We start from the raw sequence: 144179 nt of genomic DNA, 5'->3' as shown, positions 1-144179 counted from the left end.
GAACAGTGGGCTGTGCAAATTAAAAATTTCGTACAGCCCACTGTTCCAAAGATCTGACAGACACCAGTGGGGGTAAATGCTCACTGTACCCCTTGTCACGTTCCACAAGGGGTCTAGTTTCCAAAATGGTATGCCATGTGTTTTTTTTTTGCTGTTCTGGCCCCATAGGGGCTTCCTAAATGCGACATGCCCCCCGAGTAAAATTTGCTCTCAAAAAGCCAAATATGACTCCTCTTCTGAGCATTGTAGTTCGCACGTAGTGCACTTCAGGTCAACTTATGGGGTAACTCCATACTCAGAAGAGAAGGGGTTTCAATTTTTTTTTCTGCTATTAACCCTGGCAAAAATTTGAAATTTGGGGGGAAACACACATTTTAGTGACATTTTTAAAACCCCTGTGGGGTATTAAGGCTCACTTTATTCCTTGTTACGTTCCTCAAGGGGTCTAGTTTCCAAAATGGTATGCCATGTGTTTTTTTTTTTGCTCTCCTGGCACCATAGGGGCTTCCTAAATGCGACATGCCCCTGAGCAAAATTTGCTCTCAAAAAGCCAAATATGACTCCTTCTCTTCTGAGCATTGTAGTTCGCCCGTAGTGCACTACAGGCCAACCTATGGGGTACCTTCATACTCAAAAGAGATGGGGTTACAAATTTTGGGGGGTATTTTCTGCTATTAACCCTTGCAAAAATGTGAAATTTGGGGGGAAACACACATTTTAGTGAAATTTTATTTTATTTTTTTTACTTATGCAAAAGTCGTGAAACACATGTGGGGTATTAAGGCTCACTTAATTCCTTGTTACGTTCCTCAAGGGGTCTTGTTTCCAAAATGGTATGCCATGTGTTTTTTTTTGCTGTTCTGGCACCATAGGGGCTTCCTAAATGCAACATGCCCCCCAAAAAGCATTTCAGAAAAACGTACTCTCCAAAATCCCCTTGTCGCTCCTTCGGTTCTGAGCCCTCTACTGCGCCCGCCGAACACTTTACATAGACATATGAGGTATCTGCTTACTCGAGAGAAATTGGGCTACAAATATAAGTATACATTTTCTCCTTTTACCCCACGTAAAAATCCAAAAATTGGGTCTACAAGAACATGCGAATGTAAAAAATGAAGATTGTGAATTTTCTCCTTCACTTTCCTGCTATTCCTGTGAAACACCTAAAGGGTTAAACGGCTGACCGAATATCATTTTGAATACTTTGGGGGGTGCAGTTTTTATAATGGGGTCATTTGTGGGGTATTTCTAATATGAAGACCCTTCAAATCCACTTCAAACCTGAACTGGTCCCTGAAAAATAGTGAGTTTGGAAATTTTGTGAAAAATTGGAAAATTGCTGCTGAACTTTGAAGCCCTCTGGTGTCTTCCAAAAGTAAAAACTTGTCAATTTTATGATGCAAACATAAAGTAGACATATTGTTTATGTGAAAAAAAAAATATTTTGAATATCCATTTTCCTTACAAGCAGAGAGCTTCAAAGTTAGAAAAATGCAAAATGTTCAAATTTTTCAAAAAATTTTGGGATTTTTCACCAAGAAAGGATGCAAGTTACAATTTTTTTTTTACTACTATGTTAAAGTAGAATATGTCACGAAAAAACTATCTCGGAATCAGAATGATAACTAAAAGCATTCCAGAGTTATTAATGTTTAAAGTGACAGTGGTCAGATGTTCAAAAAATGGCCGGGCCCTAAGGTGTAAAATGGCTGGGTCCTTAAGAGGTTAAAGGGGTATTCCAGTGAAAAAAAACTAAATTTTTTATATCAACTGGCTTTATAAAAGTTTTAAACAGATTTGTGAATTACTTCTATTAAAAAATCTTAATCCTTTCAATAATTATCAGCTGCTGAAGTTGAGTTGTTCTTTTCTGTCTGGCAATAGTGCTCTCTGCTGACATCTCTGCTTGTCTCGAGTACTGCACAGAGTAGAAGAGGTTTGCTATGGGGATTTGCTTCTACTCTGGACCCGAGACCGGTGTAATCAGAGAGCACTTAGACAGAAAAGAACAATTCAATTTCAGCAGCTCATATTTACTGAAAGGATTAAGATTTTTTAATAGAAGTAATTTACAAATCTGTTTAACTTTCTGGAGGCAGTTGATATATATAAAAAAAGTTTTTTCCTGGATAACCCGTTTAACCTGTTAAGGACCAAGGGTGTACAGGTACGCCTTTGCTCCCTGGTACTTAAGGACCAAGGGCGTACCTGTACGCCCGTGGGAATTTCGGTCCCCGCCGCACGCCGGGGTGGGGGGCCCAGGGGGGTCATTAGACCCCCCCATGTCGGCGATTTGCGGCTATTCCGGGTTATACGGGTCTATGGTGACCCGGAAAATAAGGGGGACCGCAGTTTTCCAAGACACCTACGATCCCCCTAAAGGGATAGGAGTGAGGTGGCAGAGGTGCCACCCCTCCTATCCCTGCTATTGGTCGTATACACGCGACGACCAATAGCAAATCGGGGGCGGGGGGGTTAACTTTCGGTTTACCCGTTCTGCCCACCCACAATAGGCAGGGCAGAATGGCAAAACTGAAGGGGACCGGCGACGAAGTCCACTTACCCTGCGGGCAAGGCTGCGGGCGACGATCGGTGTCGGAGATCGGTGGGCGGCGATGTCGTGCGGCTTGATCCTACGGAAGCCGGTGAGTTGCCTAGCAACATCTGGAGGGCTACAGTTTGAGACCACTATACAATGGTCTCAACTGTAGCCCTCCAGATGTTGCAAAATTACTGTTTGCTGTGTGGGCATGCTGTGATTTGCAGTTTTGCAACAGCTGGAGGGCTACAGTTTGGAGATCACTGTGCAGTGATCCAACTGTGGCCCTCTAGATCTTGCATAACTACAACTCCTAGCATGCCCAAACAGCAAACAGCTGTTTCGGCATGCTGGGAGTTGTAGTTGTGTACCTCCAGCTGTTGCATAACTACATCTCCCAGCATGCACTTCGGCGATCAGTTCATGCTGGGAGTTGTAGTTTTGCAACAGCTGGAGGCACACTGGTTGGAAAATACTGAGTTAGGTAACAGAACAGTAAGTTTCCTGCTTCACGTATGAGCTGCGGCAAATTTTTCGCCGCAGTGCAAACTCCTAGCAGTAAACTCACTGTAAACCACCGCCAGTGCGAATGTACATTAAAAACACTACACTAACACATAAAAAAGGGTAAAACACAACATATACACCCCCTTACACTGCTCCCCCCCCCCCATACAGCAGTGTTTCCAAAACGGAGCCTCCAGCTTTTGCAAAACAACAATTCCCAGCATTTCCGCCACTGACTATCCAGGCATGCTGGGAGTTTAGCAACAGCTGGAGGCACCCTGTTTGGGAATTGCACCCCTGTGCAATCCCAAATTTAGTCCTCAAATGCGCATGGTGCTCTCTCACTTCAGAGCCCTGTCGTATTTCAAGGAAACAGTTTTGGGCCACATATGGGGTATTTCCGTACTCGGGAGAAATTACACTACATATTTTGGGGGGCTTTTTCTCCTTTTACCCCTTATGAAAAGGTAAAGTTGGGGTCTACATCAGCCTGTTAGTATAAAAAAAAAATGTTTACACTAACATGCTGGTGTTGACCTTTACTTTTTATTTTTATTTCCTGAGTAAGGAAATACCCCATATGTGAACGTAAAATGCTCTGCGGGCGCACAACAAGGCTCAGGAGTGAGAGCACACTATGTACATTTGAGGCCTAAATTGGTGATTTGCACAGGGGTAGCTGATTTTACAGCGGTTCTGACATAAACGCGAAAAAATAAATACCCACCTGTGACCCCATTTTGGAAACTACACCCCTCATGGAACATAACAAGGTGTATAGTGAGCCTTAACACCCCACAGGTGTTTGACAAATTTTCATTAAAGTTGGATGGGAAAAAAAAAAAAAAAAAACAATTTCACTAAAATGCTGGTGATACCCAAATTTTTCATTTTCACAAGGGAACATAGGAAAAAAGCCCCACAAAATTTGTAGCCTGATTTCTTCTGAGTAAGAACATACCCCATATGTGGATGTACAGTGCTCTGCTGGCGCACTACAATGCTCAGAAGAGAAGGAGCGCCATTGGGATTTTGAAGAGAAAATTTGTCTGGAATTGAAGGCCCCGTGTGTTTACAAAGCCCCCATAGTGCCAGAACATTCGACCCCTCACACATGTGACCCCATTTTGGAAACTACACCCCTCACGTAATGTAATAAGGGGTACAGTGAGCATTTTATGCCCCACTGGTGTCTGACAGATTTTTGGAACAGTGGTCCGTGAAAATGAAAAATGTAATTTTTCATTTGCTCAGCCCACTGTTCCAAAGATCTGTCAAACGCCAGTGGGGTGTAAATACTCACTGCACCCCTGATTACATTCCGTGAGGGGTGTAGTTTCCAAAATGGGGTCACATGTGGGGGGAGGTCCACTGTTCTGGCACCACGGGGGGGGCTTTGTAAACGCACTTGGCCCCTGACTTCCATTCCAAACAAATTCCCTTTCCAGAAGCTCAATGGCGCTCCTCTTCTTCTAAGCATTGTAGTGCGCCAGCAGAGCACTTGACGTCCAAACATGGGGTATTTCCATACCCAGAAGAATTGGGGTTACAAATTTTGGGGGTCATTTTCTCTTATTACCCCTTTTAAAAATTTTAAATTTTGGGGAAAAACTGCATTTTAGTGAAAAAAAATTTTTTTCATACACATCCAACTTTAATGAAAAGTCATCAAACACCTGTGGGGTGTTAAGGCTCACTGTACCCCTTGTTACATGCCGTGAGGGGTGTAGTTTCCAAAATGGTATGCCATGTGGGGTTTTTTCTGCTGTTCTGGCACCATAGGGGCTTCCTAAATGTGACATGCCCCCCAAAAATCATTTCAGAAAAACACTCTCTAAAATCCCATTGTCGCTGCTTCCTTTCTGAGCCCTCTACTGCGCCCGCCGAACATTTGACATACACATATGAGGTATTTCCTTACTCGAGGGAAATTGGGTTACAAATTTTGAGAGGCTTTTTCTCCTTTTACCTCTTGTAAAGATTCAAAACTGGGTCTACAAGAACATGCAAGTGTAAAAAATGAAGATTTTGAATTTTCTCCTTCATTTTGCTGTTCTTCCTGTGAAACACCTAAAGGGTTAACACACTTACTGAATGTCATTTTGAACACTTTGAGGGGTGCAGTTTTTACAATGTGGTCATTTGTGGGGTATTTCTAATAGGAAGGCCCTTCAAATCCACTTCAAATCTGAACTGGTCCATGAAAAATTCAAATTTTGAAAATTTTGTGAAAAATTGGAAAATTGCTGCTGAACTTTGAAGCCCTTTGGTGTCTTCCAAAAGTAAAAACATGTCAACTTTATGATGTAATCATAAAGTAGACATATTGTATTTATGAATCAAAATATAATTCATTTGGAATGTCTATTTTCCTTACAAGCAGAGAGCTTCAAAGTTAGAAAAATGCAAAATTTTACATTTTTTCATCAAATTTTGGAATTTTTCACCAAAGAATGATGCAAGTATCGACAAAATTTAAAAGCATCCCAGAGTTATTAATGCTTAAAGTGAAAGTGCTCAGATGTGCAAAAAATGCTCTAGTCCTACAGTGAAAATTGGCCTGGTCCTTAACCCCTTAAGGACCTGGGGTTTTTCTGTTTTCGTTTTTTCCTCCTTATCTTTAAAAAAATCATAACTCTTTCAATTTTGCACCTAAAAATCCATATGATGGCTTATTTTTTGCGCCACCAATTCTACTTTGTAATGACGTCAGTCATTTTACCCAAACATCTACGGCGAAACGGAAAAAAAATCATTATGAGACAAAATTGAAAAAAAAACGCCATTTTGTAATTTTGGGGGCTTCCGTTTCTACACAGTAATTTTTTTGGCAAAAATGACACCTTATCTTTATTCTGTAGGTCCATACGATTAAAATGATACCCTACTTATATAGGTTTGATTTTGTCGTACTTCTGGAAAAAATCATAACTACAAGCATGAAAATGTATACGTTTAAAATTGTCATATTCCGACCCCTATAACTTTTTAAGTTTTCCGCGTATGGGGCGATATGGGGCTAATTTTTTGCACCGTGATCTGACGTTTTTAGCAGTACCATTTTTGCATTGATAGGACTTATTGATCACTTTTTATTCATTTTTTCATTCACTATTTTGGACTTTGGAATTTTTTTGCGCGTACGCCATTGACCGTGTGGTTTAATTAATGATATATTTTTATAATTCGGACATTTCCGCACACGACGATACCACATATGTTTATTTTTATTTACACTTTTTTTTTAATGGGAAAAGGGGGGTGATTCAAACTTTTATTAGGGGAGGTGTTAAATGATCTTTATTCACTTTTTTGTTTCTCACTTTTTTTTGCAATGTTATAGCTCCCATAGGGGGCTATAACACTGCACACACTGATCTTTTACATTGATCAGTGGTTTCTCATAAGAAACCACTGATCGATGATTCTGCCTTATTCTGCCATAAGAATGCAACCGCATAAATGTGGCACGCGCTCTATGCCGCAACTATGCAAATATATAGCACAGTCTGCAGCCTGTCCCAATTTATTGTGAAAACATTAATTTCGGCTGGGATTACCCTTGGCGTGTTTGACAGAAAAAAACACCATGCTGGCTGCGGGCACATATTATGTTGGAATCAATAGGGTAATATGAAATGCCAGACACTAATGGGGTTTTCTTCATCCTTTTATGGCCTTTTAAGGCTATCAAATCTGTGGGATGCCGAGAGCATGTTTTTGTTGTTGTTTTTTTTAATGAAGTTTTGGTGTTTTTCTTCCCAAAGTTTTTAATAGAAATCCTTGAGTCACATGATGAAAGAATCACATGACTCGTAATGAGAAAAGCCAGGGGGAAAATAATAATAATAATAATTATGTGTGGCGTTTTTCAAAGCCCACATTGCTTTATTTTTGGTGCCCCCCCTTTCGACAGCCGTCTGTCCAGCTGTTGCAAAGCTACAACTCCAAGCATGCCCAGGGCATGCTGGGAGTTGTAGATTTGCAACAGATGGAAAGCCACAAGGGATCAGTGGTGCAGTATGTCAATCTAGGACCATGGTGTCTGATCTTGAACTGGCAGCAGGAGCCACGATCACTTTAAATCAGTGGCTGCCGGGATGTTTGACGAGTGACATCCTTCGCTCCAGACCACAACGTCAGGGATGTCACTTGTCAGACGTCCCGGCAGCCAGCGCTGCTCATTGAGCCTGCCAGAGCCACACTGATCTGTGTTAGAAACCTATGGGCCCAGGCTGTTGGTGCCACCAAATTATATTACAAATGTCTGGTTAGGAGAAACAAGTGTCTGGTTAGGAGAAACAAGTATATTGCACCCACAGGGAGTAGCGCTATTTTAATAAAAAAAAAATGCCCAAAATCCCTTAGATAAGTCATACAGAATATATTAGAACGTTTTTTGATTTTCAGCCAATCAGAGAGCAGCACTACTGAAATAGAACTCTCAGGAGGTAAGAGTGTGTCACACATGTGATGTCATAGCCATTGTCCACCAGAGAGCAGCACTGAGCAGATATAACACTGCTCCTGCTCATTCTTCATCAGTGAGGGGCTGATGCTGGACACTGTAGGGACCGAGAATGCAAAGTCATATACACTACTGTGACTGGTAAGTATCACATTGTTGTGACCAAAAGGTCTTTAGTGCAGTTCAATGTGCTTTTCTATAATGAACATATAAATATTCTATCTTTTGTTTTCCTATCTTAGATGCACTATTTCCAGGATGTGGAGTAGCATTTCCGGACCTACAGCAAGACGTTGGATGAAGATGTAGATTTCCAGACCTATTCCAGAAGAATTTGGATGAAGGCACAGCCCCTCAAATCACGCACATACACAGACACATTGGCCCAAATTCTAGAGGTAACCTCCTTTAGTATGCCCAGAGGAAGGGCAATACAGTAGCCATGGATTCCCTACAGGTTTCCTCCCCTCTGGAGGTTTTTCCTGTCCTGAGTATTAGTTATTGTACGCTCTTTGTGAGTGATGGAGGTTACATAAAATCCCTACACAAACATTTTAATATATAATCAATAAAGTTCCCCTTTTTAAATCATTCTTTTATTTGTTTGACTCATTTATTTTATTTGTGTGTGAAAAATAGTGTTAAAAAAACCTCATGTCATCCACGTTTTGCTAAGTGTCCAAAGCTGCTCTCCTGCACGATCTGCATAATGCGGTGCGGACAGGGGCAACTGATACTGGGTGGTACAGTTGCCAAGGCAACCATAGGACACCCAGCAATTTCCATGCATGAGCCATTTACTGATGAACGGGACCCTAGTAGAGCGGAGAATGAAGGTGAGAGGACCTCCAGCCACCATTTTAATGATCACCAGATCGCCACAGGTGATTCCTTCCTTCAATATAATGCTCGCATTGCCATAATCTGCTTTGATCACGGCATCTGAGGGGTTAATGACAAACATTAGAGCGATCGTTGATGATTGCCACTACTGGCAGGTCCCTGGCTGCCAGGACCTGTCATACATGATGCAAGCACCGGTCCATTGTTCACATTATGTACAGGGTGTAAATATACATCCAATCGCATCAGGATGTACTTTTACAGGGTCCACCTACTCAATTTTGATTGTAAAGCTCGAATGGCCACACAGAAAATGTATGAGCGGATATTCTGAAGATAGAGGAGCGGTGTCAGAACATGCTGGCGCTAAGATTGCTCAGATATTCACTTTATCATAGACGGCAATGTATTTCTGAGCAGAATACACAGAAAGAACAGACATGTCTATTCTTTCTGCGGATGCCAGAATTTGAATTTCTGTGCCAGATATTTCCTGTGCGGAAATTCTGCTGTGTGCACAGTGCGCCAGAACCCCACTGAAATTAATGGGACTCTGATGCAGCGGAATTTCCGTACGGTGTAATCCTGTGCAATTCTGCATGGAAAACCTAACGTGTGAACATAGTCTAACAGTCATTATAAAAGGATGGGGCGGTGCAAATAAGGGTGAGACCAAAGGGCAGGGCAAAGGGGCGCCAAAATGAGGTTTTGCCTAGGGTGACAAAAATCCTTGCACCAGCCCTGGCGGCCATGGCCCGAGCTGCCAAACAGGCAGGGTCCCTGTGCCATCTCAATCCCCTGCATATGATTTTTATATCTTCTACCACTTCCTGTGATGTCACGCATACATCAAATAATTATGCAAATTAGCACAGCCAGTATTTTTTTTTTTTTTGCAAGAAAGGTGGCAACCCTAGCAGGCATCCCATTGCATTCTGTCAGTGACTGGCACCTTCTGTAGGACACAGGCAAACAAAGTGCCCGTTGCTTTCAATGGATATAACGGATGTCACAGAAAGAAGGCCAGGGCTTGAGTCCTGCAGGAACTCATAGGAAGAGCATCCCAGCACTTTTATCACAGCAGGAACGCCGTTCCCCTTAGCAGTCCACCTGCAGGACCAACCCTGTGCCCGGATCTTTTGGCTGCTGGACTGGACTGTGTCCGCTCTTCCTTGTCTTCCCCTGCACAGTTGGGTAGTACAGCCAGTGCACTGTGCAGGGGAAGAGGCCGCAGTTATATGGAGCAGTTTAGGAGGAAGATCACTCACCACCATTAGGCCCGTAGCTCCTGGAATGGCATCATGATAGGGATGGGGCCTATTTTGGGAAGGGGTGGGGCCTCCTGGGCTTCACTATTATATAGTATTACAGCGTACAGGAAGCAAGTGATAAGTGTGTTAGGGGGCAGTGATATTATTTACATGGGACTGTGTGTTAGAGAGGAGGTGGTGTTATTTACATGGGACTGTTTGTTAGAGAAAGAGGAGTAGTCAAATTTATATAAAACTGTATGTTGAAGAGAGGGAAGTGTTATTTACATGGGACTGCCTGTTGGAGAGAGAGGGGGTGGTGTTATTTACATGGGACTGTATGTTGGAGAGGGGAAAGTAGTGCAATTTACATAAGACTGTATGTTGAAGAGAAGGGGGTGGTGTTATTTACATGGAACTGTATGTAGGAAAGTGGAGTAGTGGTATTTACATGGGACTTTATAATGGAGGGGGTTGTGTTATTTACATAGGACTGTATGTAGGAGAGGGAAGTAGTGTTATTTACATGGGACTGTATGTAGGAGAGTGGAGTAATTTTATTTACATAGGAATGTGTTAGGTTTAAGGTAGGGAAGTGATATTTACATGGGACCGTATATAGAGGGGACTGTAGCTGGCTGGTCCCCCTATGCACTGCAGTCTGCTGTGGGCGCTATTTGAAGTATCATTACAATTATTGGTAGGGTGAGGGATGCAGGCCTTCAACGGGGTCTGCGGCTGATTTTCCGTAATGGAAATTCTGCTGCCAGAAATCTGCAATAGAGAGCCCGCCCCCATTCAATCTCGCAGCAGGACACACTTTGCTAACTCGCAATAAAATCCGCCCATGTGAACGAGCCCTTAGGGTCTGTAAACAAAAGCTGATTTCGCACAGATTTTGCTACTATTTCACAGCGGATTTTGCTACTATTGACTTCAATAGATCAGCAGAAAACCTGCAATAATATCAGATTTGCTAATTTTCTGCAGACCCATGGTAGCAAATAGACCCAGTCAATGGTAGCAAAATCCCCTGCAGATTTTCTACAGAAAATGTGCTGCCTGAAATATGCACAAAATCCCCTTGTGTGAATGGACCCTTAGGGGTCCCTATTTTTGCTGCAGATTTGCTGCAGCAGATTTTGCTGGTCATTGATTTCGATAGGTAGCAATATCTGCTACAGCAAACATGCACGTGTGAACTGACCCTTAGGGCTTGTTCACCCGAGCGGATTTGCTAGCAAACTTGCAGTGTGTTTCCCGCTACGAGTATGAATTAGGGCGGGCTGTCCACAGCAGACTTTTTGACAGCAGAATTTCTACTGAGGAAAATCCGCTGCAGACCCTATTGAAGTCAATTGGGTCTGTGCCATATTTCCTCCTGTGGAAATTCTGCTGCCAGCGCAGATAAAGCCTGGAAAATCAATTACCAGCCCTCCATCTGTGCCCACCTCAGTGGTGCTGGAGATATATATATATATATATATATATTCTGGGGGCGTGGCAGAGGGTGTGGTTAGGGGTAGGGGTGTGGCTGGAAATCTTGGGTGATTTCCCACCCTTTTTTTCCAGGACTTGGCCCCTGAAGAAAGCCATTCACTGCGCATCTTGTCATTAGCTCGGTCAGTCTGGTCACGGCCGGAGAGGTTGTTGTGCAAAAATGTGCTACTTCTGCAAAAGTTGCAAGTCATAAATCAGTGCCTAAACTGTGCACCTAGGAAACCACACCCAGTAAGTGCCCACTGCATTCACCAGCACAGAAAGCCATATATGCCAGCTGAAAGCCACCACATAAATGCAGTCACGCGCTGTACGCCACGACTCAAATATATAGCCCAGCCTGCAGCCTGTTCCAACCTATTGTGAAAACATTCATTTAGGAGGGGATTATACTTGACACGTTTGTCAAAAATAAACAATGCTCGCTGTGGGCACATATAAACCCCAGACACCAATGGTGTTTTCTTCATCCTTTTATGGGGTTATTAGGCTATCAAATTTGTGGGTGGCCGCGAGTATAGTTTTTTGTTTTTGTTTTTTTATGAAGTTTTGGCGTTTTTCTTCTAATTTTTCAATAGAAATCACATGATGAAAGAATCACATGACTTGTAACGAGAAAAGCTGGGGAAGGAAAAAAAACACCAAAGAAAAAAAAAAGGCATATTATAATAATAGTAATACATATTGGGGGAGATGTATGAAAACCTGTGAAGAGGAAAATTGACCAGTTGTCCATAGCAACCAATCAGATCGCTTCTTTCACTTTACAGAGTCCTTTTTAAAAATGAAAGAAACTGGGAGCGTGGCCCGGCTGCCGAAATGGATAGACGTGCGCTAGCTGAGCTCCGTCCTTAAGCCTGCATAAGTCTATATTCAGCATTCCCCGCCGGTTCATTCACCTGCCTGAGCCTGCGCTGCGCCACGACCCGCCCCTGGGCGTGGCTGCCAAGTAAATGTGTCGCAGCCAAAGGGGAACTTAGATTCACTGCAGTTGTTTGCCGGGGGACCAGAAGTCGGGGCAGAAGTCGATAGCGGTGATCGGGCCGAGATGACTGCTGTTATCTAACAGCAGGCATCCCGGCACATCGCCGATTCAGACGATCCAGACCAGGTCAATTCAGACCTGCGATCTGCGCGATTCCGGGTCATACGGGTCACTGGTGACCCGGTGACCCCGGAAAATAAGAGGGATCGGGGGTGTCCGAGACACCCTCAATCCCCCTGAAGGGATAGGAGTTTGGTGGCAGGGGTGCCACCCCTCCTATCCCTGCTATTGGTCGGCCGAGCGACCGACCAATAGCAGACCGGGGGAGGGGGGGTTAAAGTTCGGTTCCCCCACTTTGCCCACCTATCGGTGTCTGGGCAAAACGGGGGAACTGTCCAGGGACCGGCACCGAAGGTCCCTTACCTGGATCCCGGATCCCGGAGCGCTATCCTCCATGCGGGGATCCCACACGTGTGGCGGCGGCGGCAGCAATTCATCCGGGCCCTGCCACGTGAGTTGTTGCCTAGCAACATCCGGAGGGCCACAGTTTACAGTGGTCTCTAAACCGTGGCCCTCCAGATGTTGCAAAACTAAAACTCCCAGCATGCCAAGACAGCTGTTTGCTGTGTGGACATGCTGGGACTTGTAGTTTTGCAATATTTAGAGGGGTTCAGGTTGTAGATCACTATGCAGTGGTCTCAAACTGTAGCCCTCCAGATGTTGCAAAACTACAACTCTCAGCATGCCCAGACAGCAGTTTGCTGTCTGGGCATGCTGCGAGTTGTAGTTTTGCAACATCTGGAGGGCCACAGTTTAGAGACCACTGGACAGTGATGTACAACCTGAACCCCTCTAAATCTTGCAAAACTACAACTCCCAGCATTCAGGAACAGCATAAGGCTGTCTTGGCATGCTGGGAGTTGTACTTGCGTGCCTCCAGCCGTTGCATAACTACATGTCTCAGCATGCCCTTCCGCAATCAGTACATGCTGGGAGTTGTAGTTTTGCAACAGCTGGAGGCACACTGGTTGGAAAATACTGAGTTAGGTCATAGAACCTAACTCAAGGTTTTCCAACCAGTGTGCCTCCAGCTGTTGCAAAACTACAACTCCCAGCATGCATGGTCTGTCAGTGCATGCTGGGAGTTGTAGTTTTAACCCCCTTCCATGTTAATGTACAGGCTACATTCACACTGGCGGCAGATTACAGTGAGTTCCCCGCTCCAAGTTTGAGCTGCGGCAAATTTTCCGCCGCAGATCAAACTCCTAGCGGGAGACTTAGTGTAATCTGCCTTCAGTGTGAATGTAACCTAAAAACACAACACTACACTAACATAATATAAAGAGTAAAGCACTACATATACACACGTACACTCCCCCCCCCCCCTACCACCCCCCTTCCCCAATTAAAAAGAAAAGGTATTGTACGGCAGTGTTTCTAAGATGGAGCCTCCAGCTGTTGCAAAACAAAAACTCCCAGCATTTCTGGACAGCAATTGACTGTCCAAGCATGCTGGGAGTTTTACAACAGCTGGAGGCACCCTGTTTGGGAATCACTGGCATAGAATACCCCTATGTCCACCCCTATGCAAGTCCCTAATTCAGGCCTCAAATGCGCATGGCGCTCTCACTTTGGAGCCCTGTCGTATTTCAAGGCAACAGAATAGGGTCACATATGGGGTATCGCCGTACTCGGGAGAAATTGCCTAACAAATCTTGGTGGGCTTTTTCTCCATTTTACCCCTTATGAAAAGAAACAGTTGTGGTCTACACCAGCATGTTAGTGTAAAAAAAATAAACATTTTTACACTAACATGCTGGTGTTGCCCTATACTTTTCATTTTCACAAGAGGTAACAGGGAAAAATGCCCTCCAAAATTTGTAACGCAATTTGTGTAGTTCTCCCAGAAGGGAGAGTGCACCATGTACATTTGAGGTGATTTGCACAGGGGTGGCTGATTGTTACAGCGGTTCTGACAAACGCAAAAAAAAAAAACACATACCCACATGTGACCCCATTTTGGAAACTACACCCCTCACAGAATGTAATGAGGGGTACAGTGAGAATTTTTATCCCACAGGTGTCTGACGGATCTTTGGAACAGTGGTCCGTGAAAATGAAAAATTTTGCACAGCCCACTGTTCCAAAGATCTGTCAGACACCAGTAGGGGGTAAATGCTCACTGTACCCCTCATTACATTCTGTGAGGGGTCTAGTTTCCAAAATGGTATGCCATGTGGTTTTTTTTTTTGCTGTCCTGGCACCATAGGGGCTTCCTAAATGCGACATACCCCCCGAGCAAAATTTGCTCTCAAAAAGCCAAATATGACGCCTTCTCTTCTGAGCATTGTAGTTTGCCCGCAGTGCACTTCAGGTCCACTTATGGGGTACCTCCATACTCAGAAGAGATGGGGTTACAAATGTTGGGGGGTCTTTTCTGCTATTAACCCTTGCAAAAATGTGAAATTTGGGGGGAAACCCACATTTTTGTGAAAAAAAAATATATTTTTTTACATATGCAAAAGTCGTGAAACACCTGTGGGGTATTACGGCTCATTTTATCCCTTGTTACGTTCCTCAAGGGGTCTAGTTTCCAAAATGGTATGCCATGTGTTTTTTTTTTTGCTGTCCTGGCACCATAGGGGCTTCCTAAATGCAACATGCCCCCCCGAGCAAAATTTGCTCTCAAAAAGCCAAATATGACTCCTTCTCTTCTGAGCATTGTAGTTCGTCCGCAGTGCACTTCAGGTCAACTTATGGGGTACCTCCATACTCAGAAGAGATGGGGTTACTAATTCGGGGGGGTCTTTTCTGCTATTAACCCTTTAAAAAAATTGAAATTTGGGGGAAAACCAACATTTTAGTGAAACATTTTTTTTTTCTTTTTACATATGCAAAAGTCGTGAAACACATGTGGGGTATTAAGGCTCACTTTATTCCTTGTTATGTTCCTTAAGGGGTCTAGTTTCCAAAATGGTATGCCATGTGTTTTTTTTTTTTTTTGCTGTTCTGGCACCATAGGGGCTTCCTAAATGCGACATGCCCCCCAAAAACCATTTCAGAAAAACGTACTCTCCAAAATCCCCTTGTCGCTCCTTTGCTTCTGAGCCCTCTACTGCGCCCACCGAACACTTTACATAGTCATATGAGGTATGTGCTTACTCGAGAGAAATTGGGTTACACATACAAGTATACATTTTCTCCCCCTTGTAAAAATTCTAAAATTGGGTCTACAAGAACATGCAAGTGTAAAAAATGAAGATTTTGAATTTTCTCCTTTACATTCCTGCTTTTCCTGTAAAACACCTAAAGGGTTAAAACACTTACTGAATGTCATTTTGTATACTTTGGGGGTGCAGTTTTTATAATGGGGTCATTTATGGGGTATTTCTAATATGAAGACCTTCCAAATCCACTTCAAACCTGAACTGGTCCCTGAAAAATAGTGAGTTTGAAAATTTTGCAAAAAATTGGAAAATTGCTGCTGAACTTTGAAGTCCTCTGGTGTCCTCCAGAAGTAAAAACCCGTCAATTTTATGATGCAATCATAAAGTAGACATATTGTATTTGTGAATCCAAAAATGTTTTATTTGGAATATCCATTTTCCTTACAAGCAGAGAGCTTCTAAATTAGAAAATGCAAAATTTTGCACAGCCCACTGTTCCAAAGATCTGTCAGACACCAGTAGGGGGTAAATGCTCACTGTACCCCTCATTACATTCTGTGAGGGGTCTAGTTTCCAAAATGGTATGCCATGTGGTTTTTTTTTTTGCTGTCCTGGCACCATAGGGGCTTCCTAAATGCGACATGCCCCCCGAGCAAAATTTGCTCTCAAAAAGCCAAATATGACGCCTTCTCTTCTGAGCATTGTAGTTTGCCCGCAGTGCACTTCAGGTCCACTTATGGGGTACCTCCATACTCAGAAGAGATGGGGTTACAAATGTTGGGGGGTCTTTTCTGCTATTAACCCTTGCAAAAATGTGAAATTTGGGGGGAAACCCACATTTTTGTGAAAAAAATATATATTTTTTTACATATGCAAAAGTCGTGAAACACCTGTGGGGTATTACGGCTCATTTTATACCTTGTTACGTTCCTCAAGGGGTCTAGTTTCCAAAATGGTATGCCATGTGTTTTTTTTTTGCTGTCCTGGCACCATAGGGGCTTCCTAAATGCAACATGCCCCCCCGAGCAAAATTTGCTCTCAAAAAGCCAAATATGACTCCTTCTCTTCTGAGCATTGTAGTTCGTCCGCAGTGCACTTCAGGTCAACTTATGGGGTACCTCCATACTCAGAAGAGATGGGGTTACTAATTCGGGGGGGGGGGGGTCTTTTCTGCTATTAACCCTTTAAAAAAATTGAAATTTGGGGGAAAACCAACATTTTAGTGAAACATTTTTTTTTTTCTTTTTACATATGCAAAAGTCGTGAAACACATGTGGGGTATTAAGGCTCACTTTATTCCTTGTTATGTTCCTTAAGGGGTCTAGTTTCCAAAATGGTATGCCATGTGTTTTTTTTTTTTTTTGCTGTTCTGGCACCATAGGGGCTTCCTAAATGCGACATGCCCCCCAAAAACCATTTCAGAAAAACGTACTCTCCAAAATCCCCTTGTTGCTCCTTTGCTTCTGAGCCCTCTACTGCGCCCACCGAACACTTTACATAGTCATATGAGGTATGTGCTTACTCGAGAGAAATTGGGTTACACATACAAGTATACATTTTCTCCCCCTTGTAAAAATTCTAAAATTGGGTCTACAAGAACATGCGAGTGTAAAAAATGAAGATTTTGAATTTTCTCCTTTACATTCCTGCTTTTCCTGTAAAACACCTAAAGGGTTAAAACACTTACTGAATGTCATTTTGTATACTTTGGGGGTGCAGTTTTTATAATGGGGTCATTTATGGGGTATTTCTAATATGAAGACCTTCCAAATCCACTTCAAACCTGAACTGGTCCCTGAAAAATAGTGAGTTTGAAAATTTTGCAAAAAATTGGAAAATTGCTGCTGAACTTTGAAGTCCTCTGGTGTCCTCCAGAAGTAAAAACCCGTCAATTTTATGATGCAATCATAAAGTAGACATATTGTATTTGTGAATCCAAAAATGTTTTATTTGGAATATCCATTTTCCTTACAAGCAGAGAGCTTCTAAATTAGAAAATGCAAAATTTTTAATTTTTTCATCAAATTTGGGGATTTTTCACCAAGAAAGGATGCAAGTTACCACAAAAATTTACCACTATGTTAAAGTAGAATATGTCACGAAAAAACAGTCTCAGAATCAGAACGATAAGTAAAAGCATTCCAGAGTTATTAATGTTTAAAGTGACAGTGGTCAGATTTGCAAAAAAGGGCTTCGTCCTAGTGGTGAAAATGGGCTCAGTCCTTAAGGGGTTAAAGTTGTAACTCTTATTTTTCCATCCACATACCCACGTGATGGCTTATTTTTTGCGCGACCAATTGTACTTTGTAATTACATTACTCATTTTACCATAAAATGTATGGCGCAGCCCAAAAATTTTTATTTGTGTGGGAAAATTGAAAAGAAAACTGCAATTTTGCTAATTTTGGAGGGTTTAGTTTTAAGCTGTACACTTTATGTTAAAACCAACATGTTTTCTTTATTCTCTGGGTTAATACAAATAAAACGATACCCATGTTTTCTATTATTGTACTGCTATTAAAAAAAATAAAAAATAAACATTTTACAAAATAAGTGTTTCAAATTGCAATATTTTGACCACCTATAACTTTCTCAATTATGCATATACGGGGCTGTATGAGGGCTCTTATTTTGTGATGTGTTATTGGTATCACTTTTATATATATTTTTTACATTTACGCTGTACATCGTATGGGATCACTAACATATTTTGATAGTTCAGACCTTGGGAGAGTAGAGGAGGCAGGTGCCTTTCTATTATTGGATGATCATATCCCCATGGTAGTGCAGCGGGCGATCCAATCAGCCATTAGTAGCGCGGCATATGCTAGGATCAGTATTGATCACAACATTTGAGGGGTTAATGGTGGACATCAGAACCATTGCTGTGCATGAAGCGAGTGCAGCTCTTTTGCTAGCTTCAGGTATAGGATGTAAATAAATGTCCTGGTGCATTAAGTACCAGGACATACATAATGTCCTATGGGGGACATTTATCAATGGTGGTGTAAGGTAGTAGAGATTTTACCCCTTTTTGCTTGGCATATTTTTTACACGGTTTCTCAAAATTTACCAAAATGGTTAGAAACCAGTGAGCTGTAGAGCTAGGTTTAAGCTTTGTGCTCTGGCATCTGACACATTTGTACATGTCCTTTCAGTTGTAGGCTTGCACAAAAAAGAGTAGACACAAAAGTAGAAACAATTTGCCACACATGATAAATTCATGCCCACTGCATAAAGTGCTCCAAACAATACATAAGTTTGAAAAATGCTCTATCAAAAAGAATGCACAAATAAGCCGCAAAATTTTGCACCTAAAATAAAGAATAAAAAAGGTGTACTACCAATGATAAGTGTCCCCCTATGTCCTTAAAGAGAACCTGAAAGCTGTTCACCGACACTCAACCCATTATACTCTGTAATCATGCGGATAAAGAGCTTTAAAATGAAGGGTAACATTTTTACGTTAGGTCAGTGGCGTTGCTAGGGTTGGTGTCACCCGGTGCGGTAGAAAATGGTGTCACCTCATACCTACCTCCTCCCCCCAGTAAGTTTTTAGCCTGTTGTGACAGACACCACTGTTGTAGCGCATTGTGAGAAATTCCAGTATAATAATCAGATATACCAGTTGCCACAGAATGGGAAAGTGTTAAAGACGTTTCACCATTTAAATATACAGCTCCCAGAATTACTTAAAGGGGCACTCCACTGGAAAACATTTACTTTTATATCAACTGGTGCCAGAAAGATTTTTAAATTACTTCTATTTAAAATCTAAATATTTACAGTACGTATAAGCTGGTGTATGCTCCACAGGAAGTTGTGTAGTTCTTTCCAGTCTGACCACAGTGCTATTTGCTGACACCTCTGTCCATGTCAGGAACTGTCCAGAGCAGGATAGGTTTGCTATGGGGATTTGCTCCTACTATGGACAGTTCTTGACATGGACAGAGGTGTCAGCACAGAGCACTTCCTGTAGTTCAGAGCAGTTCAGTGTGCAGCTCATTCGGGTGTGTCTCTTTGTGTGTGCTCCAGAGACTTCCAGCAGACCAGAGCAGGTGTTTCATCAGCCTCCCCAGGAGTGTGGCAGCCTCCTCGGGAGAGCCTCCCTGCATGGCGTCCCTGGCCTCCACCTCCCGTTCTTCAAGGCTGGCGGGGGGTGGAGAGCAAACAGCAACAGCCATTCCGGCCGGGGGGAGAAGATCTGGCAGAGTCTGCAGCAATGCAGGCTCTGCACCCCCGGCAACGGTTGCCAGCCAGAGGACTAGTGAAAGAAAAGCAAGAAGGAGAAGTGTGGAGTTGTGGGCAGAGAGAGGGCCCAAGGAGTCCAGCGCCACCTACTGCTCCCGCATGGCCGCGCGGTTTGCTGAATATGATCGCTGTGGCAAGGAGCTGAAGTTGGCCAGACAAGATCTGCAAGGGGCTCAGAATCTGGTGAACACTGCGCCCAAAAAGAGCAGACCAGAGCTAAGAAGAAAGATCTCAGCACTGAAGGCTGAGATTGTGCAGCTGGAGGAGAGGAGAGCAGAGATCTTGGAGGGGAGCGGTCTCTTCAAGGAGAAGCTTCAGAACAACAACCGGTTTGCCGCCATGAAATCCCCAGGTAAGGTGGAGATGGATGATGGGGAGAGTAGTGGCGGTGAAGTAAGTGTGGATGGTGAAGGCATAAAGAAGAAGGAGGAGGAGAATGTGGGAGAAAGAGCACAAGTGGTGGAAATGGATGTCTTGCCTGTAGCTACTCCCTATAACACCCAGGACAGCTACATAGAGCCAGCCCAGGTGGCGCTTCCATTAAGTGAGAGCGAGGAGGATGAACTGGAGAGTGAGGCTGGGGGATTACTGAGGGCGATTGTTATGCAGGAGTCCCCAGCTCACCTCCAGAACTTTACCTTTGGAGATGACCAGTGCGATGATGTGGCAGTAAAGCGTAAGAAGCAGAAGACTCAGGAGACAGTAAAGTACATGTTTGTCCCTTTCCAGCAGTCAGGGCCAGCTGCAAAGCTGGTTCAGGCTGCTGGGCCCCCCAGACTGCCAGACTCCGTTTCTGTAGTGGAACGGAGCCAGCATGGGGGGTACAGCATGGCGTCAGAAAAGGCTGCGGACGCAATAGCTGTAAAGCACACCCATCCTGCCGGTAGGGAGGGGAAGGATGGGCTCATGGTGGGCAGCTCTGGCACTGCAGGGCCGCCCCAGGGTGGCGGGGGGCGTGTCCCAGTGCCAGAGGCGAGTTTTGCTGCTGTGTGCTCGGGGGGCGGTTCCCCGAGAACTGTGGGCATTACCGGCGCTTTGAGGGGCAGCCCCAGACTCAGGAGGTGTCATCGCATATGGAGGAGGAGTCATCAGTGTCGACCCCGGCAGCAGCAGCATCGACCCCAGCACAGAAAACCATAATAAGACCAGCAGTACTACAGGTCCCAGCCAGCCCAGAATCCATTAGGCAGGAAAAGAGTGGAGGATGTGAGAATGCTGAGTGTAGTAGAGCTGTGGATGTGAGGAGTGTAAGTGGAGTGAATGATGGTGGGAGTAGTAGTGGTAAGAATGGGAAGTCTGGTATGGATGGGAATAAAGATGGGAGTAGTGGTGTGAGTGGCTGTACTGATGGGTCTGGGTCTGGTCCGGCTGCCCCCCCGGTAGTGACTGCTCCTAGAAGTTATGCTAATGTCGCTGCCGGGGGTTCAGGGGGGTCCCCGTCTCCGGCCGGCTCTGGAGGCCACTTGCAACAGCGATTCCTGGAGGCTCTGCGTAGGGGCGACAGGTCGATCCAGGTAGAGGGGAGGGGTGAGGTCGACCTGTCTTTCTGGATAGAGAGGCACGGTTTGGGGGCTTTCCCGAGAGCGGAATGGGGAGGTGGTCTGGTCCCTCCCGACAACCGGGCAGGACAATAACCGTAGGAATGTGGTCCGTCTGATTTGGAGGGGCGAGGATGCGTGCCCGCCTCGCGCTAAAGTGGTTGAGCTCCTCCTCCAGATGGAATTCAGGGCATGTGACATCTTTGCCCTGATCCACCCCTACGGTTCGTCTGAGCTTGATGTCAGTTTCGTTCGGCCAGAGGGTCTCGAACTCTTCTGATCAAACTACGAAGTGGCAAAAAACGAGCCGGGCTGGCGGGAGTTCGCCGTAAAGGCGATTTCCCGTCAGAATGCTGTCAAGAAGGTGACCGTTTTGACCCGTAACGAGTCACTTTCTTGTTATGATATCATGACCTGGCTCGGACGGTATGGGGATGTGACGGACATGCCCAAGAAAAACTTGGATGAGCACGGGATCTGGTCCGGGGCCTGGACGTTTTCCGTCAAACTCAAGCGTTCAGGGAGTACGGTTGCCCACATTCCGTCAGCCGCCTGCCTTGGACGTGATAGGATCCAGGACTTCTACCAGGGGCAGCCTAAGGTCTGTCACAGGTGTGGCAGCCCCACCCACTTTAGCGCAGCCTGTACTGTGCAAGTCTGCGCTTTGTGTGGTGAGGTGGGTCATCTGGCCGCATCCTGTCGGCAGATCCGGTGCCACCTGTGTGGTGTCCTCGGACACCCTTTCAGCCGTTTTCCTAGCGCCTTCGCCCATGCAGCGGCCGCTCCAGCTGAGGAGAGCTGTGAAGTTGCCTCGGCTGGGGAGGGTACGGGCAGGGATGGGGGCGCAACAGGGCTAGTGAGGAGGAAAAAGGGCCCTGCCAAACTAAGGCAGGAGGAAAATCGTAGAAGGAGTAGGGAGCTGGAGAGTGCCCAGGTGGCGGGGGTAGCTTCAGTCCCTGCTCCTGAAGCTGGCCCTGTAACTGCTGAAGCCCTGGTGGAGAATGTGCTTGGATGAGGAGATCAGGAGACTTCACAGAGAGGAAAGCAATATGGCCAACCCTTCCGATTCCTCCCACTATGAAAGTGTGGATGAGGAGAGTGGGGTGAGGCCCAAAAAGAAAGAAAAGGGCAAAAGGAAAGGGAGAAAGAAGAGGTCAGAGCCCTCTGAAGCTCCTGGTACTACGGGCCAGGTCCAAAGCGGAAGCCTGGCTGCCCCCCCTCTGATTGACCTGTCAAACCGGTACCTCGTCCTCGATACCATCTCCTCCCCCTCCTTGGAGGGGGAAGGTGAGGGCGGGGTGCCTCGGGAGAAAGAGCCTATGGGGGGAACTGGGCCCTGTCCTGTCGAGGCACCTTCCTCAGAGGGCAGGGCTAGACCGGGGCCGGACGGACACGGGGACCTTATGGACCAATCGGAGTCTAAAAAAAGATGTAAGAGTGGTCCTGCCCTTTCGTCGTCTTCGGGGGATGAGGGGGCTAAAAAGAAGGGGAAAAAGAAATAAAGGGTGAGGCCATCTAATTCAATCACCCTGTATGGCGGCACTCACCCCATTGACGCTGGCATCTATTAATTGTGCCAGCATAAAGTCTGATACGGCTAGATTTGCAGCCTTTGATTTTCTCGGCCGTGTTGAAGCCGACATTTTGTATCTGCAGGAGACCAGGTTGTCAGATCTAGCCTCCCTGGTAAAAGCCAGGAGAGAGTGGAGGCGCGGCCCCTCCCACTGGTCTCTTGCGGCTGAGTCGTATAGTGGGGTGGCGGTCCTTTTTACCGCTCCTGTTGAATGCCGACGGGTTATTGAATTAGAAATGGGGAGGTGCCTGATCTTAGATGTCTTCATGAAGGGACAGGAGCTCCGACTCATTAACATCTACGCCCCGCAAACTAAGCGGGGCCGTAAAGATCTCTTTATGAGGATTAAGCCCTTTCTTTTTACGAGTCGGCAGGTGATCTTTGGAGGGGACTTCAATAATGTCACAAGGTCCCAAGATAGGAGAGGCTCCAATGGTCCGCTGACTTGCGATAGTGTGGCACTGATTAGCATAACTAGAGAAGCTCACCTAGAGGATGCCCACATCCGGAGCCCCTCGGGCCACGCGGGTTTCACCTATCATCAAGGTAGTCGCAGGTCTAGAATAGATAGGTTTTATTTGAAGGAGGAAGCCGTCTCTTTTGCAGTGTCCGTGGTTGAGGTGGAGTTCTCCGATCACTGTATGATTTTGTTTTCCCTGAATGTTTCAGAGACCCCCCGGATGGGAAAAGGTTATTGGAAGCTGAATTTGTCCCTCCTGGAGGAAGCGGAGGTAAGACAGTCCTTTGAGGATTTTCTTCAGAGTCAGGTACCTTTACTGGATCTTTGTAGTAATAAGCTGGAGTGGTGGGAGATATTCAAGAAGCGGGTTGCGGGGTTCTTCCGCCAGCTCTCGAGCCTCAGGTCCCTGAACAGGTATTGCTTGTATCAGGGTCTGAGGAGGAAACTCGAGCTTCTCGTCTCGACTGGAGGTAGCCGAGAGGATATCTCCAGAGTGAAATCCTTGCTGATGAGGTGTCAGTACGATAGGCACGCATCTTTGGTTTTTGAGAGGGATTTCGGGAAGTACCGCTCGCCCGACCCTTACAGAAACTGTAAGATGTCAGTGAGTAGTAAAGTCATTTCAGGACTGATTGATAGTACGGGATCTCTGAATCGGTCCAGATCAGGGATCTTGGAGGTCGTCAGATCCTTCTACTCGCACCTCTTGGGAAGGAAGGATCTAGATCGAGACAGGATGTCGGCTTTCCTGGCTGAAACCATTCCTGAGCCAGGGGTAGACCCCTCTCTTGTTGTTTTGGCAGAAGAAATCAGGGAAGAGGAAGTGAGACTGGCGATCGAGGGGCTTGCCCCTAAGAAGTCGCCAGGTCCGGATGGCTTAACATCCGAGTGGTACAGGACCTTTAAGGAGTCTTTAGCTCCCCTCTTGACTGAGGTATTCAATGAGTGTCTCTCCTCGGGCACTCTGCCGAAGTCAATGAGGAGGTCAGCCCTGATTCTTCTCTCAAAGGGTAAAGATCCCAGCCGAATTGAGAATTGGAGGCCCATAGCTCTTCTCAATACAGACAGGAAGCTTCTGGCCAAGATACTGTTTAATCGGCTGGTGAAGTTTGCACCCCGGCTCCTTTCGGGGACTCAGCACTGCTCTGTTCCAGGCCGAAGCACCTTAAGTGCTGTCCTTAGTGTCAGGGAGGCAGTGGAGCGGAGTAGTGTGGGTTTCTGGAAGGGGTACTTGCTGTCCCTGGATCAGGCCAAGGCGTTTGATCGGGTGAACCACGAGTACCTCTGGTCCGTCCTCCTGAGATATGGCTTACCGAGTACTTTTGTTAATTGGCTTAAGATCTGGTATGCAGGGGCAGAGAGTTTCCGCTGGTGAACGGTTGGTCTGGCCGCTCTTTTGAGGTGGGGTCCGGAGTCCGTCAGGGTTGTCCTTTGAGCCCGCTTTTATACGTGTTCGCAATCGATCCCTTCGTCCGGAGGGTAGATTGTGGGCCGTTGGCGGGAGTCGGGATGAGTCTGGCGGAGCTGGATGTCACCCAGAGAGTGGTGGCGTACGCTGACGATGTCACTATTTTCGTCTCCTCACAGGAGGAGGTTGATGTGGTGATTTCGGAGGTGGATTGCTACTCGGAGGCATCCGGGTCTAAGATCAACCGGATAAGTGTGAGATTCTCTGGCTGGGAGGGGGGGATCCCACGTTTGATCTCCCGGACACCCTTCCAGGGCCCCAAGAATCAGCAAAAGTCTTAGGCATCACATTCGGCCAGGATGATTATCCCACCAAAAACTGGGATGGTAAGCTCCAGGATGCCGCTCAGAAGGTGGACCAGTGGAAGGGTTGGTCTATGACCCTCAGGGAAAGGGTACACCTGATCAAATCGTACCTGCTCCCCTTGTTTATCTATCTGGGCAGCGTATGTATCTTGCCAGAGGCTTACTACACTAGGATCTACAGCCTGTTTTTCCAACTGTTATGGGGGAACAGGATGAACCTAGTCAGGAGGGAGGTTACGTACCACACTAGGAGACTAGGGGGTTTATCTATGGTAAACCCTGTGGTGTTCTTTACGAACACCTTCTTGAAAGCTAACATCGCAAACCTCTGGAAAGAGAGGGCTCCTCCGTGGGTACTCTCCTGCAGGGAATGGTTTCGGCCTTTCTTCCAGGAATGGGAGAGAGGAGGGCGAGTGAAGGACCTCCGCACGCCCCATGGATATCTTCCGGCTTATGCTACCCCGACTCTGAAGGCGATACGTCGGTGGGGTCTGGGAGTTTGGGAGATCAGGACCCAGTCAAGGCAGTTCCTTGACAAACGGGTTCTGTTGACCCATTTCCAGAAGCCTCTGGCGCTCAGGGACTGCCCAGGTCGGGATCTGAGGGTGGGGTTGTACCTTTTAAACATGAAAAGGATCCCCCAGAAGTTTTGGGACTTGGCCTGGCGCTGCTTTCAGGGGAAGCTATATGTAAGGGACAACCTGAAGTGCAGGAACTCTGATGACCGGGGATGTCCCCGAGAAGAGTGCGGGGACACGCTGGAAAGCATGGACCACTTCCTGCTTCATTGTCCCTTTAATATAGGGGTTTACAACAGGGTGGGCGCTTCCATCGGCTGGAGTCAACTTGCCGGCCTAACCTATCCGGAGTGGGCTTATGGGGCATTCAGGAACCTGGGTGGCCGAGATCGGGGCACTTTATTCTTAGTTAGTTTAGTGGTTAGGTACTACACGTGGAACGCACAGTGTTTAGTGTCGACCCAACAGAAAATCCTCTCCGAGGTGGAGGTCTGTAGGAACATCACCGGTGACCTCGGGAAGATCAGGTCTTTGGAGTATGGCAGTCTTGGTACCAGTAGGGCTTCTCTCCTGTGGAGAGGTTTTTCTTTTGATGTGCCCTAGGTACTAGACCTTTTTAGGTAGAGTACCTTTATTTTGGTTAGGGGCAGTGTTATAGGGATAGTGATAGGGTGAGAGCAGGGTCAGTTTTAATGAAGGGATAGAATTAGGGAAAATTGTAGGGGGGAGTTAGGGAAAGAGTTTAAAATTATTTTGATGTATCAAGTCTGCCATCCTTCTTCCTGGTGGTGGGCTAATGCATGCACACGCTAGCTTTTTGTTTTGTTTTAAGCTGATATGGTTTGAAGGGCTTACAGGCGACCAAACTTGGGCCTAAGGTAGCTTTGGTTTAGTGTGTATATGTTAGTGTGTATAAGTTTGTGTGTAAGTTGGTTGGGAGGAGTGCTAGGTGGGGAGGGTGTATTTGTGGGTGGTGGTGTTTGCTTTTCTTTTGGGGACCTGACATGGGTCAGTTAGGGACAGGACTTTGTGTACGAACGGTATGGACTCTGACCCATGTGCAGGAGGGGTGGTGTGGGAGAGGGTACAGTTTTAGTGTAGGGATTTTGGTAGGGTTTTCTATTGTTTTTGTAGGTTTTCTTTAGTGTATATATATTTATTTTTAGTTAAATACTATATTATTATGTTCATGTGATTTTGTATGTATATTGTTTATATATTGTTTTCATTTTGTTTCTATATTACAGCATTACAGTAGTCATGGCAGTCGGACCAGTTATTATGTTACGTGGTTTACTTGATTTTATCATGTTGTTACGTTGTTTATTTTATTAAAAATGTTTTTATTTTTTATTTTTTTTTTATTTATTTTTTTGTAGCCAGGTAGTGCTAAATTTTATGTTTATATTTTGCTAAGCCAAGTTGTGCTTTTGTATTTTTTTTTGTGTTTCCCGAATATGGATGGTTTTGAGTTGTAGCCAGGTAGTGCTAAATTTTATTTTCATATTTTGATAAGCCAAGCGCTATTTTTATGTTCATTTTTGGTATGCGTGTGAGTGTGGTTCGGTTAGGTGGGTTGGCATATTTTACGTTTTTGTAAAGCTGGGCTGGCCGGTTAGGCAGGGTTTTGTTTTTGTTCTTTGGTACCAGTGTATTTCTTATTTATGTTATAGCTGGTTAAGCTTGTTTTGTGTTTTTGTATAAGTTTTGTACTTTTATAATAAAAAAAGAGTGTCAGCACAGAGCACTGTGGTCAGACAGAAAAGAAATTAAAAAAGAAAATAACTTCCTGTGAATCGCTTATACAGCAGCTAATAAGTATAGTTCCCCCAGATTAGGTGCAATATAGTCCCCCACATTAGGCTTGCAGTATGTTCCCCCACATTACGTGCAATATAGTCCCCCACATTAGGCTGGCAGTATAGTTCCCCCACATTAGGTGCAATATAGTCCCCCACATTAGGCTTGCAGTATGTTCCCCCACATTAGGCTTGCAGTATGTCCCCCCACATTAGGTGCAATATAGTCCCCCACATTACGTTGGCAGTATGTTCCCCCACATTAGGTGCAATATAGTCCCCCACATTAGGCTGGCAGTATAGTTCCCCCACATTAGGTGCAATATAGTCCCCCACATTAGGCTTGCAGTATGTTCCCCCACATTACGTTGGCAGTATGTTCCCCCACATTAGGTGCAATATAGTCCCCCATATTAGGCTGGCAGTATAGTCCCCCACATTAGGTGCAATATAGTCCCCCACATTAGGCTGGCAGTATAGTTCCCCCACATTAGGTACAATATAGTCCCCCAAATTAGGCTTGCAGTATGTTCCCCCACATTAGGTGCAATATAGTCCCCCACATTAGGTGCAATATAGTCCCCCCACATTACGTTGGCAGTATGTTCCCCCACATTAGGTGCAATATAGTCCCCCACATTAGGCTGGCAGTATAGTCCCCCACATTAGGTGCAATATAGTCCCCCACATTAGGCTGGCAGTATAGTTCCCCACATTAGGTACAATATAGTCCCCCACATTAGGCTTGCAGTATGTTCCCCCACATTAGGTGCAATATAGTCCCCCACATTACGTTGGCAGTATGTTCCCCCACATTAGGTGCAATATAGTCCCCCACATTAGGCTGGCAGTATAGTTCCCCCACATTAGGTGCAATATAGTCCCCCACATTAGGCTTGCAGTATGTTCCCCCACATTAGGCTTGCAGTATGTCCCCCCACATTAGGTGCAATATAGTCCCCCACATTACGTTGGCAGTATGTTCCCCCACATTAGGTGCAATATAGTCCCCCACATTAGGCTGGCAGTATAGTTCCCCCACATTAGGTGCAATATAGTCCCCCACATTAGGCTTGCAGTATGTTCCCCCACATTACGTTGGCAGTATGTTCCCCCACATTAGGTGCAATATAGTCCCCCATATTAGGCTGGCAGTATAGTCCCCCACATTAGGTGCAATATAGTCCCCCACATTAGGCTGGCAGTATAGTTCCCCCACATTAGGTACAATATAGTCCCCCAAATTAGGCTTGCAGTATGTTCCCCCACATTCGGTGCAATATAGTCCCCCACATTAAGTGCAATATAGTCCCCCACATTACGTTGGCAGTATGTTCCCCCACAATAGGTGCAATATAGTCCCCCACATTAGGCTGGCAGTATAGTTCCCCCACATTAGGTGCAATATAGTCCCCCACATTAGGCTGGCAGTATAGTTCCCCCACATTAGGTGCAATATAGTCCCCCACATTAGGCTTGCAGTATGTTCCCTCACATTAGGTGCAATATAGTCCCCCACATTAGGTGCAATATAGTCCCCCACATTAGGCTGGCAGTATAGTTCCCCCACATTAGGCAATATAGTCCCCCACATTAGGCTGGCAGTATGTTCCCCCACATTAGGCTGGCAGTATAGTCCCCCAAATTACGTTGGCAGTATAGTTCCCCCACATTAGGTGCTGTATGTTCCCCCACATTAGGCTGGCAGTATAGTCCCCCAAATTACGTTGGCAGTATGTTCCCCCACAGGCATACAGCCTCCAGCCATAAAGTATGGCTGGAGGCTGTATGCCTGTGTACTGCCCCATTTCAGTGTTCCAACCACCGCTCCGGCCATAGCAGGACCGGAGGATCGGTGGTCAGAACACCGAAGGGACGCGCCGCTGGTAAACACTTACCTACTACCAGCGCGTGCGTCCTTGCTTCTTCTCTTCTGCTCCGCGCTCGGTTGCCATGGGCGCACGCATGGGACGTCAGTGACGTCGCTGCATGCGCCTGCTTCCGGCGGTCCCCGCATTTTTAAAGTAAACGCGGGCCGCAGGGACTTCAGAGGCATCCTTGTGTTCCGAAAGTATCTTTCGGAACACAGGGATGTCCTAAGGCAAAAACACACGGCGGGCCGTGTAAATGCGCTCCGCGGGCCACATGTGGCCCGCGGGCCGTAGTTTGATGACCCCTGCTCTATATGAAAACAATTATTATTATAAACCTGCCAGACACTGTATCTTCTAAATATAAAACTACTATACACTATACTCTCTGATTATAAACCTTCCATACGCACTGAATATAATACGACCACACACTGTACATTCTGAATATAATACCAACACATACTGTACACTCTGAATATAAATCTGCCACATACTGTACCCCTGAATATAATACCGCCACACACTGTACCCACTGAATATAATACTACCACCCACTGCGCCCTCTGAATATAATACTACCACACACTGTGCCCTCTGAACATAAATCTGCCACATACTGTACCCTCTGAATATAAATCTGCCACATACTGTACTCCTGAATATAATACCGCCACACACTGTACCCACTGAATATAATACTACCACATACTGTACCCTCTGAATATAATACTACCACCCACTGCGCCCTCTGAATATAATACTTAGAGATTAGTGAACTACAGTAAATTCAACTCGTCATGAACTTTTCGGCTCTGCAGCTGATGACTTTTCCTGCATAAATTAGTTCAGCTTTCAGGTGCTCCCGTGGGCTGGAAAAGGTGGATACAGCCCTAGGAGACTCTTTCCTAGGAATGTATCCACCTTTTCCAGCCCACTGGAGCACCTGAAGGCTGAACTAATTCACGCAGGATAAGTCATCTACTGCCGAGCCGAGAAGTTTGTGATGAATCGAATTTACTGTAAGTTCGCTCATCTCTAATAATACTACCACAAACTGCGCCCTCTGAATATACTACCACAAATTGCGCCCTCTGAATATAATACTACCACCCACTGCGCCCTCTGAATATAATACTACCACAAACTGCGCCCTCTGAATATAATACTACCACCCACTGCGCCCTCTGAATATAATACTACCACCCACTGCGCCCTCTGAATATAATACTACCACAAACTGCGCCCTCTGAATATAACGTTGCCATAGGGTGTGTTCACATGGGGGTATTTGTCAGCGGATCCAAAGCTGCGGATCCGCTGACAAAGGTCCCTAAAGTGCTGCTCTCTTTGTGCCTGCTAATAGCGGCAATCCGCCGCTACCAGCAGACACACTGTGATGTGCGAGTCGCAGTGTATCCGCACATCCCGGCCGCTCCCCCGGCTCCCTGAGCTACACAGAGAGCGGCCGCGATGTGTGTGAGTACACTGCAGGGTAACTCGCACATCGAAGTGTGTCTGCTGGTAGCGGCGGATTGCCGCTATTAGCAGGCACAAAGAGGGCAGCACTTTAGGGGCCTTTGTCAGCGGATGCGCAGCTGCGGATCCGCTGACAAATACCCCCGTGTGAACGCACCCATACAGTGCACCCTCTGAATATAATATCACAACCGCAGTAACACCCCTCAACATCCGTTAGCTGATGCTATTACCACAGGAGGGGGGTATTGGTGGTGGTGCTAGTGGATGATGGGGGTGCTACTACTGGGGGGGTGTTGCTGGAGGATGATGAGGGTGCTACTGCCCATCCCCCCTGGCAGTATCACCCCCATCATCCATTGGCAGGATCACTGCCATCATCCACCATCAGGATCTGCTGATGGAGGTGCTACTGCTGGGGGGGGGGGATGTTGCTGGTGGATAATGAGGGTGCTACTGCCAGGGGGGGAGCATTAGGTAGGCAGCAGTTCCCCCACATTAGGTAGGCAGCAGTTCCCCCACATTAGGTAGGTAGTAGTTTCCCCACATTAGGCAGCATAGATTCCCCACATTTGGTACCAGTTCCCCCACATTAGGTAGCACAGATTCCCCACATAAGGTAGCATAGACTCCCCACATAAGGTAGCATAGACTCCCCACATACGGTAGCATAGACTCCCCACATTTGGCAGCACAGATTCCCCACATTAGGTAGCATAGACTCCGCACATTTGGTAGTAGTTTCCCCACATTAGGCCGCAGGTGCCCTTGCAGGTTCCCCACAATGGGTCAAAGTCTCCCCACATTAGATCGCTGGTTCTACCAGTTCTGCCAGTTACAAGGTCCTTGCCATTCGGGGAGGATGAGCGCTCTTCTTAATCGATACACCTGGCTCTCAGGTCACGGAAGGGGGCAAAATATTTGGAGGCAGGGTGCTGGCTTGCTCTCCTGCCTCATAATGTGTGCTTGAGCGCAATGGCAAGGACCTTGTAACGGGTAGAACTATGAGAACACCTAACATAAAAATGCACCCTTACATTTAGTTACCCTTCATTTTCAAGCTCTTCACCCACACTATAACCCAGTATACCTGTCAGATTCTCTTTAAGGGGTTAATTCCCCAACATTTGTATTTAAACACACTTTGTATTAACACACTCTACTGTAGCATGCTCCCATATTTACTTTGTTAGCTCTGATATCTCAGCACTGGAGGGGTCAATTAACTAATTTGAGGTATGTGCAGATTCAGGGTCAAAAACCCTTTAAAGCCGACGTGGTTTACTTTATACTCTGACAACTGCTGCTGACAGGTCAGCTTTTAGAGGGCATGTCAAATACTTGGAGACTGAACTGTGCCAGTCCTTGGATATTTCTGATGAGCTTCAGCACCTATACTCACCAGGAGCAAAGAAAAAAGGCTGTTGTCCAGGCCACATCTACACCCCCAAATTGACTGCCATGTTGAGATACTTCTGATACAGGCCTTTGGGTTTTCTTATCAAAATTATTTTTAGTTAAAGGGTACCTGTCATCTGTACCAGGATACGTTGTTTCTTTGCAGCATAGAGCCCATTGATGTTATTACATTACATCATATATACCAGTGTTTACTGTACTCTTCCCTGTAGCATATCTTTGATACATGATGGTTTATATATTCTGTTTTTTTTTTTTTTCCTTCAACCAATAGGAGGGAGAGGGTCTGCACGGCTGAATTTATCATGCCGAGTGTGCTGACTTAGCTTGTTGAGCAGCTGGTCAGGTCACATTCGGCCACAAGGAACAATTTTCTTCACTACTATGTCTGCTCACAGTCCCTGCGGCTGTGTCCCCTGCTCTCCGCTCACATCCATGGGAACTGAGTGGACAGCTGGGCTGTGCGGATGGAGGCAAAAAAGGATGACAGGTGTCAGCCGCAGTATATTCCAGTTGAGAGTGGGGGGTGATGGGGTGAGAACAGTCAGCATGGCTGGGGCTATGCGAGTGAAGCAGCTGCGGTGACTGGGAGTGGTCAGCAGGGGTGACAGTGAGCCAGGCTTCTGGCTGTAAATACTGAGTCTGCCTAAACAGCTGAGCTGCAGCACATCCTCCCCCAAAATCAATAGCAGGGAGAGGGTCTGCGAGGCTAAGCCAATCACGCCGAGTGTGCTAACTTAACTTGTTGAGCAGCTGGTCAGGTCACAATTGGCCGCAAGAAACATTTTTCTTCACTACTACACCGTCACAGGAGTTCTTACTTTTTAATCTGTTGTGAATATCGGGCATACAGGTACGCCTTTGCCATGTGGGACTTAATGTAACAGGGCGTACCTGTATGCCCTAAAACGTTGAAGTGTACCTGTCATCAACAAAAAACTTTTTATATAATGTAGATAATATCATTATATGTATATTTGTAATATACATTGGTCAAAAAATATGTATAATTTTTGTCCCTGCAGCTATTGCCTGTGTGTCTCTATGAGTAGTCCAAAAACAGGAAGTGAGAGTGGACAAGCAGTGAAGCTCTATGACATGCTACGGGCTCACACATGAGGATGATTGACAGCTTGTCATGTCCTCACTTCCTGTATTTGGACTCCTCACAGGCAATAGCTGCAGGGACAGCACTTTTTCACCCATAAATATAATTTTTTTTTTAACCAATGTATATTCAAAATATACATATAATTGTATTATCTACGTTATATAAAAAGTTTTCGCTGACAACAGGTACATTTTAAGTGACATCAAAGCTGTGCTCGCTTCAGAGCAGTGAGTGTCGGCTTCTGTCAGCAGCCAGACACTCACTGCTAATGACAGGCAGGGGCGTGATCGTAGGGTTTCGATAAGCTAAGATGGAGGAGCAGGGTCCCCTTACCTGCCGTTGATTGCCAATTCACTGATGCAGCATGGCTTAGCTAGGCTGTATCAGGGGATCGCCGATCAATATTATACAGTGAATGCGATCTAATGATTGCATATAAAAGTCCTCTATGGGAAGTTAAAATATGTAAAATAAAAAAAAAAGTCTATAAAGTTTTATAAAACCCTCTCCCCAAATAAAAAATTAAATCCCCCTTATAAATTTTTCTTATATTTTTTTATTTTAGAAATAGATAACATATCTGGTATCTCTACATGTGTAATTGTCCAAACTATTAAAATATGTTTATGATCCCGCATGGTCAATGGCGTAAGTGTAAAAACACACTAAACAGCAAAAATGCAGATTTTTTTTGTCAAATCATATATTTATACATAAAAAAATGTAAAAATGTATTAAAAAGTCCTATCAAAACAATAATGATTTAAATTATGGATAAAAACTACAGCCCACAGTGCAAAAAATTAACTGTTGGGGGGGGGGGGGGGGTTCATGGGTAGATTGTGTGGTCTGCATGGCTGCTTGAGCAGATGAAGCTGCATAGTGCTCCTGCCATCCTGTAAGAGTAACCGTTCATAATCCCGCTCCTGCCTTTTTTGGGTGGGGATACCCTCCACTGCCTGACTACTAGCACCCCTCTGTTGTGGTCCTTGGTGGAAGCGTGGCATCTGGATGCAAGCTGTGGACCACGAGGAGCACAGGCCCTAAAGCCTCAGGCTTTCCTGAAGTCCCACTGCCCGGATTGCGGCCCCCTGCCCTGAAACGGAACGCAGCTCCTTACCTGCTACGTGAGTCTCCAGCTGGTGTGGTCTCCTCCGGTGTCCGGAGTTGAGTGTCGGGGTCCCGTCGCTGTGTCTGATGCTGCGCCTGTAGCCATCTTGTGCCGTCTCCTCCTGGGCTCCATCCTCTGCTCCAGCTGGTGTCGGGGGTGTCTGTCTGCCTGGTCACAGGGGTGGCTGGTCTTCCTGCGGCCTCCGGGGGATCGCCGGTGAGTGAAACATCTCCCTGCTTCGTGGACCTGAGACGGCAGTGCAGGTGGGAGTGTGCCGATAGCACAGGGATGTCCGCCATCTTGCTGGCTCTGGGCCGTCCAGGGGCTGCCTGCATACCATCTGGGGGAGCCTACTTATCCCAAGCCCTGGTGTGGGTGAAGAGGGGGGTCCTTCCTGCAGTACAGTTCTTGCATTGGTGGGTGCTGGTCTGCTGGACTTCTCTTAATCATCATACAGGTCTTCGGTCCCTACCTACTCTGCAGTGCCTCTGGATACCTGCTCGCACCCTTAACTGCCCTTCTCCCAGGTTGTCTACGATTGGGGGCTGCTGTACCCCCTGAGGTGCTTTTGATATTCTCTCTACCCCCCTCGCTTGCTGGACTGTGTTGGTGATACCCTGCTGCAGTGTACCTGCGTATATTCTGTGCTGCCTGTGCTCTCTCTAGCTGTGTGCAGTGTGATTATTCAATTACAGTATATGGCCTCTAATATGGGGAGAAAGAATAAGTATGGGGCTGGCTCCTCACAACAGGGGGCTGGAATGTCTCCTACTTTGAGGATTAAACTGGGGCTGCAACAAGAAATTGTGGCTAAATTGGAGCGATTCGCTTTAAGGCATCCATTCCCTGATGCCCCTGACCGCAGAGAAGCTCCTCTTCCAATGGCTGATATAGGGGCCCTGCTGGACCCTTTGGAGGACTATGGCGCCTTCCTGCAGGCCTCTGTGGCAGATTCTCAAGTCTCTTTGCCCTGTACTCAACCTGCGCTATCTGCTGTGGAGGCTACTGCTTTAGCTAGACCACCTGCTGAACCTGCATTAGCTTCTGTCTTTGCGGAAAAAAACAAAGATGTAACATGACACTCTCAACTGACTGCTCAAGTGGGGACTGTACAGTCTGACATCTCCCTAATGACCCGCCATGACCTGCAAAAAGTGACTGATTGCACCTCAGCTGCAGAGGGGAGGATTAGTGATGTAGAGGATGCGGTTGTCCCTTTGGTGCGGGACTCTAACAGACATGGTCAGGACATTGCCTTGCTTAAAGCTAAAGCGGATGACCTGGAAAATAGGCTATGCTGCAACAATCTCCCCCCCCCCCCCGTCTGTATAGTGGTGCTGTGGTGTACCGTGTTCTATCTATAATTTCTGGGTTTCCTGTGGTGCCTTTGCTTATCTGTGGCGATTTTAATCAGGTTCTAGATGCATCTGTAGACAGGTTTTGGGGACTCCAGGCCCCTCCCCCTCTAGGCCTACTGGGCTTGCTAAACTATTAGGAGAGGTTGATCTGGTAGATCTGTGGCGCCATCGCAATCCTACCACTAAGCAATACTCCTGTTATTCTGCCATGCACGGGACTCTCTCCAGGATTGATCTGGCTGTTGGGAACGTAGATATGGCTGGTTTGGTGAAGGAGATTGAATACTTGGCTAGGGGTCTTTCTGATCACTCCCCCATCCGTTTGAAGTTACAATTAGCCTGGGACGCTGGTGGGGAGCGCCTGCTGTAGAGGCTAAACCCGTATCTGGCTGCAACTGCTAACTACGGCAGAAATTGTATGCGTGGAACTCAGAGATTATATTGGGGGAGATTTATCAAAACTTCTGCAAAGGGAAATTTACCCAGAGCAACCAATCAGATTACTTCTTTCATTTTGCAGAGGCCTTGTTAAAAATGAAAGAAGCTACCGGATTGGTTGCTATGGGCAACCTTTCTTCTGGACAGGTTTTGATAAATCTCTCCCATTGATCTTAATGCTGGTTCGGCTTTGGTCTCCGTGGTTTGGGACTCCCTTACGGCTTTCCCCGTGGCCTGTTCATATGGGACATTAGTACACACAAATCTTTTACCAGGGAGAAGGGGGAACGTTTGTGGCAAGCAGTGGTTGGTGGTTAATTGTGCATATGTTTCGGCTCCTTCTCCTGTGGCTGAGGATGTCTGGTTGCAGGCTTAGGCTGCTTATACTGGGTACTTAGAGGATGCTGCAAAACATAAACACTTCTTTACCAAACAGATATTTTGAATGTTGTGAGGGCACGGGAAAACTGTTGGCCTCTATTGCCTGTGTTCAACAGGGGGTGACGTACATTGGCTGTCTGAGGGATTATCGGGGGGGGGGGGGGGGGAGGTCACTGAGGATGGTGATATCTTGCGTGTGATGTTAGATTTCTACGGTGACGCATACTCGTCCAAGACTACTTGTCCTGAGGTGGACTTAATGAGGGACATTTATCAATGTTTGCTTATGTATTCCTTTTTTTAGTAATTTTTTCCTTACTTTTTTTTTGCTTATGTGTGACGTATTTATCAACTGGTTTCAGCCTGTTGATAATTTTCGTTCACTTAAGCAATTTTTCCTTTTTTACTTTGGTAGTAGCTTTTTCTGCTCCATGTTTGAGCTGGAGTAAATTTAGTCAATTTTTAACGCTGTTGCGACTTTTTTTTGCGCAGTTGCGACTGTCGCAGTTAATAAATACCTGACTACCCGTAGTCCATTTTAAAATTATTACTACATAGTAAATTTTAGGAAAACTTGCTTTTCTCGCTTTCCAGTCAAAATGTTGCACGAAAAAGCGTGTAGTCGCAGTTGCGACAATTTTGCGACAATTATAGTAAAGAAAACCTGACTAAACCCGTTGATAAATGTCCATATATGTCTTTACCTTCTCTTTCTCCGGAACAGAGGGACGAGCTGGATTCGCCCATCTCTCTGGAGGGACTAGAGTTGGCCTTGAAGGATGCTGCTAATAAGAATTCTGCGGGCCCCAATGGTCTACCGAGCGAGGTATATAAAACAATTTCAGGGGGTTCTCTTGCCGCAGCGGGTAATTGAGTCAGTGGTATTGGAGGTCTCCTTGCCCAGCTCCATGAAGGAGGCTATTGTAGTACTTCTTCCAAAACCCGGCAAGGGCATTTTATCAAAAGCATTTGATAGCGTTGAGTGGAACTATTTTTGGAGGGTGATGGTCTCTATGGGTTTTGGTAGTAGATTTCTTACATATTTAAACTCCTATATCAGAATCCAGTTGCCTGCCTTCGTGTCCCCTGTTGCCTCTACTCTTCGCACTAGCTATTGAACCTTTGGCTTATCTTCTATCCTCTACAGATATGGTGGGGTTCCGATGTGGATCCATTGAGGAGAGTGGGTGGCGCTTTATGTGGATGACATGTTGCTGTTTTTGAGTGATACGGCCTGCTCCTTGGCTCCTATTATGTCCTTATAACTGCTTTTGGCTCTTTTTCTGGCCTGTTGATTAATTGGGACAAATCTGTGCTTATGCGCCTTGATCCGCTGCCTGACATCCCTCAGATAGTTGCAAGTGGTCACTAGCTTTAAATATTTAGGTATCTATATAACTCCCTCCCTTCATGATTTTATTCCTCGCAACCTGACCCCTCTCTTGGACAGGAGCTCCAAGAAGGTATCAGTCTGGTGTAAACTTCCGATATCTGTGGTTGGCCGGACTAACTTGGCTAAAATGGGACTGATGCCGCAATTACTATATATTTTGCAAAACTCTCCAGTGTGGATTGCAATAGCCCATTTTCAGAGAATTCAGTGTCTTTTTAGGCAATTGGTCTGGGGAGGTGGGTCATCTAGGATTTGACTAGAGACACTGCAAAGGGGGAAATCTTCGGGGGGCCTTGTCCTTCCGAATCCTTGGTCGTACTTTCTTGCCTCACAACTACATCAAATACGGGGTTAGGCGCATGCTAGCACGTTAGGCCCTACGGGTAGGTTGTTCATGGCTAAGCATGGGGGTCATGTGCAGCTGCACATACTGGATATTGGTGCCCTTATTAGACCTCCTGACTTCTCTCCTACTACCCAGCTCTTATGCAAGCTTTGGGGCCACACGCGTAAACTTTTAGGTATTACAGGTTGCATTAAATTCACACCCTTGTGGCATAACCAGGGCTTGCCTGATTTTTACGCTTTTGCGGATGCTGGTTTTTGGGAGAGGACTCTGTGATTTGGAGCAACTAGCTGTTCAGGGAGTGGTTAGGTCCTTTGGGGATTTACAGGATGACTCTGACTTGCCGCATTCTTCCTTTTATAGTAATTTACAGGTACGCCACGTATACGAGATAATGTAGGTCCCGTTCATTGGCTATTCACTCTGTGGTCCTGGATTCGGTGGTTATGAAAAGGGAGTCAGCTTGGATCATTTTGTGGCTGTATGGGGAATTGTTGAGTTTCCACCATGAGAAGTTCCCTTTGACTGTCTGCAATAAGTGGGATCTAGGTGACCTGACTGATGAGGAATGGTCTATGGTGTTAGCGCTTACCCCGTTTTTAGTGCTGTCAGAGTCTAATAGGCTGTCTCAGCTATTTTTTTTCTGCATAGGGTGTACAAAACTCCAGTGTTCTTACATAAGATTGGGGGTTAGGTCTGACTGCCTGTCCACAATGTGGTAGGTTGGAGGCTCATCTGGTGCATATTATGTTGGACTGTCCTCTTTTGACTGCTTACTGGAGTGATGTGTTACATCTTGAGGTTGGTTTATGGTGTGACGTCTCGGGTCCCTAAAGTGGGCCTGTTGGGGTCTCATAGGTTGTGTTCAGGAACCCTCTATGGTGGAGATACAGTAGGTATACCACGAGTACTGTATCAGGCTCAAAAACGGATTACGCAGTATTGAATTAGGCCTACCCCCCAGCGGTGGCTGATCTCATTGCCCGTGTTAAGTTTATAGTTAGGTTGGAGAAAGGGATTTACATTAAGCGTAACTTTGAACGTAAGTTTGAAGGTATATAAAGGTCCTTGGGTGCATAAGTTTGACATTCCTGTGGATGTGTCTTGGGCACTGGATGTTCCTTTTCATTATGGTCTGTATGTCAGTTGATATGTAATGTGTGGTGCCTCCGTCTGTGGGTCCTACTATTTCTTTGTAGCGGATGAGTCCCTGTAGTATGTTTGATTTGCTTGTGCATGTCCTTTTGTTTGGTGTGGCTTGTCAAAGGGGAAGTCTGGTTTAACACACTCAGTAAGTTCTATATGGATTGACGCAGTACCTGTTTTGCTACACTGTTTGCGGGATCTTAGTTTGTAGGGTTGAAACGAACTGTTTATGTGGGGGGGGGGGATGTTCTTGGATGTTTGTTTACAAAAAACTGTTTCTAAACTTCAATAAAAATTTCAAATTAAATTATTATTATTTTTTAATTAGCCCTCATACAGCCCCATATAAGGAGAGAAGAAGTTATAGGGGTCAGAATAGAAGAATTTTGAGTATAGGGATTTTGTTAAATAGAATTTGAATTTTTGTTAAAGTAGTACAAAAATAGAAAAACTATATCGTTTTAATCGCATTGACTTAAGAAAGAGAACATGTCATTTTAACCATAAAGTGCACAGTGTAAAAAACAACTCTCCCAAAAGTTGCATAATTGCAGTTTTCTTTTCAATTTTTTTGTTTCACTGTACATTTTATGGTAAAATAAAAAGGTGTCATTAAAGTACAACTAGTCACGCAAAAAACAAGCCCTCATATAAGTCTGTAGATAAAAAAAAAAAAAATGTTATGGCTCTTATACATCTTATCCCCTATCCAAAGGATAGGTGATAAGATGTATGATCGCAGGGGTCCTGCTGCTGGGGACCCCCACGATCTCTATGCAGCCCCCGGCATTCTTTGCAGGGCACTGCCTCCAAGATGGGGACAGAGATCGCGGGGGATAGGGGATAAAATGTATAAAGCCAAAATACCCCTTTAAAAAGTGAGTAGGAAAAAAATAAAATGAAAAATGGGCTGTGTCATTAAGGTGTGATACCTGTATATTATATATTAACCCCTTAACGACAAAGGACATATTTACGTCCTCCACCGGCTCCTGCGATATGCCGCGGGGTCACGCGGTGTCCTCACGTCATATCGGGTCGGTCCCGGCGGCTATCAACGGCCGGGACCCGCGGCTAATACAGGACATCACCGATCGCGTTGATGCCCTGTATTAACCCTTCAGACGCGGCGATCAAAGCTGAGCGCCGCGTCTGAAGTGAAAGTGAAAGTAACCCGGCTGCTCAGTCTGGCTCTTCGGGATGCCGCGATTTTACCGTGGCGGTCCCAAACAGCTTACAGGACACCGGGAAGGCCCTTACCTGCCTCCTCGGTGTCCGATCGACAAATGACTGCTCCGTGCCTGAGATCCAAGCAGGAGTAGTCAAGCGCCGATAACACTGATCACAGGCGTGTTAATACACGCCAGTGATCAGCATGAGAGATCAATGTGTGCAGTGTTATAGGTCCCTATGGGACCTATATCACTGCAAAAAAAAAGTGTTAATAAAGGTCATTTAACCCCTTCCCCAATAAAAGTTTGAATCACCCCCCTTTTCCAATAAAAATAAAACAGTGTAAATAAAAATAAACATATGTGGTATCGCCCCGTGCGTAAATGTCCGAACTATAAAAATATATCGTTAATTAAACCGCACGGTCAATGGCGTAGGTGCAAAAAAATTCCAAAGTCCACAAAGGCGTATTTTTGGTCACTTTTTATACCATTAAAAAATGAATAGATCAGATCAAAACAAAAATGGTACCGATAAAAACTTTAGATCACGGCGCAAAAAATGAGTCCTCATACTGCCCTGTACACGGAAAAATAAAAAAGTTATAGGGTCAGAAGATTACATTTTTAAACGTATAATTGTCCTGCATGTAGTTATGATTTTTTCCAGAAGTACAACAAAATCAAACCTATAGAAGTAGGGTATCATTTTAACCGTATGGACCTACAGAATAATGATAAGGTGTCATTTTTACCGAACTATGCACTGCGTAGAAACGGAAGCCCCCAAAATTTACAAAATGGATTTTTTTTTTTCAGTTTCTCCGTGAATTTTTGGGTAAAATGACCAATGTCACTGCAAAGTAGAATTGTTGACACAAAAAATAAGCCATAATATGGATTTTTAGGTGGAAAATTTAAAGGGTTATGATTAGGGATGCACCGATATATGTATCGGCCGAAAATAGCTATTTTGGGGAAATGCCAAAACAACAAAAAATTTGCCGATAATGACCCACCTCTCCTGTCCGCCCACAGCACAAGTAACAAACACTGTGAGTGCCAGAGGCGTAGCGTGGGGGGTGCAGGGTGGGGGGTGGCCGCACCGGGCGCAACATCTGGGGGGGCACGCTCTCCGGGATAGGAATACTTCTTTTTATGTGCCCGGGCCGGCTCCCGCAAAGGCTGTCCGGGCATGCTGGGAGTTGTAGTTTCACAACAGCTGGAGGCCCCCTGGTTTTTAGTATACAGTATTAGTTTTTATATGCTCTGGTCGGCCCCTGCCTGCAGCCACACACGGGAGCCAGCCCGGGCACATAAAAAGAAGTATTCCTATCCCGGACATTCCTGTGTCCCGAAAAATCTTTTCAGGACATAAGGATGTCCGCCGGTCACTCACCATTCCCCGGCCAGCGCGCGTCCTCCTTCGGTCCTTCGCTTCTCCGCCTCTATGGTTGTACGCACGGCACGGCATGGGACGTCCCGTGCGTACAACCATAGAGAGGCAGGAGGACCGCAGGATCATCGCAGGAGAACACGCGCTGGCCGGGGCCTGGTAAGTGACCGGCGGCACATCTTCTTCAGTGTTCCGGTCACTGCTCCTCCGGTCTCGGCCCCTACTGCTATGGTCCATAGGCCATAGCAGTAGATGTGACCCCGGGCCGGAGGAGCGGTGACCGGATCACTGTGGGGGCAGCAGTACAGACATACAGCCTCCAGCCATACACTGTATATGGCTGGAAGCTGTATGTCTGTGGGGTGGGGGGAAGCTGCCTACTATTGTGGGGGAACTGCTGACCTAATGTGGGGGGGAGCTGCCTACAAATGTGGGGGGAGCTGCCTAATATTGTTGGGGGGAGCTGCCTAATATTGTGGAGGAACTGCCTACTATTGTGGGGGAAATGCTGACCTAATGTGGGGGAGCTGCCTACTATTGTGGGGGAACTGCTACTATTGTGGGGGAGCTGCCTATTAATGTGGGGGAGCTGCCTACTACTGTGGGGTAGCTGCCGACTATTGTTGGGGAGCTGCCTATTATTGTGGGGGAGCTTCCTATTAATGTGGGGGAACTCCCGACCTAATGTGGGGGAACTGGCAATCTAATGTGGGGGAATCTAATCTAATGAGCAGAGCGCTGCATTTTACCAGAAGACGGGGAGAAGTCATTTTCGGTTTCGGTATTGGTTTCGGCCGGACATTTTTTTTAAATTTCGGTTTCGTTTCGGTTCTGAAATTTCCATTTCGGTGCACCTCTAGTTATGATTTTTAAAAGGTAAGGAGGAAAAAACGAAAGTGCAAAAACTGAAAAAACCCTGCGTCCTTAAGGGGTTAATATATTATATATATTATTATTTTTTTTTTTTTCCCAGCTGAAAATCAGATATGTTTTTTCCATTTCTGGTTATTTTATGAAAATGTGTGTGTAGACATAGGCCTAAGTAGTGTATATGAACTGTACACACATTAAATTTACATTTTTAAGAGGTATGATGCATATAACATTCTCCTTGTGTTACCACAAATGTAAGTTGAAAATTGAATTTTGATGCAAAACTGCATGAAGCTAACCTTTGTGGATAGTACTAAAAGGCATATTGGCAGGTGTACTTTCAGAAACTATATGAGTTTAGTATGATTTCACAATGTTTGCTTTATTTGTACAGGTCAAAAGTATGAAAATTTCCCTACATACCAGAGGAACAAAAGGTCCAAAACCTCCTCACAGCAAAAGGGATACTGTAAAAAAAATTGTACAAGTGAATAACTTGCACCGGGTTATAGTGCGGGTGAACATGAGACCGGTGCAGGGTTTCGGACAGATATACGTAGCTGCATTCCGGTGCCCAGTCCCTCTGAAGTTTGGCTTCTTCCAGCGCTAAATTGAGTGCTAGAGACGGCCCGCCGGTTGAATTTGAATATTCATGGAAGCTGGTCACGTGAGCGCTTACCGTCTGAGTGCTCACGTGACCTGGGCCCATGAATATTCAAATCCAGCCGGCGGGCCTGCCTCCAGCGGCAATTCAGCGCTGGAAGAAGCCGAACTTCAGAGGAACTGGGTGCAGAAATGCAGATAGGTGTATCGGGTTTAGTGTGGGCCAAACTTTGTAATATATTTTATTAGAGGAAAATATCTCATTCTCCACATGCTTAAACTACACATGTATGACAAATGCCTGGTGAAAGTGCCTTATATCTTGCTCTGCAGTAATATAAAAAAATAAAAATCAGTACGAACCCAAAATATGCATCAGATTTTCTCCATCTTTATTTTTTCCTATAAAAACTCTTGCAAGATTTCCAATATTAAAATAAAAATAATACAAGACCGAATTTTCTATGCATCATTAGCAATACAGTTTCCAACCACTGAGCTTGGTTTTAACCCCTTTTCTTTGCTTAATACATTAATAAATACTTTGTGGACAATAAAACAGTCTGATAACAGAGCCCAAAGTCTCACGTTAAATGTGTTCATAACTCGGTAACCATTAAAATGCAAGATTTGCTACAAAGTATCTCACGTGAGAGCGATGCCACCTTATGTCTAGCTAAAAACTGTAGAGAGATGTGGCCAGTCTGACATCAAAGTGGTTAAGACAAGGTTCTCCCATGAATGCTTTATCTCCCTTTCCCCTTATTATTTAATGGTATTTAATACCTTTAAGGCTAATGAAACCCCTTCCTAAAGATGAGATACATTTTATTCCATGCTGCCAATGACTAAATGAAATTCATTTATAATGAATAACAAATACTGATATGAAATGGAGGGAATCCAATACTGTGCGGAAGACCGAAACTCTAAACATCTGTTCTTACAAACACAATGGACATACAAAGAATGTAAATGTAGTACTATCCTCCCAGGGGAGACAATTCTAGAGCAATGGACAGAACAGGAACTCTTGTAGTGTTGCTTCTTTCAGAAAAAATTAAAAAAATGGAAGAGTAAAAGCTAGTACTACTCCAACATCATTATCAATGACACAAATGATTTGCAGAGGCAGATAATACGGTACAGAGTGACCAAAGATTGGATTTGACCACTTTAAACACATCAAATGCTAAGTTTGGTCCTAAAAGGGGCCGATGATAGTCTAGAATGAGTACCATATGGAAAAGGAGTGTAACAATCTCAAATATAACCCCCCCCCCAAAAAAAAAAAGAAGAAAAAAAAAAAGAAGGAAAAAACAAACAAAAAAAAAAAACAGTGTTTAGTACAGGTCAGGGTCATTCTATAGAACATAATTACTGTAAACCTCCAGTTATCATTGTGTTACAATTTTAAACTCAAGTAGGAAATGCAGGATGTCTGTCAACACAGTATACATTTATATTTGTGTCAACAATACTGTAAATTGTTAGGGTTTGATGTCCATGATGCCTCTGAAAACATTTCTAGATTGCACAAACATAAGAATGCTTATATTAAAGTGTAACATTCATAAAAAATAACTCTTTATATAATGTAGATAATACCATTATATGTATATTTGTAATATACATTGATTAAAAACATGTATATTTTTGGGTGAACAAAATGCTGTCCCTACAGCTACTGCCTGCGTCTCTATGAAAAGACCAAATACAGGAAGTGAGGGCGGGACAAGCAGGGCTCTGTACAGGCTCCTGGCCTTCCAATCATCCTGCTACTCCTCACAGACAATCGTTCTAGGGACAAAAATATCCACATTTTTGACCAATGTATATTACAAATATACATATAAATGGTATTATCTTCATTATAGAAAGTTTTTGTTTATGACAGGTACACTTTAAGGTTTTCTGCAGTCAGCAGTGTCCAATATAAATACTCACCTTCCTACCTGAGACACTTGTACCTGTACTTGACATAATTCACAAAACTTTTATTCTCTTACAAATCATTCTGATACCAGGATGTACTGATGTACATATTTGCAATTGGTAAGTTTCCCATTTCATGCTTTAAAAAGAAAAAAATTATAAAATTTAAGTGTCCCTGTAATAAAAAAAAAAAAAAAACACCAAAAACATTTGAGATGTCACACAGAAGTCAAAAGTTTTGACCAGTCAGGATCTCCGTGCTTCACTCCCTAGCTCGCATTTTATGTTTATGGGGCTGCCCAGTGAAGCATAACATAGATCCTGCAAGCCGGGAGTGTGAATCGCGTTACAGTGCCCTTCTCCCTGTTAATTCTAATGATTGTGGGGGTCTCAGTGCTGAGACACAAACTGATCAAAACTTTAAGATATCTCTGTGACATGTCAAAGGTTTTTGAAATGACGGACAATTCAAAAAGATAACACAAAGCAGGAAACGAGAAAAAAATTATCCTTGTTCCACCCTTAACCGTCAACATAAAAACAAAGTGTAATAGTCTGGCTCTCCAGGCCCTCTTATACATAAAATACATACATACATATATATAATATATATATATAATATACAGCTTACAGATTCAATGTTCCATAATGTTTCTGAAGCAGAGTGAAGCCAGTGCTCAGTCTTTCATCACACATCATAAATACAGTATTTTCTCTTCCATCATCTCCTTGAATATTATGGAATTAAACACAAAATGTTGATAAGAGAGAGAAAGAAATGGGGCTCCACCAGAGATTAGGCACATCATGGACTCTGAATCAATACTGCCACGCTGCCATTTTTGTTGTTTTTTTTTGCAGGAGCAAAATGTTTAGCACAAATGTTTTACACACTTAAAATACAGAAACAGAAGTTTGAAGGATACAGCTTTAAAGACTGTGAATACTCCTAGAAACAGAATATGTATGTATTGAAATATAAATAACTGTCTAAGCAGATGTCTGTGCTACTTTTGTGTTGTTTACAGCTGCACCATCCACCCTGTCATTTATATCTGTATTTTAAGAGAAATACACATCCTGCACACTCTTACATTCCAACAGAGGATAAAATACTGAATTCACTCAGATTATTAAAATGTGGAGCAATAAACTCCTTAAAAGGAACGACCTGGATTAAAAAATCCTATTTGCTAAGAGCAGCTGGTCAGTGCCAAAAGTGCCTTGCAGTGACCATAATAAAAGTCTAAGGAAGAAGGGTGCTGTTTAGAGATAACTTCTGCACGTTGTACTTCTCGCGCGCGCTCTTTCTCTCTCTCTCTCGTCAATGCTTTTCTTCACCAATTACTTGGGGTCATGTGGCTCCAGCTTCCAAATAACTCTGCAGTTTACGGACAGTTGTTTCATCCAGTGAGAAGAGGTCAAAGTCAAAAGTCGTGTTCGTGACATTGAAGTGTCCTGTCTCTTCTATGAGGTTGACAATCTTAGGAAGAGCATAGGAGAAAAAGAGAGACAAATTTTTTGAATAATAAAACACAAAAAAACAAAAACCAGATTGTATATATACAGGATCTCATAATTTTTGTAACTATTTTATTATATCTTTTTATATGACACTATGCTACTACGTGAAGTAGTGAAGGAACAGCCTGTATAACAGTGTTTTATGTTGTGTCCATCAAAATAACTTGGCAACAAAAGAGTACACCCTTAAGTAGAAATATCCAAATTGGGCACGAAGTGTCAATATTTTGTGTGCCCACCATAATTTTTCCAGCACTACCTTAACCCCTTGACAACAATGGACGTAAATATACGTCATGGTGATGTGGTACTTAACGCACCATGACGTACATTTACGTGCTGCCATAACCGCGAGCACCGGACCGATGCTCGTGTCATGCACGGCAGGTCTCGGCTTCCAGGGACCTGCCAGTAATGGCGGACATCCGTGATTGTGCGGATGTCCACCATTAACTTCTCCAATGCAGTCATCAATACAGATCACGGCATCTGCGGCAGTGCGGTACTTTGAATGGATAATTGGATCGACCACAGCGCTGCCACGGGGATCCGATCATCCAGCATGACAGCCGGAGGTCCCCTCACCAGTCTCCGGCTGTCTCCCATGGTCTTCTGCTCTGGTCTCCGATAATACTGATCAGTGCTATGTCCTATACATAGCACTGAATAATCAAAATATTGCTATAAATAGTCCCCTATGGGGACTATTAAAGTGTGTAAAAAAAAAAAAAAAAAAAAAAAAAAAAAAAGTACAAAAATGTGAAAATCCCCTCCCCCAATAAAAAAGTAAAACGTCAGTTTTTTCCCATTTTACCCCCCAAAAAGTGTAAAAAAAAATAATTAATACCCATATTGGGTATCACCGCATGCGTAAAAGTCTGAACTATTAAAATATATTGTTAATTATCCCGCCGGTGAACGGCGTAAACGTAAAAAAATAAAAAAGTCCAAAAGTGGTATTGATAAAAACTACAAATCATGGCGCAAAAAATAGCCCTCATACCGCCCTATATACGGAAAAATTTGAAAATTATAGGTTGTCAAAATAGGGCAATTTCAAACATACTAATTTTGTTAAAATGGTTTGAGATTTTTTTTAAGCGGTACAATTATAGAAAAGCATACATGAAACTCTTGCTTTTTGAGGACTACTCTGTTGAAGTGGTGAAACGTCGACGTGCCTTTAGCTCAGTTTGCACCTCCCTGTATCATGCCAATCACAAGTTCCAACTACAGTACACTGAAGGTTTATGAAGAGGATGGGACCATTTCTACGTACTCTACCCCGGCTGCAGCCGCTGCTGCCCTTGGACTCTATGGATCCCTCATCTCAACGTATACCACGTCACAGAGGCAACACGGCGGTGCGATCCCGCTCGCCACTACTGGACTGAAGTTCCCCAAACCGCACACAAGATCGCCAAGGGTCACCGCAAAGAGATCGCCGCAAGAGACAGCGTTCACCGAGGCGGAGGGACAGCCATGACTGGTCCCCTTCACCGGACTGATTCTCCCAGCTGCGACATTACGATCGTATCCTTTCTGTTTGTTTGTTCATATGTTTGATAACATGCTAATATCCTTACCTGTGGGGGTATTGCTCATATAGTCCATATCTCAGCAGTTGCAGTTATTGTCCAGTTTATCTTTCATTCTCTCTGAGCATTATAGGCACTTCCATCAGCCGGGGGAGGGCCTTAGCCTTGGGGAACCTTATATGTGCGAAAAAAGGGGGTCCCGTGCCCAAGTCTGGGGGGGGGGGGGGACTAGCCTCCTATTGCAACCAGAGGGGTTATTATTATGTTTTGATTGTTTTTGGTTTAATTCTCAATTACTTATAGCACTGTCTTTCCGTGCCCTCCAAGTCAGTATGTTAACTAGTGTGGGACAACGACACCATACCACCTCAGTCCAAGATGCTTCCCCTCCCACTCTCCATGCCTTACTCCACCTCACATGCAATTACCTACACACCTCACTCCAAATGTTAGACCACAATTTTATCCTGTTCTTCCCCAGTGCCCACATTTATTCTCACTCTCTCCGGCTCATTTCCCTGAACACATAAGTACATTATGATAACCGTAGTTACCTGGAATGTGAAGGGGCTTAAATCCCCTCACAAGCGTTGTATGGTCATACGACATCTCAAACACCTTAAACCTGATATTGCACTATTGCAGGAAACCCACTTGCCTCTGGGAGACTTTGCCTGCATGCAACAACAATGGGTGGGTCAAGTATACGGTTTGCCAGCTCTGGAGGGTAAGGCGGGGGTCCTTTCTCTTGTACATAAAGCTGTCCCTTATAATTTTCTCTTCCACATAGCGGATGATGAAGGGAGGGTCTCCCATCTAATTCTGGCTCACCAGGGGGAACACAATAGTATTCACAATGTCTACGCCCCTAATGATACTAATACTGCATGTTTCCGCTCCCTGTCACATTGTCTTCAGGGGGTGAGGGCACATCACATGGTTATGGGTGACGATCTCAATACGGTGCATGACACGTTAGTCGACAGAAAGAACGCCGCAAACTCAGTACCGGTAATCAGGTCACACGACAGGGTCCTCCCAGCCTTCCTGCAGGAGACAGAAATGCAGGATATCTGGCGCATGAGAAATCCGGATTCCTGCAACTTCACATATTACTCTAGTGTCCACCAGGCATGGTCACGTATAGATTATCTTCTCCTCAGCACGTCTCCAACACTTAGGGTGGCTAGAGTAGAAATCATGGATCTGATAATATCGGATCACGCCCCGGTTCTCCTCGAGCTCCAGCCCTCCTGTCCTAAAGGCACAGACTTTATTTGGAGTTTCCCTTCCTTCTTGGTTAAGGATGAGACATTTCTTGACCTACTACAGGCGTGGTGGCTGGAGTTCACCACAGACAATCACTCACATAGGACAGATCCACAGCTTTACTGGAATGCTGCAAAAGCAGTCATGCGCGGCAAGATTATGGCTCATGTAGCGTCCCTGAAACGTACAGCCCAGTCCAACTTTCAGCGCGCTAGCGCTGATTTACGTTCCACGTATGCCACTTATCGACAACCCCACGGAATCACATAGATTAGCTTGGTCAGCAGCGAGGGCCACTTTTGAGTTGTGGCTTGATAGTAGTGAACGTTTACACTGCTCGTATTTTGACACTGAACTATTCCGACATGGTAACAAAGCAGGAGGGCTATTGGCACGGTTGGCCAAGGGTCATTCACTGCCCCCTATGATCTCAGCACTTTGGGATGGCTCGGGAATGGTGCAAACGGATCCTCATCGCATTAATGGTATATTTGCTGGTTTTTATGAGACTTTGTATGCAAACCCCAACACGGACTCTTCAGCAGGCCTGGACTTTTTAGACCGCCTGTCCCTCCCGTCCCTTACTGATGCTCAGCGGTCTGAACTGAACGCTGATGTCACGGCAGGAGGAGGTTCGCTCAAAGATAAAAACTCTCCACAATGGTAAGGCTCCAGGTCCGGATGGGTATCCAGGAGAATTCTACAAGTCTCTGGAAGATCAAATAGTCCCATGTTTAACGGAGGTCTTTAATGGTTTTCTGCACACGGGTAGGCTCCCTGAAATGGCAAGTATGGCTTATATCAAAGTCTTACTGAAGCCGGGCAAGGACCCTTTGAGTCTGAGTTCCTATAGACCGATCTCGCTTATTGATCAAGATGTTAAAGTGCTCTCAAAAATTTTAGCAAACCCCCTAGCAAGATTTCTGCCGGGACTTGTGGGATCTCACCAGGTTGGGTTTGTCCGCCATCACTCAGCTACCTTTAATATCCGCAAGGTCCTTGCTGTACTTGACTCTGTGCAGCATCAACCCACGCCCATGACCCAACCGGCCCTTTTGTCACTGGATGCCGAAAAGGCTTTTGACAATGTTAATTGGGCGTAGCTTGACTCGGTGCTGGACAGATTTGGTGTCACAGGGGCGTTCCGGACATATTTATCGGGTATGTACTCTTCCCCTAGGGCCAGGATACACACACCGGGGATATGATCTTCTCCATTCACTCTTTTCAAGGGGACCAGACAAGGCTCAGGCTCAGCACATTTTACTCTCCTCAGCATATTGTGGGTTACCAGTGTGGTCGGAAACGGTCAAATTAGCAATGTTTGATGATGATGTGTTAATATTTCTCAGCAATCCCACGACGGCATTACCTACCCTATTTGAGGACTTGCATTCTTACGGGGCCTTCTCGGGTTATAAAATTAACATAGATAAAACCGAACTGTTGCCTATAGGTAGGTCCCCCCCGCGATGGCTTCCCGACATAGCTAACTTGGGTCTCAAGGTTGCGACCACAGCAATCACCTATCTAGGCATACAAATAGGCAAAACCTCGGACTCATTGTACCCTTTAAATTATCCCCCTTTATTCTCTAAAATCTGTACGGAGCTGAATAGATGGCATAATCTTCCCTTATCGTTCCTGGGTCGTTGTCACCTCTCTCCTCTCCAAACACATGCCCCTTACTAATCACCCGGAACTCCCTGGAGACATTGATTTTCCTAGACAATCTTTATGGCAGGACAGGGGTCTTCTTGTAGTGGGAGATCTCATGGATGTCTCCACTAGGAAATGGTCCTCTACCAGGGGGATCATGGATAGCTTTGACCTTCCCTTCTCACACGCAATGATGGTCAATCAGATTCTCTCCTTTTGCCACGGGAGATTGCGGGATCTTAGCAGGGAGGCCCCAACTCACACACTTGATGGTATTCTGGGCACGACACCTCGTAGGACATCCATCTCCGAACTGTATGGTGCATTGAGGGACTATTTCCTGAAAGTGGACCCGGACTCTCTTTTCGATGCATGGCGAACGTGCATACCAGACAAAAATATTTCACAATGCATCCTCCAGGGCTGGCTCACTGTACGGAATTGTATAATTAATGAACGCTGGCGTGAGACGTACTTTAAACTAGCACACAAGGCTCTATATGGATTCAATATCTTACCCACCCCATACTTCCCTGACAGAATCACGGCTTGCCCAAAGTACATCTAACATGTGGCATGGTGTCTGGACGTGCCCGATGACGAATACTTATTGGATCTCTGTACTTGAACATATACGGACACACTGGGATATAGTTGTTCCTTTGACACCTCAGGCTGTCCTATTCCACCAGCTGAGACCTCCTGAGGCGGAGCCGGGGGGCTCGGTCCCACCCAGGGTTCCGTTGATCATTCACATTGTTTTACATATAGCGCTTAGATGCCTGTTTCACTCCTGCATATCTCCTACACCCCCTGATATTTCCTTTCTGATCTCTCAGCTAAAACTCTATTGTGGGATAGACAGGCTAGACAGAACACCATAAGACTACAGACACTAAGAAATTCTTTGCTAAATGGAAATCTTTTATAGTCACACACTACTCTGAATCTGAGATTAGGGATCTTGTCAGGCCATTCCGCTGGACGGAGTGGTATAACATGGAATCCCTGCATGGTACCCTGGGTGCTCTGCGCCTCCCCGACTAGCCTGTCACTGCAACTCTTTACTTGAGGGTTTATGGGTCACTTGCTACTCTGTGTCATAATTGGAGAAATTGTGGACTCTTTACCTTACCTTTTCTTTATTGGATGGTACACATGTATGGAACTCTGAGGCCTGTGGGTGGGATGGGACGGGGCTCAAGATGAGAGCGTGTACGTCTTTACCTCAAGGACTTTCATGGGGAACTATGATTGTTTCTTGTCGCTCTGCGAAGCGTCCACACTACTATGTTATTTGATTGTTTTACGTTTCATGTATTGTTATTTTCAGAAAATGTTTAATAAAAATATATTTTAAAAAAATAATTGTTGGCTAAGGTACTTGCAAATCGGTTGCTGGGGGTAATCTCTATTCTGGTGCATAGCGATCAAACTGGGTTTATGCCATGCAAGTCCACGGCTGATAATATTAGACGGCTTTTTCTGAATTCGTGCCGGAGGGGGCTGTTGGTAGGGTTGTGCTTTCACTCGACGCTGCCAAATCTTTTGACAGCGTTGAGTGGCACTTTTTGTGGAGTGGCACTTTTTGTGGAGTGTGATGCTACATATGGGCTTCGGTCCTCAATTTTTTAAAATGGATTCAGTTATTGTATGCAGATCCCCAGGCCAGGATCAGGGCTAACTGTTTACTTTCTCACTTCCCCTTAGGTAGAGACATGCACCAGGGGTGTCCTTTGTCCCCCTTTCTTTTTGCTATTGCCACAGAACCCCTGGTCAGGTTGGTCAGATCGTCAGCGGGGTTTAGAGGATTCCGATATGGTGCCCTTGTGAACGCATTGCTCTATATGCTGATAACATGCTTCTTTTCTTGGGTGATGTTGCTCATTCTCTTCCTCCGCTGATGAATTTGATTGAACGGTTTGGTGGATATTCGGGTCTGACCATAAACTAGGATAAATCTACTCTCCTTCCTTTAGACCCCTTGCCAATGGTCCCGGATGTTGCCAGGGTGGGAATCCCAGTAGTGACTCAGTTCAAATACCTAAGTATTATGATTATGGCCTCTCCCTCTAGCTATATTGCTCTTAATCTCGTGCCTCTATTAGATTATAGTGCTTGTAAGGTAGTCACATGGCGTAAGCTCCCTCTCTCGATAGCAGGTAGATCCAATCAAGTCAAGATGGTATTGATGCCACAGTTTCTATACGTGTTACATAACTCTCCCATTTGGATCCCCGTGAAATATTTTATTAGAATTCAGTCCCTCTATTGGGAACTTACATGGAATGGTAAAACTGCCCAAATACGTCTTAAGACATTGCAGCGTGGTAAGGAAGGAGGGGTGGGGGCTATCGGCTCCTAATCCGTTGTTATACTTCCTGGCCACACAGGTTCAGCAGTTGAAAGGGTGGGCTACATACACTTCATGGAAAGGTTGGGTCAGTTAGTGTCCCAGAGGTTTGGGGGAGGGGGGGGGAATGACACCTGTTTACTTGCTTGAAATTGCCGCTAAAACTAGACCGCCAGATATGGTGCATACCTTTACTCTCATACATAAGGTGTGGGCGAAGTTTAAATCTCTTCTCCAGTACACTACTTGTTATCTACTCTCCCCTCTGGAATAATCCTAATCTACCTGAGCTTTGCGCTCTTCCCGATTCTTCCCTTTGGTCTTCTAGTTCTATATTTATCTCAGTTGTATACAGGAGGGGCGTTGAAGTCTTTTGCCCAGATTTGTGAGGAGTTTGCTCTGCCAAAGTCATTTTTCTATAGATATTTGCAGCTACGACATGCCCTGGACACCCAATTTAGGGCATAGAATGTCTCTATTGGCCCCTCGACTGCGGTGGACTGCTTGCTTACTCGTGATTCCACTAAGAAAGGGATTTCTGTTTTGTATGGTGAATTGCTTTCTTCTTACCATAGAGCTTACTTCTTGACTATCAAGCCATTGTGGGAGACAGATATGTGGGAGACAGATGTGGGTCCTATATCTGATGAGCAGTGGGCTCAGGAGGAGTCTATGACTCCGAAACTGGCAGTGTCAGAGGCTCAACATCTCTCCCAGTTGTTCTTATTACATAGAGTGTACCGGACCCCTGCCTTTCTCATTGGATTGGAGTTCGGCTGGACTCCTGCTATCCTCGTTTCTCTCTACCTGATGCCCATCTGTTACATGTGATATGGGATTGTACACATCTTAAGCAGTTCTGGAGTGAGGTGTTACATTTAATTAGGCAAGTTTATGGTGACCTCCTTCTGTATTGCAATGTGTGTTGGGCTATGTGGAGGGTCCGGATGGGGATCAGGGGGTGTATTTAGGCATTTGTAGGATTCTCTACCAGGCTCATAAGTTAATTGCTCAACATTGGCTAAGGGTCTCTCCTCTTACTCTCTGAATTGATATCTAAATTGAATCATTTTATTCTGTTGGAGGGGGGGGGGGGTTTACTAAACGGATGGCTATGGGAAGGTTTGAGTCCATTTTTTGTAGTTTATATTTGTCATAGGGACCTGTGAGGTGGTGTCGTTCATGGGGATGGGGGGGGGGGGGGGATGCAGAGTTGTTATTTATGTGTTTTTTCTGTTTTGTATGTTGTACACAAAACAAAACACTTAAAACTTTCTGATTAAAAAAAGAAAAGAAAAGAACTGGAACAGAGCGGTTCTCGCATCATGCACGGCAGGTCCTGCCTGCTATCAGCAGCCTGTTACCCACTTGTAATTGTGGACATAAGGGATCATGCCGATGTCTGCCATTAACCTCAGGTTTTTTCATTTTTGCACTTACATTTTTTTTCCTCCTCACTTTCTAAAAAGGAGATCTTTGTGTGCGCACCGTAAAATCCTCTCTTTCTCGTAGCTTTCATTGGGGGACACCTTACTGATAGGTATATGCTCTTGCCACTAGGAGGCACTGACACTAGGAAAAAAAGTCGGCTCCTCCCTGGCAGGATATACCCGCCCACCTGCAGTGAGGAAATCCGTTTTGTCACAAAGCAGTAGGAGAAGGCAACAAAGAAATACGTCCAGGGGACTCTAGAAAGGAATCCCGGATAAACAACCCAAGAACCGGAAAAAAATAGTCCGGAAAAAGGATGAAGAAATGGGTGGGTGCGGTGTCCCCCAATGAAGGCTACGAGAAAGAGATTCTACGGTGAGCACAACAAAATCTCCTTTTCTAGGTCGCTCTTCATTGGGGGGACAGCTTACTGATGGGACGTACCAAAGCAGTCCCCTAGGGTGGGAAAAACATAAAAGGAATCAGTCCCGAGACTGAACTCACATGTCCACAAGGCCTGCGGACAAGCCACCAGGCAGGAGACACACACTAGGCCCAAAAATTAAGCTCCCGGAAGATCACTTGTCCAAGGAGGTGGACTAGGACGCCAAAGGAAGAGCAGACCTCTGTATAGACCCAAGACACACGGGTCATATTGAAAGACAATCAACCACAAGAAAAAAAGAAGAAGGAATGCTGCTATGCAGAGGTCCAGTGCATGAGAGCAAAGACCTGCATAGCCGCAGACCCAAGAACCCCTGTCCCAGAGGCCCGCCATGAGCTCCCAGAAGGCGACAATAGCCGTACTGGTGTAATGCAGATAGCCTGAACGCCCTCCAACCCGGGAGGACATGGACCTGAAGGAAGAAGGAGCAGCAAACACCCGGAAAAGGGGGGGGGGGGGGCATCTCGGATACCGGAGAGACAGACAAGTAAACTGGAGACGTAGAGTCAACTGGAAGACAAACCCCTGAAGAGTAAGGAAAACAGACGTCCGCAAAAACTCTACAGCAACAAACGTCTATGAAGAAGTGCACAACAGAAAAGACCGCCCAGACTAATGGGATTGAAGAGGAGTCTTGGCCAGATCACTACACATGCCAAAGACCTGAACCAACACTATAGCCTAAGGAACCGGAAGAGCCGCCTGAAAGGAAGACACACCACACCATCCTAAGACAGAGTCCAAGCCAAGGAGACCAACCAGTCACAGACCCCAGTGGTCCAAGCGGACCAGAGCACTCTGAAGAAACATCCCACCAGAATGGGAATGGAGGGAGAAACAAATGAGAACCCAGCTGGGACTCTCAGGGTCTGGGCACAGGAAGGATGACTCCAGAAGACTGTGGTGTTAGTGAAGTACGAATGACAGACAAAAGGGAAGGAAGAACACCCACTTCCAGTGAGCTTGTACAATCTCCTCCAACAGAAGAGAGAGCCAAGTCTGCGTGAGCAGCAGTAGATAACCAAAAAAACTGAAAGAGAGCCAAGCTGTAATTGTGGACAGTAAGCACACAAGCCTAGACAGTAAAAAAAAATCTTTGTTGAATGCTCTCAGCAAAGAAACAAGGACCCCTCCAGATACTCCACCTATATAGTGGGAACAGCGAGATGGCATCATCTTGGCGGCAGAACTCAACAAAATAGTCCCTCCAGAGGAGGGAAAACAAGGGCAGTCGAGGTGAAAATTCAAGTATAGACCCATGCCAAGCACCCTGATCCCCATACCCCCAGTGGAAAGGGGATTGGCAAAACTCGCCAGGCGCCGTAAGAGCATGGAAATGCTGCCCCACAGCCACGGGATAAGGACTGGGTGGACGGAGACGCCAGGACCCAGCGGTGACCATCACTGTCTGGAGGAGACACCTTGTGTCCCAAGAGAGATCGGAATTTTGTACACTGGAAATGGGCAAAAAAGACATGTGGGGAGCCATTCTAGACCCTAACGAGTAGGTGCCTGAGCCACCCCAGACAGAAACCCCAGAACACACACCTGGAGGCATAGGGAGGGGCTGAAATGACTGTCGCCCAACAGCAGGACCCATGACAGAAAAGAAGTGCTCAACTGCGGGAACAAAATCACCGGAAGACCTGAGGCTCACCCCACCGAACAAAGGGAAAGGTCTTAGCAAATGTAGGAACACAGACATGGGTACCCCACGGCACCAGTGGGGTACCAAGACTGCAGACACAAAAGAAACCACAGACATTCAAGGGACCAGCAGGAAGGGAGATATGCCTCTTGCAGACCAACAGTGCAACCTAAGAAAGGAGAACAGAGTGATGCTGCTGTTGCTGAGAAAGTCACCGGGACCTGCAGAAAATAAGCCCACACCCCATCTCCTAATGGTGCCAGACACCAAGGCTGCAGACGCAGACTCAGGAGATGAAGAATGAATGTGGAGCAGGAAAAATGCAGACAGTGTGTGACATACAGGTAGTAAGGGTCCCTAGAACCCACAGGTACATACTCTGCGGAACTACACCTGGAGGAGAGACACCGAACTGCAGCATCGGCAGAAACGGGGGAGATGACCAGGTGGATTAGAACACCATGCAGACACAGTCTGGCTATGTGGCAAAAAGGCTGTGGCCACGCGGGGTCCCGCATACGGAAATACACAGTGAAGTAAGATACCAGCCTGTAGACAGAGTAGCAAGCATGTAGAGAGGGGCCTGGCCAAGTAGGTAACCCTGTAAACCAGTATGTGGTGCATTGTATAAGGCCCATGGGGTAACATGGGGAGACTCACTTGAAACTACACCATGGTAGTGGGTAACCTGAACTACCGTCCACAGGGTGAAAGTGTATGGTAGTTGACCCAACTTAGTAGTAAGCCATGCGGAAAACAGTCTGGCCAGCAGGCACAGGATTCCTGAGCAACCAGGGTCACTCCATTCAACCTCCCACAGAAAGCAGGGTACTAGAGTGCGGCCTATCCACGGGCGACCTGCTGGTGTAGAAAAAAAACCCACAGACGAAGGATTGTCCGACTGGTATCAATCTTTTATACTTGTAGGGACCCTACTTCAGATCCCTCACCCAGCCGTGGGGTACGGGAAACCTGGCTATGTCCGTGGCAGCCCAGAGGTCAGAGACAGATGTTGGCGGAAACAGTGTAGACAACAGTCTGACTGAACAAGAACACCCCCAGGCATTTGGCGAAAAGGGAACAGTCAGACAGGTGATAACTGCGTCCCTTTGTCATAGGTGGGAGGGTGGGTAGCAGGGCTGTGGAATCGGTAGATAAATGTTCCGACTCTGGAGTCATCTGTACTTCCAACTCCGACTCCTCTGTATTAATATGCTAATTTTTGAAGGAAACATGTCATTACCACAGGACTACTGGCTGGGAAGCCAACAGTCTACTGTATTGAACAGTTTGTTTGCTGATCTGCTGCTGAAGATAGGGCAGTGGGTGGATTCAGGAAGGGGCATTTATTATAAAACATGATTTCCCTAGTAGAATCCCATAGTCATGTTTAAAGTTTAAAGGGGTACTCCGCCCCTAGACATCTTATCCCCTATCCAAAGGATAGGGGATAAGATGTCAGATCGCCGGGGTCCCGCTGCTGCGGCACTGCACTTTCATTACTACACAGAGCGAGTTTGTTCTGTGCGTAATAACGGGCGATACAGGGGACGGAGCAGCGTGACGTCATGGCTCCGCCCCTCGTGACATCATGGCCCGCCCCCTTAATGCAAGTCTATGGCAGGGGGCGTGACGACCACCACGCCCAATCCCATAGACTTGTATTGAGGGGAATGGCTGTGACATCACGAGGGGCGGAGCCGTGACGTAACGATGCTCCGGCCCCTGTATCGCCCGTCATTACGCACAGAGCGAACTCGCTCTGTGCAGTAACGATAGCGCCGTGCCGCAGCGGCAATCCTGGGGGTCCCCAGAAGCGGGACCCCCGCAATCTGACATCTTATCCCTTATCCTTTGGATAGGGCATAAGATGTCTAGGGGCGGAGTACCCTTTTAAGCCAACAATCGAGTTTACAAGTTTTTATAGCCTTAGCTGAATGGCAGCAGTTTTTCCAATGGTTTACAGCTTCAGTCTTGAACTATTGACCCTCCATTCCCTTCACTTATACAAGTGTCTCTAGTCCTGCAAAAAACATATTTACTTAATCCCTTATCAGTGAGAGGCTAGGTTACCCATGGGTTCCCTGTAACAGCAGAACACAACACTATGGAAAGTATAAGTATTGCCGCTCCTAATTGTGCGTTGTGTGCCATATAGTAAAGCACATGAAAAGCTTCTTCATGGTCACTTAACGTGTTCGTTTAGTAGGAATCAGAGTCGGTGCATTGTTTGCCGACTCCAACTCCGACTCCAGGTACCCAAAATTTAGTCCGACTCCGACTCCACAGCCCTGGTGGGGAGGCAGAGAAACCCCACCCCCTGGGAGATAGAGGTAGGCAGAGGAGCCGTGAAATGCATCCCTGACATCCCGTATAGTGTCCGTGGGACATGCTGGGACAGTTCTACGTATACCGCACACAGCAGTGGGGTACCGAAACTCCAGTCGCACAAACATCATTTACAGGCGGCAGAAGAAAACCTGCAGACAACTGTCTGGCTTACTGGCATGGATCAACAGTGGACAGCGAGTTACTCTGTCAGGCACTCCGCACAGTGGTGAGGCATTTGAACTCCAGCCACAGACAACAGCCGTGAGATGTGTGACAGGCAGTGTAGTAAACCATGCAGTCTGGCTTACTGGCATGGATCCACAGTGAATAGCGAGTCATACCGTCGGCACCTCGCACAGTAGTGAGATACCAGAAGTCCAATCGTCGAAACGCCATCCATGAGATGTGTGACAGGTGGTGTAGGAAACCATGCAGACAACTGTCTGGCTTACTGGTATGGGTCCACAGAAGACAATGAGTCAGTTCGTCAGCACCTCGCACAGTAGTGAGGTACCGGAACTCCAGCCCGCAGATACATCAGCCGTTTGAGGTATGACAGGCTGTGTAGGTAACCATGCAGACCACTGTCTGGCTTACTGGTAAGTAGGGATGTCCCGATACCATTTTTTTTTAAGACAGAGTACGAGTACCGATACTTTAATTCTAGTACTCGCCGATACCAAGTACGAGTACTTTTATTTTAAAGGGAATCTGACAGCAGGGTGACCCGGTATCTGGCGCTGTTTACCGTATGATATGTGGGTCCTTGTTGTGTACAACGGAGGCGGCTGCTGTAGTATGAGCCAAGATTTCCCTCTTCTCCATTGGACAGAACAGGGAATTTGAATGGTCTGTGAGACCGATGTACACATGGTGAGCAGCGGTAGTTACAGGATCACCTGCACTACCTATAAATTCAAGTTAGTGCAGGTGACTCTGCTGTAAGATTGTCTTTAATAGTAGGTAGTATCCCCTTGCAGACATTAGCAGCAGCCCCCCGGCAGTCATTAGTAGCAGCACCCTTGTAGACAGCAGCCCCCCCTATAGACTGCAGGCCCCCCTTGTAGACAGCAGCCCCCCCTATAGACTGCAGGCCCCCCCTTGTAGACAGCAGCCCCCCCTATAGACTGCAGGCCCCCCCTTGTAGACAGCAGCCCCCCCCCATAGACTGCAGTCCCCCCACTTGTAGACTGCAGGCCCCCCCTTGTAGACTGCGGGCCCCCCCTTGTAGACAGCGGGCCCCCCCTTGTAGACAGCGGGCCCCCCCTTGTAGACAGCGGGCCCCCCCCTTGTAGACAGCGGGCCCCCCCCCCCTTGTAGACAGCGGGCCCCCCCCCCCCTTGTAGACAGCGGGCCCCCCCCCCCTTGTAGACAGCGGGCCACCCCCCTTGTAGACAGCGGGCCCCCCCCCCTTGTAGACAGCGGGCCCCCCCCTTGTAGACAGCCGGACCACCCCTTGTAGACAGCCGGACCCCCCCTTGTAGACAGCCGGACCCCCTTGTAGACAGCGGGCCCCCCCTAGCTATGTAAATAGCTAGTATCGGCCCCGATACCAATACTAGTATCGGTATCGGGACATCCCTACTGGTAAGGGTCCATAGTAGGAAACGATTCATCCCGTCGGCACATCGCACAGTAGTGAGGTACCGGAATGCAGCCGTATATACATTAGCCGTGTGATGTATGACGGGCGGTGTAGGGAAACCATGCAGACCACTGTCTGGCTTACTGATATGGGTCCCTAGAAGACAACGGGACACTCCATCGGACGCCTCACACAGTAGTGAGGTACCGGACTCCAGCCGCAGGTATGTCAAGATGTGTGACCGGCGACATTGAAAAACCATGCAGACCCCAGTATGGTTTACTGGTAAGGGTCCATAGTATACCGCAGGTCACTCCATCGGGCACCTTGCACCAGCAGTGGTGTTCAGAGTGTGAGCCGCGATGCGGAAGTAATGAAATGAGTAACAGGCGAGACTACTGTTTGGCATAATAATATCAGGTCCAATCCATGCCCATGCAGGAATATGCCCCTGAGGGCCGTGCACTGGATGAGGGGATCCGTAGCAGTAGCTGCGGATGTGACAGCCTGTGGAGAAGGGAATACCATAGAATGACCTGCCAAGAACACCCCTAGGATGGATGGTTAGCAGACCTGACAGGTGAGGAATCTTTAAAGAAACCTGAGCGTCTGGCAGGAACACAAGAACTTGCTCATTGTATGGCACGTAGAAGGGAACATATTGCTGGAATATGACCCCCGGTTCCAAGGACTTGAATCCCTGGTAACAACCCGCCACGGCGGTTTTCATATGCTCCACGATAGGTAGCAACAATGCCGAATTAGAATAGATAAGGCCGGCTAAGGCTGCAATAGAATTAAAATTGCAATACCAGTATTGGCCACAAGAGGGTGCCAACTACTACCAAATGGTCTGAGAGACCAAGGCGATAGGGTTTTTTATTTTTTTTAAACCGTTTATTAAAATATGATGCGGAAGGGAACATTGGGCGCAGGGTAGCCTGCAAGTGCTGTCCGCAGTAACAATAACCGGCAGACAGCAAGCCCCTGGAGCAGCGATGACTCATAGCAGTGTGCTACAAGTGCCTGCTAAGCAGCAGCTCCTGTAGGGGAGAATAATGGGCCGGACCTCGAGCTCCCACCAGGATGCTGTCTCGGGAGCCAGGCGATTATGCGCGCGCCGAGTCCCGGCAACGGGGAAGGAGAGAGGCGCTAGAAACTCCAGCAGCGAGCGAGCTGGGGAGGAGGAGCTGTCTCATCTCCCGACTCGCGCGCTGACCGGGGGAAGAAGAAGGGCGGAGCTACACCGCCATAGTCCCCAATTAAAAAGGTAGAGGAGGCACAGTCTGGCCTCCCGGAGCGCTGATTCAGGGCAAAAAGAAGGGTGGTGATGTGCCGCCAGGGCCCTGGACTCCTGCCGGCAGAGCAGACCCCTCCGGGAGAAAATTATAACCGGTGGAAGCAAGAACAGAGAGGCTGTGCAGAGGTGAGCCGGCAAGAACTCCTGTGGAGGGACTTGCTGCAAAATGCCGGCAGCTGTCCTAGTATACACAAAACACAGGACCTAGTATACACAAAACACAGGGAGGACCTGAGGGAGCCCCAACATGATTTTCCAATAAAGGACAGAGTCTTTTGCTCTATGCTCCGCGCCCCTTAGCCGCATATGTCAGTTGGCGGGAAGAGGTTAACGGTGCATTTTGTTCTATGCCCCATGCCCCTTAGCTGCATATGGGTAACAGGTATGGCCATGCTCCTGAACCCCCACCTGAAAAAAAGGAAACAAAAAGGGAGTAGAAAACCTTACTAGAAAGTCATAAAAAAGACAAGGTCTGGGGAGCTCCCAGACCTGTGTCTTGCCTCCTGATAGCACTAGCTAAAACGGATTTCCTCACTGCAGGTGGGTGGGTATATCCTGCCAGGGAGGAGCAGACTTTTTCCTAGTGTCAGCGCCTCCTAGTGGCAAGAGCATATACCCATCAGTAAGGTGTCCCCCAATGAAGAGCGACCGAGAAAATCAGTTTTTTTCAGTTTTCCACCTACAGATCCATTTGAGGGCTTGTTTGTTGCATCACCACTTTTACTTTGTAATGAAATCAGTAATTTAACCACAAAATCTACAGAGAAACCCCAAAAAATTATTTGTGGGGCCACTGACCGTGCGGTTTAATTAACATTATATTTTTATAGTTCGGACATTTACGCATAGGGCGATACCACATATGTTTATTTTTGTTTTTAGATGGGAAAAGGGGATGATTCAAACTTCTATTAGGGAAGGGGTTAATTTACATTTATTAACCTTTTTTTTTTAACATAATTATTTTTTGTCCCCATAGAGGACTATTACATGCCGTAGCATAGCATTGATCAGTGTTATTGGTGCTCTGCTTCTCCAGCCTGCCAAGGCTGACTGGAGCTTCAGAACAACGATCGGATGGAGAGGAGGCAGCTAATGGCCCTCCCGCCATCCTCTCAGCTGATCTGGACACTGTGGTTTTACCGCAGTGGTTCACAATCAGCTCCACTGAGCTGCTGGTACTGTTTTTGCTTTTTTAGTCATCACCGCAATCCGGAGACTCCCGGGAGAAGGACGTAGTCCGAAACGATCGTAGGGGTGACACCTCCTGGCCACGCTACCATTTGCTCTGTTACATGTGGGTATTGTTCAGTCTACACCTTTGTCAGCTTACTATGTATACTGTCTGCAAATATTGCTGATGTGCACTGCATTTTATATACTGCTGCTATACTTTGCTGCTATTATACCTGTCTCATTGTACTTTTACTTATAAAACATAGACGGTGCGCATTGTTTTTCCAGCAATACCCACCATATGTATTATATACAATATGTAGGATATGGCATGTTGCCATTATAGTACTTTCATGGACTTTTTGCCAGGAGTAGTCTTTGTCAGAAGTCATTCAGCTGTGTCATGTATGTATTTTAAACTTTATGTTTTAACAATAAAGGAATTCTTTGTCATTACTTCAGTCTGCTACAGCGCTTTGTTTCTAGGTATTTGTTATTCTTTTCTGTATCAGCAGACAACATAAGGTCCTAGCACCTAGACCCTGGGAGTACATAGGGGCATCCTGACTTTGTATTTAGGCTCTTTTTCCCCCTCCTTTCTTTATCTGTGTAGTTGGTTTTGATATATACATCGCAGGGTAGAGGAGCATGCCGCCCGCTCCCCTGGTTAATAACTTCTGATTGCATAGGGTCTCAGAAGTGAGACCTGGTGCGATAAATCCCTCAGTCCCTGTACTACTACCCCAAACATGGAACAGACTCTGTTCCATGATGGGGTGGGAGTACAGGTGAGGGATTGATTGCACCGGGTCTCACAGCCAGGGGAACTACTACTCTCAGCATGGAAACAAGTCTGTTCCATGATGGGAGTAGAAGTAGTCCCGCAGCACTGCAGGAGTCCACTGATTTCACCTCTTCTGAGCATGCTCAGAAGTAATAACGGTTCAAAAACGGATATTATAAACCGGGTGCAAAGGGATGAGATGACATTAACCCCTTAAGGACCGGGGGGTTTTCCGTTTTGGCATTTTCGTTTTTTGCTCCTTGCCTTTAAAAAAATCATAACTCTTTCAATTTTGCACCTAAAAATCCATATGATTGCTTATTTTTTGCGCCACCAATTCTACTTTGTAATGACGTCAGTCATTTTGCCCAAAAATCTACGGTGAAACGGAAAAAATAATCATTGTGCGACAAAATTGAAAAAAAAACAAAACGCAGTTTTGTAACTTTTGGGGGCTTCCATTTCTACGTAGTAAATTTTTCGGTAAAAATGACACCTTCTCTTTATTCTGCAGGTCCATACGATTAAAATGATACCCTACTTATATAGGTTTGATTTTGTCGTACTTCTGGAAAAAATCATAACTACATGCAGGAAAATTAATACGTTTAAAATTGTCATCTTCTGACCCCTATAAATTTTTTATTTTTCCGTTTATGGGGCGGTATGAGGGCTAATTTTTTGCGCCGTGATCTGAAGTTTTTAACGGTACCACTTTTGCATTGATAGGACTTATTGATCGCTTTTTATTAATTTTTAAAATGATATAAAAAGTGACCAAAAATGCACTATTTTGGACTTTGGAATTTTTTTTGCGCGTACACCATTGACCGAGCGGTTTAATTAACTATATATTTTTATAATTCGGACATTTCCGCACGCGGTGATACCATATATGTTTATTTTTATTTACACTGTGTTTTTTTTTTTTATGGGAAAAGGGGGGGTGATTCAAACTTTTAATAGGGGAGGGGTTAAATGATCTTTATTCACTTTTTTTTTCACTTTTTTTTTTTTTTTGCAGTGTTATAGCTCCCATAGGGACCTATAACACTGCACACACTGATCTTTTACATTGCTCACTGGTTTCTCATAGGAAACTAGTGATCGATGATTCTGCCGCTTGACTGCTCATGCCTGGATCTCAGGCACTGAGTAGTCATTCGGCGATCGGACAGCGAGGAGGCAGGTAGGGACCCTCTCGCTGTCCTGTAAGCTGTTCGGGATGCCGCGATTTCGCCGCGGCTATCCCAAACAACCCACTGAGTTAAGCGGCAGCTTTTTCTTTCACTTTTAGCCGCGCGGCTCAGCTCTGAGCGCGCGGCGGCGCTATTGGCGCTGCGCGCTATTAGCGGCGGGTCCCGGCTTCACTATGACGCCGAGCCCGCAGTGATGTGATGCAGGGTTACCGTGTAACCCCGCGTTATATCACGGAAGCAGGACCAAGGACGTACCTGTACGTCCTTGGTCCTTAAGGGGTTAAAAGCTTATCCGTCTGCCATAGACTTCAATGTTAAATTTATAATATCCGTTTCTATTTAGTTATTTTTGGCGGGAGAAAAAAAATACTGCATGCACTGTCTCTCCCCCCCTTGTCAAAAAACAAAAACTGAACAGGAAGCAAACAGGTGCAAACAGGTGATAAAGAATTGTAAGAAAAATTATCAAACAGATTGATAACGGGCATTTATTAATGGGGGTAGACGTTAATGTTAACGAGCCTTAAGTGTTCAATATCTCTTCAGCCCCACCACAGGAAAAAGCATTATGCCCCTCTTTTATCTCAGAATTTTCTAATGGGATATATTAAATTGGATTTTGAAACAAAAACAACCCCACTTAACACAGATTCAAATTGAATAATGGTCCATATTTATCATACTGTGTGAAAGAAAATGTGAAAACTTTACCAGAGCTCATTAGCTGAGCTGTGATTGGGTACTGTGGGAAAATCACTCCACTTTTTTTTCCCCACAGTTTGATAAAATCAGGGCCAATATGTAGACCGTCTTTACACAGATTTATTAAAACATTCAAGTTAACTTATTTTCCTTCTGGTTTTACTTCCTCATTCCTTGAAGACTGTAGCCATCTCATCTTTGGAGAGCTTTTAGGCCATGTTCACACTTCTGGAATGTCCGCACAGAAAATCTCCGTGCGGGCGCTGGCATAACATGCCGGCACTAAGACCGCATGGGAATGCGCAGTCTTAGATGGCTATGCATTCCGTGTGGTGTCAGCACAGAGAATGAACAAGTTCATTCTTTGTGCAAACATGGAAAACTGAATTTCCGTGCCAGAAACCGTGCCATGTGCTGCTCTGGAATCCCCAGTGGAATTCCGCACAGAGATTCTGGACGTGTGATCATGGCCTAAGCCTCGATGTCATAATCATGTACATTTTTGTACCCCCTTTATGTTATGTAGTTATGCAAAATATGTTGGCTCTGTATAAAAACAATGGGGATTATTTACTAACAAATTCCCAATATTTCTTTTTCGGGTTCCACGCATAAATTGTTAAGTGCGTGCCCCGTCAGATTAGAAAAATCATAAGTTTACTAATGTGCTCACATAAAATGTGGTGGATTTGAGCTTTGGAAAACAGACAGCTCAGAGCAGTTGTACATAAAAGCAAAAAGTAGGGAAAAATCGCCAACAGTAAATACCATGAGAAAATGCCTGTCCGGAAAAAACCCCACAAAGAAAACTCCACTTCACTCTTAGTAAATGAGGCCCATTATGTTGAGAAATATACAGTCATATTGGGGCCAATTGCTATAACATATAAACATTTACATCTATAGAAGAATGTTGTACTGTGTTACTGTATCTCTAAAGACAAGAATTATAGCTATGTAACCCCTTCCCATGGCAGGCCTTTGGGACCTTAAAGGGGTACTCCGGCACTAGACATCTGATCTCCTATCCAAGCGTTCGGAACAAAAACCTTAAATGAGCACTCTCATTACAACAAATTTTTGATATTGCACTCCTTATGGTAAATAAAAAATATTTCTAATGTACTTGTCCAGAGCACATTTCCCCCTGTGTGCAGCCTTATCCAATCATAGCTCATCTCGCACACACTGAACAGCCCTGGGCTGAGTGAGGAAGTTCTCCCCTGTATGGCTTCAGATGAGGTCACGCCTGCTGGGTAATGCCCCTTCCCAGTCTGTGAATCGGACTGAGACTGAGTAGAAAATACAGAGCAATATCAAGGTAGAAAACTAAAAAATAATAAAAATAAAGGCAGTGGGTGGTTTATCATGATGGGGCAGTGAAAATTTAACAAGATCATGACAGGTACTCTTTAATAAAACAGAGTTTCATTAAGGTTTTATATACACATCAGTAAACACAACATGGACAAAAAGTTGGTAAGTAAAACACAATCGAAATGTAAGGACAGAAAGAGAGGTGGCATGCTGCCATTTTTTTTCTTTAGGGTTCATATATTTTTTTTATTTTCAATTAACTTTTTTTGCTGGTCAGTTGGGAAAAAAGTGATTTTGTCATTACTTTTTTTAATTTAGAATTTAGGCTGTTAACTGTATGTTATAAATAACATTACAGCTTTATTCTGTGGGTCAGTATGATTACAGCTATACCAGATTTATATAGGTTCTTTTACTACATTGCCATGGAATTGCATGTAAAAATATTTGTGTCTCCACACTACAAGATCCATTATTTTTCGCCTGATGGTGCTTTGTTACGGCTAATTTTTACGGAAAAACTTTAGGGTATTTTTTTATTGGTACCATTTTGGAATGTGTATGACTTGGTGATTGTTTTCTTAAATATTTTTGGTATGCAGATTAACAAGCAATGCTTGTACAATGCTGTACAGCAATGCTGTACAGTGATCCCCCGACTTATGATGGCCTCGACATATGATCATTTCAACATATGATGGCCTCTCAGAGCCCATCGTATGTTGAAGGCAGCCTCGACATATGATGCTGCTGTGTGTCGGGGCCATCGTACAAACAGCTATCTGACAGCGCTGACAACTTCAGCATGTGACAGATAGTTGTTTAACCCCTTCATGACCCAGCCCATTTTCACCTTCAGGACCTGGGCATTTTTTAAAAATCTGACCACTGTCACTTTAAACATTAATAACTCTGGAATGCTTTTACTTATCATTATGATTCCGAGATTGTTTTTTCGTGACATATTCTACTTTATGCTATTGGTAAAATTTCACTGATATTTGAATCCTTTCTTGGTAAAAAATCTAAAAATTTCATGAAAATTTGGAAAATTTTGCATTTTTCTAACTTTGAAAGTCTCTGCTTGAAAGGAAAATGGATATTCCAAATAAATTACATATTGATTCACATATACAATATGTCTACTTTGTGTTTGCATAAAAAAATTGACAAGTTTTTACTTTTGGAAGACACCAGAGGGCTTCAAAGTTCCGCAGCAATTTTCCAATTTTTCTCAAGATTTTCAAAATCGTTATTTTTCAGGGCCCAGTTCAGGTTGGAAGTGGATTTTAAGGGTCTTCATATTAGAAATACCCCATAAATGACCCCATTATAAAAACTGCACCCCCCAAAGTATGACATTCAGTAAGTGTTTTAACCCTTTAGGTGTTTCACAGGAATAGCAGCAAAGTGAAGGAGAAAATTCTAAATCTTCATTTTTTACACTCGCATTTTCTTGTAGACCCAATTTTTGAATTTTTACAAGGGGTAAAAGGAGAGAAATCACCCTAAAATTTGTAACCCAATTTCTCTTGAGTAAGGAAATACCTCATATGCGTATGTAAAGTGTTCGGCGGGCGCAGTAGAGGGCTCAGAATGGAAGGAGCGACAATGGGATTTTGGAGAGTGAGTTTTTCTGAAAGGGTTTTTGGGGGGCATGTCCCATTTAGGAAGCCCCTATGGTGCCAGAACAGTGGACCCCCCACATGTGACCCCATTTTGGAAACTATACCCCTCACGGAATGTAATAAGGGGTGCAGTGAGCATTTACACCCCACTGGCGTTTGACAGATATTTGAAACAGTGGACTGTGCAAATCAAAAAATTTTTCATTTTCACAGACCACTGTTCCAAAAATCTGTCATACACCAGTGGGGTGTAAATGCTCATTGCACCCCTTATTACATTCTGTGAGGGGTGTAGTTTCCAAAATGGGGTCACATATGGATATTTATTGTTTTGCGTTTGTCAGAACTGCTGTAACAATCAGCCACCCCTGTGCAAATCGCCTCACATGTACATGGTGCACTCCCCTTCTGGGCCTTGTTGTGCGCCCCCAGAGCACTTTGCGCCCACATATGGGGTATCTCCGTACTCGGGAGAAATTGCATTACAAATTTAGAGGGTCTTTTTTCCCCTTTTACCTCTTGTGAAAATGAAAAGTATAGGGCAACACCAGCATGTCAGTGTAAAAAATGTATTTTTTTACACTAACATGCTGGTGTAGACCCCAACTTCACCTTTTCATAAGGGGTTAAAGAAGAAAAAGCCCCCCCAAAATTTGTAAGGCAATTTCTCCCGAGTACGGCGATACCCCATATGTGTCCCAAAACTGTTGCCCTGAAATACGACAGGACTCCAAAGTGAGAGAGCGCCATGCGCATTTGAGGCCTGAATTAGGGATTTGCATAGGGGTGGACATAGGGGTATTCTACGCCAATGATTCCCAAACAGGGTGCCTCCAGCTGTTGCAAAACTCCCAGCATGCCTGGACAGTCAATGGCTGTAAGGCAATACTGGGAGTTATTATTTTGCAACAGCTGGAGGCTCCGTTTTGGAAACAGGGGGAGGGGGGGCTGTGTAGGGGTATGTGTATATGTAGTGTTTTTTACTTTTTATTTTAGGTTAGTGTTAGTGTAGTGTAGTGTTTTTAGGGTACAGTCACATGGGCAGAGGTTCACAGCAAGTTTGCCGCTGGAAGTTTGAGCTGCAGCGCAAAATTTGCGCCATCTCAAACTTGCAGCACTCACTGTAAACCTCCGCCCATGTGAGTGTACCCTGTACATTCACATTGGGGGGAGGGGGCAAACATCCAGCTGTTGCAAACTCCGAGCATGCCCTTTGGCTGTCCGTGCATGCTGGGAGTTGTAGTTTTGCAACAGCTGGAGGAACACTGGTTTGGAAACACTAAGTTAAGTAATAAACTTTCAAGTGTTTTGCAACCAAACTTAGTGTTTCCAAACCAGTGTGCCTCCAGCTGTTGCAAAACTACAACTCCCAGCATGCATGGTCTGTCAGTGCATGCTGGGAGTTATAGTTTTGCAACAATTGCAACAGCTGGAGGCACTGAGGTAGGAAACGGACAATGTTTCCCAACTAGTGTGCCTCCAGTTGTTGCAAAACCAACTCCCAGCATGCCCAGACTGCCCAGGCATGCTGGAAGTTGTAGTTCGGCAATATCTGAAGGATCAGATGTTGCCGAACTACAACTTCCAGCATGCTTGGGCAGTCTGGGCATGCTGGGAGTTGTAGTTTTGCAACATCTGGAGGTCCACAGTTTGGAGACCACTGTATAATGGTCTCCAATCTGTGCTCTTCCAGATGTTAGAGAACTACAACTCCCAGCATGCCTGGACAGACTGAGCATGCTGAGATTTGTAGTTTTGCAACATCTGGAAGAACACAGATTGGAGACCATTATACAGTGGTCTCCAAACTGAGGACCTCCAGATGTTGCAAAACTACAACTCCCAGCATGCCCAGAAAGCCAAAGACTGTCTGGGCATGCTGGGAGTTGCAGTTTTGAAACTCCCAGAGGCAGCAGTGAGATCGCTTTACGGCGATCTCACTGCTGCCAATGAAGATGCCGCAATGCTGCCGGAAACTCACCTCCGGGACGCAGCGCCGCCGGGACCGCATGGAGGACGTCGCTCGCGCCGGGACCACTCGGGACACTGCTCGGACGGGTAAGTGACGCCGGGGGACGGGGAAGGGACACTTAGCAGAGCGGTGTGTGTCCCGATCCCCGTGATCGGGACTCTCACACCGCGCTGCTAAGTATTCTGATAGCGAAATGCTGCTATCAGCTAGTCAAATTTGACCAGCTGATAGCAGCGATCGCTGGGGGGGTGGGGGATGAAACCCCCCGTGGTCGCATGGTAAGATGGCTGGCTATCAGTGATAGCCACCATCTTACCGGGCGCTGCGGGATGCCGCGAGTAGCGGCAAAAATGTTCATGACGTACCTGTATGTCATGGGTCGGGAACACCTTGCCACCCATGACGTACAGGTATGTCATAGGTCGGGAAGGGGTTAATGTGCCCCGTTCTGCCTCCTGTTACTCACATGCTGTCCTGCTAACATGCTGTCCAGGCTTCCACTGTGAGCTCCGTGTAAGCCCTGCCCACCCAGTGCAGCTATAGCCATCTTGCTGCAGGCATCCAATGAGCTGCTGGCTGCCCTCCCCTTCCTTTCCTATAGAGCTGTAGTCGGCAGGATGGTAATGGAGGACATTCTGTCCCCCCTGAAGGTATTTAAAGAACTCTACAGTAGTGTATGCGATGTCACACATCACATACAATACATATACACAATATACACCCCATACATCAATGTTTCCCAATCAGTGTGCCTCCAGCTGTTGCAAAACTATAACTCCCAGCATGCCCAGACAGTCAATGGCTGTACATGCATGCTGGGAGTTGTAGTTGTGCAACAGCTGGAGGCACCCTGGTTTGTTAAACACTCCCCATACACTCCACATACAATGGTCATCCCAGAACCAATTAGCAGTTTCCCATAGAGATATGTATTCAACATACAATAGTTCAGAGGCCCCAGAACCAATTACCATTTTTACATAGACATGTGTACGTGACATATGATGGTTTCAACATATGATGGTTCTCCTGTAACCAATTAATATCATATGTTGAGGGACCACTGTATAGCACAGTCGAGTACACAGACACCCATGGCAAGCCTGGGAGCCATCACAACACCCCTGGCTTCCATGGAAACCGGATCCCGCAAACACAGCGATTGATGCTTGAGGTAAGTGGAATCATTTAAATGCAGTGTTGATTTGACCGTGGCATGTGAAGGGTTAAACTACTACTCCTGGTAGTTACAGCAGGAATACATCTATCACTCTGACAGCCAAACTCTGGGAATCCCTGCAGGGGAGAGCAGCTCTGCCTTATTTTAACCCTGGCGTGAAAGCACAAATGGCTAAAATAAGTAACCTAACCTTACACACCACTTAATGAGCGCCGTAAAAAAGGGCATCTGCGGTCATTAAGTGGTGTGTAAGTTTACTCATTTAACCAATTAGAAAAGCCAATGTATGACTGATCTTAAATTAGGTGTTTAACATTTTAATTTCAATACGTAATCATGTATGTGGTTAACTGTTGTATTCTGACATTACTCTGTAGTCAGGTTCAATAGAAGCTACGTGTGGACTCCAGAGCATGCAGACTTTTCTCTTCTCAGATTTCACACAGCTGGAATGACTTAGGAGACAATACTTGCCACTCTAGGCTAAAAGTAAGAAGTGGGCTGCCTCCGAATTTGACAGAACAATCTAATGGTATGTTCACACTACATAATTAGCGCAGAATTCCAAGGTGAGAACTGCTAACATTAGTGTGAATGGGTCTTCTGCAGAACCGTTCACACTGCAAAATTGATTTGCGCAAAGAAAGAACATGTTCATGCGCAGAAGTACGCGAGCACTGCATTGCTGTTGTGATTCTGCAAGCGGAGATGCCTTTCAAAATACGTAGTGTGAACATACCCTAACACAGCCTGAGGGAGTGTGTAGTATGTGCCACAAGACATTTTGCTGTTACGATCAAGTAACTACATGACTAATTACAAACTTTTTGAGAAGGAAAGTCAAAGCAACAAATAATTAATAAATTGATCTAATAACAAACAACATTTTGTTCACAGCCGCACTGGAGAATCTATTATGATCCTTGTCCCAGATTCCATCAAAAATGCTCAACATAATAGTGCAGCGCTATTGCCAGGTAAGAAGATGAACATTATAACGGAACACTGGACAGACCACGCTATAGTCATAGGTGTCCGTTGGTTACTGTTTATCACGTCCTGCTCTTACGTTTGTTTTTCTGCTCCTATGATAGAGTAGATCACTGGCAAAAACACAATTGTGAGCAAGCCCCAAACCAGGAAAGAGAAGTAAATATTTGCAACACTGTTGCAGACCACAATAGTTTTTTGTACAGGGATTCACCTGTTGCAGGACATTTCTTTCTCGTAGAGCCATTAGTCTTCTGTGTAGGTCAACTAGCTCATCTGTGTATGCCTAAAAGAGCCAACAAAAGAGCACTTAAACCACTAGTTCTAGGACATTGTGAAATACCAAACACATTGTTAAATGGATCTCTGAGCTCACCTTGTCATAAACACCTTTCTTTAACATTTTCTCAGACTTGCTGCAGGTCTCAGGACTTCTACGGCCAGTGGTCTATGCACAGTAAAAGCATAATGCTAAAGAATTAGCTAATTCTTAATATGTGCAAACCAAATTAAGTACGGTTAGTGAAAGTAAGGGTCATGTTAACAGAGCCTAATACATTCAACTTAACTAAACACCTTCTAGTGAAGGCTACCAGCTTCTCAAATGTCAGTGGAATGAAGGAGGGACCATATGACTAGATGAATATGGGCTTCAGAGAAGTAATGGACTTTTCATAGAATTAAAAGATGATACACAAGAGCCGGTAATTGTATTTGATTACATTTTCACCCTCTTTAAACAACACAGTTACAGTATACCATCATGATATCTTGTAGGACGTTACATCAACAATATGCTTCTATGAAAGTGACACGTTATTCAGGACACCGCAAATGCTAGCCTTAAAGGGGAATTTCCATAATATATATCATTTAAGCAATATGGGTATGGTGTATGCACAGCTTTACGTCATTCAATGCAAAGAAGATTCACTTACTACTTCGTAGCTTCAAAGCAATGTTTCTTTATTATTGGCAAGTTTTTTCCTTTCACTTCGCACGGCTTCGATGTTACAAGCTGACCGGCTGGCAGAAATCTTACACACCACTCATCGGATACAGAGGTCTGACGCTACGTTTCGGGGTACGCTCCCTTACCCCCGCATGAGTAAGGGGGCGTACCCCGAAACGTAGCGTCAGCCCTCTGGATCCGATGAGTGGTGTGTAAGATTTCTGCCAGCCGGTCAGCTTGTAACATCGAAGCCGTGCGAAGTGAAAGGAAAAAACTTGCCAATAATAAAGAAACATTGCTTTGAAGCTACGAAGTAGTAAGTGAATCTTCTTTGCATTGAATGACGTAAAGCTGTGCATACACCATACCCATATTGCTTAAATGATATAAGTTATAAGGAGAAAGGTGGAGTCTCCGAAAATGGGTGGAACTATTCACACATACTACCTTTGAACTGAATTTCCATAATAATAATAATCAGTTTTTAAGTTGTAGAGCATGGGGCGGTGGGCGGGGCATTATCGGCAAGGTAATTGCCGATACCGATAATGCCCAAAATCGTGATTATCGGCCAAACCGGTAATCGGTCGATCCTATATATTATATACACACACACATATATATATATATATATATATATATATATATATATATATACATATACACACACACACACACACACACACACAGTCATAGACGTAAATGTTGGCACCCCTGAAACTTTTCTATGAAATTAAGTATTTCTCACAGAAAAAGATTGCAGTAACACATATTTTTCTATACACGTTTATTCCCTTTGTGTGTATTGGAACGAAACCAAAAAGGGAGGGAAAAAAAGCAAAAATTGGACATAATGTCACACCAAACTCCACAAATGGGCTGACACAAAATTATTGGCACTATTAAAGGGGTATTCCAGGCCAAAACTTTTTTTTTATATATATCAACTGGCTCCGGAAAGTTAAACAGATTTGTAAATTACTTCTATTAAAAATCTTAATCCTTCCAATAGTTATTAGCTTCTGAAGTTGAGTTGTTGTTTTCTGTCTAACTGCTCTCTGATGACTCACGTCCTGGGAGCTGTGCAGTTCCTATGGGGATATTCTCCCATCATGCACAGCTCCCGGGACGTGACATCATCATTGAGCAGTTGGACAGAAAACTTCAGAAGCTAATAACTATTGGAAGGATTAAGATTTTTTAATAGAAGTAATTTACAAATCTGTTTAACTTTCCGGAGCCAGTTGAGATAGATATATATATTATATATTATATATATATATAAAAAGGTTTGGCCTGGAATACCCCTTTAACTTAATATCTGGTTGCACACCCTTTGGAAAAAAACAACTGAAATCAGTCGCTTCCTATAACCATCAATAAGCTTCTTACACCTCTGAGCCGGAATGTTGGACCACTCTTCCTTTTCAAACTGCTCCAGGTCTCTCTTATTGGAAGGGCCTTTTCCCAACAGCAATTTTAAGACCTCTCCACAGGTGTTCAATGGGATTTAGATCTGGACTCATTGCTGGCCACTTCTGAACTCTCCATCTCTTTGTTGCCATCCCTTTCTGGGTGCTTTTTGCACACATTCAAGGCACCCAGTGCCAGAGGCTGCAAAATAACCCCAAAACATCATTGAACCTCCACCATATTTCACTGTAGGTACTGTGTTCTATTCTTTGTAGGCCTCATTCTGTTTTCGGTAAACCGTAGAATGATGTGCTTTACCAAAAAGCTCTATTTTGGACGTTTTCCCAGAAGGATTTTGGCTTACTCAAGTTAATTTTGGTAAAATGTAGTCTTGCTTTTTTATGTCTCTGTGTCAGCAATGGGGTCCTGCTGGGTCTCCTGCCATAGCGTTTCATTTCATTTAAATGTCGATGCATAGTTCTCGCTGACACTGATGCTCCCTGAGCCTGCAGGACAGCTTGAATATCTTTGGAACTTGTTTGGGGCTGCTTATTCACCATCCGGACTATCCTGCGTTGACACCTTTCATCAATTTTTCTCTTCTGTCCACGCCCAGGAAGTTGCAAACTTCTTGATAATGTTGTGCACTGTAGACAAAGGCAAATCTAGATCTCTGGAGGGTGGACTTGTAACCTTGAGATTGTTGATATTTTTTCCCCTATTTGGGTTCTCAAGTCCTCAGACAGTTCTCTTCTCCTCTTTCTATTGTCCATGCTTAGTGTGGCACACACAGACACACAATGCAAAGACTAAGTGAACTTTTCTCCTTTTTATCTGCTTTTCAGGTGGAATTTTTATATTGCCCACACCTGTTACTTGCCCCAGGTGAGTTTAAAGGAGCATCACATGCTTGAAACAATCTTATTTTTCCACAATTTTGAAAGGGTGGCAATAATTTTGTCCAGACCATTTTTGGAGTTTGGTGTGACATTATGTCGAATTTGCTTTTTTCTTCCCTTTTTTGGTTTAGTTCCAATACACACAGGGAATAAACATGTGTATAGCAAAACGAAACGATAGTGGAAATCATATATCATTTACACATCATTACAGGTATAAATAAAAACATTTAATAAGTCTTGTGCTTACTAGAATTTCTGAAAAAATACACACAAAGTCCAAAGAGAGAACATTAGCGAATCAACCTCAATTATGAATATCCGGAAAGATCCAAGTTTCTGATGACTGCATAACACACCAAGTCTCTTGCAAGTCCCTACACTCAAAAAAAAAAAAAAAAATCACAGAAAAGAGGCCACACTTGCTGGTTACTGGTACAAGGGCAGGTTAGACACCTATTCCCTTTATGATGCAGATCAGTGACAATGGGTGCAAAATACTGATGAACAGCTACTCCGAGGCCTTCTATTCATGTATGGGATTGCTGCTTAGTATTACACTTGCACATAAATAGCGCATACAAAGAGTGCCAGTTACATGATAGCATGTAGTGCACCATGCTGGCTTACAACCTATTAGTGATGCCCATACTATTCAATCTGGCGGGTTGCCCAGCATCTTCTCTGTGCACCCCACAAAGAACTGACACCCCAGGCTCCCCAATATCATATAAGCCCATATATGGAGTATATACTTTTTATGATGTGGTTTGGCCTTGTGATGCTGGGGGAGCCCGAGACGTCAGTGCTTTGTGGGGTGCACATATAAGGTGCTGGATAGCCCACCTGTTTTTATAGTATGGGTGTCACTAATAGGTTATAAGCCAGCATAGTGCACTACACGCTGTAATGTAACTGGCACTCTTTGTATGCTCTATTTATGTGCAAGTGTGCTAAGCAGCTACCCCCTCCTGAATGATGTGTGTGTGGCTGTTAATCACAATTTTGCACCTGCGTGACCTCTCCTATATAGCATTGTGGCTGATCTGAATCATAGTGGGAATAGGTGTCTAACCTGCCCTTGTAGAAGTAACCAGTAAAGTGTGGCCTCTTTTCTGTGTTTTTTTTTTGCATAACACACCACGCCTACTGAGAAAGAATGTACAAAAACCCATTTGCTACTTTTCCAAAAAAAAAAAAAAAAACAAAGATCTAGTTTTTCTGCTTTAAAAAGAAATATCAATAAGTAGCAATGCTTATTTACTGCACATCTCATGAGATGAAGCCGCTTCTGGAAAGGGCCAACAAATGTACATGATACCTTGTTAGATGAAGCCATCTTCTGTATAGGTGTAGTACCACGGCTGGGAGCGCATGAGTCATCACTACTGTCACTTTCGCTGTCACTAAGACTCATTCTGTCAAAACAAACAAAAGGGTGTAAAATTTTATTTAAAATCAGCACTGTTTTAAAAAAAAAAAAAAAAAACAACTTTGCTTCATTTAAAGGCCTATGAGATGCCCAAACTATTTGTAAATCACTTTATTGCCAAATCTGACTTCTTACCCCAGAAATATAGCCCTAAAGTCTTGGCCCATAGGCATCTTACTTTTCTGCAATTTGCCGCCTTAGGGGATTTCTGTCTCTAGTAAAAGGGAGACCCAGGACAACAAACACAGATACTGCTGTATGTCTTCAGTGCTGCAGTAAAATCTCCCCTCCTTTTAGCTTCTCAGCAACACCAAAAGCAGCTCAGTGCCTAGTGTAACCCCTTCATTGGTGCTGTTTCTTGCATTTTTGCTCACAGCACCTTGCAAACCCTGTGCATTAGTAACCTCTCGTCCCCTTCACGTGCCATTTATAATGTTGTACTGTGCAAATCATCTCTTCCCCTAGCATTGAGCCAAACATTTTTATTGACTAATCAGTAGAACGAGCAGGGAGAGAAATGTGTGATGGTCCCATAAAACTTACACTACAAGACCATCTCAGTCACATGACACGTAGTCAGGAGAGAACATGCTAAGTGCACAATTCTACCACCATAGTCAGGCAAATCGGTCGTCTGAACACACAGACTCCGACTGCTCAAAAGTCATGTCTTTATGACTATAAAAAAAATAAAAAATTATTATTATTTTTTTTACAGCATTTACACCCAACTGGCATTTGACAGATCTTTGGAACAGTGGGCTGTGCAAATGAAAAATCAGTCAACCTGTGGGGCATAAATGCTCACTGTACCCCTTATTACATTACGTGAGGGGTGTAGTTTCTAAAATGGGGTCACACGTGGGTGTTTATTTTTTTGCGTTTATGTCAGAACCACTGTAAAATCAGCCACCCCTGTGCAAATCACCAATGTGGGTCTCAAATATACATAGTGCGCTCTCACTCCTGAGCCTTGTTGTGCGCCCGCAGAGCATTTTACATCCACATATGGGGTATTTTCGTACTCAGCTGAAATTGAGTTACAAATTTTGGGGGTCTTTTTTCCTTTTGCCTCTTGTGAAAATGGAAACTATGTGGCAACACCAGCATGTTAGTGTAATTTTTTTAATTTTTTTTTACAATAACATGCTGGTGTAGACCCCAACTTTGCTTTGTCATAAGGGGTAAAAGGAGAAAAAGCCCCTCAAAATTTGTAACGCAATTGCTCTAGAGTACGTAAATACCCCATATGTGGCCCTAAACTGTTTCCTTGAAATACAACAGGGCTCCGAAGTGAGAGAGCACCATGCACATTTGAGGCCTAAATTAGGGATTTGCATAGGGGTGGACTCTGATGTAAGTGTTACAATTGTGTCCGCTACCAAAAATATTCTACGCCAGTTATTCTCAAAGGTTGCTGTCTGTTGCTAAACTCCCAGCATGCCTAGACTGGAGGCTCTGTTTTGGGTGTATATGTAGTGTTTTACCTTTTATTATGTGTTAGTGTAGTTTAGTGTTTTCAGGATACATTTGCACTGGCGGGTTTACAGTAAGATTCCCGCTCGGAGTATGTGCTGCGGTGGAAAATTTGCCACAGCTCAAACTTGAAGCAGGAAGCTCACTGTAAACCCGCCCATGTGAATGTACCCTGTACATTCACATTGAGGGGGGGCAAACCTCCAGCTGTTGCAAAACTACAACTCCCAGCATGCACTGACAGACCGTGCATGCTGGGAGTTGTACTTTTGCAACAGCTGGAGGCACACTAGTTGGAAAACCTTGAGTTAGGTTCTGTTATCTAACTCAGTATTTTCCAACTAGTGTGCCTCCAGCTGTTGCAAAACTACAACTCCCAGCATGTACTAAAAGCCGAAGGGCATGCTGAGAGATGTAGTTATGCAACAGCTGGAGGCACGCAACTACAACTCCCAGCATGCCGAGACAGCCGATCAAGCCCCCCCACTGGCCCCACCAAATAAAGGAAAAGGTAACCTCTTAACCCCTTCCCGCTATTGGACGTATGCATACGTCCAGGCGAATTACACGTTCGCGCAAATGGACGTATGCATACGTCCAAGCGATCTCCTGCTCTGCCGCGGGCAGCGCAGGAGATCGCGGGTGGGACTCAGCTGTCAATCACAGCCGGAGTCCCACCGCAGCTGCCGGGGCCGCGATCGCGCCGGTCCCGGCAGCATTAACCCCATAGATGCCGTGATCAGTCTGATCACGGCATCTATGGTGTTTGCAGGGGGAGCGCTCTCCCCCTGCCCATCAATCGCGGCGCCGCGATAAAATAAGGGGGATCGGGGGTGTCCAAGACACCCTCGATCCCCCTTGAAGAGATAGGAGTGAGGTGGCAGGGTTGCCACCCCTCCTATCCCTGCTATTGATCGGCGGAGCGGCCGACCAATAGCAGACTGGGGGCGGGGGGGTTAAAGTTCGGTTCCCCGCGCTATGCCCGCCCATCGGTGTCCGGGCACAGCGGGGGGAACCGTGCAGTAGCGGCGGCGGCGGCGATCACTTACCCGGCGGCGGCGGCGGCTGTGATCACGGCGGCGGTGGAGGTAAGTATGACGCCGCGTGTGCAGAGTCTGTTGCCTAGCAACATCTGCAGGGCGACAGTTTGGAGAGTGGTCTCTAAACTGTCGCCCTCCAGATGTTGCAAAACTACAACTCCCACCATGCCTTGACAGCTGTTTGCTGTGTTGGCATGCTGGGAGTTGTAGTTTTGCAAGATTTAGAGGGGTTCAGGCTAGAGATCACTGACAGTGGTCTCTAAACTGTAGCCCTCCAGATATTACAAAACTACAACTCCCAGCATGCTCAGACAGCAGTTTGCTGTCTTAGCATGCTGAGATTTGTAGTTTTGCAACATCTGGAGGGCCACAGTTTAGAGACCACTGTCAGTGATCTCCAGCCTGAACCCCTCTAAATCTTGCAAAACTACAACTCCCAGCATTCAGGAACAGCAAATGGCTGTCTCGGCATGCTGGGAGTTGTACTTGCGTGCATCCAGCTGTTGCATAACTACATCTCCCAGCATTCTCTTTGGCAATCAGTACATGCTGAGAGTTGTAGTTCTGCAACAGCTGGAGGCACACTGGTTGGGAAATACCGAGTTAGGTAATAGGTTCTATTACCCAACTCAGTATTTTCCAGTGTGCCTCCAGCTGTTGCAAAACTACAACTCCCAGCATGCACGTTCTGTCAGTGCATGCTGGGAGTTGTAGTTTTGCCCCCCCCCCTCCCATGTGAATGTACAGGTTACATTTACACTGGCGGCGGATTACAGTGAATTCCCTGCTTCAGGTTTGAGCTGCAGCAGCCGCAGCTCAAACTCCTAGCGGGAGACTCAGTGTAATCCGCCGTCAGTGTGAATGTAACCTAAAAACACTACACTACACTAACACAAAATAAAGAGTAAAACACTACATATACACACGTACACTGCCCCCCCCCACCACCCCTTCCCCCCCAATAAAAATGAAAAACGTATCCTACAGCAGTGTTTCCAAAACGGAACCTCCAGCTGTTGCAAAACAAAAACTCCCAGCATTTCCGGACAGCCATTGACTGTCCAAGCATGCTGGGAGTTTAGCAACAGCTGGAGGCACCCTGTTTGGGAATCACTGGCTTAGAATACCCCTATGTCCACCCCTATGCAAATCCCTAATTTGGGCCTCAAATGCACATGGCGCTCTCACTTTGGAGCCCTGGCGTATTTCAAGGCAACAGTTTAGGGCCACATATGGGGTATCGCCGTACTCGGGAGAAATTGCCTAACAAATTTTGGGGGGCTTTTTCTCCTTTTACCCCTTATGAAAAGGTAAAGTTGGGGTCTACACCAGCATGTTAGTGTAAAAAAAAAAACATTTTTGTACACTAACATACTGGTGTTGCCCCATACTTTAAAATTTCACAAGCGGTAAAAGAAAAAAAGCCTCCAAAGTTTGTAACGCATTTTCTCCTGAGGACGGAGATACCCCATATGTGGGCGCAAAGTGTTCTGGGGACGCACAACAAGGCTCAGAAGGGAGAGTGCACCATGTAAATTTGAGGTCTAAATTGGTGATTTGCACAGGGGTGGCTGATTTTACAGTGGTTCTGACATAAGTGCAAAACAATAAATACCCACATGTGACCCCATTTTGGAAACTACACCCCTCACGGAATGTAACAAGGGGTACAGTGAGCATTTATACCCCACAGGTGTCTGACAGATCTTTGAAACAGGGGTCTGTGAAAATGAAAAATAAAATTTTTAATTTACACAGCCCACTGTTCCAAAGATACGTCAAATGCCAGTGGGGTGTAAATTCTCCCTGCACCCCTTATTACCTTCCGTGAGGGGTGTAGTTTTAAAAATGGGGTCACATGTGGGGGGTCCACTGTTCTGGCACCGCGGGGGGCTTTGGAAATGCACATGGCCAAATTCTCTCTCCAAAAGCTCAATGATGCTCCTTCTCTTCTGAGCATTGTAGTTCGCCCCCAGTGCACTTCACGTCCACTTATTGGGTATTTCCATACTCAGAAGAGATGGGGTTACAAATTTTGGGGGGTATTTTCTGCTATTATCCCTTGTAAAAATGTAAAATTTGGGGGAAAACAAGCATTTTAGTGTAAAAAAAATATATTTTTTTTTACATATGCAAAAGTCGTGAAACACCTGTGGGGTATTAAGGTTCACTTTACCCCTTGTTACGTTCCCCAAGCGGTCTAGTTTCCAAAATGGTATGCCATGTGTTTTTTTTTTTCTGTCCTGGCACCATAGGTGCTTCCTAAATGCGGCATGCCCCCAGAGAAAAATTTGCTTCCAAAAAGCCAAATGTGACTCCTTCTCTTCTGAGACCTGTAGTGCGCCAGCAGAGCACTTTTCATCCCCATATTGGGTGTCTTCTGAATCGGGAGAAATTGGGCTTCAAATGTTGGGGGGTATTTTCTGCTATTACCTTTTTTAAAAATGTTAAATTTTTGCTAAACCAAGCATTTTTGGTAAAAAAAAAATTATTTTTTTTACATATGCAAAAGTCGTGAAACACCTGTGGGGTATTAAGGTTCACTTTATCCCTTGTTACGTTCCTCAAGGAGTCTAGTTTCCAAAATGGTATGCCATGTCGTTTTTTTTTGCTGTCCTGGCACCATAGGGGCTTCCTAAATGCGACATGCCCCCCGAGCAAAATTTGCTCTCAAAAAGCCAAATATGACTCCTTCTCTTCTGAGCATTGTAGTTCGCCCGTAATGCACTTCAGGTCAACTTATGGGGTACCTCCATACTCAGAAGAGATGGGGTTACAAATTTTGGGGGGTATTTTCTGCTATTAACCCTTGCAAAAATGTGAAATTTGGGGGGAAACACACATTTTAGTGAAATTTTTTTTTTTTTTTTTTACATATGCAAAAGTCATGAAACACCTGTGGGGTATTAAGGCTCACTTAATTCCTTTTTACGTTCCTCAAGGGGTCTAGTTTCCAAAATGGTATGCCATGTTTTTTTTATTTGCTGTTTTGGCACCATAGGGGCTTCCTAAATGTCATGCCCCCAAAAAACCATTTCAGAAAAACGTACTCTCCAAAATCCCCTTGTCGCTCCTTCGCTTCTGAGCCCTCTACTGCGCCCGCCGAACAATTTACATAGACATATGAGGTATGTGCTTACTCGAGAGAAATTGGGCTACAAATTCAAGTATAAATTTTATCCTTTTACCCCTTGTAAAAATTCAAAAATTGGGTCTACAAGAACATGCAAGTGTAAAAAATGAAGATTTTGAATTTTCTCCTTCACTTTGCTGCTTTTACCGTGAAACACCTAAAGGGTTAAAACACTTACTGAATGTCATTTTGAATACTTTGGGGGGTGCAGTTTTTGTAATGGGGTCATTTATGGGGTATTTCTAATATGAAGACCCTTCAAATCCACTTCAAACCTGAACTGGTCCATGAAAAATAGCGAGTTTGAAAATTTTGTGAAAAATTGTAAAATTGCTGCTGAACTTTGAAGCCCTCTGGTGTCTTCCAAAAGTAAAAACATGTCAATTTTATGATTAAAATATAAAGTAGACATATTGTATATGTGAATCCAAAAAAAATAATATTTGGAATATCAATTTTCCTTACAAACAGAGAGCTTCAAAGTTAGAAAAATGCAAAATTTTCAATTTTTTCATCAAATTTTGGGATTTTTCACCAAGAAAGGATGCAAGTTACCACAAAAATTTACCACTATGTTAAAGTAGAATATGTCACGAAAAAACAATCTCGGAATCAGATTGATAAGTAAAAGCATTCCAGAGTTATTAATGTTTAAAGTGACAGTGGTCAGATGTGCAAAAAAGGGCTGCGTCCTAGAGGTGAAAATGGGCTGTGTCCTTAAGGGGTTAAAGGAGTACTCCAGTGCAGTAAAACTTCTATCCGAATGATAGGGGATACGTGGCTCTCTGGCTCTCCAATAAAGATAAATGGAGGAGGCGCGTTGGCTACCGCTTTGTGCGGGGGTCGACGCACTTCATTCCTGGGGACTGCCAGGGTGCCATGCAGGAGACTGCGGAGGGTCTCAGGGGTCGGAACCCCCTCTCGGATCCTCCTTTGGACAGGGGATAAGTTTTACTGCACTGAAGTACACATTTAAGAACTGTCCGAACCCAATCTGTAAGCCCGACCTGTCATCAATTTCATGATGCCTCAGTAAATAGGGAAGTCCCTGCAGCTTCTTTCCACCCCATTTGGCCTTGATTGACATCTCTCCCTATAACCAAAACAGGAAAAGATCATTAATCAAGGTTGGTGGGCTGGAAAAAAGGAGATTTTTTAACACTTACCGTAAAATCTCTTTCTCGAAGGATCCATTGGGGGACACAGACCGTGGGTGTATGCTGCTGTCTCTAGGAGGTGACACTATGGTAATATAAAAAAAAAGTCGGCTCCTCCCAGCAGGATATACCCGCCTTCAGGCTCTGAGCTAATCAGTTTAAGTTCCAGAGCAATAGGAGGAGACCATCAGGTCAAAGAAAGACCCAAAACTGTCCGAGGACCAGAAGAACAAACATAACTGAACACACCCTCGGACAGAGAACCAAAGGAAAAATCCCAAAAAGGGCGGGAGCTGTGTCCCCAATGGATCCTTCGAGAAAGAGATTTTACGGTGTTAAAAAAATCTCCTTTTCTCTATCGGCTCCATTGGGGGACACAGACCGTGGGACGTACCAAAGCCGTCCCTTGGGTGGGCAGACAATCAGTCAGGCAGACGGCTGTTCCACTGCTGCCTGCAACACTTTACTACCCAGACTAGCATCAGCCGATGCAAAAGTATGAACTCGGTAAAACCTCAAGAAAGTGTGCAAAGACTACCAGGTAGCCGCCTTGCAATCTGCGAGGCCGAGGCTCCATCTGGAGAGCCCAGGATGCCCCAACCGAACAGGTACAGTGAGCCACAACCCTGAAAGGAGGGATCTTCCCCTTACAGCGATAGGCTTCCGAAATGGCGGACCGAATCCACAGAGAAATGGTGGCCTTGGAAGCAGGTGGTCCCTTGCGACAACCTTCCGCAAGGACGAAAAAGGAAGCACACTGATGAAACGAAGAGGTAATGGAGAGATATGACCGAACAGCCCGAACTACGTCCAACATGTGTAGTAAGCGCTCCTTAGGATGAGAAGGAGTAGGACAGGAGTAGGACGGGAGATGAAAAGGCCAAGACCACCTTAGGTAAAAAGGAAGGGTCTGGCCTGAAAACTACCTTGTCCTGGTGGATCACCAGGAACGGAGAACGGCAGGAAAGAGCTGCCAATTCAGACACCCCCCGGATGGAGGTGATAACAAGAAACGCCACTTTCCAAGAAAAGAAACGCCACTTTCCAAGAAAGTAGACGGAGAGGCACCTTTCTAAGGGGCTCAAAGGGTGCACCCTGGAGGGTACTCGGAACCAAATTCAAGTCCCAAGGGGGAGAGGGTGACCAATAAGGAGGGACAGCGTGCGCCACTCCTTGAAGGAAGGCCCGGATATGAGAATTAGAAGCCAGGGGCCGCTGGAAAAGCACAGTAAGGGCCGAAACCTGACCTTAAAGTGAACTGAGAGACAACCCCAGCTCCAACCCTGACTGCAAAAAGGAGAGAAGACGGGGAACCGAGAAGGTTACCAGGGAGAAGTCCCGAGCTTCACACCAACGAAAATAAGACCGCCAAGTAGGGTGGTAAATTCTTGCAGAAGAGGGCTTACGAGCCTTGAGCTTGGTGTGAATGACTTGGGAAGAGAACCCGCGGGCCCTCAAAACCGCAGTCTCAACCGCCACGCCGTCAAATGCAGAGACTGTAAATTGGGGTGGCAAAGAGGACCCTGATAGAGCAGGTCTGGGCGGAGCGGAAGGCGCAGTGGAGCGTCGTCCAGGAGCCTGACTAAGTCGGCGTACCAGGACCTTAGAGGCCAATCTGGAGCTACCAGAATGGCGGGGACGTCCTCTGCCTTGAGAATCCTCAGCACCCAGGTAAGGAGCGGAAGAGGAAGGAACACTAGGGTGTCCACGGCCAGAGCCTAAGGGTCCCACAACTTGGACACAAATGGAAGGATCTTCCAAATGTGGTGGAATGCGAAGAGATCCACGTCCGGAAAGCCCCAGAGGTCGCAGAGCTGCGTGAAGACCTCCGGATGTAGAGACCACTCGCAGGGGTCGTGAGGACCGACTGAGGAAGTCCGCTTCCCCGTTGAGCACTCCTGGAATGTGAGTTGCCAAAATGGCCGGAACCTTGTTCTCCGCCCCGGTGAGAATCTTGGTTACCTCGGCCATGGCTGCCGAGCTGAGAGTGCCGCCCTGTCGATTTATGTACGCCACGGTCGTGGCATTGTCCGACTGAACGCGGACAGGACGGGACTGAAGACGGGCCTCCCAATGAAGAAGACAAAGAAGAATCGCCCCTAATTCCAATATGTTTATCGGAAGAAGGGTCTCCTGGGGAGACCAGAGTCCCTGAACCGTCCGATCCCTGAACACTCCGCCCCAGCCCGACAGGCTGGCATCCGTTGTAACAACCTGCCAGTGAAGAGGAAGAAACGACCGCCCCTGGGGAAGAAGGGGGGAACAGAGCCACCAGAACAGAGCCTGATGGCCCCTGCAAGGGAGAACAATCCGACGATCGAGGGACAGAGGAGACCTGTTCCACGACTTCCATACAAGTGCGGATGGAGACCGATACCCGGGTCCGAAGGGAGCGGACCCCCGACCGGACCGTCAGACGTTTGTCGGAAGAGAAGTTCGGGCAGAGGCAGTGTCGAATCGAAGACCCAGGAAGGTCAGAGACTGGGTAGGACAGCGGACTGACTTGTCCCGGTTGACCATCCACCCGAAGTGAGTCAGAGTGTGGAGAGTGACGTCCAGATTTTCCAGAGTCTGGGCTCTGGTTGGAGCCTTGATGAGAAGGCCGTCAAGATAGGGTATCTCCGAGATTCCCCTCGACCGCAACAGGCCCATCACTGGCGCAAGGATCTTTGTAAAGACCCGAGGAGCCGTGGCTAGACCGAAGGTGAGGGCTACGAATTGAAAGTGCCCCTCCGGAACCGCAAACCGGAGGTACCGATGATGGCCTGGGAATATTGGCACATGGAGGTAGGCATCCTTGATGTCCACTGATGAAAGGAACTCCCCTTGTTCCAGAGACGCCACCACCGAACTGAGGGATTCCATTCGGAAGTGTCGGATGAGAAGAGGACGGTTGAGACGCTTAAGGTCTAGGATTGGTCGCATAAAACAGTCCTTCTTGGGGACCACAAAAAGAATTGAATAGAAACCCCCGAAACCTGGAAGAACGGGAACAATCACCCCCTGGAGAAGCAGAGACTGTAGAGCCGCTCGAGGAGGAGACCGGGGGCCCAGAATCGAAAAAAAGCGGTCCCTCGGAGGGGAGGCGAATTCGATTCGGTAACCGTTGGACACCACGCCCCTGACCCAAAAGTCCTGAATGTGTGAGGTCCAGATGTCTCGAAGCAGCAAGAGACGACCTCCCACCCAAAAAGAAAGCGCGGGTGGGGGCCTCACTTCATGCAGAAGTGGGTTTGCGGTTGCCTGATTTGGACGCAAAAAGGCCGGACCGGTTGGAGTTCGACTTCCAAGACTGGCGTGCCCGGAACGAGGGAGCCTTCTTGTAACGCGAGGGCGCCTGCCGGGACCCTTTGCTGGAGCCAGAGGTCCGAAAGGACTTTCTTTGGGAAGTAGGGCGAGCCTTATTTTGAGGTAACAAGGAACTCTTACCTCCCGTTGCCTCAGAGATAATCTCATCAAGGCGATTGCCAAAAAAGACGGCCCCCCGTATAGGGAAGCTCCGTGAGGGACCCTTTGGAAGCGGCATCCAAGTTTTAAGCCACATAGAGCGGCGGAGAGCCGCTAGGTGACCCACTGCAAAGGCAGAACAACGGGCTGACTGCATGGCAGCTGCGCACAGGAAGTCCCCAGCATTAGAGCATTGGAGAGCCAGAACAGAAAGATCCTCAGGAGAGGATCCCGCTAAGATATCCTGATGGAGCCTTTGGCACCACTCCTACAAGGCCTTGGACACCCATGTGGAGGCGAAGATGGGAAGAGGAGAAGAGCCAGCTGCATCAGAAGCAAACTTCGTCAAGGAGTCTACCTCCTTGTCCGTGGAATCCTTGAAGGCAGCGGCATCTGCCAGAGGCAGTGTAGTCACCTTAGAGATCCGGGAGATTGGTGGATCCACTGAGGGAGGGGAAACCACCTTAGCGACAAAGACTTTGTCAAATGGATAACGTTCTTGAATTGTCTTGATTTCCGGGAACCTCTTGTCTGGATGTTTCCATGCAGATTCCAGAATGTCGTTAAAGTCAGAATGAGAGCTGAACCTTTGAGGTGCTGCTTTAGCATGATAAAAGGATACTTCTGGATTGACATCCGAAGATCCTGGGTCCTCTAAGGAAAGGTGTCTCTGATGGCTGTCACCAATGAGTTCACCTTTGCAATTGAGTCCGAGCAGTCCTCCGAGTCAGATGCCGGCTCGGAAGCCTCGTCCACCAGTTCACCAAGGGAATGAGAATGATTAGAGGCAGACCTGGAGGGGGGCGACCCTGACCGGGTACGCAGCTCTGGTGTGGCGACTCCGAGAACGTCCTCTGGAGGAGCGACGTTTGTGCCCAGATGACAGGGGGGGCAGGACCCACGAGGGGAACGCTCACGTCTATCTGAAGACTCAATGGAAGAGTCAGACGAGGAACCCCTAGTACGCTTGAGGAGCGGGCCCTCTCAGAGGTCCTGTGCAGGGAAGACCCCTTCAAGGCGGACACCACTTCCCGGGAGGCCTCAGCCACCGAAACGGGAGACTTGGGTCAAGTCAGCCATATACTGGGTCAGGGAAGAAACCCAGGTTGGTGGAGCGGCTGAACCCACCGGAACCGAAAGGGGATCAGGGGGTACCAGGGGGTCTGGGGGAGCAGGCAGGGCAAGTGGGCTCAGTAGAGCCAGGCATCTTGGTATTACAGTGCTTACAGAGAAAATAAGTCCCAGGCTTCTGTTTAGAGGGAGAAACAGCCCTGGGTACGGGCATAATAAAAGACTGTGTCCCCTGTCAGCGGCAGAGAGGAGAGCTCGCTCCGTGCAGCTATAGTGAAGGAACAGGCGAGCCAATAGGAAGAGAGGGGCGTGCCCGAAGCCAGGCACTAACTAACTGACCCCTTCTGACTGAATTTCGCACCCCAGGCGCTGATTGGAGGCTGCTTCACGACTCTGAGAGCTCCCAGCCCTGTGGTCAGCGCTATAGACCGGCCGAGAAGAACTGTCAAGGTGCCCGCTCCTCCTTGTCCCGAGCGCACCTGTCGTCGCATATGCGCTCGGGGGAATAGAGCGGGCAGCCTAACGCCGGCAGAGGCTGCCGGAGAAAGTGAAACTAAGCCGACGCTGAGAACGCCCGGCCCGTACCAGCGCCGCGGCTGTCAGCCGTGTAAGAGGCGCTGTCTGCATAGTGAAAGTAAAGCCGGCGCTGAGAGCGCCCGGCTCGTAACAGCGCCGCGGCTGACAGCCGCATATAAGGCGCTGAGGACATAGTGCACTAAACACACACACATATAAAGTGAAGTGCCCCACACACACATATAAAGTGAAGTGCCCCATATTTACTGCCCCCTTAGGTGCCACTGCTCCCCAGGAATAAAAATGCAGCCCCTGAATGAGACAGCTCCATAAGAAAGGTGGGACAAAAATAGGGGGTCTCCAGAGGTTGCAAGTCCGTACCTATGGAGAAAAGTACTTACCTCAGTCAGAAGAACTTGCCTAATGGAGTCTTCAGTGAAGTCTTCAGTCAGCTTTAGTTACCTGCATCACGCCTGGCTGCTATGCGTGAGCGAGGCGAGCAGGAAAATAGGTGGATCCGGACCCATGAGGTACCACCCAGGCGCGGACCGTTGGCGAGGGGGGGGGGGGGTGAACAGCGCATATACGCAATGTCTGTGCCCCCTTACTCGCAATGGGGAAACAGGGAACCGGAGTCCCTGAGTCCCCATCTGAAAACAGAAAAGAAAAGGGAATAAAAAACGAACACGTCCCTATACTAGGAAAACAAAAAAAACAGAAGACCTGGTCTGGAGCAAACCAGACCAGGTCCACCTCCTTCAGACACTAAGCTTTAACTGATTAGCTCAGAGCCTGAATGCGGGTATATCCTGCTGGGAGGAGCCGACTTTTTTTATTACCATAGTGTCACACCTCCTAGAGACAGCAGCATACACCCACGGTCTGTGTCCCCCAATGGAGCAGATAGAGAAAAGCTGCCTGGGACTACTCAGATGACTTGTGGTTTTATTCAGCATGAAATGTACTGACCGGTTCTCTTTAATAGGAACCTGTCAAGTCCTTAGAGCCTCACATACTGGTCCTGGTACCAAACAGGTCAGAACAGCATTCCAACAAAGTTCTCCTCAGCTCTCTGCAATAGTCATGCCACAGCCCCTCTTACCAGTCAGGCTTCATTGACTGCCTGAGTGTAGAGCTTCTCTTGAGCTGCACTCAGATTTTGCTCAAACTTGTGTGAGTGACATCCTAACACAAATGGGAGGTAGCTCAGATACAGATACCTTTTCTGAGACTAGGTGCAGCTGCTTTCTTATAGAGGACCCAAGAAGGCCTTTCCTGATTTGCTATTGATCTAAATACTTTTATTCCTCATGAAAAAACTGGGTTAACTTTTCTTAAAGCTATGTGTCATGCAGCTTCATTGTTATTTTTTTTATAATAATGTTTTTTCTTTAGTAAAATCAGTACATAAACTATGATTAAAGGGAACAGCATATTTTAGCATATATAATGCCTGGCAATGCGTTATATATATGGTATAAATCATCATCCTCACCATCCCCGGGGGACATTTGTGCCCCCAGGTATGGTGAAGATATAAAGTTCCCCCCCAGCTGCCCCGCAAGTAGTCCCCTGGGCAGGGACTTACACTTACCAGCTCCATTTGCTGCGGCCCCGACGGCTTGAATGACGGCTCGCATTACTGCTCTGCTCCCTAAGCAGACGGAGCAGAGCGGTTGGGGCGGGGCCATGGCCGCAGAGAACGGAGCTGGTAACTTTAAGTCCCTGCCCAGGGGACTACTTGCCGGATGGCCTGGGGGGACTTTATAACTTAATTTCTTCACCATCCCTGGGGGCACAAACGTCCCCTGGGGATGGGGAGGATAATGATTTTAGCATATATAACGCATTGCCAAGCATTATATATGCTAAAATATGCTGATTGCTTCCCTTTTAAGGCACATATGAGGAAAATTTTTGTACATTATAGGCCTCTTTCACACTGTCGTCAGGCTCTGATATATATAGAGCTCCGTCGCCAAGGCCGTCAAAATGACTGGAGTTTAGCGCAGAAAACAATAGTGCATGCATTATTTTTTTCTCTATTAAACTCCAGTAAACTACCAGATCCCTGACAGTCCCCTTTCATGTCAATTATATCCCTAGGAACCCAATGGAGTCAGTTGTGCTCCAACCTGTTTTGGGGCCATTCAGCACAAAAGAACCAAACTGAGCCAGAAAAGGACAGAGCACAATGGCAAATGTGAATGTTGCCTAAATATTACAAGCTCAATACAAGTAATACAAGTAACTGGTTTGACAAAATTTTTTCATTTTAGCCAGTCAGATACCATATGCTTTTCAATAACAGTAGGGTTTTTTTAGTCATACATTTGTTATTCAGAATAAACAGGAACTGGACATCACAGAGCTATTTAGAAAAGATGATCAGAAAAGGTCCTCTTTAACCCCTTAAATGCACAATTGCGGGGGGTAGTGGTTGATCCACTATTTAGGCAGCCGGAGGGCTTACCTTTCAGTCCTTTGCTTTTCTACTGATAGAGCCTACCTGGAGCAGGCTCTACCAACAGAGAGCAGAGCACATAGATCAAAACAGTTCAATAGAATGATTCCTCCCCATACAAGTCCCCTAAGGGGCTTAACCCCTTAAGGACAAAGCCCATTTTGACCTTAAAGCGTACCTGTCATAGTGCAGAAAAAAAGTGATGTTACTCAGGACCCAATCCTGATCATGTGCATATCATTTTTAGGTGTCTGGGACCTATACATCCAGAGATATAAGCATTTATCTGCTGGTGAGTTACTTTTTCATTGTGCAGGCTGGAGGGGGCGTGTCAGTCTGTCTCCCTCACAGGAGCAAGCCTGGGCAGTCAGCCAATCAGTACTCTCTACTCTGTAACCCTTTCCTCTCTGGTTTTATGCTGTGTCATGTTACACAGAGAAAGATACTTGGAGCTTGCCTGCAGTAATCAGAAGACATTATGGTGAATTCATAACAGGATAACATTTATAAATATAAGAATAGATCTTTAGAAAATTAGTGCAAGGATTTTTTTGATAAGAGTACAGCATTTTTATGAATACATGTTCTATCTATCTGTTTTATCTTCTCCTAGTAAAGCTGGATGCTAATGAGCATAGCTGTCACTATGTGTGTCATTCATTTTTCACATACTGAATGTCTGACCAACTTCTTTGTCATTCAGGAGTCCGAGAAAGCTTTGACTATTTCAGCATGCTGGGAGTTGTAGTTTAGTAACAACTGAAGCTGCAATGTTTGTAAATAACTGTGTTAGAGCAGTGTTGCCTCCAGCTGTTGTAAAACTACAGCTCCCAGCATGTCCACACATCCTTTATCTGTAGTTTTGCATACACTCCATAGAAATCTCCTATACTGGATACCGGTATGCTTTACGGCTGGTATTCAGTATGCTGTAAAATCTAGACTAGTCTGTCTGGCTAAAAGACAGGCGACCCCTAGTGGCGGCTATTTTGAGCTTGAATTTCAGGTGAAAATGTAAATTTTTTTTAACAGGTGTATATTGTGAAATGTCATATTATAATGAGTCCTGCAATATATGAAAAGTTTTTAACAATGACAGTGCCTCTTTAAGGACCAGGCAAATTTTATTCTTGCTGTTTTGTTGTTTCCTACTCGCCTTCTAAAATCCATAACTTTTATATTTCCATCTACAGACCCATATTAGGGCTTGTTTTTTGTGTGACCAATTGTACTTTGTAATGAAACCCCTCATTTTACCATAAAATGTACGGCGAACCCAAAAATATATTTTTTTAAAGGGGTTCTCCGGTGCTTACACATCTTTTCCCCTATCCAAAGGATAGGGGATAAGATGCCTGATCGCGGGAGTCCCGCTACTGGGGACCCCCGTTATCTTGCACACGGCACCCCGTTTGTAATCAGTCCCCAGAGCGTGTTCGCTCCGGGTCTGATTACAGGAGACCACCGGGCCGGCGGCATGTGACGTCACACCTCCGCGTGATGTCACGCTCCGCCCCTCAATGCAAGCCTACGGGAGGGGGCGTGATAGCTGTCACGCCCCCTTCCGTAGGCTTGCATTGAGGGGAGTAGCGTGACGTCACATGGTAAAAATTACATGTGTTCTTTATTCTGTTGGCCAATACGATTAAAATGATACCCATGGCTAGATTCTCTTATATTTTTGTAACGCTTAAAAAAAAAAAAAAATCTAAAACTTTTTGTATAAAATAAGTAATCTAAAATCGCCCTATTTTGACCACCTATAACTTTTTCCTTTTTCCGTATATAGGGCAGTATGAGGACTCTGTACTTTTGCGCTGTCATCTGTACTTTTTATCGATACCACATTTGCATATATAAAACATTTAGATAATTTTCTATTAATTTTTTGGGGAATAAAATGTGACAAAGCAGCATTTTTGATGTTTACGCCATTCACCGTGGGGGATCATTAACATTATATTTTGATAGTTCGGACATCAACCCCTTTTCATTTTTTTCTCATCAACTTCTAAAAATCATAACGCTTTCAATCTTGCAAATAAAATTCCATATGATAGCTTTTTTTTTTGCGCCACCAATTCTACTTTACAGTGAGTCATTTTACCAAAAAATCCACAGTGAAACGGAAAATTCATTGTGCGACAAAATTGAAGAAAAAATTTCATTTTGTAACTTTGGAGGCTTCCGTTTCTACGCAGTGCATTTTTCTTTAAAAATGGCACCTTATATTTATTCTGTAGGTCCATACAATTAAAATTATACTCTACATACTACATGTAGGAAAATGTATACGTTCAAAATTCTCATCTTCTGACCCCTATATGGGCTGGAATGAGGGCTCATTTTTTTGCGCCGTGTTCTGAAGTTTTTATCGGTACCATTCTTGTATTGATGGGACTTTTTGATCGCTTTTTATTCATTTTTTCATTATATAAAAAGTGACCAAAAATTAGCTATTTTGGACTTTGGAATTTTTTTGCGCGTATGCCATTAACCGTTTAATTAATGATATATTTTAGTAGTTCGGACATTTCCGCCTGCGGCGATACCAAATATGTTTATTTTTATTTACAGCTTTTTTTTTATGGGAAAAGGGGGGTGATTCAAACTTTTATTAGGGAAGGGGTTAAATGACCTTTATTAACTTTTTCTTTTTTTTTTTTCACTTTTTTTTTTGCAGTGTTATAGCTCCCATAGGGGGCTATAACACTGCACACACTGATCTTTTACCCTGATCCCTTCAAAGCCATAGCTTTGCATGGATAAGCATAATAGGGGGTTGATTGCTCAAGCCCATAGCTCAGGCTTGGAGCAATCAAACGCCGATCGGACGCGACTGAGCAAGGTAAGGGGACCTCCACTCGCGTCCTAGCTGATCGGGAAGCTTTTACTTTAGTTTTAGACACGGCAATCAACTTTGATCGCCGCATCTGAAGGGTTAATAGCACGCAGCACAACGATCTGTGCCAAAAGCTATTAGCCCAGGGTCCCGGTTATCATAAGCCTCCGGGACAGACCCGGTATGACGCGGGGTCACGGCATGACCCTGTTTTAAATACCGGGATCGGGCGCAGGGCGTACAGGTACGCCCTGCGTCCTTAAGAGGTTAACGCACGCAGTGATACCAAATAGGTTTATAAAAATAAAAAATAAATGCTTTTTGGGGGTAAAATCGGAAAAACTGACAATTTTCATTTTTATTGGGGGAGGGGATTTTTCAATATTTTTTTTACTTTTTATTTTTACATTTTTTCTACTTTTTTTGTACACTTTTTATGTCTCCATAGGGGACTATCTATAGCAATCATTTGATTGCTAATACTGTTCAGTGCTATGCATAGGACATAGCACTGATCAGTATTATTGGTCATCTTCTCCTGTGGTCTGCTCGATTTCAGAACAGAGCAGGAGACGGATGGAGGCAAGTGAGGGGACCTCCGTCCGCCATTACAGATGATCGGAATGCTGCGGCAGCGCCGCGGGCAATTCGATCATCTATTTTAACGTACACATTGCCGCAGATGCCGTGATCTGTACTGATCACGGCATCTGAGGGGTTAATGGCGGACATCCGCATGTCTTCCATCACCGGTGGGTCCCCGGCTGCTGATAGCTCCGACGCTCGCGGTCATACACGAGCGAAGTACCGCCAAACCAGGACGTAAATTTACGTCTGTGGTCGTTAAGGGGTTAATAAAGTGAAAGAAAAAAAAAAAGAAAAAAAAAACACATACATTAGCCCCCTTTCATTTTAAAATCTTAAATCACGCCTCTTTTCCTATTTTTTATATAAAAACTATGTAAACAAAATACAAATTTATATATTTGGTATGGCTGCGTGCAAAATTGTGTTTATTAAAAAATAACATTATTAGTCCTGTATGGTGAATAGTGTAAATGTAAAATAAAGTACCAAATGGCAGCTTTTTTTTTTTTTATCCCATTATATCTCAGAAAAAATTTTGTAAAAAAGGGATCAAAAAGTCAAAACCAAAATTGTACTAATTAAAACTAAAACTCACAGCAAAAAAAAAAAAAAAAAAAGCCTCATATAAAAACAAAATGTAAAAAATTATAGGGGTCAGAATATGGTAAAGTAAAAAGAGGGGTTAATATCCCTACACTGTACAAACATAACATAGAGCACATTCTTTGCACTAGTAATTCTTGGTCTATACTGATTTATAGCTTACCGAGAATCACGACCTGCTGTTTTATTCTTTACCGCTGCCTCATCACCACCTGAACTGTCATCGTCCGACTCTTCTGACTGAAGACCTTCCACCATAGACCTCAAAGGACCTGGTAAGAAGAACCAAAATCAAAAATACATAATGTCCTAACTTTTATATTTGATGGTATGCCTTTTACAAGGAAAGAATGAGACTTGCTTTTCTAGTTTACACAAGTGACGTCGCTTTGCAGTCACAGTTCATATTGACTTTAAGTAATAACTAGTGTTGTTGAGAGACATCTGACTTTAACGGTGATGAAGCAAATCATTAGAAGAGTTTTACTTCAAATTTGACCAAGCATTCCAGATATCATTGAGAATTTTTCTTCAGAATTGTAAATCTGTTTCTAGCACTGGCCCTGTGGATTAGGCTAATATTGGGCGGAGGAGAGACAGAAGGTGGGATGTGCTGTGTCTTGTAGAGGTTCCGGCCAAGGATCAGGATACTGGGAATTTTTTTGTGTGCTGGTAATGTGTAGGAGCACCAAATTTATTTAATGGTCTAAGGACATTTGCTAAATTTTGTGGAGGTACACATTTTCAAAAATTTCACTCTTCACAAACACCAAAAAGCTAAGCTAAGTCTGGGCTGGTGTAGTTTTGCAACTATTTGGCATTATATTGCAGTTGGCATTATATTGCAGTTGATATATTCATTATCACTGCATAAGAGTAACCTTAACAGCTGGTCTGTACACACTAAAAATAAAAAAAAAATAAAAAAAGTGTAAACCCAAAGCCAAAAATCACAATAGATAGCCCGAGGCGCAACGCTGCGACAAATATACACACAAAACCGTCGAAACACCATGATAAATGACCCTCATTGTGAGCAGCTGTTCTCCAAGTATTTTGCAGTGGAAGCAGCGCAACGTGTGTAATCAGTTTGGACTGACCCACATGGGACCTAATAATGCCACCAGGGCTGTGGAGTCGGTAGATAAATGTTCCGACTCCGGAGTTTTTTGTACTTCCGACTCCCCGACTCCTCTGTATTAATATGCAAGTGTATTTTATACATTCCTTGAAGGAAAGAAAGGCAACATACATGTCATTACCACAGGACTACTGGCTGGGAAGCCAACAGTCTACTGTATTGAACAGTTTGTGTGCTGATCTGCTGCTGAAGATAGGGCAGTGGGAGGATCCAGGAAGGGGCATTTATTATAAAAACATAATTTCCCTAGTAGAATCCCATAGTAATGTTTAAAGGGATACTCCACCCCTAGACATCTTATCCCCTATCCAAAGCATAGGGGATAAGATGTCAGATCGCTGGGGTCCCGCTGCTGGGGACACCCGGGATCGCCGCTGCGGCACCACGCTATCATTACTGCACAGAGCAAGTTCGCTCTGTGCGTAATGACAGGCGATACAGGGGCCAGAGCATCGTTACGTCATGGCTCCGCCACTCGTGACATCACGGCCCACCCCCTTAATGCAAGTCTATGGCAGGGGCGTGACGACTGCCACGCCCCCTCCTATAGACTTGTATTCAGGGGGCAGAGCCATGACGTGACGATGCTCCGGCCCCTGTATCGCCCGTCATTACGCACAGACTCGCTCTGTGCAGTAATGATAGCGCGGTGCCGCAGCGGCGATCCAAGGGGTCCCCAGCAGCAGGACCCCGGCGATCTGACATCTTATCCCCTATCCTTTGGATAGGGGATAAGATGTCTAGGGGCGGAGTACCCCTTTAAGCTAACAATCGAGTTTACAAGTTTTTATAGCCTTTTTCCAATGGTTTACAGCTTTAGTCTTGAACTATTGACCCCCTATTCCCTTCACTTATACAAGTGTCTCTAGTCCTGCAAAAAACATATTTACTTAATCCCTTATCAGTGAGAGGCTAGGTTACCCATGTGTTCCCTGTAACAGCAGAACACAACACTATGGAAAGTATAAGTATTGCCGCTCCTAATTGTGCATTGCGTGCCATATAGTGAAGCACATGAAAAGCATGCTTCTTCACGGTCACTTAACGTGTTTGTTTTGCGGTTACGTGAGGCACTGCATGCATTGGTCTTTATTCTTACAGAAGAGAAGTCATTAATTATAACTTTTTGTGAATTGGGACATTTAAACATGCTTCTTTATTTTTTTTATTCCAATCTAAATTTAGTAGGAGTCTGAGTCGGTGCATTGTTTGCCGACTCCAGGTACCCAAAATTTCCACCGACTCCTCGACTCTGTCTCCACAGCCCTGAATGCCATTCCCCTCTTCTCAGAGATGGGGAGCACAGGCACCAACAGCATGCTACTTAAAACCTTTAAAGCGTACCCGTCAAATCCAACAAAAAAATATATATTTTTAAAATATATCACTCAGTACCTAATCCTGACCATGTACATCTAATTTTTATGTGTCTAGCACCTTTATTTTTTTTTATTACACTTTTAATTTAGTTCACTAGTCTGAATTCCTCCCAAAGGGAGGGGGCGTGGCCTCACGGCAGGTCTCCACCCCCTCCCTCAGTATGCTGTCTCACCTAGCATTAGCAAAACTACAACTCCCAGCTTGTCCTCACTGACAGTAGCGGGACACAAGCTGTAAGTGGGAGGATTTTTCCTCCAGATGTGAGCCCTGCACTCACAGCTGTCAATCAAGGAAGTGTGTCCATGACATAGGTGATGATGCATGGACACAGCAGGACTAGTATGTGTCCAAGCAGGCAGGGGGGGCAGTTGTTTGACTGGCTTTTTCATTATGAAATACTATTGGTTTTGCATGCTTTACAACATATCAAAAGTTTTTATATCTGACAGTGCCCATTTAAGGTTAGTTTCACATTTGCATTGGAGCTTCATTTGAGTCCTTAGCTGCAGAATACATTTAAATAACCGGACAATATATATTTATTTTTTTTAATTTTTTTTCCTGGTTATAGTCCAGTGATATAACAGACAAAAACCATATTAAGAGGCTATTCACACATACAGTATCCAGTACATATTAAGTGCTCTTGATTTAATGCTGCAGATTTTAATGTAAACTAATTGACTAAACACAGAATAAAATCTGCAGCATCAAAAATGCCTCTCTCACACACACACAGCAGATTTTGCTATGAGCAGACACCCAGGCACTGTGAGTGAAGTAGGCCAGCCGCGTATCTTCCTTCGCACACAGGGCTGCAGTGGGGTAGCCATGTGTGTGTCTGCTCATAGCAGAACTTGCAGCATATTTCCCACAGCCTCCAATAAACGCAACAGGAAATAATCTATAGCTTAGTCTCAATTCATGTATATGCAAGTACATCAATAATGTGCACATTGCAGTCCAAGAAACTTAAAAAAGAGGCAGAGCATAACACAGAAAAGTCCCAGCAAAATACCATACAAACATGCCTTACCGCCGTCTGCATAAACTCCAACACATATTTTGCTCAATGCTGAGCTTCCTCAGGGGGAGTCGAGGAAGCTCAGCATTGAACAAAACATATGTTGGGGTTTATGCAGGCGGTGGTAAGGCATGTTTGTATGGTATTTTTGCCAGCTTCATTTTCCACTACTAAACAGAATTTGCATGAGAGGCCCTGGAATGAAGACTCCAATGTGAATCTATCCTAACCACCTACACTGTATGTTACTACCTACTATGCAGAAAATTATTGCAAAGAGACCTTTGGGATCAGAGTTTTCCCTTCTTCTAGTGCTGTATTCCCTCATCTCAATGTATACTATTAGAGCATCGGTACAGTTGTGGCATTACATCATGGCCAATATACACCTTAGGGGAGATTTATCAAAACCTGTGCAAAGGAAAAGTTGCCCAGTTAACTCCCCATAGCAACCAATCAGATCACTTCTTTCATTTTGCAGAGGCCTTGTTTAAAATGAAAGTGAATGGATTGGTTGCTATGTGCAACTTGGCAAGTTTTCCTCTGGACAGGTTTTGATAAACCTGCCCCCCCCCCTCTTGAGTCAGGAAGGCATCAGCCACAAGGTATTTTACATATTACATGCTGTGTTAACCTCACTCTCTTTCAGTGATCATATGTCAGACCCCTAATCTTATGTTTAGCACTATACTGAGGAGAGGTGATAAATGTTGGTTGTGGGACAACTCCTTTAACCCCTTAAGGACAAAGCCCATTTTCACCTTAAGGACCAGAGCGTTTCTGACCACTGTCACTTTAAGCATTAAAGGGGTAGTCCAGTGGTGAAAAACTTATCGCCTATCCTAACGATAGGGGATACGTTTGAGATCGCGGGGGGTCCGACCGCTGGGGCCCCATGCGATCTCTCTGTACGGGGGCCAGGTTCTCCGGCCAGATAGGAGGTGTTGACCACCGCACGAAGCGGCAGCCGACACGCCCCCTCAATACATCGCTATGGCAGAGCCGGAGATTGCCGAAGGCAGCGCTCCGGCTCTGCCATAGAGTTGTATTGAGGGGACGTATCGGCCGCTGCTTCGTGCGGAGGTCGACACGCCCCCTTCCCGCGGGCTGTCGGGGCCCCATACAGGAGATCGCGGGGGCCCCAGTGGTCGGACCCCCCACGATCTGCAACTTATCCCCTATATTAGGATAGGGGATAAGTTGTTCGCCACTGGACTGCTCCTTTAATAACTCTGGGATGCTTTTACCTTTCATTCTGATTCCAAGATTGTTTTTTCGTGACATTCTACTTTATGTTAGTGGTAAATTTTTGTCGATACTTGCATCATTTCATGGTGAAAAATTCCAAAATATTATGAAAAAAATTGAAAATTTAGCATTTTTCTAAGCTCTCTGCTTGTGAGGAAAATAGACATTCCAAATAAATTATATATTGATTCACATATACAATATGTCTACTTTATGTTTGCATCATAAAGTTGACATGTTTTTACTTTTGGAAGACACCAGAGGGCAGCAATTTTCAAATTTTTCACAAAATTTTCAAAATCGAAATTTTGCAGGGACCAGTTCAGTTTTGAAGTGGATTTGAAGGGCCTTCATATTAGAAACACCCCACATATGAGCCCATTATAAAAACTGCACCCCTCAAAGTATTCAAAATGACATTCAGTCAGCGTTTTAACCCTTTAGGTGTTTCACAGGAATAGCAGCAATGTGAAGCAGAAAATTCAAAATCTTCATTTTTTTACACTTGCATGTTCTTGTAGACCCAGTTTTTGAATTTTTACAAGGGGTAAAAGAAGAAAAAGCCCCCCCCACAATTTGTAACCCAATTTCTCTGGAGTAAGGAAATACCTCATATGTGTATGTCAAGTGTTCGACGGGCGCAGTAGAGGGCTCAGAAGGGAAGGAGCAACAATGGGATTTTGGAGAGTGAATTTTGCTGAAATGGTTTTTGGGGGCATGTCGCATTTAGGAAGCCCCTATGGTGCAAGAACAGCAGAAAACCCCACATGGCATACCATTTTGGAAACTGCACCCCTAAAGGTACATAACGAGGGGTCCAGTGAGCCTTAAACCACAGGTGTTTGACGACTTTTCGTTAAAGTCGGCTGTGTATATGAAAAAATAAATTTTTTCACTAAAGTGCATTTTTCCCCCCATATTTACTATTTTTACAAAGGGTAATGTGAGAAAAGCCCCCCAAAATTTGTAACCCCCATCTCTTCTGAGTATGCAAATACCCCATGTTAGGATGTATAATGCTCTGCGGGCGCACTACAATGCTCAGAAGAGAAGGAGTCACATTTGGCTTTTGGAAAGGAAATTTTGCTGAAATGGTTTTTGGGGGGCATGTCGCATTTAGGAAGCCCCTATAGTGCCACAACAGCAAAAAAATAAAATAAAAAAAAACACATGGCATACTATTTTGGAAACTACACCCCTCAAGGAACGTAACAAGGGGTACAGTGAGCCTTAATACCTCACAGGTGTTTGACAACTTTTTGTTAAAGTTGGATGTATAAATGAAAAATAAAAATGTCCCTAAAATGCTGGTTTTTCCCCAAATTTTAAATTTTTACAAGGGGTAATAGGAGAAAATGACCCCCAAAATTTGTTACCCCATTTCCCAGTATGGAAATACCCCATGTGTGGACGTCAAGTGCTCTGCTGGTGCACTACAATGCTCAAAAGAGGAGGACCACCATTGAGCTTTTAGAGAGAATTTGTTTGGAATGGGGTCACATGTTGCCATTGTTCTGGCACTATGGGGGCTTTGTAAACACACGTGGCCTCCAATTCCGGACAAATTTTCTCTCCAAAAGCCCAATGGCGCTCCTTCTCTTCTGAACATTGTAGTGCACCCGCAGAACACTTTACATCCACATATGGGGTATGTTCTTACTCAGAAGAAATGGGGTTACAAATTTTGGGGTGCTTTTTTTTCCTATTTTCCCTTGTGAAAATGAAAAATTTCGGGTAACACCAGCATTTTAGTGAAAAAAATGTTTTTTGTTCATTTTCCCATCCAACTTTAAGGAAAATTTGTCAATCACCGGTGGGGTGTTAAGGCCCGTGTTACATTCCGTGAGGGGTGTATTTTCCAAAATGGGGTCACATGTGGGTATTTAACTTTTTTGCGTTTATGTCAGAACCACTGTAAAATCAGCCACCCCTGTGTAAATAACCCATTTAGGCCTCAAATGTACATAGTGCGCTCTCACTCCTGAGCCTTGTTGTGCGCCCGCAGAGCATTTTACAAATACATATGGTGTATTTCCGTACTCAGGAGAAATTGCATTTTGGGGGTCGTTTTTTTTTAACCTTTTACCGCTTGTGAAAATAAAAAGAATGGGGCAACACCAGCATGTTAGTGTAAACTTTTCCTTTCCATAAGGGGTAAAGGGGAGAAAAAGCCCCCCCAAAATTTGTAGTGCAATTTCTCCCGAGTACAGAAATACCCCATATGTGGCCCTAAACTGTTTCGTTGAAATACGACAGGGCTCCGAAGTGAGAGAGCGCCATGCGCATTTGAGGACTAAATTAGGGATTGGATAGAGGTGGACATAGGGGTATTCTATGCCAGTGATTCCCTCAAACCTCGAGCAGTTTCAAAACTACAACTCCCAGCATGTACTGACAGACCGTGCATGCTGGGATTTGTACTTTTGAAACAGCTGGAGGTAAACTGGTTTGAAAACCTTCAGTTAGGTTCTGTTACCTAAGTCAGTATTTTCCAACCAGTGTGCCTCAAGCTGTTGCAAAACTACAACTCCCAGCATGTACTGATCGCCGAAGGGCATGCTGGGATTTGCAGTTTTGTAACATCTGGAGGGCTACAGTTTAGAGACCACTGTACAGTGATCTCCTAACTGTGGACCCTCCAGATGTTGCAAGTCTACAAATCCCAGCATGCCCAGACAGCAAACTGTAGTCTGGGCATGCTGGGAGTTGTAGTTTTGCAACATCTGGAGGGCTAAAGTTTAGAGACCACTGTATAGTGGTCTCAAACTGTAGCCCTCTAGATGTTGCAAGGCAACTCACCGGCTTCCGTAGGATCCAGGGAGCTGTATTCGCCATCCTCTTCTGCTGCCGATCGCCGCCCGCTGTCGTCGCCGATGGGGGAGTGGACTTCAGCGCCGGTCCCTGTCTGTTTTCCCGTTCTGCCCCGCCTAGTGTGGGTGGGCAGAAAAGGGAAACCGAAAGTTAACCCCCCCCCCCGTCACCGATCTGCTATTGGTCGTCGCTTCTAGACGATCAATAGCAGGGATAGGAGGGGTGGCACCCCTGCCACCTCACTCCTATCCCTTCAGGAGGATCGTAGGAGTCTTGGACAACCCCGATCCCCCTTATTTTCCGGGTCACTGGAGAACCGTATGATCTGGAATAGCCGCAAATCCCTGTGTGAATTCACCGTCGAGTCTCAGGACCCCCCTAGGCATTTGCACAGGGTGCCTGCCGATAGATATCCCAGTCCGGTCCCCATCCGGCGCGGAGCGGGTACCGAACTTCCCACGAGCATACAGGTACGCCCTTCGCCCCCAAGAGGTTAAACAAAGTGATTATCGGAACTGTCCCTTAAATAAATAGCTGTGCATGTTATGTGTCAAAACATGTCTTAGTATTAAAATGAGAAAATCATGATTAAATTTGAGATTTGTCATTACGTTCTGAAGAAAAAAAAATATTTTTATTTTAGGCAATAATTGCGCAGCCTTAATGTGCAGGAATAAAGCCACTTCGTGACCGCTAAAACATCTTTTACAGCAGTTACTAAGAAAGTACTGTGGCTTCCTTGAGCTCTAATGCACCATGTGCATTCACAGTGACTTGAGGCCAGGCGAAGGAGTCTGATATATTCTGAGGAGGCTTCCTCCTTGCACCACCAGATATGATGGCAGTTTCTTCTCTCTTTTTTAGTCTCTAATCCAACTGGGTGGCAGGACAAGGAAGCCTTCATTGAATATATCTACCTTTTTCTTCCAGCACCAAGTGACCAAACTTTTTGAATTTAGTTAAAGGGGTACTCCACTGGAATTATTATTTTATTTTTTTTTAAATCAACTGGTGCCAGAAAGTTAAACAGATTTGTAAATTACTTCTATAAAAAAATCTTAATCCTTCCAGCTGCTGTTATGATCACACAGGAAGTTATTTTCTTTTCAAATTTCCTTTCAGTCTGACCACAGTTCTCTCTCCCAGACGAAGGTGACGTACCGAAACGTACGTTGGAGTGGTGCTATCCTGGTCTCTGCCAGTGTATTCTACCTTGATGACACGGTTGTATTAGGTCTGTATCCCGTATACCTGCTTTTCAGGTTGTAGCTGTGTATGCACACTGCACCTTAGTTACATGTTAACACTGTAGGCTCACAGGAGCTGTTTTATCTGCAATGTGCAATATATATTGATGTGCAATAAGTGCGACACAGTTATCTTTATATGTGTTATAGGAGTGTTGTCGCCATCTTTATTATAGCTTTTTTAAATTCTTATACTCAATTTGGGACATACCTTATAAATATAATTATCAGTATTATTACTACTACCTTGTGCAGAGCCGGTGATATCACCGTTTTGTTGCTGTATTCCTCTTTTTCATAAACATGTTTTTTTATGAATGTCTTTTCTACGGAAATAATAAAATTGGTGTCTTTTGGACACACACTTCTTTTTAAAAATGACTGTTGTGTTCTCTTGGTTTTTTGATGTGTTAGATTGGAGTTCATAGATAGACGGCCTGTACCTTGAATTGGGGTGTCAGTTGACAGTGCTCAGTATTGAGTGTAGTACCGCAGGTGTATAGTGTATATATATTATTCCCCAATACCGTGTCCTCTGTTTTCTATATACATTGACAAACAGTTATGTCATGGGTTTGTTCAAGAGGTATAGAGAGCTGAGGAGTTAGGCCCTCTCCATGCCTGGTGGCTCCCTGCTGCTCTCAGGGCCATCAATAATAGCTGGCACCGAGTGATCTCAGTTGCTGGCCATTTTAAACAGTTTAGATCTTTTAGTATCGCTTCGTGCGTAATTGTACAAACTATTAAAATATAACATTATGTATCCCATACGGTAAATGATGTAAATGTAAAAAAAAAAATATATACCAAACTACAGAATTGCAATTTTTATAATATCACAAGAAAAAAAAAGTTAAAAAGTGATTAAAAAGTCAGATCAATACCAAAATGGTACAGATACAAAAAAACATTATGGAGCAAAAAATTTGCCCTCATACAGCCTGGTATGCAAATTTTTTTTTTTTTTTTTTTTTTAAAGCTACAGGGGTCAAAAAACGGCAATTAAAAAAATTCGAAAAAGTTCTGAATTTTTTGATAATTAGTAAAACATGACGGAAACCTATACAAATCTGGTATTGCTGTAATCAGGATGACCTAAAAGTATCAAAATAACATGTTATCTGACCACAAGTTAAATGGCATAGAAAAGAAAACCACCAAATCTGCAAAATTATCTTTTACTATTTCAATATCACTTCACCGATTATATATATATATATATATATATATATATATATATATATATATATTTATTTATTTGTTTCGGAGAATATGTTATTGAAAAATTAAAAAGGTATCATTATAGTAGGTAGTTATAGCTATTATAGGACAAGGAGGAAAAACGAGTGTAAAAGCGAAAATTGGCCTTGACAAGTGGATCGTCATGAGGGACCAGTAGATTTTGCTCTATTTTAGTGCCGTGGACAAGGGAGGGGAGGAATATTGATGAGCTGGGCGACGCTGTGGCCGTTGACGTCAGACTGCCAGTTACCCTGCCTGTGCCAGTTAGCACTTAATTAGCATTTAGAGAAAAAAAACTAAGATATCGGCCGAACGGATCCGGGCACAGTAAGCATCAAACTGATCAGCGTCAGTACTGCTGGTTAGTGCAGGGGGAGCAAGCTGACAGTTTTCCTTTAACCCCTTAACAACCACGGACATAAATGTACGTCTTGGCTTGGCGGTACTTCGCGCACCAGGACGTGCATTTATGTCCTGTGTATGACCGTGAGTATCAGAACGGTGCTCGTGTCATACACGGCAGGTTCTGGCTGCTATCAGCGCAGATGTCCGCCATTAACACCTCAGATTCCGTGATCAGTACAGATCACGGCATCTGTGGCAATGCGCACGTTAAAATAGATGATCAGATCGCCCACAGCGCTGCTGCGGCGATCCGATCATCTATAATGGCGGACGGAGGTCCTCTCACCTGCCTCCGTCCATCTCCTGGCGTGTCCTGCTCTGGTCTGAGATCGAGCAGACCAGAGCAGGAGATAGCCAATAATACTGATCAGTGCTGTGCCCTCTGCATAGCACTGAACAGTATTCGTAATCAAATGATTGATATAGATAGTCCCCTATGGGGACATAAAAAGTGTAAAAAAAAAAAAAAGTTGAAAAATAAAAAAATAAAAAAGTAAACAAAAAGTGAAAAATCCCCTTCCCCAATAAAAATGAAAATTGTCTGTTTTTCCCCATTTTACCCCAAAAAGTGTAAACATTTTTTGTATCGCCGCGTGCGTAAATGTACGATCTATCAAAATATAGTGTTAATGCTCTATACGTAAAAAATAAAAATAAAAAAGTCTAAAAATGCAGCTTTTTTTTTGTCACATTTTATTCCCCCAAAAATTTATAAAAAATTATCTAAAAGTTTTATATATGCAAATGTGGTATCGATAAAAAGTACAGATGATGGCGCAAAAAATGAGTCCTCATACTGCCCAATATACGGAAAAAAGAAAAAAAAGTTATAGGTGGTCAAAATAGGGCAATCTTAAATTACTGATTTTGTACAAAAAGTTTTAGATTTTTGTTAAGCGGTACAAAAATATAAAAGTATCTAGACATGGGTATCAGTTTAATCGTATTGACCCACAGAATAAAGAACATGTCATTTCTCCCTAAAAAAATTTTTTTTTGGGTACGCAGTACATTTTATGGTAAAAAGAGAGGTTTCATTACAAAGTACAATTGGTCACGCAAAAAACAAGCCCTTATATGGGTCTGTAGATGGAAATATAAAAGAGTTATGGATTTTAGAAGGCGAGGAGGAAAAAACGAAAACGCAAAAATAAAATTGGCCTGGTCCTTAAGGTGAAAATGGGCTTGGTCCTTAAGGGGTTCAAAGGGTTAATTTTTTTTATTTTTTATTCTTTTTTAGTTCATTCGCTTCACAATTATGTTATACGATTATCCACACCGGACCCGCGCTGCATCCCATTCATTGGAATGAGCCGACCAGAGTCAGATTTTCTTAAAGCCATCCTAAAAACCATGCATCATTTTTATCACATGCCATGCAAAATATAATAAATTTGAAGCAGGTACACATTGCCCCACACAAATTAAAAGGTGTATAAGGTGTAGAAAAATCAATTGCCTAGACCACCCTTGATAAATTCCCCCAGTGTCTCTTTAATAAGGTAAACTCTTAATTACAAAAGGTTTTGGGAGAGGAAGATGTAAAATGGGTACTCCGCCCTTTAGACATTGTATCCCTTATCCAAAAAGGATAGGGGATAAGATGTCTGATCGTGGGGGTCCCGTCCGAGATCTCCGTGCAGCACCTGACATTCTGTGCTGGGAGCTGCTCCAGCCTTGTATACGCTGGGTTTCCGAGACATGACATCCCACCATGCCCCCTCTTTTCATGTCATGTCTGCATTCATAGGCATGAGTGGAGGGGATGTGGCGTGACGTCTCAGAAACCCAGTGTTTTCCAATACTAGAGCAGCACCACGCACAGAATGCGGGACCTGCGTGATCAGACACCTTATGTCTTATCTTAAGATATCTAAGGGCGGAATACCCCTTTAATCAATGACTGGCACTCTAGTCACCCAATGCTAAACAGTGGCATTTTATACATCAATATGCCATAGCTGGATTGGTTATTGTGCAGATATATTGGCAGCCAACAGCATCAGAAAATTTTTTAAAGATAAAGAAAGCTTTTACAAAATCACAGGATGCTACAACATTTCTGTGTATAAATGTCATTTACAGGGAACCTGTCACATTGTACGTACTTGCTCTGCTCAGCTCTTCCAGTGACATAATGCTGATAGATTAGATAGCATTTTCATGGAGACAGGTTCCCTTTAAAACAGAGCTAACAGGCGATAGCTTTCCTTTAACAATGGAAGCATACCTTGGCTGTGGTTTTGTGATGGTTCAAAGTCTGACTCTGAGCTGGAGTCTGAACTCGAGCTGCTGTTTGAAGGACTTGATGGAACAGACTAAGAAAAAAAAAAATCATAAAAAGGAAACATTTAGAACATACAACCACAGTAACAGTTATGGTGTATGTTTATTGTATGTGCCAGAAAACTTCCAGTGCAAAAGTGAAACTTAGACATATTCGGAGGTCTAAAAACATATACAGCGGTCCTTCAAGTTACAATATTTTCAACATACAATAGTCTTTTCTGGACTATTGTAACACGAAACTATACTTAACATAATGCCAGAAACAGTCCTGACCCATGGCTCATATCTATGGCTGGAATATTCGATCAATCTGAGTGGGCACTTCACTGGTTTAAAACTCCTGTACTATACACCGATTTGCGGTCTAGTAGCACCTCCTTACAGTATACAGTCACGGCCGTAAATGTTGGAACCAATGACATTTTTCAAGAAAATGGAAGTATTTCTCACAGAAAAGGATTGCAGTAACACATGTTTTGCTATACACATGTTTATTCCCTGTGTGTGTATTGGAACTAAACCAAAAAAGGAGGAAAAAAAGCAAATTGGACATAATGTCACATCAAACTCCAAAAATGGTCTGGACAAAATTATTGGCACCCTTTCAAAATTGTGGAAGAATAAGTTTGTTTCAAGCATGTGGTGCTCATTTAAATTTATCTGGGGTAAGTAACAGGTGTGGGCAATATAAAAAAATCACACCTAAAAGCTAAAAAAGGAGAGAAGTTCACTTAGTCTTTGCATTGTGTGTCTGTGTGTGCCACACTAAGCATGGACAACAGAAAGAGAAGAGAACTGTGAGGACTTCAGAACCAAAATTGTGGAAAGGCATCATGAAATCTGAGGATTACCAAGGATTTTGGGTCGCACTGTACAGCCCAGTGTCAGAAAGCTGGGTTTGCATCCGAGATCTTGGGTTTTCCAGCAGGACAATGACCCCAAACATACATCAAAAAGCACCCAGAAATGGATGGCAACAAAGCGCTGGAGAGTTCTGAAGTGGCCAGCAATGAGTCCAGATCTAAATCCCATTGAACACCTGTGGAGAGATCTTAAAATTGTTGTTGGGAAAAGGCCCTTCCAATAAGAGAGACCTGGAGCAGTTTGCAAAGGAAGAGTGGTCCAAGATTCCGGCTGAGAGGTGTAAGAAGCTTATTGATGGTTATAGGAAGCAATTGATTTCAATTATTTTTTTTCGAAGGGTGTGCAACCAAATATTAAGTTAAGGGTGCCAATAATTTTGTCCAAACCATTTTTTGGAGTTTGGTGTGACATTATCTCCAATTTGCTTTTTTTCCTCCCTTTTTGGTTTAGTTCCAATAAACCCAAAGTCAATAAACATGTGTATAGCAAAACATGTGTTACTGCAATCCTTTTCTGTGAGAAATATTTCATTTTCTAGAAACATTTCTGGGGTGCCAACATTTACTGCTATGACTAATACAATACTGCACTTTATCTGTGCCAGAACTAGCAGCTCTTTTAGACACCAGGTTAGGGGAGCTCCATTTTGTATCTCCAGTGAGCTTTGCATACTGTACAGGGCACTTGCCAACTATGTAAGTGATTTACAGCTTTTAGAAGCTATTTCTCACTTTTATATGCAAGGTCTTAGTTTATCTTAGTTTAGTTATCTTGTCATTTTTCTTTACTAGTATTTTTTTTTTTTTGGGATGACATTTTGGAGCCTTTTAACCCAATTGCCAGTTTTCAGAGTTCTAGTTTCAAGATACAATGGTTTAAACATTCAATTTTCATCCTGTAACCAACTAATATTGTACCTTGTGGGACCACTGTTTATATGTCCAGTAAAAAGATGTATACTGCAAAATATAGGTTTTTTTCCCCCACAGTAGAAGCCTTGGGGCAACAGATATCACTATATACCAATACAGTTGCAGCCATAAGAGGTAGACATCTGAATATCCTCTCAATGTACATCTCCTACGGACACGGCAAAACAAAATGTGAAGAGAGCCTAAGCTGTAACCAAACAAGGAAGCAGGAGTGTAAATATGCACGTGGTGAACTAGGGCTAGTCATCAGAATTCCATGCATACCCTTTTATCACTATAGTCCTATCTAGCACAAATACAAAAAACTTTTTGTTATTATGGAAATTAGGCTCAAAAGCCCAGGGGGTGCAAGAGCCCAGGTAAGTCCAACCCATGTCCTATCATAAAGGGGTACAAGGATGCAGTGGCTATAATAAAGGGGTATAAGGATGCAGGGGAGCCAGTGGGTGGTAATAAAGAGGACATCAACTAGACTAAAAAGTGCTCAGACTACTGTATGTTTACAAAATAAATAATAGCTATAACTTGTACAGTCCTCCCACCTCTGCCGTCATGACTGTGCCCTGGCTCTCAGCACATGAACATGCACAATAAGCCAATCAACTAGCTCAGACGGGATACCACTGAGGCCATCAACTAGCTAAGAGGGTATAAGAGACCAGGAAGCACTGCTCTGTGGGGATGCGGGCCTTTGAGGCTCTGTATAACCTAGTTGTGCATAGCTGTACTAATGCATCAACAGACCTCAGGGATGTGGAAATTGTATCGCCCGACGTCCGGGACATGTAGTTCAGGGCGCCGGGCAGGTGAATTCTTCAGGCATTTAGCCCTGCTTCGGGCAAGCAGGGCTAAATGCCTAAAGAATTCACATATAACGGGGCAATCAGTTTTGCCCTGTAACTAAACTCCTATAGACTGCAGCTGTGCGCTGCAACCTATAGCGAGCCGCGCAGGATGACAGACGTCACTCATCGCTCGCCCCTCCGTCCGGACCGAGGATGCGGTTCAGTAACAACAGTGACCGCCGAGCCCCTGAGCCTGCTGGAGTACACATTGGGCCGGAGGACAGGCAGCAGGGGATCAGGGAGGTTTAGTAAATAATGCGGTACAGGAGAGGAGAGGGGGGTTGGGCTGAACTATAATTACATTAGGGGCATCAGAGGGGAGGGGGGAATATAATGACGCAGGGGGCAGCAGAGGGGAGGGGGGGAATATAATGACGCAGGGGGCATCAGAGGGGAGGGGGTGAATATAATGAATCAGGGACATCAGAGGGGAGGGGGGGGGAATGTAATGACGTAGGGGCATCAGAGGGGTGGGGGAATATAATGACGCAGGGGGCATCAGAGGGGGAGGGATAATATAATGACACAGGGTGCATCGGGGTGGGAGGGGGATTAGGCGCAGGGGGCCCTGATAAAGGGACATACCTAGCTAAAGAGGGACTACCTACTTAAAGGAATACTGTAGTGCAAAATAACTTATCCCCATAAGTGATAGATCGCGGGGGTCTGACCACTGGGACAACCCCCCCCCCCCCCATCTCTTGTATGAGGCCCCAGCAGACGGCATGAAGCGAATGTTCCGTCCCTGCATGACACAGCTGCTGAAATGCCCCCTCCATGTATCTATGGGATACATGTGGGAGGGGGGGGGGGGGAGCGTGTCGGTCGCTGCGTCATGCGGACAAGCCCCCATTCCTGCCGGGGCCCCTTACAGAAGATTGGGGGGGTGGGGAGGGGTTTCCCAGCGGTCAGGATAAGTTATTTTGCACTGCAGTATTCCATTAATGGGGAAGACTTACTTATCAGGGACCATATCCACCTAATGGGGTGACATACTGGTCTGCCTATGAAGTTTTTATTGATAAAAGACCTTATTTACATACTATTTGGGTTACAATTATTTTTTACCAGGACAAGTGGATTTTCATGAGGGACAAGTAGATTCTGCTCTGTTTTAGTCCCTTGGACAAGTAGTTTTTTTTTTTTTAAATTCCACACCCCTGGACCTTTTCTCTCAGAGTCTTTAAGAGGGGTTATCTAGCTATTGAAACTGTATCCCCTATCCTACCTCTGGAACCCCCTTGCTAAGGTCGGACTCCCTGGGATTAGACACCAATTCCTTATCCTGTGCATGGGGGATACATTTTTATAGCTGGATATAATTCCAATTAAACACATGGTTCAGATACAGCTTCACATGCTGTTTTATCAACACTGATTTATTTATTTATTTTTGGCTATGCATTCTATCCAAAAGCCTACATATGTGACATTACCAGAATGTAGCAGGTTATATTTACCTCTGATTTTGAAGACCCTTCATCATCAGAGTTGGAATCATCATCTTCTACTGGCTTCTTTACATCTGTGTCTGGTTTACTCCTATCAGCTTTGTTTCCTGGTTTCTCCTTCACTGTTTTCTTCTCTATGAAGGATGAGTTTGTGTTGTTAGTGTTATTTGTGCTAGGCGCTCCCCGAGGGGAGGTCCCAGAAACTGCAAGTCCTTTGGAGTTTCCTTTTTTCAGCTTTTTGCTACTAGATTTAGGAGAGTCTATGTTTGGTGGTCTTTTGCTTGAGGGCTTGGGCTCAGATGGAGCACCTTTTGGAGACATATTTTCCATCTTAGGCTCTTTCAAAGCTAATTTTTGTTCCTTAAAGGCTACTTTAATAGGTGCTTTCTCTTCCTTGGGAGGTCTGGCCTCAGCTGGTTTTCTGGAGGAAGAGGACTCCTTAACTTGCTTGCTGATATCACTCTCTTTACTTTTGCTTTCTGAATCTTTCCTCATGCGCTCCTTGTGTTCTTTTGTAACTTTATGGGGTTTTGATGTTTTACTACTTTCTTTATTACCATCCTGCAAAACATTATAGGTGGCATGAGAAAACCCATGTATGTTGTAAAATGGATTTATTGTTAGTTTCTCAGTTTTTTTTTTCTCTACACTGTGCATAGCGAAGTACTAACCTTTGATCCATAAGATGACTGTTTGGCCTTCTTTGGGTCTGAAAAGGCAGAGAGAGGGATTGTTGGCAACATGGGATAGTCAGGGCTTGGCCTTGATAAAGTCTCTGCTCCCTCTGGCATGACCATCACCTGGAAATAAAACTCCTGTGTATCAAATTACATGTTTCTAGGAAATCAAAAAACTATGAATATACTTTTTTGACCGAAGCTTGTAGAACATTTAACATGTAGACATTCCTTAAGTTGGTTAAAATGCAAGTAATAAGAGTTTGATCGCTCCATGCTGCAAGCACATTTAAATCTTTAGAAACATTATTGAAGTTTCTTGATATGGCTCAATATGACTGGGCACTCTTCACATGAATCAATACTGCTTTACTTGTGTTTATAAGACAAACGAGAAAAAAGACACTGCGCCCCTAGTGTGATATTACAAAGGATTTCTGGCACAATGTAAAGATTTACACTTACCACGAGATGTTGCGCTCAGGGCACACAACACCATATCATGTGTAGAAAAGAATAATCTGTATGCAGCCTTGATCCTCCGGTGAGGTTCTCCCTTACCGGCAAATACAACAGAAAAAAGTCCCAAAGGAAAGATGGATCTAAATCAGGCGCAGCTACAGTGGAAGAATGATGACGATGTCCATATATATTGCTTAATAAGGTTTATTCAGGGCACAAAAGCAACGCGTTTCTTGCCCACAAAGGGCACTTCCTCAGGCAATGTACAATCTTTGTGGGCAAGAAACGCGTTGCTTTTGTGCCCTGAATAAATCTTATTAAGCAATATATATGGACATAGTCATCCTTCTTCCACTGTAGCTGCGCCTGATTTAGATCCATCTTTCCTTTGGGACTTTTTGCTGTTACTTGTGTTTATGCCTGTTGGTCCTAGTGCAGTACACAGATCCATTCTCACTATATGCACTCACCCCTCCAGCTTTCAGCAGCTTCCTGCGGAATTCCTTGGTGGGATTATTGAAAGTCAATTTCTCACAGCGTAAGTGATTTACTGGTGGATTTCCTTCAAGATTCAGAAACAAATCATATGTAAAACAAACTTTCTTGGGTTCTTCCTGCAAAACAAGTGCAACAAAATCTAAGTAACAGGTACCAAAGTCAAACCTACACTAATACTCCTTTTAGAATATAGACATTTACGCTTTTTACCTTATTTTTAAAGTACACTTCAATAGGTAAAATGAAGCCAGCATATCCAGATTCTTCAACTTTATATGGTGGTTCCTTGCATACTACGGAAGAAAACATAACACATTCCAGAATTTAAATAATACTACTTTATTAGGTGGCAAAACAGCCACACATTTAACCAGGTTGTCATCTTTAAAGGGGTATTACAGGCCAAAACTTTTTTTTATATATCAACTGGCTCCGGGAAGTTAAACAGATTTGTAAATTACTTCTATTAAAAAATCTTAATCCTTCCTATAGTTATTAGCTTCTGAAGTTGAGTTGCTGTTTTCTGTCTAACTGCTTTCTGGTGACTCATAATTGAGCAGTTAGACAGAAAACTTCAGAAGCTAATAACTATTGGAAGGATTAAGATTTTTTAATAGAAATAATTTACAAATCTGTTTAAACTTTCCGGAGCCAGTTGATATATAAAAAAAAGTTTTTGCCTGGAATACCCCTTTAACACCAACCCCTGGAATGCCTTCTGAGCTCCAATGCCTAAGCTATTTTTTTTTGTTTTTGTTTTTCCACAAGCCTTTTTTACTGTTTACTAATACTCTAGTGCAGTGTATTCAGCCTGTCAGCATAACGCTGTGCAGCCCGACTAGGTACTCAGACACCCATGGCAGGCCTTGAAACCCAACAGCCTCGGCGATCATGTTGCCAGGAAGCCAATTGGAGCATAAGTGGAGCACAGAGACTCTTTGTATGCAGTGGTCATAATTTGACCATGGCATGTAAAGGGTTAATCAGGAGCAAAGGTTTCTCTGCTCCTAATAGTTACAGCGGTAGCACGGCTATCATACTGACAGCCGACCTTCACGTTCCCCAGGAGAGCCACACTGCCTTAATCTAGTACCCTAAATAAATGCCATAAAAGGTGTATTGGTGGTCATTAAGATGTTAAAGGGAATCTGTCAGCAGTATCACCTGCACTAGCCAGGTGATACAGGGTAATAATGCAAGTGATACTGAATGTTATGCAGGTTACCTTTTTCAAATCTGTTTAGCTATTCTAGAGATATACAGAAACATGCTAATATGTAAATGGTCTTTATGGAGTGTTGGACACATTTCCAGTCCCTTGGTGCACTGCTCTACCCACCCGGTTGGTCCCTGTGATACCGCCCTGTTCATAAATATTCATCTTCTTCTGTCTAGCATGTCACCAATACATGCTATGCCCGCATCATTATGTACAGCTCCAGACCACGAGCAAGCATGCACCGCTTCTCTGTAGTCACAGCACTTACCAGCTACGTGCTGGAGAGAAGATGAAGAATATATTTATGAAGGGGGCTGCATTACAGAGACCAGCCTAGTGGGCAGAACAGTGCACCAAGGGGTTAGGAACGCCCTCATTGCTACAAGAAGATAATTAGCATTTTTCTATAACAGATTTGAAAAAGGATTAACATCACATATATAAACAGGTGATGGTGTGGACAGATTCCCCTTAAACCTTTTAAGTGTATATATTGTGACACTAAGGTAGGTTTTAGGCAAGGAGAGGGTATTTTCCAAGACCCTTATCCTAGGTGAGCTAGCAGAGAGGCTCATTAGATGCCTAATTAATGAGGCCGGCAGAAGTGTGGGAAGTCTGTATGTAAGGAAAGGAAACTGAAGTGTCTGGGCTCTCCCCAGAAGACAGCAAGGTGGCTGTAAAGGGGGGAGGCAGGGGTCCTTGTGAGGAGCACACAGCCACGAAATGGGGGTGTATGAATATGAAATGTGGAAGATGGGCATAACACTTGTTTGCTATCGCAATTACATATCAGAATCGCAATATTTACCTCCATAAATCGCATTCTTCCTAAATCATGTAGTTCTAATATTTAAATAATATAAAGACACCTTCTGGATAAAAATGGTAACTCACCCCTCTTAGGCCTTGGGAAGCTGTCATGCAGCCGAAATACAACTTTCTCTACAAAATGCTGTATTTCACACTGCTCAGGACCACGAACAAACACCATCCAGTCATGTGTAAAACCCTCAGTAGTTGGCTTCTTTCTCAGTTGAGCACGGTGTCCCAGCTCCAGCTTCACCTGAACAGTGCACTGTAAAATGACCCAAACAAAATTATTGCTAGCCTTGAGATTCAGACAAGACCAATTTTTATCATATCAAACTAAAGGTGACCATGCATTTTAAATAACTGTTGGCTGAATGTTAGTTATCTCTCCTGACCTCCTCATACACACAAATGTTTACCACAGTCAGACAGCTCTCCATCAACCCTTCTCTCCATCAACACTATGCGTTTGTGGAGAGTCCAGAGACCAGTTTACAAGTTAGACAGACAAAACCACTTACAACAGCAGGCTTAGCCGATAAGGCCGTGTTCACACGGTTGTTATTACCATTTTACAGGATCTATGATCCATTTATTATTTCATTTTTATTTCTTTTTAAACCCCCAGTGACTCAATAGCTCAGATAGGAATTTAAAATGTATTTAAAGTTAGACATATCGTGAAAAAAATAAAAATAAAAGATCCCCTATCTGCTGGAGGGCGGGCAGTTGTGACGCACCACTGTGGAAGAGAGCAGGGGCTCCATTCCAGAGATCTAAAACTAGACTTCTCCTTTAAAGGGGTACTCTGGTGGAAAACTTTTTGTTTTTTAAATCAACTGGTGCCAGAAAGTTAAACAGATTTGTAAATTACTACTATTTAAAAATCTTAATCCTTCCAGCACTTATTAGCTGCTGAACACTACAGAGGAAATTCTTTTCTTTTTGGAACACAGAGCTCTCTGCTGACATATCTGTCCATTTTAGGAACTGTCCAGAGCAGCATATGTTTGCAATGGGAATTTTCTCCTATTCTGGACAGTTCTTAAAATGGACAGAGATGTCAGCAGAGAGCACTGTGCTCGTGATTCAGCAGAGAGCTCTGTGTTCCAAAAAGAAAAGAATTTCCTCTGTAGTATTCAGCAGCTAATAAGTAGTGGAAGAATTAAGATTTTTTGTTTTTTTTTAATAGAAGTAATTTACAAATCTGTTTAACTTTCTGGCATCAGTTGATTTAAAAAAAAAAAAAAAAAAAAAAAAAAAAGTTTTCCACCGGAGTACCCCTTTAAAGGTTAAGTCCAGGAAAAACGACTCAGCTGTCAGTGTCAGGAACTGCCAGAAGCAGGAGAAAATCCCCACAGCAAACCTCTCCTGCTCTGGACAGTTCCTAACACAGACACAGGTGTCAGTAGAGAGCACTGTGGTAAGACTGGAAAGAACTTCACAACTGTCTGTAAAGCATACAATAGCTGATAAGTACTGGAAGGATTAGGATTTTTAAATAGAAGTCATTTACAAATCTTCCTTCCAGATTACTCCTTTAAAGGGGCTGTTCTATTTCGGGAAAGCCGAAGCGAGAAAGTTAAAAAATTTTTAACTCATATTGACCTTATGGGAGTTATGATGCGATTAACATAAACAGGGTGGCTCGTGGGGCTACGCCATTTGGGTAGCTCCCAATAAAGTCAATGGGAATTATGAAAATTGCATAGCTTCCACACTCCAGCTGCATTTGGCTTTTCCAATCTCCTCTGGGCGCTTTAAACAAGGCATGAGAAGCAGGAAACCAAAAGCAAGTAAGGAGATGGGACACCCATACAAGATATATACAAAAACATCAGTCTGCATACTCACCTGCTTTATCCTTTGTGAGTCCAGCAACCGCTGCCTTTTTTACTTCCCTAATAGATGACGCCACTAACACACTGCAGTCTGTCACTGGCCACAGTGGTCTTGTGATGACTTTTGCTGGGGCCAGTGATTAGCTGCAGGGTACCCGGGGATGTCATCAGGAGAACAGGGAGAGCACCTGAAGCTGAGAAGTAAAAAGAGGCAGTGTTGAGAACTGGAGTAGAATAGCTAATGGTGAATATGCTTTAGTTTGTTATTTTAGGACCCTAGCAGGCTATAGATATATCTCAGCTGACCCCACTCATTAAAGATACAATGGCATATGAAGTACCCATGAGTCTATAATACAGATCTTATCCCATTAAACAGGCTATAGTTTTCGGATTTGTTGCATTTTTTTTTTCCAATTAAAAAATAGGAAATAGAATTTTTTTTTTTTTAAATTACAGGCTTACTTTTCTACGGTCCAACTTCTATGAGACACATGTCCCATGTCCAATTAATTTTCCTTTAGCAATCTATTGTTTTCACCTACTCACCCTGTTCCATTTCTCTTGTTGCCTCTCCTGTCCTCTACTGAAGCATGTTGTCTTTCCTGCTGCATGTCCTAGTTATTCCTTAGCATACTGCTGCTTATCCAGGTCTCACTCACAAAGTACTGCTATCCCCTTGTTCCTTCATGCAATGCCGTCTGTCCTGCACTATTGTCTGACCCATTTTGTCTCTAGTATTACCTGTCTTGTTCTCCTTTGGCACTTCTACCTGCCTTATTCTCTTTCCTCCCTTATTACCTTACTTTTATGACAGCATACAATGCCTGACACAGCTTTTTTACCACCTACACCCTTTCTTATTTCTCTCTGCTCGGTGAATATCCTTTTGGCTTTGTGTGCTGATGCAGTCTACCTTATTTTCCTTCATTTTCTTGATACAAACCTGTGCAGAGGAAAAGTTGACTGGTTGCCCATAGCAACCAGATTGTTTATTTTCTTTAGAAACCTTTTTTTAAAATAAAAAAATGAATTAAAAGGCAATCTGATTAGTTGCTTTTCCTCTGCACGGATTTTAATAAATCTTTCCGATTTACCCATTAAGACTGTCTATTTCTAAAGCAAGATTTAGGTGCACTTTGGACCAAGCCCATTTTGACCTTAAGGACCAGGCCAATTTTATTTTTTAGCATTTTCGTTTTTTCCTCCTCGTCTTCTAAAATCGTAACTCATATTTTCATCAACAGACTAGTATGAGGGCTTGTTTTTTGCGTCACCAGTTGTCCTGCGTAATGACATCACTCATTTTACCATAAAATGTATGGCGCAACCCAAAAAAATACTATGTATGGGGAAATTAACCCCTTAAGGGTGCAAGGTTTTTGCACTTTGTTTTTTCCTCCTTACCTTTTAAAAATCATAACCCTTTCAATTTCGCACCTAAAAATCCCCATTATGGCTTATTTTTTGCGCCACCAATTCTACTTTGTAATGACATCAGTCATTTTACCCAAAAATCTACAGCAAAACGGAAAAAATAAATAATTGTGCGATGAAACTGAAGAAAAAACACCATTTTGTAACTTTTGGGGCTTCCGTTTCTACGCAGTGCATATTTCGGTAAAAATTACACCTTATCATTATTCTGTAGGTCCATACGGTTAAAATTATACCCTACTTATATAGGTTTGATTTTGTCGTACCTCTGGAAAAAATCATAACCACATGCACAGAAATTTTTACGTTTAAAATTGTCATTTTCTGACTCCTATAACTTTTTTATTTTTCTGCGTATGGGGCAGTATGAGGACTCATTTTTTGCGCCGTTATCTGAAGTTTTTAGCGGTACCATTTTTGTATTGATCTGACTTTTGGATCACTTTTTATTCATTTTTTCATGATATAAAAAGCGACCAAAAATATGTTATTTTGGATTTTGGAATTTTTTTGCGCTTACGCCATTGACCGTGCAGTTTAATTAACCGCTTAACAACGAAGGACATTTATTAACGTCCTTCGCCGGCTCCCGCGATATGCCGTGGGGTCCCCGCGGCATATCGGGTCGGTCCTGGCGGCTATCAATGGCCGGGACCCGCGGCTAATACCTGACATCACTGATCGCGGTGATGCCCTGTATTAACCCTTCAGACGCGGCGATCAAAGCTGACCGCCGCGTCTGAAGTGAAAGTGACCCGGCTGCTCAATCGGGCTGTTTGGGACCGCCGTGGTGAAATCGTGGCATCCCGAACAGCAAACAGGACACCGGGAGGGCCCTTACCTGCCTCCTCGGTGTCCGATCGGCGAATGACTGCTCCGTGCCTGAGATCCAGGCAGGAGCAGTCAAGCGCCGATAACACTGATCACAGGCGTGTTAATACACGCCTGTGATCTGTGTAAAAGTTCAGTGTGTGCAATGTTATAGGTCCCTATGGGAGCTATAACACTGCGCAAAAAAAATCAAAAAAAAAAAAAGTGTTAATTAAGGTCATTTAACCCCTTCCCTAATAAAAGTTTGAATCACCCCCCTTTTCCCATAAAAAAAATTAAACAGTGTAAATAAAAATATACATGTGTGGTTTCGCCGTGTGCGTAAATGTCCGAACTATAAAAATATATTGTTAATTAAACTGCTCAGTCAATGGCGTACAGGTAAAAAAATTTCCAAAGTCCAAAAAAGCTTCTTTTTGGTTGCTTTTTATACCATTAAAAAATAAAAAAAAAAGTGATCAAAAAGTCAGATCAAAACAACAATGGTACCGATAAAAACTTCAGATCACGGCGCAAAAATGAGTCCTCATACCGCCCTGTACATGGAAAAATTAAAAAGTTATAGGGGTCAGAAGATGACATTTTTAAACATAAATTTTCCTGCATGTAGTTATGATTTTTTCCAGAAGTACGACAAAATGAAACCTATATAAGTAGGGTATCATTTTAACTGTATGGACCTACAGAATAATGAAAAGGTGTAATTTTACCGAAATATGCACTGCGTAGAAACGGAAGCCCCCAAAATTACAAATGGGCGTTTTTTTCTTCGATTTTGTCGCACAATGATTTTTTTCCCCATTTCGCCGTGAATTTTTGGGTAAAATGACTAAAGTTCCTGCAAAGAAGAATTTGTGACGCAAAAAATAAGCCATAATATGGATTTTTAGGTGGAAAATTGAAAGGGTTACGATTTTTAAAAGGTAAGGAGGAAAAAACGAAAGCAAAAACTAAAAAACCCTGCGTCCTTAAGGGGTTAATGATATATTTTTTATAGTTTGGACATTTACACACGCGGTGATACCACATATGTTTAGATTTATTTACATGTTTTTTTTTTTTTTATGGGAAAAAGGGGGGGGGGGGTGATTTGAACTTTTATTAAGGAAAGGGTTAAATCACATTTACCGTATTTATCGGCGTATAGCACGCACTTTTTAGGCAAAAATTTTTAGCCTAAAGTCTATGTGCGTGTTATACGCCGATACACCCTCAGGAAAGGCAGGGGAAGAGAGGCAGTCACTGCCGGCTTCTCTCCCCCTGCCTTTCCTGGGGTCTAGAGCCCTGCTGCCGGCCCTTCTCTCCCCCTGGCTATCGGCGCTGCTGCCCGTTCTGTCCCCCTGACTATCGGCAACAGGTAATTGTGCCACCAGGGATGGGGGGAGGCAACGGGGCAGCGGCGCCAGCAATGGGTGCCGCTGCCCCTTCTCTCCCCCTGGCTATTGGCGCCGGCAATGGGGCGCCGGCACCGATAGTCAGGGGGACAGAACGGGCAGCGGCGCCGATAGCCAGGGGGAGAGAAGGGCCGGCAGCAGGGCTCTAGACCCCAGGAAAGGAAGGGGGAGAGAAGCGGGCAGCGATGGCCTCTCTCCCCCTGCCTTTCCTGGGGGTGTATCGGTGTATACATACGCACACACGCACCCTCATTTTACCATGGATATTTGGGTAAAAAACTTTTTTTACCCAAATGTCCTTGGTAAAATGAGGGTGCGTGTTATAGGCCGGTGCGTGGTATACCCCGATAAATTCGGTATTAACCTTTTTATATATTTTTATTTTATTTATTTATTTATTTTTTTTACACTTTTTTTTTGCAGTGTTATAGCTCCCATAGGGGGCTATAACATTGCTTACACTGATTGCCAGCACCATGATGTACATTTACGTCCATTGTCGTTAACCCCTTAAGGACCCAGCCCAAATATACCTTAAGGACCCGGCCATTTTTTGAACATCTGACCACTGTCACTTCAAGCATTAATAACTCTGGAATGCTTTTTACCTTTCATTCTGATTCAGAGATTGCTTTTTCGTGACATATTCTACTTTATGTTAGTGGTAAAATTTTGTCGATACTTGCATCGTTTCTTGGTGAAAAATTCAAAAATTTTATGAAAAAATTGAAAATTTAGCATTTTTTTAACTTTGAAGCTCTCTGCTTATAAGGAAAATGGATATTCCAAATAAATTATACATTGATTCACATATACAATATGTCTACTTTATATTTGCATCATGAAGTTGACATGTTTTTACTTTTGGAAGACATCAGAGGGCTTCAAAGTTCAGCAGCAATTTTCAAATTTTTATAAAAACTTTTCAAAATCGGAATTTTTCAGGGAACAGTTCAGTTTTGAAGTGGATTTGAGGGGTCTTCAGATTAGAAATACCCCACAAATGACCCCATTATAAAAACTGCACCCCTCAAAGTATTCAAAATTACATTCAGTAAGTGTGTTAACCCTTTAGGTGTTTCACAGGAATAGCAGCAAAGTGAAGGAGAAAATTCAAAATCTTCATTTTTTACACTCGCATGTTCTTGTAGACCCAGTTTTTGAATTTTTACAAGTGGTAATAGGAGAAAAAGCCCCCAAAATTTGTAACCCAATTTCTCTCGAGTAAGGAAATACCTCATATGTGTATGTCAAGTGTTCGGCGGGCGCAGTAGAGGGCACAGAAGGGAAGGAGCGACAATGGGATTTTGGAGAGTAAATTTTTCTGAAATGGTTTTTGGGGGGCATGTCACATTTAGAAAGCCCCTATGGTGCCAGAACAGCAGAAAACACCACATGGCATACCATTTGGAAACTACACCCCTCAAGGCACGAAACAAGGGGTCCAGTTAGCCTTAACACCCAGCAGGTGTTTGACAACTTTTCGTTAAAATCGGATGTGTAAATGGAAAAAAAAAATGTCACACTAAAGTGCAGTTTTTCCCCCAAATTTACCATTTTTACAAAGGGTAATGGGAGAAAATGCCCCCCCCCCCAAATTTGTAACCCCATCTCTTCTGAGCATGGAAATACCCCATGTTAGGATGTAAAATGCTTTGCGGGTGAACTACAATGCTCAGAAGAGAAGGAGTCACATGTGGCTTTTTGAAAGCAACTTTTGCTGAAATGGTTTTTTGGGGGCATGTCGCATTTAGGAAGCCCCTGTGGTGCAAAAAGTACCCACATAGCATACTATTTTGGAAACTACACCCCTGAAGGAACGTAACAAGGGGTCCACTGAGCCTTAACACCCCACAGGTGTTTGACGACTTTTCGTTAAAGTTGGATGTGTAAATGAAAAAAAAAATTTTAACTAAAATGCAGTTTTTCCCCAAAATTTTACATTTTTACAAGGGGTAATAGGAGAAAATGACCCCCAAAATTTTTAACCCCATTTCTTCTGAGTATGGAAATACCCCACGTTAGGACGTAAAATGCTCTGCTGGCGAACTACAATGCTCAGAAGAGGAGGAGCGCCATTGAGCTTTTGGAAAGAGAATTCGTTTGGAATGGTAGTCAGGGGCCATGTGCGTTTTACAAAGCCCCCCGTGGTGCCAGAACAGTGGACCCCCCCCCACATGTGACCCCATTTTGGAAACTACACCCCTCACAGAATTTAATAAGTGGTGCACCTCACAGATCTTTGGAACAGTGGGCTGTGCAAATTAAAAATTTAATTTCTCATTTTTACGGACCACTGTTCCAAAAATCTGTCAGATACCTGTGGGGCGTAAATTCTCAATGTACCCCTTATTACATTACGTGAGGGGTGTAGTTTCCAAAATGGGGTCACGTGTCGGGGGTCCATTGTTCTGGCACTATGGGGGCTTTGTAAACACATGTGGCCTTCAATTCCGGACAAATTTTCTCTACAAAATCCAAATGATGCTCATTCTCTTCTGAGCATTGTAGTTCGCCCGCAGAGCACTTTCAATTCACATATGGGGTATGTTCTTACTGAGAAGAGATGGGGTTACAAAATTGGGGGGGCTTTTTTCCTATTTTCCCTTGTGAAAATGAAAAATTTAGGGTAACACCAGCATTTTAGTGAAAAAATATAATTTTTTTCATTTTCCCATCCAACTTTAATGAAAATTCGTCAAACACCTGTGGGGTGTTCAGGCTCACTATACCCCTTGTCACGTTCGGTAAGGGGTCTAGTTTCCAAAATGGGGTCACATGTGGGTATTTTTATTTATTTTTTTTGCGTTTGTCAGAACCGCTGTAAAATCAGCCACGCCTGTGCAAATCACCAATTTAGGCCTCAAATGTACATGGTGCGCTCTCATTCCTGAGCCTTGTTGTGCGTCCGCAGAGCATTTTACGCCGACATCTGGGGTATTTCCGTACTCAGGAGAAATTGCGTTACTAATTTTGTTTTTTTTTCCTTTTACCGCTTGTGGAAATAAAAAGTATGGGGCAACACCAGCATGTTAGTGTAAATTTTTTTTATTTTTTTTACACTAACAGGCTGGTGTAGCCCCCAACTTTTCCTTTTCACAAGCGGTAAAAGGGGAAAAAAAAGACCCCCAAAATTTGTAGTGCAATTTCTCCCGAGTACGGAGATACCCCATATATGGCCCTACACTGTTTCCTTGAAATACAACAGGGCTCCGAAGTGAGAGAGCGCCATGCGCATTTGAGGACTAAATTAGGGATTGCATAGGGGTATTCTAAACCAGTGATTCCCAAACAGGGTGCCTCCAGCTGTTGCTAAACTCCCAGCATGCCTGGACAGTCAGTGGAAATCCTGCCGTACAAGACGTTTTAAATTTTTATTAGGGGGGGGGGGGGGGGGACAGTGTAAGGGGGTGTATATGTAGTGTTTTACCCTTTATTATGTGTTAGTGTAGTGTAGTGTTTTTAGGGTACATTCACACTGGCGTGTTACGGTGAATTTCCCGCTAGGAGTTTGTGCTGGGGGGAAAAATTTGCCGCAGCCCAAACTTGAAGCAGGAAATTTACTGTAAACCTGTCCGTGGGAATGTACCCTGTACATTCATATTGGGGGGGGGGGGGGGGAGGCAAACCTCCAGCTGTTTCAAAACTACAACTCCCAGCATGTACTGACAGACCGTGCATGCTGGGAGTTGTACCTTTGCAACAGCTGGAGGCACACTGGTTGGAAAACCTTCAGTTAGGTTCTGTTACCTAACTCAGTATTTTCCAACCAGTGTGCCTCCAGCTGTTGCAAAACTACAACTCCCAGCATGTACTATTCACCGAAGGGCATGCTGGGAGATGTAGTTATGCAACAGCTGGAGGCACCCAACTACAACTCCCAGCATGCCGAGACAGCTGTTTGCTTTCTGGGCATGTTGGGATTTGCAGTTTTGCAACATCTGGAGAGCTACAGTTTTTAGACCAGTGCACAGTGATCTCCAAACTGTGGACCTCCAGATGTTGCAAAACTACAACTCCCAGCATGCCCAGACAACAAACAGTTATGTGGGCATGCTAGGAGTTGTAGTTTTGCAAGATCTGGAGGTATATAGTTTAGAGACCACTGTATAGTGGTCTCAAACTGCAGCCCTCCAGCTGTTGCAAAACTACATATTCCAGCATGCCCAAACAGCTGTCTGGGCATGCTGGGAGTTGTAGTTTTGCAACATCTGGAGCGATACAGTTAGAGACCACAGTCTCAGACTGTAGCCCTCCAGATCAACTTACCGGCTTCCGTAGGATCCCGGGAGCCGTCCTCTTCAGACGCACGTGATGCCGCCCGCCGATCACCGTCGCCGCAGCCTCCGGACGGGTAAGTGGACATCGGCACCCCGTCCCCTTCGGTTCCCCGTTCTGCCCCGCCTATTGTGGGTGGGCAGGACGGGGAAAACGAAGGTTAATCCCCCCCGCCCCCGGTCTGCTATTGGTCGTCGCCTCTGACGATCAATAGCAGGGATAGGAGGGGTGGCAACCTGATGACTCCCCTGGGCATTTGCGCGGGGTGCCTGCTGATTGATATCAGCAGTCGCGGCGGGGACCGAAATTCCCACGGGCGTATAGATACGCCATGGGTCCTTAAGTACCAGGACGTCAAGGCGTATCCATACGCACTAGGTCCTTAAGTGGTTAAGGGGTTAACCCCTTAAGGACCGGGTTTTTTTCCGCTTTTGTATTTTTGTTTTTTGCTCCTTGCCTTTAAAAAATCATAACTCTTTCAATTTTGCACCTAAAAATCCATATGATTGCTTATTTTTTGCGCCACCAATTCTACTTTGCAATGACGTCAGTCATTTTGCCCAAAAATCTACGGTGAAACGGAAAAGAAATCAATGTGAGACAAAATTGAAAAAAAACAAAACAAAACAGTTTTGTAACTTTTGGGGGCTTCCGTTTCTACGTAGTACATATTTCGGTAAAAATTACACCTTTTTTTTATTCTCTAGGTCCATACGGTTAAAATGATACCCTACTTATATAGGTTTGATTTTGTATTACTTCAGAAAAAAAATCATAACTACATGCAGGAAAATTAATACGTTTAAAATTGTCATCTTCTGACCCCCATAACTTTTTTATTTTTCCGTGTATGGGGCGGTATGGGGGGTTAATTTTTTGCGCAGTGATCTGAAGTTTTTAACGGAACCATGCATTGATAGGACTTATTGATCACTTTTTATTCATTTTTAAATGATATAAAAAGTGACCAAAAATGCACTATTTTGGACTTTGGAATTTTTTTGCGCGCACGCCATTGACCGAGCGGTTTAATTAACAATATATTGTTATAATTCGGACATTTCCGAACGCGGTGATACCATATATGTTTATTTTTATTTACACTGTTTTTTTATGGGAAAAGGGGGTGATTCAAACTTTTAATAGGGGAGGGGTTAAATGATCTTTATTCACTTTTTTTTTTTTTGCAGTATTATAGCTCCATAGGGACCTATAACACTGCACACACTGATCTTTATCATTGATCACTGGTTTCTCATAGGAAACCAGTGATCGATGATTCTGCGGCATGACTGCTCATGCCTGAATCTCAGGCACTGAGCAGTCATTCGGCGATCGGACAGCGAGGAGGCAGGTAGGGGCCCTCCCGCTGTCCTGTAAGCTGTTCGGGATGCCGCGATTTCAGCGGGGCTATCCCGAACAGCCCACTGAGTTAACCGGCAGTTTTTACTTTCAGGGATGTATGAGGGCTAATTTTTTTGTGCTGTGATCTGAAGTTTTTATCAGTACCATTTTTGTTTTGATGGGACTTTTTGATCGCCTTTTATACATTTTATTAGGGCACACAAAGTGACCAAAAATACGCAACTTTGGAATTTTTTTTTACGTGTACGCCATTGACCATGCAGTTTAATTAACATTTTTATAGTTCAGACATTTACGCACACGGCAATATCACATGTTAATTTTTATTTTTGTTTACATTTATTTAATTTTTTTTTTATGGGAAAGGGGGGGGGGTAGTGATTCAATCTTTTATTACTGAGTGGGTTTAATCACATTTATTAACTAAATTTTTTAACACACCTTTTTTTAGTCCCCATAGGGGACTATTATATACAATCCTTGGATTGCATACACTGTTAAATGCTATGCCATAGCATAGCAGTGATCAGCGTTATCGGTGCTCTGCTGCTTCAGCCTGGATCTCAGACATGGAGCAGCAGAGCAATGATCGGACGGCTGGAAGAAAGGCAAGAAGCCTCCCACTGTCCTCTCAACTGTTCTGGATGCCGTGATTTCACCGCGGCGGTCCTGAACAGCCCACTGAGCTAACCGGCAACTGTTTTCTCCCAATTTAGACGTCGCAATCAACATTGATCGCGGCGTCTTAAGGGTTAATACTGGACATGAGCTCGATCGGCGATGTCCGGTACTAGCTGCGGGTCCTGGTTGCTGATAGCAACCGGGACCCACTGGGTAGGAAGCGTGCTCAACCCCTGAGCGCGCTTCACACAACGGGAGCCGGCGCAGGATGTAAATATACGCCCTGCTTATTAAGGGGTTAAATGGGCACTTTCATTAACAAATTTTTTGCTATTGCACTCCTTATATTAAATAAAAAAAATCTTTCTAATGTACTTTGTTTAAAAAAAAAAAAATGAAGTTTTCTATGTTTTGTGTTTAAAAAAGCTGCCACTAGGTGTCTCCCTACTGTCCATAGCACATTTCCCCCTATCTCTTGCACAGAATGTGGACTCCTGCTGGCCTGGAAGTCCAAACTAAGGAAATGCTGAGGGGGGCGTGTGCAGATTTATCCAATCATAGCTCATCTCACATACTGAACTGCTATGGGGTGTATGTAGCAGTGAGGGAAGAAGTTCTCCCCTGTATGGCTTCAGGTGATGTCATGCCTGCTGGGTACTGCCCCTTCACAGTCTCTGAATCTGACTGAGACTGAGCAGAAACTACAGAGCAATATTAAAAAGGTAGAAAACTAAAATAATAAAAGTAAAAGGCAGGGGGTGGTTTATCATGATGGGGGCAGTGAACTGGGAGGATTAAAACATTTCACCAGATCATGAGAGGTACTCTTTAAATCAATTAATAGTTGGTCTAAACATTACACTAGACTAAGAATATGCCAGATTTATCACAGTAGCTCATGTTAATAATCGGTCACATTTTGTTTACAAAACTGTTCATTGGTTTAGATTAAACCAGACTTCTGTCACATTTCTTGGAGCACTGTGTCACATCTAAAGTCAAGCCACCCTTCTGTTAGATTGGGCAGAATAGTGTCTAAAACGCATAAGACATGTGGAGAAAGTCATGGAACACAGCTTCTTGGCACAAATTATACCAGAATTCTGGCACATTTCATAAAATAGTAATTCTTCCTCACTTTGCCTCATTATCCCTGACTGTCCAGTTGTTGTCCATGCTTAGTTTACTGCTTGACCCATTTTACAATCAACTAATGATTCTTTCTTGCCTCTGCTTTCTGCCGCATGCCCTGTTTTACGATGCCCTCTAGGTCCTGCCTCAGGGTTATGCTGCTGGCCCTATCCTGCCTCAGTAATCCGCTGCCTCTCTGTCCTGTTCAGTGTTTTGCTGCCTACCCTGTCCTGATTCCACGTTCCGCTGCTCGTCCTTTCCTGTTTGTGTTACACTACTTGCCCTGTCCTTTCTTAGCGCTTAGCTGGCTGCCTTGTCATGTTTAGCATAACACAGCCTGCCCTGTCCTTGCGCTTCATCCCCATAAGACTGTCTGATCTTTCCTGCTTGTGTGTTATTTTACTTGCCCTCTCTGGCCTCAGGGTTTTGCTGCCTGCTTTGTCCTACCTCAGCATTACATTGCCTTTCTACTCATGCCTCAGTATTATACTGTTTGCCCTGTCCTGCCTCAGAATTATTCACTTGAATGGGGTCCATCAGGAACCAGGTAGTATAGTGGAGGAAAAAAAAAAAATGTGCATGCACTATTTTTTTTCTCCGCTAAACTCCTGTCGTTCTGTCGGAATTGCCGGCAGGACTCCGAATAGCGGAGGCGGATGTTCACACGCCAGAATTTCTGCATACAATTCTGCATGAATTTCTAGCCAATACACTTCACTGGGATTCTGCTGTCCCATTCACGCAGCAGAATTTCTGGCTATAAATTTATGCAGAATTTTCATGCAGAATTCCGTCATGTGAACATAGCCCTAGTGTTATGCTGACTGCTCTGTCCTTCCTTCCTCTTGCTTCCCCTGTCTTCTGGCTGTCCTATGCTTGCCCTTTACTCGCTCAGCATTACGCTGACTGCCTTATTTCAGTATTATGCAGACTACCCTGTCCTGCCTTGGCATTCTGTTGCTTGCCCTGTGCTTTCTCAGAATTCTGTTGCTTGGCCTGTCCTGCTTTAGCGTTATGCTGACTGCCTTGTTCTGCCTCAGTGTTAGGCTAGGTTTCAACATAGGTTTTCCTCTGGCGTTTTTGGGAAAACTGCCACTGCAGTTTTTGAGCTGAAGTCAGAACTGTATTTAGACTTTTACTTCCCCTTCCTAGTAGACCCACTTCTGGCTTTGGCTCAAAAACTCCAGTGGCAGTTTTCCACAAAACACACGACACTGAATGTCTTGTCCTGCCTCAGCGTTGCACTGCCTGCCCCGTCCTGCCTCAACTTTGCGCTGACTGCCCTATCCTGTCCTGCTTCAGCGTTGCGCTGCCTGCCCCATCCTGCCTCAGCGTTGCGCTGCCTGCCCCAGCGTTGCGCTGCCTGCCCTTGCATTATGCTGCCTGCCCTGTCCTGCCTCAGCTTTGCGCTGCCTGCCCCGTCCTGCCTCAACGTTAAACCCCCCCCCAAAGGACAAGGGGGCACTCCCTCCGTCTGGAGAAGAAAAAGTTTAGTCTCAAGGGGCGACACGCCTTCTTTACCATGAGAACTGTGAACTTATGGAACAGTCTACCTCAGGAACTGGTCACAGCAGGAACAATTAACAGCTTTAAAACAGGATTAGATACATTCCTGGAACAAAATAACATTAATGCTTATGAGGAAATATAAAATCCCATACCTTCCTCAATATCGCGCCACACCCCTACCCTTGAATTCCCTGGTTGAACTTGATGGACATATGTCTTTTTTCGACCGTACTATGTATCGTTGCGCTGCCTGCCCCAGCGTTAACCTGACTGCCCCGTCCCACTGTTACCCCCACTGCCCCATTCTTCTTCAATGTTACCGTCACTGCCCTGTTCTGCCTCTGCATTACCCTGACTGCCCTGTCCTGTCTCAATGTTACCCTCACTGCCCTGTTCTGCTCCAGCGTTACCCATACTGAGCCCCTCCAGCCTCAGAGTTGCGCTGCCTGCCCAGTCCAGCCTCAGCGTTGCGCTGACTGCCCCCTCCAGCCTCAGCGTTGCGCTGACTGCCCCCTCCAGCCTCAGCGTTGCGCTGACTGCCCCGTCCAGCCTCAGCGTTGCGCTGACTGCCCCGTCCTGCCTCAGCGTTGCGCTGACTGCCCCGTCCTGCCTCAGCGTTGCGCTGACTGCCCCGTCCTGCCTCAGCGTTGCGCTGACTGCCCCGTCCTGCCTCAGCGTTGCGCTGACTGCCCCGTCCTGCCTCAGCGTTGCGCTGACTGCCCCGTCCTGCCTCAGCGTTGCGCTGACTGCCCCGTCCTGCCTCAGCGTTGCGCTGACTGCCCCGTCCTGCCTCAGCGTTGCGCTGACTGCCCCCTCCTGCCTCAGCGTTGCGCTGACTGCCCCCTCCTGCCTCAGCATTGCGCTGACTGCCCCCTCCTGCCTCAGCATTGCGCTGACTGCCCCCTCCTGCCTCAGCGTTGCCCTGCCTGCCCCAGTGTTGCACTGCCTGCCCTGTACTGCCTCAGTGTTGCACTGCCTGCCCAGTCCTGCCTCAACGTTGCGCTGCCCTCCCTGTCCTGCCTGCCCCAGATTTACCCTGACTGCCTTGTCCTGTCTCAATGTTACCCCCACTGTCCCATCCTTCTTCAACGTTACCCTCACTACCTTGTTCTGCTTCAGCGTTGCGCTGCCTTCCTTGTCCTGCCTCAGCGTTATGCTGCCCGCCCCAGCGTTACTCTGACTGCCCTGCCCTGTCTCAGTGTTACCCCCACTGCCCCGTCCTTCTTCAGCGTTACCCATACTTAGCCCCTCCAGCTTCAGCGTTGTGCTGCCTGCCCCGTCCTGCTTCAGTGTTGCACTGCCTGCCCCGTCCTGCCTCAGTGTTGCACTGCCCGTCCTGCCTCAACGTTGCGCTGCCTGCCCCATCCTCCTGCCTCACGTTGCGCTGCCTGCCCCATCCTCCTGCCTCAGCGTTGCGCTGCCTGCCCCATCCTCCTGCCTCCGCGTTGCGCTGCCTGCCCTACCGTTACCCTGACTGCCCTGTCCTGTCTCAATGTTACCCCCACTGCCCCATCCTTCTTCAACGTTACCCTCACTGCCCTGTTCTGCTTCAGCGTTGTGCCGCCTGACCCATCCTGCCTCAGCGTTACGCTGGCTGCCCCGTCCCGCTTCAGCGTTACACTGACTGCCCCGTCCTGCCTCAGCGTTGCCTGACTGCCCCATCCTGCCTCAGCGTTCCGCTGCCTGCCCCGTCCTGCCTCAACGTTGCGCTGCCTGCCCCGTCCTGCCTCAACGTTGCGCTGCCTGCCCCAGCGTTACCCTGACTGCTCTGTCCTGTTTCAGTGTTACCCTCACTGCCCTGTTCTGCTCCAGCGTTACCCATACTGAGCCCCTCCAGCCTCAGAGTCGTGCTGCCTGCCCCGTCCTGCCTCAGTGTCGCGCTGCCTGCCCCGTCCTGCCTCAGTGTCGCGCTGCCTGCCCCGTCCTGCCTCAGTGTCGCGCTGCCTGCCCCGTCCTGCCTCAGTGTCGCGCTGCCTGCCCCGTCCTGCCTCAGTGTCGCGCTGCCTGCCCCGTCCTGCCTCAGTGTCGCGCTGCCTGCCCCGTCCTGCCTCAGTGTCGCGCTGCCTGCCCCGTCCTGCCTCAGTGTCGCGCTGCCTGCCCCGTCCTGCCTCAGTGTCGCGCTGCCTGCCCCGTCCTGCCTCAGTGTCGCGCTGCCTGCCCCGTCCTGCCTCAGTGTCGCGCTGCCTGCCCCGTCCTGCCTCAGTGTCGCGCTGCCTGCCCCGTCCTGCCTCAGTGTCGCGCTGCCTGCCCCGTCCTGCCTCAGTGTCGCGCTGCCTGCCCCGTCCTGCCTCAGTGTCGCGCTGCCTGCCCCGTCCTGCCTCAGTGTCGCGCTGCCTGCCCCGTCCTGCCTCAGTGTCGCGCTGCCTGCCCCGTCCTGCCTCAGTGTCGCGCTGCCTGCCCCGTCCTGCCTCAGTGTCGCGCTGCCTGCCCCGTCCTGCCTCAGTGTCGCGCTGCCTGCCCCGTCCTGCCTCAGTGTCGCGCTGCCTGCCCCGTCCTGCCTCAGTGTCGCGCTGCCTGCCCCGTCCTGCCTCAGTGTCGCGCTGCCTGCCCCGTCCTGCCTCAGTGTCGCGCTGCCTGCCCCGTCCTGCCTCAGTGTCGCGCTGCCTGCCCCGTCCTGCCTCAGTGTCGCGCTGCCTGCCCCGTCCTGCCTCAGTGTCGCGCTGCCTGCCCCGTCCTGCCTCAGTGTCGCGCTGCCTGCCCCGTCCTGCCTCAGTGTCGCGCTGCCTGCCCCGTCCTGCCTCAGTGTCGCGCTGCCTGCCCCGTTCTGCCTCAGTGTTGCACTGCCTGCCCCAGCATTACCCTGACTGCCCTGTCCTGTCTCAATGTTATTCCCACTGCCCCATCCTTCTTCAACGTTACCCTCACTGCCCTGTTCTGCTTCAGCGTTGTGCCGCCTGACCCGTTCTGCCTCAGTGTTGCACTGCCTGCCCCGTTCTGCCTCAGTGTTGCACTGTCTGCCCCGTCCTGCCTCAACGTTGCGCTGCCCTCCCTGTCCTGCCTCAGTGTTACCCTGACTGCCTTGTCCTGTCTCAATGTTACCCCACTGCCCCATCCTTCTTCAACGTTACCCTCACTACCCTGTTCTGCTTCAGCGTTGCGCTGCCCGCCCCAGCGTTACCCTGACTGCCGTCTCAGTGTTACCCCCACTGCTCCGTCCTTCTTCAGCGTTACCCATACTGAGCCCCTCCAGCCTCAGCGTTGCGCTGCCTGCCCCAGCGTTATGCTGCTAGCCCTGTCTTCACAATACTGTCATTTGCCATAGTGTATTTCATTCTACTGTCTTACTTCCCCCCCCCCCTTATTCTTAGAGTGCCCCATTTCCTGCATCATCTAACACAAAATTCAGTTAACCTTTATTGTCTCTGAACCTTGTGGTAAAGTTGGTATTAGTTCCATTCTTCTTAACACATGACCTACTAATTCTGAAAAGTGTCTACTATTCAGGTGTACAGTGATGCAGACTAAAGGAGCAGCAATGGTCAGTGCATACTTTCACCTTTCAGTACCTCCCTTTCTCTTTCAGTACCTGACTGTCCATGTCTCTAGGTTCAGATCGGCTTTCTTCCTCCTAAGGTCTTCAGGGTGCCTACGGCCTCATCCTCCGCCTTTACGGCCTCCTGCTCTTGCACCTTGTTCGGCACAACGAGAAAAGAAAAGCACGGATCCAGCAAGGCTCCACAAGCCCAGCTTAGGCCCGAACACCCTTCTTTTCTTAATGGAACACTCCGCCTGCAGGTCCCACAGCCGGGATACCGGAATGTACCACCTCGAATCTGTCCAATCCGAAGGGTACGGCAGGCGGAGTTTCCTGTCAGGAAGGACGGTGGGGAAACAAGGAGAACACTGAGCCCCAGGATAGGCGGAGATGGTGTGAGTGACAGCGACTCCCACCAATCGCCTGCTGCTCTGTCGTTTCTATAGCGACTGTAGGTTTCAACCCCACATTCCCGTCTCTTAAGCTCCACCCACCTTTTTCTCTAAGAAGTGATTTTTTTTCTGCCTTGCGAGGTTATTGTTTTATTGCAGGATACGCGTGGAGAGACGTGAGCGCCTAAGTGTCGGCCGACAAGCTGTACCGACCTGTGCCCATGTGTACCGAGTGACCTGCGGCTGGCGGAGCTTCTGGGACCGGCATTGTGCTGTTTGTTTAATACTCTACTTGTCGATGCCCTTATGGCAGTGTTTCCCAACCGAGGTGCCTCCAGCTGTTGCAAAACTACAACTCTCAGCATGGTATGCTGGGAGTTGTAGTTTTGCAACAGCTAAAGGCACCCTGGTTGGGAAACACTGCCTTATGGTGCCTCCCGTGACTAGAACTATGTTCTATGGTTGGGGAAGCACATTGTAGCCATAGAACTCCTGACAAGAGGGTGTCCAGGAGTCATAGACACGGCCTTAATGTCAATTCCCATAGTAACGGGTCGTCATGTATCTGGGTTTACAAATGTGTGTACGTGCATAGGCCTGCAACCTATAGGAGCATGGACAGAGCCCATACACTTAAAGGGAGATTTATCAAAACCTGTGCAGAGGAAAAGCTGCCCATAGCAACCAATCAGATTGCTTCTTTCATTTTGCAGAGGCCTTGTTAAAAATGAAAGAAGCAATGTGATTGGTTGCTATGGGCAACTCAGCAACTTCTCCTCTGCACTGGTTTTGATAAATCTCCCCCTTAGTCTTTAGCATCAGTTGGATCAGGCACTTGACCGTTAGTCTTTAGCATCAGTTGGATCAGGCACTTGACCGTTAGTCTTTAGCATCAGTTGGATCAGGCACTTGACCGTTAGTCTTTAGCATCAGTTGGATCAGGCACTTGACCGTTAGTCTTTAGCATCAGTTGGATCAGGCACTTGACCGTTAGTCTTTAGCATCAGTTGGATCGGGCACTTGACCGTTAGTCTTTAGCATCAGTTGGATCAGGCACTTGATCGTTAGTCTTTAGCATCAGTTGGATCGGGCACTTGATCGTTAGTCTTTAGCATCAGTTGGATCGGGCACTTGATCGTTAGTCTTTAGCATCAGTTGGATCGGGCACTTGATCGTTAGTCTTTAGCATCAGTTGGATCGGGCACTTGACCGTTAGTCTTTAGCATCAGTTGGATCGGGCACTTGACCGTTAGTCTTTAGTATCAGTTGGATCGGGCACTTGACCGTTAGTCTTTAGCATCAGTTGGATCAGGCACTTGACCGTTAGTCTTTAGCATCAGTTGGATCAGGCACTTGACCGTTAGTCTTTAGCATCAGTTGGATCAGGCACTTGACCGTTAGTCTTTAGCATCAGTTGGATCAGGCACTTGACCGTTAGTCTTTAGCATCAGTTGGATCAGGCACTTGATCGTTAGTCTTTAGCATCAGTTGGATCGGGCACTTGATCGTTAGTCTTTAGCATCAGTTGGATCGGGCACTTGATCGTTAGTCTTTAGCATCAGTTGGATCAGGCACTTGACCGTTAGTCTTTAGCATCAGTTGGATCGGGCACTTGATCGTTAGTCTTTAGCATCAGTTGGATCGGGCACTTGACCGTTAGTCTTTAGTATCAGTTGGATCGGGCACTTGATCGTTAGTCTTTAGCATCAGTTGGATCGGGCACTTGACCGTTAGTCTTTAGCATCAGTTGGATCGGGCACTTGACCGTTAGTCTTTAGCATCAGTTGGATCAGGCACTTGACCGTTAGTCTTTAGCATCAGTTGGATCAGGCACTTGACCATTGCTGCAGATCTGAGGACTGAGACCTGGTGTGATCTAAACTTTTGAAACATCTGGGAACATTTGGAAACATCTGAAAAAAATGTGTATAAGTGAAAATACCGCTTCTTGAAATCTGATTTCAGCGCTTCTTTTACACGTTTCTCCTAAATCTGATGAGTTTTATCTGGTATGTTTATGTGGCAAAAGAAAAAAAAAAGTTAAGCATAATTTTTGAGTCTCCTTTTGGGGAAGGATGAAAAATTGACTAAAACAGGTAAAAATGTCAGGGAGAAATAAGTTGCGTCTTTTCTTTTCGTACGACAATAAAACAACGCTTCCTTTGGAGAATATGTGTTTTATAAGTCCCCTTTCCATTTAACCAATTGGTAGATGGTTAAAATATTCCGAAAAAGAGTTATACGGTGCGTGAAACAACACTTTTTCCACCATAGGAAAAAACGGCATTTTTTGTGAACATACCCTTAGGGTATGTTCACACGTGCAGATTTTCAGCGGATTTTACGCTGCGGATCTGCTGGTGAAGGCCCGCTCTGCTGGCTTTACATGGGCCTGCTCGTAGTGGCAATACGCCGCTACCAGCTGGTACACTGCGATGTGTGAGTCGCAGTATACGCTCACATCGCGGGAGTTCTCTGCCTAGCTCAGAGCAGGGAGAGCGGCTGCGCACATCGCTGCAGTGTCTGCTCGTAGCGGAGTACCAGCAGGCACATGTAAAGCCAGCATAGAGCAGGCCTTCACCAGCGGATCCACAGCTAAATATGCTGCGAAAAGCCATACGTGTGAACGTACCCTAAAGCTGGGTTCACACGGCAGAATTTCTGCACTGAATTCTGCATGAATTTATAGCAAATTCACTTGAATGAAATTCCTGCAGCGGAATCGCTTCTTTAATTTTTAACAAGGCCTCTACAAAATGAAAGAAGCAATCTGATTGGTTGCTATGGGCAACTGGGCTACTTTCCCTTGCACAGGTTTTGATAAATCTCCCCCTATGTGAATGGGACAGCGAAGTCCCATTGAAGTGTATTGGCTATAAATTCATGCAGAATTCATGTGCATATTTTTACTGCAGATTTGCTGCCCATTGAATTCAATGGGGGAGATTTATCAAAACCTGTATAGCGGAAGAGTGGTGCAGTTGCCCATAGCAACCAATCAGATCACTTCTTTCATTTTGAAAGAGTCCTGGGAAAAATTAAATAAGCAATCACATTTTTTGCCATGGGAAACTGCACCACTCTTCCTCTAGACAGGCTTTGATAAATTTCCCCCAATGTGTAGCAAAATCTGCTACAGCAAATCTGCAGCAGAAAAATAGGCACGTATGAACTGACCCTTAAGGCTCATTCACACGGGCGGATCCACAGTGTATTTTAGAGTCATGGTCGTAAATGTTGGCACCCCTGAAATTTTTCAAGAAAATGAAGTATTTCTCACAAAAAAGGATTGCAGTAACACATATTGGACATAATGTCACACCAAACTCCAAAAATGGGCTGGACAGAATTATTGGCACCCTTAACTTAATATTTGGTTGCAACTTAACTTAATATTTGGCTTCCCATTTTTTTTACTGACAAAGGACATGTATACACGCCCCTATGCCGTTAACTGTGTATGGCGCAGACTCCCGTCCGCACCGTGGCCACTATTAACCCTTTAGATTGCCGCTGTCAAAGCTGACAGCGGCATCCAAAGGGACTTTTAAACAGTCCCTGGTGGTCCAGTGGATTGGATCCCCCCCCTGCAGGGGCGATCCACTGCTGAGGTAGCCGGAGGGCCATGGCTCTGAGCCTGGGCTGGACCAGACTTTATCACTTGAGCGCAGAGCATGCAGATCAATGTAGTTCTATGAAACTACATTGACCTGCATGAGAAAGTCAAGTTTAACCCCTTAAGGACTCAGCGTTTTTCTGTTTTTGCATTTTCATTTTTTTCCTCATCACCTTCTAAAAATCATAACGCTTTCAATTTTGGACATAAAATTCCATATGATGGCTTATTTTTTGCACCACCAATTCTTCTTTGCATTGACATTAGTCATTTTACCCAAAAATGTACCGCGAAACGGAAAAATAAATTAATTGTGTGACAAAATTGAAGAAAAAATGCCATTTTGTAACTTTTGGGGGCTTCCATTTCTACGTAGTACATTTTTCGGTAAAAATAACACCTTATCTTTATTCTGTAGGTCCATACGGTTAAAATGATACCCTACTTATATAGGTTTGATTTTTTATTTTTTTTTGCAGTGTTATAGCTCCAATAGGGGGCTATAACACTGCACACACTGATCTTTTACACTGATCACTGCAAAGCCATAGCTTCGCATTGATCAGTGTTATAGGGGTCGATTGCTCAAGCCTGAATCTCAGGCTTGGAGCAATCAGTCGCCGATCGGAAGTGACGGAGACAGGTGAGGGTACCTCCGCTCGCGTGCTAGCTGATCGGGACATCGCGATTTTATCGCAATGGTCCCCATTAGCCCGACTGAGCTGCCGGGAAGTTTCTGCTTTAATTTTAGATGCAGCGATCAACTGCGTCCTTAAGAGGTTAAAAAAGAAAAACACCCACTAACCCCTTTAAAGAGTAGCTCCCACCATCTTTTTTTTTTTTTTCGGTCCCTGCCTATTTCCCATCTATCCCTAACCCCCTCCCTGCCTTTAATTATTTTTTACTATATTAAGAATGGCTTTTTGTCTGCCTGGTAGTGTGCCAACTACCAGGCAGACTTCCCCAGCAGGCGCGATGTCACTGATGCCTGCTGGGGCCGACACTTCCGCCCTTAGTTCACCTAAACAGGGTGCCTCCAGCACATCTATTGGCTGTCAGTGCATGCTGGGAGTTGTAGTGGTGAAACAGCTGGAGGCACTCTGTGTTGAAAACAATAAGTTAGGGGCTACCCCGTTCCCTCCCCCCCTGTTGAAAAACCTGAACCCTGCTTTCCCCCAACCCCCGTGTTAAAAACCCCAAACCCCGCTGTCCTCCAACCCCCCCGTGTTAAAAACTCAGAACCCTGCTCTCCCCAAGACATACCCTAGAGTCCTGAGGCAGCAGAAGCCGCGTGTGTGGCCAGGGAGCCAATGCGCTCTTAGCGCTCACTCCCACCTGTCTGAATGACAGGCAGGGAGCGAGCGCAGGCTGAATGAATTCTGACCAATTGCCCGGCCGGCATCGGTCCGAATTAAGGCGTCAAATCACACCAGGCTGCAGCCGGCCACTAGGAGGGAGACCACTAGTGGCCGGCTTTCAAACATAAATTAAAACCTATTAATAAAAAATAATGAAAATATATTAGAGATGTTGTAGTACTTCAACATATCAAAAAAAAAAAAGTTGATGACAGTGCCCATTTAATGGGTTTAAATCACCACCCTTTTCCCAAATTGTATATAAAAAATTTTTAACACAAAATTTACATATGTGGTATCGTTGCATGCGTACATGTCCGAACTATAAAACTTTTATGTTAATTAAACTTTATGGTCAATGGCGTAAATGTAAAAAAATACCAAAGTCCAAAATTGCGTGTTATTGGTTAATTTGTATCCTAAAGAAATGTATAAAAAACGATCAAAAAGTCCCATGAAAGCAGCCCCACAAATATTTTGTTTTCTGGTTTCGGCATAGATTTTGTGGTGAAATTATTGATGTCATTACAAAGTAAAATTGGTGGTGCAAAAAACAAGCCCTCATGTGTCTGTAGGTGGAAATATGAAATTATTAGAAGGTGAGGAGGAAGAAACAAAAGTTCAAAAATGAAAAAAAATGGTCCTTAATGGGTTAAATAAAATTATGTAAAAAAAATAAACATGTATTGTTGCCGCATTCATTCATGTTCGAACAATTAAAATATACTAATATAGCGTCACACTTAACAGATCAGCAGCATATTTTTTGCTGCGGATCTGCTGATGACCCGACCCTATAGTGAGCCTCCAGCTGTTTTCCCAGGTGTCCTGCTTGCAATCTGTGTGGCTGCTCGTAGCGGCAGATTGCTGCTGCGAGCAGCACACGGGGGAAAACAGCTGGAGGCACACTATAGAGCCGTGTCATCGGCAGAACTGCAGCGTAAAATACGTTGTGGATCCGTTGTGTGACCCTACCCTAATATTAATCTGTACAAAATGATTTATGGTAATAAGTGAGGTTTCCACAATATATATATTTTTTCTAAAAGTCAAGACATTTACTATAAGTCAGTGTTCTAAGGTCACTTTGAGAAACTACTGCGCTCACTTCATAGTCATGCCATAAATGAACGGCGCTGCGCGCCGCAGCGCCATGCATTTGTTATGTGCTTTGGTTCAATCTTACCGGGCAGGATAGCGGGGTCGGCAGACAGAAGGGCAGGTGGGCAGACAGGCGGGCAGACGGGTGGGCGGCCAGGCAGACAGCCGGGCGGGTGGCCGGGCAGACACACGTGCGGGCGGTGGGGTAAGACAGACGGGCGGGTGGAGGGGCGTGCGGGCAGGTGGATGAGATGGCGGTCACTGTAGCAGGCAGATGTGCTACACTGAGGAAGAAGGAGAAGGGCAGGGGTTCCTGGACTTGGCACTGTATGTGCCCTGCCCCTCCTCCTCCACTTGAGGCAGCAAGGCAGGGGTGGGACAGTCATGGGGTGATGATGCCGCCGTGCTGTCCCTGCTTATCCCAGGTCCTGATGCTGCCCCAGCCCACAGGTCCTCATGCAGACTCCGCTGCTGCCGGATGGACAGGTCTGGTAGCAGCGGCTGTCATACTGATTTATTAACATGATGGCGGCGCCGGCCATCATGTGAATGCGGCAAACATTCAAGGCACCCAGTGCCAGAGGCAGCAAAACAATCCCAAAACGTCATTGAACCTCCACCATATTTTACTGTAGGTACTGTGTTTATTTCTTTGTAGGCCACATTCCATTTTTGGTAAACAGTAGAATGATGTGCTTTGCCAAAAAGCTCTATCTTGGTCCCATCTGTACTCAAGACGTTTTCCCAGAAGGATTTTGGTTTACTCAAGTTCATTTTGGCAAAATGTAGTCTAGCTTTTTTATGTCTGTGTCAGCAGTGGGGTAATCATTGGTCTCCTGCCATAGCGTTTAATTTCATTTAAATGTTGACGGATAGTTCGTGCTGACACTGATGCTCCCTGAGCCTGCTGGACAGCTTGAATATCTTTGGAAATTGTTTGGGGCTGCTTATCCACCATCCGGACTATCCTGCGTTGATGCCTTTTCATAAATTTTTCTCTTCCAACCACACCCAGGGAGATTAGCTACAGTGCCATGGGTTCCAAACTTCTTGATAATGTAGCGCACTGTGGACAAAGGCAAATCTAGATCTCAGGAGATGAACTTGTAACCTTAAAAGTGTTGATCATTTTCCACAATTTTGGTTCTCAAGTCCTCAGACAGTTCTCTTCTCCTCTTACTGTTGTCCATGTTTAGTGTGGCACACACACAGACACACAATACAAAGACTAAGTGAACTTCTCTCCTTTTTATCTGCTTTAGGTGTGATTTTTATATTGCCACACCTGTTACTTGCCCCAGGTGAGTTTAAAGGAGCATCACATGCTTGAAACAATCTTATTTATCCACAATTTTGAAAGTGTGCTAATAATTTTATCCAGCCCATTTTTGGAGTTTGGTGTGACATTATGTCCAATTTGCTTTTTTTTTCCTCCCTTTTTTGGTTTAGTTCCAATACACACGAAGGGAATAAACACGTGTATAGCAAAACATCTGTTACTGCAATCCTTTTCTGTGAGAAATACTTTATTTTCTTGAAAACTTTAGGGGTGCTACGAGTAGACACACTGCTGCGATGTGCGAGTCTCCGCGTGCATGCGCGATGTTCGCAAGTATTACTGCACATGCGCACAGTGACTCGCACATCGCAGTGTAGGGGTCCATCGTCGGCGGATCCGCAGCATAAAATACGCTCTGGATCTGCCTGTGTGAACGAGCCCTTAGGCCAGATTCACACGGCAGAATTTCTGCATGAAAATTCTACATGAATTTAAAGCCAATTCACTTGAATTAAATTCCTGCAGCACAAATTCTGCTGTGTGAATGGGACAGCAGAACCCCATTTAAGTGCATTGGCTATAAATTCATGCAGAATTCAGTGCAGAAATTCTGCCGTGTGAACACAACCTTAGGCCGGATTTACATGGCATAATTTATACACTGAATTCTGCATGATAATTCTGCATGATTTATAGCCATTACACTTTAATGGGATTCTGCTGTCTCATTTACACAGAAGAAATGCTGCTGCAGGAATTCCATTGAAGTGAATGGGCTATAAATTCATACAGAATTCAGCGCAGAAATTCAGCCTTTTTGATGTGTGGTAATGGCGAGGTGTGTGGTGCAGGGCAGATGTAGTTGCCCTAGGGGCAAATGGTATTAACCCCTTGTGTTCATGACGCCAGGGCATTGTTTAGCCTTAACCACCCGAAGGTATACTGCTGGATCCTGGGCTAGGCACGGGGGCAATGAAGACACCGACAAGTTACGGACAATGGTAGCTTTACTGAGGGTAGACAGTTGTTACAGTCTATGCCGTACAGCTAGGACCCAAGGAGGTGACCAGTGACACAGAGACCTCACAGGTTGGCTGGGACTTGTAGTAGACAGGAGAATGTAGTTCAGGCCAGGCTGGATAGACAGAAGACTTGACTTGACTAACAGGACTGTGACTTTAGCTTACTTTGCACTTGACTTGTGGCTGCAGGACTTGAATTGTGGCTGCAGGACTTGACTTGAGGCTGCAGGACTTTACTTAAGGCCTCCAATGTTCTGGACACACACACACTAAGACGACTTGACTGCACTGGACCTCAGGAACAAGAGCCAGAAGCTAGCTCCTCCCAGGGTTTATATGGGGAGACTAGCAGGGAGCTTACAGGTCACCTTTGGGGTCAGTTGGTAACTAGTACCTCCTGGGTAACAATCACATGGTACATTTATTAAAGATACAACACACAATATAATACATATTTTTACATGGGGAAACAACTGCAGGGGACACTGAGGGATACTGCATGACAGGGCAGGAAAGGTACGGGGAAACACCATCCCGTACTGGGCCACCACAAACTCCCCCTCTTAATTACAGTCGCCCTCGATGCCCAGTCCTGGAGGGCGGAGGACGTGCCCACTGGGGCCGCCAATGACAGTTCCTGGGGAATTTTTGCACAATGTCCTTTCCAGATCTGGGAAACAGCAATGAGTCCATACATGTTCTAAACATGGGTGGAGA

General features: G+C 45.1%; 1 protein-coding gene and 1 long non-coding RNA gene across 3 annotated transcripts; one reads left to right on the top strand and one right to left on the bottom strand.

Annotated features, from left to right (window-relative positions):
• The first annotated feature begins 7136 nt into the window (after positions 1-7136).
• Positions 7137-8107, top strand: LOC130305103 (uncharacterized). The gene is made up of 2 exons (XR_008854738.1): positions 7137-7655; positions 7757-8107. It is a non-coding gene; the product is annotated as an uncharacterized LOC130305103 (long non-coding RNA).
• A 35304-nt stretch (positions 8108-43411) lies between these two features.
• On the bottom strand, positions 43412-135921 carry MLLT1 (MLLT1 super elongation complex subunit). 2 transcript variants are annotated; one of them, XM_056570634.1, is made up of 12 exons: positions 135189-135921; positions 116897-117077; positions 114994-115076; positions 114756-114899; positions 113818-113946; positions 113156-113707; positions 108996-109083; positions 96431-96539; positions 77820-77916; positions 73611-73682; positions 73449-73520; positions 43412-46686 (listed from the first exon to the last, which is right to left on the bottom strand). In XM_056570634.1, the coding sequence occupies exons 2-12, from the start codon at positions 116991-116993 to the stop codon at positions 46558-46560; spliced, it is 1572 nt and encodes a 523-aa protein (XP_056426609.1). In that variant the 5' UTR covers positions 116994-117077; positions 135189-135921; the 3' UTR covers positions 43412-46557. The 2 variants fall into 2 exon arrangements, with proteins under 2 accessions (XP_056426609.1, XP_056426599.1); XM_056570624.1 differs by lacking the exon at positions 135189-135921 and adding an exon at positions 134746-135132 and having other exon boundaries at positions 43413-46686.
• Between the last annotated feature and the right edge of the window lie 8258 nt (positions 135922-144179).

The sequence above is a fragment of the Hyla sarda genome, chromosome 1 (genome assembly GCF_029499605.1).
Source record: "Hyla sarda isolate aHylSar1 chromosome 1, aHylSar1.hap1, whole genome shotgun sequence".
Classification (NCBI taxonomy): Eukaryota; Metazoa; Chordata; class Amphibia; order Anura; family Hylidae; genus Hyla; species Hyla sarda.
This window is presented reverse-complemented; position numbering and strand designations above follow the sequence as displayed.

Bases quoted from the DNA above. Each gene is read 5' to 3' on its own strand.
- MLLT1 (XM_056570624.1), bottom strand. The intron at 73,683-77,819 runs GTATCATGTACA...TACTGTGCATAG, and splicing joins AGATGGCTTCATCTAACAAG to ACCACTGGCCGTAGAAGTCC. The intron at 46,687-73,448 runs GTGAATCCCTGT...GCTCTTCCTAAG, and splicing joins AAAGAAATGTCCTGCAACAG to ATTGTCAACCTCATAGAAGA.